The following is a 115,758-nucleotide window of genomic DNA, read 5'->3' on the forward strand; positions in this document are numbered from 1 at the left end:
TCTAGCTTTGACCTCATCGGTATATGAGGACAGTAAAAGTCCAGGAGGGGTTAGAAGAACTTTATTTGTCTTAACCAGCTAGATCTGGTTTACTAAGGGGTTCACATTTGCTGAAAGCCATCGCACAGGTGGGAAGATAAATGTTGGGAGGACATTGGGTTTAATTGTGTGCATTGTTTGTATTTTAAGTGTGCTAATAACAAGAATTGATTCGACAGGAAATGCCGGAGCAGATGTGGCAGCACAGCAGACAAAAGAAAACTATGTGACAATAACCTCAACATTTGTTTTTCTTTACAGAAGATGCAGACTTTTGCGCATGGCATGAGCAAAGTGAAGAAACAGTGCCTAACCCTGTGTAATGCCTAACTTAAAATTTTCATTTTGCAGGATGTCAGGATGGATTGAACCAAACAGAACTGATTCTGTATTGTTTTGTTAACATGAGCAACATGGGTTGAATGTTTTTTTTTTCAGGGGAACAAGGACCCTGAGTGCTATTCAATGAGCAAGAAATTATCCGGTGATATGTTTCAGGTTAAAAATTTCACAAGTCACACCAAAGGGACGACAAGACAAGCGGTCACTAACAAAATCACTTAAAGTCTCCATTCGCAGGTGACAGCAGACAGTAAATTACTCATTCCAGTGGGGGTGCGATCGTGATCTAAGGGAAAATCTTGTAAGGATTTGCAAATGATTGAAGGGTGTTAGACCTGGGTCCAAGCATCTGACCTTAACCACACCAACCAACGTCAGCAACCCCACACGCCAACGCAAAGAATAAAGTGGGGGGGGGGGGATCATTGATATGTGCTAGAAATTATCTCCCCTGCCAACGTTGGAAAATCATATTGGTGAAGATGGAACGTCCATGAGGCAACGAGATGATCAACATATCTGGAGAAAATGTTGACCAATTAATGGTTGAAGAAAAGTTTTTGTGATTTTATTTGATTGACAAATTAGGGCTTAGTATTGATATAAATCTAATAATTTGACTTGTGCAAAGAAAAATGTGTTTTCAGGTAGAAGATCTATTAATTAATGTTAAGTATGGTGATAAGAAAAAAAAAAGACGATATGTAATGGAAAAGTCAGGGATAATTTCGAACAACGAATGATCAAATTATAAAACTTTTCGGGTTAGATTTTATCAAATAGATTTTAATTAAATATAGCTTTAGAAGTAAAACCATTTCCTGACAAAATATTGTGATTATTTGAAAAAAGCTACATATACAAATACAGTGTTATGATTGTATGTGTTATTCTGATAATTTTGTTATTAATGGGTACAGTCTATCCTAGGGATGAACAAAATATGCAGATGGTACGAGTGACGGAAGTTGCAATTATAATCATTTACGTTTTTCCTACTATGCTTTGAGCTATGTCTGAGATGACTGAGGGTCTGGTTCTCAACCAGGAAAATGCAATAACAATGTTTGTTCATTTTTAGCCCGGTTTCAGACAAAATGCTTATTTATTTGTTACAAGCTTTTTACTTAAAAAAAAAAATAATAAAAAATCTTATTTCTTTCAAAGTTCAAGTAGAGTGATCAGGTATACGAAAAAATCAGACATGAAGGGTATAACTGTTCTTGAATTAAGACTTGAATTAATTCTATTCTTAAAGATTTAATAGTATAATGGGTTTGATTAGAAAACAAGCGTGAATTTTTCTATGTTGTTTATCAGAGAATGATAAAGAGGAGGAATTTGTTGTGGAAAAATTCATCTTTTCTTTGTATTTTATTTTCAATGATTTAACAAACGAATGCCATGCGTTCTTTGGCTGTATTTTGAGTTTCTTTTATGATATTGATACAGCTGCAGGGTGTGTGTGTGTGAGATTTCAGAGGTAAGGAGATTCCCGTGCTGGGGAGGGGTCAAGGGGGGTCCCTTTTGTTCCTTGTGCTGTTAAGGGTGACAAGAGATAACACTATAAAAATGCTGGCCAACCTCTGCTCTGGGTCTCACTCCGCCTGCAGCTGGACTGTGGATGGACTGGGAACATTCTTGCAAGAATAAATATCTTTTAAGGACAATTTGAATCCTGATGTCTCTTATGCCTGATGCTATTTTGTTAGTTACTTGTTTTTGCCTCAACATCGGTCCACTCATCTTTTCTCTGCACCTTAACTGGTACATCAGTTACCATGAGATCATGAAGGCTTTCCCTCCTGGATTCTAATGGTGAAAATTTATTCTTGGCATTGTGTCCTACCAGGCTGAGTCTTTCATCAGTTTGTCCAAGGCTGTCAGATGTTAGGTTTTCATTGGACATGGGCCGGCCTGTGACATGTTCAAAAGGGCATAGTCCAATTTCCTTGTGGTCATCCTTACTGCATTGCTTGTCATTATGCAGTTTTGTTTTAGCTTCTGATTGCATTTGTTTTCTGGATGCTTCATTTTGAATCAGTTTACATGGCAAAACTTGCTGAAGTTGTCTTAATGCCGCTGTATGTGCACCTCTCTCCTTTACGGCTTGTATAACAGCACCTTCTACTAGGACATCATCTTTGGCTTCAGTTGTTGAGACTTCTGTGTATGCTTTTACCTTTGTGGTGGTGTCTTCATTTGTCCTTTTTGCATACACATGGATTCCATCAGTTGTCTGATGAGATGTCACTAGTTGGTGCTGCAGAGAGAGGCTCTTCAGTTTCCCTGCGGCTCAACAGCATTTAGCAGAACCTGTTTTTGTTTGGCTGTCAACTGCTGAAACCTTCTCAACAGGTTGTCCTCGTCATCGCTTTGATGTTTTAAACTCAGCTTGCAATCACGAACCCAATGTCCTTCTTCGTTGCAATACCTGCATCTTCCTTGAGTTTTTGACTGTCTATTGTCTTCATTTTCTTGATGCTCACTCCACATTGTCCTGTTGTTGTATGACATTGTCTTCGATCGCAATGCTCTGAGTTTGACTTCATGTGTTCTTTCAATCTTTGCAGACCACTCAACAATCTGATTAAAAGATTTTCCAACACTGTCCCAGTCGTCATGTTGGATTTTGAGGGCTTTTGAAACTTCAGGTTTCAGTCCATTAACAAAGCAGTTTTCAGAGGCATGCTAGTGTTCTTGTCAAGATCCTCGCTGTCATTTAAACCAGCATGTTCCAACCAAATTTGTGTGAAGCGTTCTTCAAACTCTGCAACACTTTCTCCAGTCTTCTGCATGCATGAGGTAATTCTAGCCCAATTAACCTCTGCTGGTTTCAGTTCAAACAAGAATCTTCGTAGAGCTTCCCATCCAGCCTCAATGTTTTCTTGAGACTCGCCTACCCTGTTTTCAACACTTTCAGTTAGCCTCTTCTGGTCATTGTCCCTTAAGTTCACATTAACAATCATCACACCATCTACTGGATGTAAATTGTAGATTTTCTGTAACCGTTGAAGAAATTGCCAAGCTTTCCTTGGTTGCTTGTACACGTCTGGTAATTCTTTTGACCATTTGTCAACTTGCTCTGGAGAAGCTGGTTTGTATGTTCTATGTGGAACATATTTCTTAATTGTTCTTTTTACGATGCGGGTTCGTCTTTCGCCTTCCTCCTCATACTCCTCCTCATTGTCAACTTCAATTTCAGTCCTTCTGTTCTTGACAATTACAGGAGCGAGTCTAACCTTTTTGTTTTTCTTGGTGACATGAGCATATGTCCCAGATTCAACATCACTGTCATCAGGGCTCCCAGTCGAGCTGCTGTCACTTTCTTCTAGCAGATAATGACGTTGTTGATCCTCAATCTTCTTGAGGTCTTTAAATGGGTAGAGTGACTCTTTCTCTATCTTGCTGCTAGATTTCATGGGATTTTTTCGTCCAGAACCGTCTTTTGATCCCAGTTGTGTGGATAGCAACTTTAACAGCTTGTCATTATCATTTAAGAGTCTTTCTTTGTCCTTCTTCTCATTCTGCAATTGTTCAGCCAGTGCTCGAACCTTTGCTTTCTCTGCATTGTACTCACGCTGTGATTTGTCAATCTCACACTTCTGTCGATGCTGTAGAATTTGTTTTACCAAAATCACAGACAAGCCATCTCTGTTGGTGTTTGTCCTTAATCGCTGCATCTTTCCATAAGCCCATTTAATGTCCGGCAAGGCCCATAGTCCACTCTCTGAGTGCTTGATGCCGTACTTCTGGCACATGTCATCATGGCACTTCTTTAGTCCCAGCCTTTTGCCCAAATATGCATTCAGATTGTCCATCATCTGATCAATGGTAACATTTGGAGGTTCTGTTCCATATCTTTCTGTTGTTGGCCTCAGTGCAGGGCCATTACCATTTTTTAGTGCAGACTCAGCCATGGCAAGTACAGGAGAAGTGCCCTCAGAGGTGTGGAAACAAAACAAAAGGTGTTAGAGCCGTTAAAGGTGCTTATTCGGATTTAAATTCTCAGCAGCCTGAGAACTGACCATTTCAGTTACATAGACAAATCATAAATTTACTAACTCATCTTAGTTTTCAATCCTACATTAAAAACAAAACATTCACTTTCAGACTAAGTTTTCTTGTTTCATTTCTGAAAAACTCCCGACTGATAAGACTTGTTCATTTCTTTTCATCTAAGAAGGCTGAATTAACTTGGTTCAAATTTGTCCCTTAGACAATATACTTTCAATCTTTCTGCATCTTTCATCAGAAGGCAAATACACTTCTAGTTCCTAACACAATTAGAATGTTTAATTCAAAACTAAAATATTGGCTACTGAATTAGCACCCAGTCAAGAATTACCAATTCTTGCAGCAACATCAGTCCCAAACATTTTAATCTTATATTGGCTACTGAATTAGCACCCAGTCAAGAATTCCCAATCCAATTCTTGCAGCAACATCAGTCCCAACTTTATCTACAGTTTCTACAATCTCTGGACGAACGGACTAAATTGTTTCTTTAACAATTCCTACAGACACCAAAGAGAAAGGACCAAGCCTCTGCTTCTACAATCTTTTGATGAACGGACTAAATTGTTTCTTTAACAATTCCTACAGACTCCAGAGAAAGGACCAAACTTATACTTTATTTCAATAGCTCCTACAATCCCATGAGAACGGACCAAACCTCTTTCTTAAATGATTCTTAGAGACTCAAGAGAACAGGGCCAAGCTATACAACTTATTTCTATAGCTCCTACAGTTTCAAGAGAATTAACTTAATCATTTAAAAGGTTCCTACAGACTCATGAAAAAGGACCAAGCCTAAAATTCTCAACAATACACAGTATGTGTGACTACACTACAAATCTTTACTGGTCTACTATTATTCTTTTCAGAAGATGTTCTTTTAGACAGCTGATAAGTTTCACTCACCAAATTACCGGATCCAGTTGATTCAAATAAATTGTGTCCACAGATGCAATCTTTTGAACTTCAGATACTCGAAAACTATTCCGTTTACTTCTTGTTGCAGCTGGTGAGTTCTTGGTTTACTCCTTGTTGCAGTTGGTGAGTTCTCTTCTTGTCAGTGTCTCCTGGCTGGCTCGCCAAATTGTTAGATTTTGGTGTATTTGGCCAGGCAGTCGTTTGGGTGGCTCGCCAATGTATTAGATTTCTCCAATACATAAAATAAGTAAGCTTGACCAGAGTTCTTGTGGGGAGAAGAATTTGTTGAAGGTTTGTAGTGTAGCAGTCCTTCAGCAGCGATGTTAGCATGTCGCCCTTCAACAATCTTAACCCAAAGTTCTGTGTCTGAGACAGAACTTTATACATGAAGACAAAAGGGCTACAAACAAAGGAAAACTGTTAGGACCTCCCACAGGAGATCGATCTATACTACAATCTACCTTGAGCAATGTGGTTTCACACCCATCAGTTTCTATGGGCCATTTGTCTGTGTGGGCCATATGACTGTGGGCCATTTGGTTCACACCTTTACAGACACAGACAGAGTTGATTAAATGCACAGTAACCAGGCTTCTTTTGTCTTATGTGTAATGTTATGATTGGTTGATCATCTTTATTGTTCACAGGTGTTTTTATAAAACAAGACTAATGACTAGCAAGAAACACCAGTGAACTAGTAGAGGGAAGTTCGGCTCATTTTACTGACTCGGATCTTTGAATCTCGTTCAGCAAAATGAACTAATCTTTTTTTGAGTCATTTCGTTCATTTAATTTGAAAAAATTGATTACATTTGAAAAAATAAAAGTAAACTATAGGGTAATGCAGCCAAATCCAAATTATAAGAAACCGAAATGTTTAATTAATTGATTAGTTGGGTCTTAAGTTCAGGCTATTGCAGTCTGTTAGTTCACCTCACCTCCTGATTCAAGACGTTCTTTCTTTACAACTTCAGATTTATTACGTCTGTTACCCAACTCGTGTTTTCGGGTTCGAACTTCGACGTTACGTTAGTTCAGTCGACCCGTCTGAGTCTGATCTGGGCCGTGACAGCCCATATGCATTTGAATGCACTGCACTGCAGTACCGGTTCATTTTGTGCTGATCGCGCATGCGTGCAACATCCCATAGGTTCTGTATATGAAACAGAAATTATGAGTTCTATAGACTGTCAAAAGTTAAAGAGAAGAGTGCAAAAAACTGAGTAAAGAAGGCGATTGTGGTTGAGAGAGGCACAGCATCAGCTCATCAACCACATGTGTAAATGAAGCGTTGATTATGGCTAAAATGTTGCCGTAAAGTAGTTCACTATGGCTACGTTCACACTGTCAGTCCAAATCCGAATATTTATGTATCCTATTGGAATCTGATATAAAATGATGTCCACACTGTGTATTGAAACTGTTCAGATCGATTTGTGTGTCCCTGCAGCTCTTTAGTTTTCCGGAATATCTGCATTGGTTTCTATGGCAATGACGTTGCGTTGATGGAGGAGTTTATTTGCAATAGAGATGTTGTCTTATTTAAATTTTGCAACATGGAAATGTGTAGCCGCCACGCTGGACTACTGCTTCTTGAGCCTACTGCAGAACTGTAGGAAGCTGGAATGCACAGCTTTTTTTCCGTGCTCTTTTGTCTCCCCCGGTTTCAAAATTCAAAAATAATAATTTTCTGCTCGTCCGGCACTTTGCAACAACACAGACTTGTATAAACTACGCGAAATCCGATCAGAGCCAGATTTCAATCGGATATGAACAAAAATTGGATTTGGACTGACAGTCTGAACGTAGCCTATGTCGGGATAAGAAATAGAAGGAAGAATTGTTGGGTCGTCAGTCCATGACTAAGAAGCTAGCTTGTTTGGATCTTTACCACGTATTAACATTAGTTTGTCAATTTCGCGCTCTTTCCTGCTTACTAAATTCTTCTCTATATGATTTAGCAGCTTCCATGTGTTTTTTCCATGGTTTAGATATCATAAATGAGTGTAACAATGTGTTCAGTAGTACATAAACAGTGCAATCCATGCTGTTGTTTACTGTACAGCCGAGTATCTCCAATATGGCCGTGCATCCGTGTAACTGACCAAACTGTGATGTAGGTGCAAACACTATTGTATACTGTATGCTTTAGCTGAATTTGAATTTGTCTCATTTTTTATGAAGTTTGCATCACTGATTCTGTTATTTTCCTGTTTATTTATGTGAAGCATGACTTTTGATCAATTTAAAATATGTAAGATTTTAAATGAATATCAAATGAATGATTGAAAAATAATGAAAAACAACTACAAATAAGTATGCAGCTCAATGTACAGCAAGCAGATGTTTTCAGAAAGCACACTAATTATTATCTACCCATCACTGTTTAGTATAATAATGCCATGAATGTAAGTTAGGCCTGTTATCCAGCGTTCCCAGTGTTTCTTGTTTGCTGTAGGAGCACACAGTGCACCTGTAGAAACTGATAGTACTGTAATTGGAGATGATGTGCCACAGGCAACAGATGCAGTGGAGCCATCGCAGTGGAATAGCGCTCACACAGTCAAACTAGGTCCTTTAGGAACTTTTTACAATCATTTTGACAATCCAGTCTGTTGTAGACAATTTCAAATTGCTTTTTAATGAGAACTTTTCAATGAGGAGTGTGATCAGAGCAATACTTCTGCATGAAGCAGAGATCATAACCATCTGAAGATGAAACCAACAGCACTTTTTCTATATGCAATTTTTCTTGGGATTGGACTCCAATGTGTCCAGACGAGATTATTCACAAACCGTTGGGCGGTTAAAATGACTGGTGGTCCTGATGCTGCTGATCTTATTGCAGACAAATATGGATTCGTGAATATGGGCCAGGTAAGTACACTGTAAAATGTTTTGCCAGTTAAATGGGTTACACTTTATTTTAATTGTCCACGTTATACATTCTACTAACTATAAGTAACTTTACAACTACATGTCAACTAACTCTCATTAGAGTATTAGAAGACTGTACTCAGAAAATAAAGTACATAATTACACCTTTAGGGGTACAATGACTTGTCACTGGGGCTGTACCCTCAAGGGTACAATATTGTACCTTAACCTTTAAAAGAAAATGGTACATATATGTATGCTTTTATGTATATGTACATATAACATATATGTACCTTGAGGTCCAATAATAAGCCCTATGGTGTACGTTAATGTAGATTGTACCTTGGGGGACAGAAATGGACTCCTACTGTACCCCTATTTCTGACAGTGTGGTAAACTGTTTGGTTAGGGTTCAGGTCAGTAGAATAAGTCGACATGTATTTACTTTAAGTTACTTATAGTCAGTAGAATGTATGTTGGGTAACTTTCAAAATAAAGTGTTATCGTTAAATGTTTCATGTGGCAGCATCTTGTAACAATTGAGATGTTTCACTTCTATATAAGTGGGTGTTATCACATTTATTATAACTTTGTTTGTATTGTGTCCTGCTTTAAATTCTTATTATACGTCTGAATGGCCTAAATAGTGTGCGATTTATCAACCAAGATAGTATGCTATTATGTCTTCATGTTTTCTGTAAAATCCCAGAATTGCAACTGGCAACTTTTCATCACAAAAGTACAGTGGTGATACTATGATACAGTGATGGTCACATATGGTAATAACATGGTACTTTGTTATATATTATGGAATTTTCATGCTATTCAAGTCAAGTCAAGTCAAGACTTATTGTCATTGAAATTGGAAGATGTTGTTCCACCAGGTGCAGTTTTTGCAGGACAAAACTTCACAGACAAACTAATATTTTTATTGCATCAACTATGTAAACAAACTGTAGTTCCTTTTTATTTTTTTCTTTCAAACTAGTCTTTCATTATAACCATACCCATATCTCTGGGTCACTGGCTCTTGTATAATAAATGTGTTTAACCATGCAAGACGAGCTCCTAACCTTGATGGCATCTTATACCCTACTTCAGTTAGTTAACCAACTGGCACACTTTCTTTGTCCCCTTACTGCACAAATAAGTATAGCAGCGGTACATTTAAGAGAGAATTAAATGTAACTGGATGCTCATGGAGATGTAAATAAATGTAATTTTCAAAAAAAAAAAAGAGAGCGAAAAAAGAAAAAGGTGTGCATAAATGCACTTGAAATGGACAATCAAAGTCTAGGGCATCTACTGTACACTTTCCCCACAGACCATTGTGTATTCAAAAACTGTATTTTGAAAGAAATGAATACTTTAATTCAACAGGGATTCGTAAAAATGATCAAAAGTGACAGTAAAGTACATTTTGATGTTACAAAAGATTTCTATTTCAAATAAATGCTGTTCTTTTGAACTTTTTTTTCATCAAAGAATCCAATAAGAAAAATGTATCATGGTTTACACAAAAATATTAAGCAGCACAACTGTTTTCAACTCTGATAACAAGTAACGTTTCTTAAGCACCAAAGCAGAATATTAGAATGATTTCTGAAGGATCATGTGCCACTGGATTAATGGCTGCTGGAAATTCAGCTTTGCCATCAAAGAAATAAATTAGAAATCAGAAAATATATTAAAACAGAAAACATTTATTTTATATTGTAATAATATTTCACTATATTATTGTGTTTACTGTATTTTTGATCAAATAAATGCAGCCTTGATTTCTTTCAAAATCATTACAAAAAAAAATATTTAAAAAGATACTGTCAGTATAGGGCTAAACTTGAAATATTCCTTTAATATTACTTTTAGGTCATTTTGAATCCCAATGGTTTGTTGTACAATGCATCATGGGATTTATTTGTCCCACAGTCTCTATTAGTTTATTTCTCTTTGTGTCATTGAGCACATTTTCAGTGTTAACAAGGAAACTGACTTCCCACACTCAGTCAATGAAATGTGTAACTGCCGTCACTTGTGGAGCTTTTTAGTTCCTGGTAAATCTGGTATGTCTTCAGCCAACATCATAACGTCAAGGCACAGGGTGTCAAAGAGATATCAGCAGCCAAAGTTTAAGCTCAGCTGAATCGTGCAGTGCTAGCTCAGGTTGCCTCTGATGGTAAGTCTATCAGCGGTGTAGAATAACCCTTTTGTTGTTTCGTAGGCATACGTCAGGGATGGATACATAATTTATATCTCTGTCAATCACACCTGAGCAGCGGCTAAAACAATCTTCTTCCCCTTGTGCCTCTGCAGATAGGTGGGCTAGTGGACCATTACCAGTTTCAGCACAGAGGAACCATCAAAAGGTCCACTATTAAAAGCAGAGGGAACCACAGTCTCATCACCACGGAGACCAAGGTACAAGGATCATATACCTTCAGTCACAGAGACACCACTGAATAGTTAATAAGTTAGACTACACCACCCTATAAACACCACACACACTTACCAAAACAGATTAAGACAGCGGTACGCCAAACCACACGGATGCATCCTTAAACTTGCCAAAAACGAAAAATTATTCTTAATGAATATTTCATTTAATTGACTGTGGTTTGTGAAGCATGTTATGTATGATGTAGAACATCATAAATATGTTCTGATGCTGAAGGTGGAGTGGATCCAGCAACAGATGGTTCAGAAGAGAGTAAAAAGAACTGACACAATGGACCAAACCCACGCCACCACCTTCAATGATGCCAAGTGGGACAGCATGTGGTACATTGTTAGTATGCAATACATTACAATCAGCAATTTTATATTCAGATAAAACGCATTATTTAACTGAACCGAACTGCTATGTTAAGCCAATTAATATGTGAAAATATGAACATTTCATTGTATCCTTTAGTTTTAAAAAGAGTAAATTAAATAAAAAGTTTGACCTAATTGGGTATAGGACTTAAGTATGACTTCTATTGTCTTTAAGGTTTGGGCAATTAGTATGCTGTCAAATGTATTGACAAGCATTTATGGTTAATGAAACTTGAGTCACAATTTAGATTCAAGTCCAATTCTTACTTGCTGTTAAGTTTAGATACTGAGTAGGAATGTGGTAGGATTAAGGGTTGTAAAATACAGTATCATGCAGAGTAAAGCATGAATATGTGCTTTATAAGTACTAATAAACAGCCAATATCATAATATGCAATAATAAGCAACTAGTTAATAGTGAGAATTGGACCCTAAACTAAAGTGTTACCAAAACTTGTATTAAACACATTTTAATTACACATTTGTTTTGATTCATTTGACAATTTACATTTAAAATGAATAAATGTGCATAAATGAATAAATGTAAAATACATGACAAGTACATTTAAAATATATTAACTTTACATATAATATCAAATAACACTCTACAGTTGAAATCACAGTCAAGTACTTTAGATGTGCTTTAGTATGTTAGTAAACACATCAAAATAAGTGTTCTTCTTTAAGACATGACAAAAGATTATTGAAACATATTACTTAAAATGTACTTTAAAGTAAAACGTTTAAATTGGCATTATTAGAAAGTGTACTTTCAAAAAGTTATGTGTGTTAAGAAAGATGTCATGAAAGTGTACTCTATATAATTGTTATCTGCAAGGACAGTTTTTTTTTTTTGTTTTTTTTTTTAAGTAGGACTATACATTTAAGATTTGAAGTACAATACAAGTGCACATTCAGTACAATTAAGCACACTTTTTTTTTACAATTTAAGGGACTATAGTGATAACCTGAGACATACTGATACATACTAAAATGAGTTATATTTTCCTACTGTTCTATAGCACTGTGATCACAACTGCTTGACTGACATGAACATCCAGGCCGCCTGGCGCAGGGGCTACACTGGGAAAGGGGTTGTTGTCTCCATACTGGATGATGGTATAGAAAGACAGCATCCAGATCTTAAACAAAACTATGTAAGTGCTTTGACATCTTAAGATTATCTGAATCAAATAAATTGGTCACATTTGATATTAGGTGCCTTTAACTACAACGTACTTACGTATGTAAAAAAAGAAAAAAGAAAGAAAAGTTAGCAACAATGTATTGTGTTAATTCTGTATTGCAAAACACTTAGGTTAAGGTGTAAGGAAATGGTCAAAAGTGTAATTATAGAGATGGCTGATACAATTCTGATATACTGTATTATATGTTAATAATTATATTAAATATATATTAAAAATAAACGGAAAAGAGAAAATGTACATTATCCATTGACAAACCTGGTGCTTTATTTTCTAGTAATCAGTCAAGTAGGAGTTGTTCACTGGTCAATATCAATAATCTCAAATACTGACTGCTTAATTGTCAAGACCAATATATTGGTCTATCAGTAATTTTGATGGTTAAAAATTGTGAGTGAGATATGCAAAGCCCTATTCATATGTTGTCAGTATGCTGTTTTTGTCTCTGTTACTCTTATTTCCTTTTTGTGTCTGTTTCCTTTGTTACCTTGGTTGTCATTTGCTAGTTCGTTTCTATGATTACAGATTACGTTCACCTGTGCCTTGTTTATTTTTTCATTTACCATTGTATTTAATGCTTTTTTTTTCTTCTTCTCCTGTGTGCCTATTTTCTAGTGATCATCTTTGTTAGTTTGGGTAAATAAAAAGAAGGCTGCATTTAGATCCTCTTTTTCTCTTCTTTGCCTGACCCGCCATGATGTTATTAATGTGTTATCATATATGTATAAGGATGCACGAGCCAGCTATGATGTTAACGGCAATGATCCTGATCCAACACCACGTTATGATGCCACCAATGAAAACAAGTCAGTCCATTTACACTGTGACCCAGTGCAGTCTCCGTATATGCTGATTTTAAATACATTTTAAAATACAATGCTCCATACAAATACAGGGTTTTCCACTTTGTGATTTCACTAAAGACATGGAACAAGATGTGCTGGTGTGGTGGCTGCCTCTGCAAACAATTCTCTCTGCATTGTCGGAGTTGCCTACAATGCAAAAATTGGTGGTGAGTTATCAGAAATGTATTTTTATTTTTGCATATATTATACAACAATAAACATTTACAGAATGAAGTGTGGTATTCAAAACATAGCCTATGTTCTTGATATCTATGGAGCTGTCCAATCTCCTCCTGTAGGTGTGCGTATGTTGGATGGCGATATGACTGATATGGTGGAAGCCCAATCACTGAGTCTGAGGCAACAGTATATTGATATCTACAGCTCCAGCTGGGGTCCAGATGATGATGGCAGAACAGTAGATGGCCCTGGCCCTCTTGCCCGGCAAGCTCTGGAGAATGGCATACGCAAAGTTAGTGTGTGTTTGTTTGGTTATGTACATTATTGGGTAGAGTATGAGTAAAGACAACACTGACATTTTTTTCATTTTGGACAAAAAATACTCTACTTTGTTGGTTTGGTTCAAATCTTAAATTTTGACTTAATATTAATAAAAAAAAAAAAAAAAACATTTTCCCAAATAGAAAAACATTACTAAACTAAAAGATTGGCAAAAGGTTTTTGATGTCATTGAATGTCATTATTATTATTAATTAATTTATTTAGCTTTTTACAACTTAATTTTACCATAAACAAAAGAGAAAGAAGCTATAATATGAAAGTAGAAAAAAGTGCTTGTTCAATACTTCTACAAGACCCAAAGACTAATACTAGACCTTCTATGACCTATTACTTCATTGTTGCACTTAAAGCTACACAATGTAACTTTTGGTCCTCACACATTTAATTTTGATAAAACTGCAAGTTATTTGTGGAGGACCAATGTTTTGGTAATTTTGAGTTGTACTAATCTCTGGTACACATTGTACAATTTTGGGCTGTCCCAGATGAAAGATGACCAATCGTGGTAATTTCAGTGTGTAGGCTCCTAAACGGTCGTCCTACGTCGTACAGTGAGAGAGGTTCATTGACACGGTCTTGTGACCAAAGATCATCATCTTATAGTCATGTACCCAAGTTTAGATACAGTGCGATTTGTAGCGATCTTATAGGATTGCGGTTGTAGATTGCAGAGTGGATGAATTTGATGGTTTAAGCCATGGGTGTCAAATGAAGTGTATTGTCCGGCAGAGTTATCTCCAACCCTAATTAAACACACATGAACAAACAAGGTCTTCAGGATTACTATAAACTTCAAGGCAGTTGTTTTGGAGCTGGTTGTAGCTACACTCTGCATGAGGAGGGGAGTTTGACACATGTGCTTTAAGCATAAAATTCGTTCTCTCTTTTTAGAATTTTTTTAAAAAAAAATCCCTCGTTTTGTTAAATATTTGGCCACAATTCAACAAAAATGAGCAAACTAATTAATCAATTGTGATCTGATTAATATAACCTGAAAAAGTGAAACGTGTCACGAATACACACAGGAATCAGGAGATCCAAGAGCAGTATGAAAGTGGTGTTTATTAAAGGGTAATCCAACTCATAGTCGTCCAGGCAAGGTCAAAATCCAAGTTAGCAATCCAATACAAATAAACAAAACAAGAAACAAGCAAGAAAGACAGACCTCAGAAGTGTGGTGACCATATACAACGACTCCGTGACCAACACTAAAACAGACAGGGTATATATACACAAGTGCTGACAAGGTGACGAGAAACAGCTGAAAGACAATGAACAATCAGTGACAGACAGGAATTGTGGGAAATGCAGTTCAGAATAGTGACAGACACCGTGGGGAAGGAGGACATCTAGTGGTGACCCAGGGAACATAAACCAGACACTGTGACATAACCCCCCCTCTACGGAGCGGCTACCAGACGCTCCAAGACCCACAAAAAACAAACAAAACAAGAGCTCAGGAGGGAGGTGGAACGGTGGAGGATCAGGGGGAGGGATGGGGGGCCAGGTCCATGAAGGGGAACAGGAACAGAGGATGACGGTTTAGCCAGCTGCCAGGGCGAAACAGACAGTCCATCGGACGGCCAGGATGAAGCAGACGGCCCATCGGGCGGCCAGGGCGAAGACTTTCCTTCAGGCGGCCAAGGCAGAGCAGACCATTCATCGGGCGGCCAGGGCGGAGCAGATCGTCCATCGGGCGGCCAGGGTGGAGACTTTCCCTCGGGCGGCCACGGCGGTGAAGACCCCTCGGGCGGCCACGGCGGTGAAGACCCCTCGGGCGGCCACGGCGGTGAAGACCCCTCGGGCGGCCACGGCGGTGAAGACCCCTCGGGCGGCCACGGCGGTGAAGACCCCTCGGGCGGCCACGGCGGTGAAGACCCCTCGGGCGGCCACGGCGGTGAAGACCCCTCGGGCGGCCACGGCACAGGAACTGGAACAGACACCAATGGCTCAGGAACTGGAACTGGCACCAACGGCTCAGGCTCTGGAACTGGCACTGGAACTGGTACCACCCGCTCAGGCACTGGAACTGGCACCACCGGCTCGGGCACTGGCTCGGGCACTGGAACTGGCACCACCGGCTCGGGCACTGGAACTGGCACCACCGGCTCGGGCACTGGAACTGGCACCACCGGCTCGGGCACTGGAACTGGCACCACCGGCTCGGGCACTGGAACTGGCACCACCGGCTCGGGCACTGGAACTGGCACCACCGGCTCGGGCACTGGAACTGGCACCACCGGCTCGGGCACTGGAACTGCCACCACCGGCTCGGGCACTGGAACTGCCACCACCGGCTCGGGCACTGGAACTGGCACCACAGGCTCAGGTTCAGGAACAGACACAGACACAGACACAGACACAGACACAGACACAGACACAAACACAGACACAAACACAGACACAAACACAAACACAGACACAGACACAGACACAAACACAGACACAAACACAAACACAAACACAGACACAAACACAGACACAAACACAGGCTCAGGCTCAGGAACAGACACAGACACAAATACAGACACAAACACAGACACAGGCTCAGGAACTGGCTCCGGCTCAGGCTCAGGAACTGGCTCCGGCTCAGGCTCAGGAACTGGCTCCGGCTCAGGAACAGACACTGGCTCCGGCTCAGGAACAGACACTGGCTCCGGCTCAGGAACAGACACTGGCTCCGGCTCAGGAACAGACACTGGCTCCGGCTCAGGAACAGACACTGGCTCCGGCTCAGGAACAGACACTGGCTCCGGCTCAGGAACAGACACTGGCTCCGGCTCAGGAACAGACACTGGCTCCGGCTCAGGAACAGACACTGGCTCCGGCTCAGGAACAGACACTGGCTCCGGCTCAGGAACAGACACTGGCTCCGGCTCAGGAACAGACACTGGCTCCGGCTCAGGAACAGACACTGGCTCCGGCTCAGGAACAGACACTGGCTCCGGCTCAGGAACAGACACTGGCTCCGGCTCAGGAACAGACACTGGCTCCGGCTCAGGAACAGACACTGGCTCCGGCTCAGGAACAGACACTGGCTCCGGCTCAGGAACAGACACTGGCTCCGGCTCAGGAACAGACACTGGCTCCGGCTCAGGAACAGACACTGGCTCCGGCTCAGGAACAGACACTGGCTCCTGCTCGGCAGCGGCCATCTTGTCCAAAGACCCAGGCTCAGCGGTGGCCATCTTGTCCAAAGACCCAGGCTCGGCGGCGGCCATCTTGTCCGAAGACACAGGCTCACCAGCGGCCATCTTGTCCGAAGACACAGGCTCACCAGCGGCCATCTTGTCCCCTCTCCATCTGCGACGGCGAGACGGTGGCACCACTTGATCCTCCACCATCCCAGAGTCGAAGGGGGGCCATGGTGGAGAACGGTGCTGGACTCCCCCTCGACCCACCAGTCCTACGCGACCTCCACGGGTCCCACGGAAAACTACCAGGCGGGTTCCCCTAAACAAATCTCTCCTCTCCCGCTCGGCGGCCGGGGAAGAGAAGCCCGAAAACATACCGCTGGATCCTTCTGTGACGGAGTCGTTCTGTCACGAATACACACAGGAATCAGGAGATCCAAGAGCAGTATGAAAGTGGTGTTTATTAAAGGGTAATCCAACTCATAGTCGTCCAGGCAAGGTCAAAATCCAAGTTAGCAATCCAATACAAATAAACAAAACAAGAAACAAGCAAGAAAGACAGACCTCAGAAGTGTGGTGACCATATACAACGACTCCGTGACCAACACTAAAACAGACAGGGTATATATACACAAGTGCTGACAAGGTGACGAGAAACAGCTGAAAGACAATGAACAATCAGTGACAGACAGGAATTGTGGGAAATGCAGTTCAGAATAGTGACAGACACCGTGGGGAAGGAGGACATCTAGTGGTGACCCAGGGAACATAAACCAGACACTGTGACAGAAACGACCATGCCATTTTTTGGTTCAAAATTAACAAAATTTCAATAATTCATCAACCCTTTTATCCAAAACGTGTTTTTTCTTAACTCTTATTCAGTATGGTAAGCCTTTTCTAAGTATAAAATATTTTAGACCTAGCCGGATGATTTTCCCGGGAAATTGCATACATACTGTATGTCACGGTGCGTGTCTCGTCATATCCGTAAATAGAGTGTGGTGTGGGAGTAGCATAGGCAAAGAAGAATATGGATGCATCTAATATCTCATACTGTCATAGGTACTTATTTTGAACGAGTAATTATTTCACAACCACTAAAAAAGTATGTTCTAGTATTAATGTGTATGAATGTTATCCGGATGTGCTATTCGCCATGTCATTATCATGTTACCTACCAGCTTCAGTAACTTCACTTCACTGCCATTCACAAATCCTCTCCTGTGTGCTCATGGGATAGTAAAGTGTCCATCCAATGCACACTTCAGAATCTCGCCAGAAGAAGTAAGTCATCTGGGTACTTTTTATATTTACATTTACATGCTTTTATCCAAAGCTGCTTACAAATGAAGAGAGCAATAGAAGCAGTCAAAAAAGATGCTTTATAGCCAAACTGAACTTATTTCCTAAGTGATGAACTTTACACAGTTATTGAACATATTTGAATCAACACTAAATAGACTTCAGCTGAACAATGACACGTTTTTTCTTGTCAGACTAGAGCTCTGTTGAAGCTTGTTTGCATCACTGGATCATTATTTTCCTGTTATCACTATAAAGCTGCTTTGGAATCTGCACTGTATAAAGTGTTATATAAATAAAGGTGACTTGATTTTACTTGATCGGAAAAGTACAGTAGATATTAAAGTGCAATTTATGTAACGATAGTGTTTTCGGAAACACAGCTAGTTTGTACTTCACAGTAACTTGTTGTTATAAAAGTGTTAAGCTACATTTATAATTATTCCATGCTTCACACATGCCACACTCATGCAGTGCCCTTCAGCAGATGGAGTAGGTAATCCGGGAATTCATATGCACAGTAAACATCCTATTTTACTTTTTACTGCCTATTTTACTGCAGAAATAGTAAGAGTATGATAGTATGCCATTTCGAACATTGCAATTGTGTAACTTTAAAGTGCATTTTTAGGTTGGTCTAATGGAAAATCATGCAAAATGTGAATCAAATTTTAAAAAGACAACATAAAAATTAAGATCTTTTGAAATTGTTTTTGTTTATAGTAAAAAATAAAAATAAAAAAATCAGTGTACAAGGGTTGACACCCAGCATTCAAAAAGAAGGTCTCCTGTTATTATTTTTCCTCATATCCTTGTATTCTTTTAGGTGAATAATTCATTTAAATGTTGCAAGCAAAATAACTGAAAAAAATAAATAAATAAAAAATAAGCAGTAAAAATCCATATAGTAAAAATCCATTAACAAATTTACTGATATATCGCTTGAGACTTACTAATAAAAATATTATGATTAAACTTTATTTGGAGTACTTCTTTATTGCAAAAAAAAAGCCTAAAATGTGTTTTAATATCACTAATAGTAAGGACAGTATGATCACTATCAGTCTTTAAATGCAAGATATTTAAAGTGTACCTAAAGTATACCTGCAATAGTTCCATTTTAGCAAAATCAAATATACTTAAGTATATCTTTAGTTGGACCTCGGCACTATTTCTGGATAACTAAAGTGCATTAAGTACAAAATTAGTCGTTCCAATTTAGCAGACTTTATGTAAATCAATTTAGTATACCGAAAGTACAATTGCAGGCTATTTAAATTAAGTACATTCATTTTCAAATGTATTACAGTATACTTAGCATAAAATAAATGTATTTCAAATACATTTTAGTATATTTATTTTTCACAATTCCTCTTTGCTTCTCAGGGCAGAAAGGGCCGTGGCTCCATTTTTGTGTGGGCATCAGGAAATGGTGGGCAGAGTCAAGACCACTGCTCATGTGACGGTTACACCAACAGCATTTACACCATCTCAGTAGGCAGCACCACTCAGAATGGACAAAAGCCATGGTACCTGGAGGAGTGCTCGTCTACTCTGTCCACCACCTACAGCAGTGGAGACAGCCACAGCCTGAGCGTTGTGAGTTACTCAATCAGTGTTTGTTTGCTATGTGGGAAATTGGTTGTTTTTCCTCACTGGACCCGTACATATGTGTGATTTCAGGTGACAACAGATCTGAGGCAGCGTTGCACTGATGAGCACTCTGGCACTTCAGCATCAGCCCCCATGGCTGCAGGAATCATCGCCCTCACGTTGGAGGCAAAGTAAGCAGTCAAGTCTAGTTTGTTTGTGCTCTGTCTGTTAGATGAATCATCTTTCTGTTAGATCTGGCAAGCACTTTGTGGTCAAATCAAGTGTAGCGTTTTCAAACCTGAGGTTCTATCAAATGGCGAGGGTAAAACACTTATCTTGGATCACCTCATTTCAGACACTTTGACTCTTTAAATTGGTTCAGAGCTGAATTCTGTCATTGCTGCTCATGGGCTTTCAGTTCCACATACAGGTTTTATTGAGCCAATCATGTCTGTAGGACAAATTATTTACTGCCATCTCTTTTAAGCATGTGATGAATAAACTCATTTCTTTGTTCTTCGTCCTCAGTCCAGCTCTGACCTGGAGGGATGTTCAGCACATCATAGTGAAAACTTCACGTCGTGGTCACCTGAGCGCCTCAGACTGGCAGAGCAATGGAGCTGGATATGATGGTAGACTAAAATAAGCTTGTATATTAAAAATCACTTATTATATATTATTCAACATCTATTCAATTTAGCTTAAAAACCAATTTAAATACTGTACCAGCACAATTGTACTGTTAAGTGGATTTACGGAAACCCACACATAACAAAAACAAGATATCATGTCCACAAATAGTGATTGAACGATATTGATTTTTTTATGGCCGACCATTATTAAATATGTTCAAGTACTGGTTCAATGAAATGATTTTACTGCATACTCAGAACCAAAAATAACTTCATGACAACAATGATAGACTGATGACAGTCCCAAACCCTAACCTGAGCTATGACATGAAATATCACAGTATGTTGCTTGCAAAGATGTGTATTTAATGGCCTTCAATGGAGACAGATACTTTTAGATCTGTATGGTGTAGTTACAGCATCTATCAGCAGAGACTCCACAGCATACATTAAGTATGCCCACATACTTTTAGTAGTGAGTAATAAAGGGTTAATTCATCCAAAAATGACTCATCAATTACTCACCCTCATATCGTTTCAAACCCATAACACTTTCGTTCATCTTTGAAATGAAGATATATTGAAGAGCTTTCTGTCCCTCCATTGACAGTCCACGCAACTACCACTTTGTCGATTCAAAAAGTTCATAAAGAGATTGAAAACTAATCCACATGAATTGAGTGGTTTAGTCCAAATTTTCTGAAGAGACACGATCACTTTATACGATGAACAGTTTGAATTTACGCTTTTATTCACATATAAACATTGATCACCGAACATAAATAAAAGTTAAACCGCACACGCTTGACGCACAAGAACAAACCTCATTGTTTCTTGCGGAAGCTCAAACGTGCTGCGTAACACAAGAGAATGAACTCTATTGGTTCTCGCACGTCAAACAATCATGCTTGAGCTTCTGATGTGTGCGTTGATGAATAAAAGCCTAAATTAAATCTGTTCATCATATAAAGTGACCGTGTCTCTTCAGAAAATTGGGACTAAACCTCTCAATTCATATGGATTAGTTTAATGATCTCTTGATTCATTTTTTAATCGTCTAATTGGTAGTTGCGTGGACTGTCAATGGAGAGACAGAAATCTCTCAATTGTGTTTCGAAGATGAACGAAAAGCATGAGGATGAGTAAATGATGACAGAATTTTTGTCTGAACTAACCTTTTAATAGTTGCAAAGGAAATGAAGTGTGCTCTCAATAGCAGTATGTAATAAACTGTATCATCACTGGCTCTTGTGCAGTTAGTCACCTTTATGGGTTTGGCTTGATGGATGCTGAAGCCATGGTGAAGGAAGCAGAGACCTGGAAGCAGGTGCCCCCTCAACACATATGCGAGCAAAATATAGTCCAGAATGGAAGGTAACTGTTTGATCGAAATCCTTGTACTTTCTCACTGATGATTCCAAACTGCTGTAGCGTTCCTGTATTGATATTAATGTACTTTCTTTACAAAACTGTCTTTACTATAACTGTGGTGGTACCATGCTGCAGTGACAGTGGCCGAAATTATTAGAACACATGACAGAACATTTGTTTGCCTCCAAAACATGATTTAATTTCATAATGTTCATGAAACATGCAGATGGTTGCTCTGAGCACAACAAATATCAGATGAAGTGAGTCGTACTGTTTTTATCCGCTTTTAACTTTAGTATTTTGTATGTCCACCTTTTGCAGCAATTACAGCAGCACATCTCTCTGGCATAGTGTCAATATATTTCCTGAGAACTTCAACACTAATGTCATCCCATGCCTTCTGCAACTGAAGCCAACGGCTTTCCTTTGAAAGTACAATAGATCTGTCCAGTTTATTTTCCAAATAGGGGTTTAGGTCCAGACTTTGACGGGTCCAGTCCATCATTTTCACTGTTCCAGCAGATTCCTTCCGTTGCAGGTAGTTTCGGCAATAGTTGGAAGAATGTTTAGGGTCATTGTCCTCTTGGAAAATAACAATTGAAACCTCTTAAATATGCCGAGTGTTCTAATAAGTTTGGCCACCACTGTATATATTGGCACGGTATTAAATGATTACCATATTCTTCTACCAATGGTATTTACTCCCAGATACTTTAAAGAATATTTAATTATTTTTGTTAGTCTTATTTACTGAAGATTCACTCAGATTCTCTGTATTTATCTCAGGATCATAAGTCCAGAGAGGGTGTTGAGGTCAGTGTTCAAGTCCTCAGGCTGCTCTGCTCAGCGTCTGCAGCGGGTGGTCTATCTAGAGCACATTATTGTACGTGTCACAATCACACATCCTCACCGGGGAGAACTGTCAATCACACTGACATCACCCTCTGGAACCAGATCTCAGCTTCTCTCTAACAGGTACAAATATACTGAGCCAGCTCAGATGGACTGAAATGAACGTAATAACTGTATGATTTATTGAAATACATGATTAATCCTATTAAACCTAATTTAATCATATTTGATGCATACGTTTCTGAGGCTTCTAAATAATCAGTATTATTAAAACCTGTTGTACACAATCTTCTACATGGCTTCTGTTGTCTGATTGATAGTTTATACTTTTTAGCAAAGGCTTTTAAGTGTAATTCTATGCCATTATTCAATACGCTCTAAAATCATTACTTATTTTTATAATGTAAACATAAAAATAAATGTTAAATTGTTAGCAATATTTCAATATGAAGACTTACTGGACTAAAGCAACATAGGTTTACTTGATTATCCCATCCCTATGCATCTATTTTAGAAAAATCATGTTAAATTTGAGTTTCAAATATGAAACATCAGGCTTTTGAGGAACATTTATTTTACATCTCTCAATTAGCATTATATTGAATTGAATTATATGCCCTAGATATTGTCTAGCCTAAATATTTAAATATTGTCTAGACATATCATTGGGAGATATAGAGTGAAAACTGACATATTTATAGCTATTGTAGATAGTATTTTATAAGCAGATTCATTAAGTTAAAATAAAATACACGCTAAGCCAGACATGAAATAATAGTCTGATTTTCTTTAAATGGAACATTTTATTAATTCTTTAAACAAAATAAAAAAAAAAGTTTGCATATACGATTTGTTTTTTGAGAATCGATACATCAGGCTTTTATGGGTCACAATCATATAATAAGATGTATGAGAATATGTAGATCATACTCGATGAATAGGGAAAAAACACAGTTTTATTCAGAGGACCAAACTGAGCAAAATTTGGAATTTGGTGCAGTTGCTGATATTTATAAAGAAGACGACTTACATGAACTGCATATAACTTTACCTTTTCCCACTAATTCTTTAGGATTATCTGAGTGATTGTTTTAATCATTCTATGGTTATTTCCTGTCAGACCAAATGACCACTCCAGTGAGGGCTTCCTTAAGTGGGAATTCATGACGACTCACTGCTGGGGCGAAAAACCAGCAGGAGACTGGATCCTGGACATCAGAGACACCCCATCTCCACGCAGAAACAGCCGACTCCAAGGTACCATACCACCTTAATATACTTTAAACTTAACTGTGGTAGAATCCATGGTATGTACAAAATGTAAACTACAACTATAATAGAATGTAAATTCTTTTTCCTTCTCTATTGTTTATATTAGGGAAACTGGTAGAATGGTCCCTGGTGCTTTATGGAACATCCACACACCCATACATGAGGCATGAACAGCCCCGCTCTGCCCAGCTGCCTTCTGAAGATGACACCACAGAGGAGTACAATGGTGATTTACCCAATTCTTTAAAAGCACGCTGGCCAAACGACTTTATATATTATAAATAAAAAATACATTATATGAAGTTTATTTTAAGAAAGTTTGGTGAGCATGAGAGGAAGGCTGTATATACACTCACCTAAAGGATTATTAGGAACACCTGTTCAATTTCTCATTAATGCAATTATCTAATCAACCAATCACATGGCAGTTGCTTCAATGCATTTAGGGGTGTGGTCCTGGTCAAGACAATCTCCTGAACTCCAAACTGAATGTCAGAATGGGAAAGAAAGGTGATTTAAGCAATTTTGAGCGTGGCATGGTTGTTTGTGCCAGACGGGCCGGTCTGAGTATTTCACAATCTGCTCAGTTACTGGGATTTTCACGCACAACCATTTCTAGGGTTTACAAAGAATGGTGTGAAAAGGGAAAAACATCCAGTATGCGGCAGTCCTGTGGGCGAAAATGCCTTGTTGATGCTAGAGGTCAGAGGAGAATGGGCCGACTGATTCAAGCTGATAGAAGAGCAACTTTGACTGAAATAACCACTCGTTACAACCGAGGTATGCAGCAAAGCATTTGTGAGGCCACAACACACACAACCTTGAGGCGGATGGGCTACAACAGCAGAAGACCCCACCGGGTACCACTCATCTCCACTACAAATAGGAAAAAGAGGCTACAATTTGCACGAGCTCACCAAAATTGGACAGTTGAAGACTGGAAAAATGTTGCCTGGTCTGATGAGTCTCGATTTCTGTTGAGACATTCAGATGGTAGAGTCAGAATTTGGCGTAAACAGAATGAGAACATGGATCCATCATGCCTTGTTACCACTGTGCAGGCTGGTGGTGGTGGTGTAATGGTGTGGGGGATGTTTTCTTGGCACACTTTAGGCCCCTTAGTGCCAATTGGGCATCGTTTAAATGCCACGGCCTACCTGAGCATTGTTTCTGACCATGTCCATCACTTTATGACCACCATGTACCCATCCTCTGATGGCTACTTCCAGCAGGATAATGCACCATGTCAAAAAGCTCGAATCATTTCAAATTGGTTTCTTGAACATGACAATGAGTTCACTGTACTAAAATGGCCCCCACAGTCACCAGATCTCAACCCAATAGAGCATCTTTGGGATGTGGTGGAACGGGAGCTTCGTGCCCTGGATGTGCATCCCACAAATCTCCATCAACTGCAAGATGCTATCCTATCAATACGGGCCAACATTTCTAAAGAATGCTTTCAGCACCTTGTTGAATCAATGCCACATAGAATTAAGGCAGTTCTGAAGGCGAAAGGGGGTCAGACACAGTATTAGTATGGTGTTCCTAATAATCCTTTAGGTGAGTGTATAGCTGTTTCCAAATATGCATACTCTTTACTCTATCTGATCATATGTAAGCCTGAATTTGTGAAACAGTGTACTCACAAAATACATAGACACTTAAGTCACAATTAAAATGCATGTACTGCATTAGATAACAAAATACATACCAATTAGCATCTGCAGAGAAATTTTATCAGAATTACAGAATTTAATTAAAAAAATATAGTTATTTTAAAATTACTTTTAACCAACTAGGGTCACAATGATTTTTAATGTATGCATGTATATCAGGTGATGTACAAGTCAGTTCTCCCTAAAGTTCATTACACATGGACATGTTACACTAACATTTGACAAAAAGTGTCCAAGTAAGTGTCCAAACGAGTATATTGTTATATTATTTCAAACCTAGCAAACTTTTTGGGTTTGTTTGAAAAGTGTTCACATGTTCACAGTTTTCTGTGCTACTTCTACTTCTACTTCTGTCTCTACAGTAGCAATATTTCTACTGCTGTGCTGAGACATCAAGACACAAAAAAATGCTTTACTGCTGATGAAAAAAAAAAGTTACTTTTAAGGGTGTTCACACATGGGTTCACTTTTTACAACCAACTAATGCAACAAGTTACAACTTTTGTTTTGGCGGAATATACCTACTGTATCTCTAGTTTTGTTTTCAAAACTTATTTTAATCTATGATCACTACTAAATTACATTTTAATATGTAAATTTATGTCTCCATGAAATCATGTGAATGTATTGTAAAAAAGTAAACCTAGCGCTCATTGCATTTCCAAATGCACACTAAATTCACAACACTTGCAGAGATGGAGTACGTGAGAAGCAGCATTTACTGTGGACCGAGCTGCTCTGAAAACATGCTATTATAATCTGCAAGCGTGTAAATGAACAGTGTCACACTTCACTTTGAAACACAAAGCGCAACTGACTGTGGTCTATGCTTAATCAAATCACACCATTTTTTTGAATGTTACATTCAATTTAATTAATTATTAGCTTTTCATCAACTCACGAACCCCCATCAGTTCCCTCATTAACCCATTCACCCATTTTTGTATTTTTAAGTGGGCTTAACTGCCCACTTTTGGGGCCATTGTAAATATAATTCTTTGTAAATACTTTGCTTTATCCCTCTACTCTATATAAGGCTCTTGTGACCCAGAATGTAGTGAGGATGGCTGTGAAGGACCTGGATCCCACCAATGTGTTTCCTGCTTGCACTTTTTCCTAAAGTTCAAAAATAACACACGGTCAGGAATTTTTACTTTTCTCTTCGGTCCTTTCCTTCTTCATAAAAAGTTTACTGATACTACACTAACTCATTTTTCAGGATCTGTGTGTCTGAGTGTCCAGGCGGGTACTGGGGGGATAAGAACAGGTGTAAGAAGTGTTACTCCTTCTGTAAGTCGTGTTTAGGCAGCCGCAGTGATCAGTGCACAGCCTGTAGGTCTGGATACTACCTGAACGAGGAAAAGAAAAACTGTGTGACCAGCTGTGAGGATGGCTACTATCTTCACCACGGTAAGAGTGATGCCACCATGTCAAAGACTGAAAAGCAAGTGGGTTACTTGTTTAAAAAAAAGAAACTAAGTAATTACACATTACTCTTAAAACCCCCTGTAGTCAATAATTGTATACCTTAAAACTCATCTTTGCTCACCAAAATTACATATTTAAACTTTTTTCCTTGAAAAAAAAAAATCTTCATGCCTTAAAATAGCTTGAATGTAACTCTACACCCTTGCCTCATATAGTATACATGGTTCTATAAATATGCAAATTAGCCCCACCTCCACTCGGTCACACCAGAGATCCACTTGAGATTGACGATCACACGTTAACGTGTTTGGTTACAAGGTAGTTTGACGTCAGAAACACCAGCGATTTCAAACCGCAATTTTAAAGAGAAATGACTCAGCAATGGTGTTGACTTATGAATTTGCACATGGTTTGTCTTAAACCGTATTATAACCAACATTAAAAGCTTGATTTTCACCACAGGGGGACTTTAAGTAAAAAATAAAGGTTCTTTCTGCTGAAAAATCCAGCATTGCTGGTCAATGCATGTTTTGCATGCTGGGACCAGGTTGGGATGTCCATGGGAAGACCAGCTGGTGGTGGACCAGCTACACCAGCTCAGCTTTGACTGAGAACAGCATGACTATGCTGGTCCACCAACTAGACAGCACTATGCTAACTCTAACCAACATAAACCAGCCTGGACCAACATGGACTTCGTCCTATAGCTCTACTTTTCAGTGTGGCTTATTGGCATCTATGGTTCCATGAAGAACCTTTAACATCCATGGAAACTTTAGAGATTCTTAAGATTTCTTCATACACTAAGAAAAAAAAAATGGTTCTTTTAAGAACTGCTGACTGAAATGTTTTTTGTTGTTCCCAAAATTGTTGTTCTATGGCAGGGATGGGCAACTTCAGTCCTGGAAGGCCACTCTCCTGTAGAGTTTAGCTCCAACCCTGATAAAAAATGCACCTGCCTGTAGCTTTCTAGTAATCCTGAAGACATTAATTAGCTGTATTTGACAAGGGTTGGAGCTAAACTCTGCAGCCACAAAATCTGATTGATCCAAAATCCTATTCCAAATCGCTGTATTTTAAACTTCACTTTTAGTGTTGACATAATTGAACATGACTTAAAACTGGAATGAAATGTTTTTAAAACGAAAAAAAAAAAAAAATATATATATATATATATATATATATATATATATATATATATATATATATATATATATATTAGAGATTATAAGAGATTTTATGTGACGTGCCTGGTTAGGACACACCTTTTGACTTATTCTGTGTTCATTAATGTTTTTTTCCGATGCAGAGGAAAACGTGTGTAGGAAGTGTAATATTGAGAACTGTATGAAATGCACCTCAGCCTCCATTTGCACAGAGTGCTCTGAGGGCACAAGGTAATCTATTTTTATTAAATGTTTGAACCTACTGATATTTCATGAGGCAATGTAGCCATGCCAGTTCACTGTAATGAAAGTTGATGTTTCTCTCTTCGGCCCTTTCAGTCTTGTGGGCAACAGATGCCAGAAGAGCTGTGAGGTGGGCCATTACTACAGTAAGACGGAGGACTCATGTGAGCCATGCCACCCAGCCTGTGCTACATGCAGAGGTGGACAAAGTACACAACTTCCTTACTTAAAAGTACTTGAGTATCAAAAGTAAAAAGTAAATGTCAATGCATTGTTTTATTATTGTTGCATTGTTATAGTACCTCATGCCTCTGAAGCAACCTAGTGAATACACTGACCAGTTTTTAGTATGTATGGAATTAAGAGCTTTTAGAATGTTACAAAACCTATAGAAATTAAACAACTGAATTGATTAAAAAGACTGCCATAATCATCTTAATTTTATCTATTTAACACTCCTACCACCCCCACAAAAAAGTAAACATCTACACTATGTGTATCCATTCATGCACATTTGAAACAAGTGGTCTGTAAATACAGACTGATCAGAAAAAAAAACAGCTACACAACCATAGCTGTATAACTGCCCAACAGTAGTACTGCTTTAACAAAGAGCAAAACAGAAATACTTATTTGCCATGAAAACCAAAATTTAAAAACATTAGTTGTGACAACGATACTGTCTCTCAGATAAATCGTACTATTCACCAAACTTCACGACACATGACCATACAAGAATGATTACTGATAGTCAGCCACAGAAATCCAATCACGTTTTAGAGAAGAAGAAAAAATCAAGCCCTGACTAACATAACAATGCACAGAAGTAGAACACATCATTAATGACATCCCAACGAATGAATTAAGAACAACATGCCCGAGTCGAACCGATTGTCCACAACAATATTCAAAGACTTCCTACTGTATCTCTAGTTTTGTTTTCAAAACTTATTTTAATCTATGATCACTACTAAATTGCATTTTAAAATTGCTAGGATTAAATTTTAGGATTCCATAGGGTTTATTAGTTTTTATATTCTACACGTTTTAACCAATTCATTTACTTGACTCTTCTAGTTATCTTAAGTTGCTGTGAGTTACTGGATAAGGATTTAAAAAAATATTTTTTACTCACAATATCTACCCAATAAAATCCTATTTTAGAGCTTGACATAACTGGTAAAATATATGTTTGTTTTAATATTTTATTTATTTTATACATTTTATTAATGACTTTTCCAGGTCTAGAAATCACACTTTTAAACATTAGGTTCCTTCACATATCCATGTTGACCAAGACAGTGGGAACCCTGGATCTTCAAAGGAAATAGTTGTTTTAGCTTATTGTAATGCTTGTTTTACCTTATTTTAAATACTTTTAAGTCATCTTGCTGCCCCCTTTGAAGTTTGCTAAGGCCCCCTAGTTGAGAACCAATTCCCACATGTACTTTAGGATTCTTAATCCAAATCAGTTGTAAAGGATACTAATAGGAATTTTCATTAAAAGGAATTCCTAAAAGCAAAAATCTGTTATAACATAGTTCCTGATAGGACTGTTATGATTATGAATAATATACCTTAGCATTGGAATATCCTAAAGCCACAGATTTGTAGAGCCCATTGACCCCTGGAGGTCTGAGATATGTTAAACATATATAATTAATTTTCTTTTAAAATGGTCATGACATTTTTAACTATTTAAATGAATGTTAAGTAATGATCCAATAAGGAGTACATGATGTGAAGACGTTAATGAAATGAAATGTTTCATTTCTTTGTTCGGAGATGTGCACTATATTTAAAGCACACATTTTAACACTGTGGGCCCTATTTTAACGATCTGAAACGCAAGTATCAAGCGCGAAATGCAAGTAACTTTGTGGGCGGGTCTTGGGCGCTGTTGCTATTATACCGGCGGGATCTATCTATCTATCTATCTATCTATCTATCTATCTATCTATCTATCTATCTATCTATCTATCTATCTATCTATCTATCTATCTATCTATCTATCTATCTATCTATCTATCTATCTATCTATATATCTATCTATCTATCTATCTATCTATCTATTGTAATAATGTATGATTTGCAAAAATGATAATTGCTGCGTCTGTGTGTAGATGAGAGAATCAAAGTGAATGCGCGTTGTGCACACGCTACATTGACTATGGCCAAGCATGCGCCCTTACAATAGCATATGAATAACATGCGCAATGCACCACTAACTTTAAACTGTTTTTTTTCGGTAAGTGGCGGAATTGTTTTCTAAACCTGCAAAATAGCATCAGGGAACGTTTGCGCCGGAACACGCCTCCTCTTTGTGCTGAACCGCCCTGGGGAGCGCAAGTGTATTTCTTAGTTAACCGACGTGCATCTGTGGAGGGAAAAGTCCGCTTTGCGCGGGTGCAAAGAATGATACATGCGTCGGTGTACAAAGTCAATTGCGCTGGGTGCAAGATAGAGCCCTTTGTGTTTTTAACTGATGTGAGTTTGTTTTCATGTCTTTGTACAGCTGCAGGTCTAGAGTTATGTAATCGCTGTGCTGAAGGCTACCTGATGGAGAACTGGAGATGTGTGTCCTCCTGCAGTCAAGGTTTCTACGCTGTACAACCGAACTCTGACAGCACAGACACTCAGAGCACCTGTGAGAGGTGTGTGTGTGTGTGTGTGTGTGTGTGTGTGTGTGTGTGTGTGTGTGTGTGTGTGTGTGTGTGTGTGTGTGTGTGTGTGTGTGTGTGTGTGTGTGTGTGTGTGTGTGTGTGCTACAACCTCTCATCTCTTCAACATTTATCATCATCTCTTACCACTAGTTTGATTCTGTGTGTATATGTGCAGGTGTGATGTGAGCTGTCTGGCCTGTGTCGGGCCGGGTAAAGGAAACTGCAGTGAGTGTGTAGATGGACACACACTTCAGGATGGCGTGTGTGTTCTCAGCCACAACTGTGGTGATGGTAAGTTCTGGTTCTTTCATCCAGAGTATGCAACCTGTTGATGCAAATTACTGTAAAGTTGTTGTAACACTATCAGATATAATTGCAATGAATTTATTTTTGTGTTTAAAGGGGAATATCAGGATGAGAGTGGAGAGTGTCAGTCATGTGATGTGTCCTGTCATAAATGTAAAGGTCCAAAGAGTGAGGACTGTCTCAGCTGCTCCAACACACAGTAAGAAACCATTTTTCAACAGTTATTTACCTGCTGAAAAGACTCCATTGCTGGTCCCAAGCATGGGATGCTGTTGGCCAGGCTTTTTAAAATCGGCATATCAGAATATTTTTTTCAAGGATCTTGTGACTGTCAGGGTTATGTTCAGTCTCTGTTTGGCTGACCCAGTTTTCCCATGTGTTACATTGATTGTTAAGTGGTTGTACATTCTCCTAGATTTTCTCCTGTTTGGTGTGTTGAGTATTACATTAAAAGTCTGCTTGAGTATCTCGTTCATCGTGTGCTTAATTACAGCCACCTGCCAGAGACAGTGACATTAAAGACTGGATTAATGGCTTCTGAAAATCTAGCTTTTTCCACCACAGGAAAAAATTACATTTTAAAATGTATTCAAATATAAAATATTTATTTTAATTTGCAACAATATTTTACAATATTACACTATTGTTCATCAAATAAATGTGCCATTGTTGAGCATAAGAGACTTCTTTAAAAACATTAAAAATCGTAATTGTTACAAACATTTATTTATTTATTGGAGAAGGTTTTAATATCTTGGCAAAGTAAAGAAGGAATATATGTTGTTATTGTTACTTGTACAGGAGATATTCACAATATATAAAAGTGAATTGAGAAAAGTGATTTGCTGGGTCACAGGAGACGAGAATAGAGAGAAACATTTGGTCATTCAGTCAGTTACCAGTACAAACAAAAGTCATTTTCTAATAATGTACATTTCCTCTGTACTGCTCTTGTAGATGGCTGGATGAGGGACGTTGTGTGGTCAGCTGCTCAAATGGGAAGTACGCATCCAGTGGCCAGTGCCACCTCTGTGACCACACCTGTGCCCAGTGCCTTGATGCTGGTCCTGCTAACTGTACCAGCTGTGATACAGGTCAAGATTCATTTCTCATCCTAAGTCCAAATTGCTGCTGTTCCAATAACTCAACCAAATTGTGCAACTGACAGACACCAATTAATCTTATTTCTAAGAGCTCCAAAATGAAAACTTGCCAAGCACCAAATGTGAGTAAAAAATGGGCTTCATAATACAGTCTGACATTTGCTGTTCAGACTTAAGCAAATTAAATCAAAGAGATACAATTGGTTTAATGGTCCAGTGTGACCAGTGTTTCAAATCTTATAGAAAATCTTTACCTTAGCTGATAATTTACCTTTAGCTTGGAAGAAAAAAAAGAATTTTCTATCATGATCGAATCTCCTCAATTTCATTCCTGGCTTTAAGCCACCAAAATGAACATAGGAGAAACATCATCATGATGGTCTCACTGTTTTTTGACAGGTGGTGAGAGACTGGGAAGTTTATGATGTTTTAAGTGACACAATGACCTGCAGTATTTGCTGCAAATGCACAAACGTGAAATTATTCATGACCAATACTTTTTTGTCTCCATTTATAGTATGTGTCCCTGTGTATATAAATTTGTGTATGTGCTTGTATTATGTGTGCTGTAGATAAGTTTGGGATGGACCGGCACCTGTATAATGGCGAGTGTTTGGATGCATGTCCTCAGGCTCATTTCCACACAAAGTTGAAGGCATGTGAGCCATGTCCTTCACACTGCAAACTCTGCTCCTCAGCCACACACTGCATCAGGTGTGACGACTCCTTCTACCTCAATGATGGTCTCTGTAATAAACCGGGCTGTGGTGAAGGTATGGCTTATTGTTCAGTTTTGTATTTTTTTTTTTTTTTTGTTAGAACACACACAAAAAAGAGAAATATCAAGCGTAGCGTCAGTTCTGGCAGGACACGTTAGTCAAGCTCGCATCAGCTGACTCTCAGCTGATCCACATCTACCTATAGACCTTATGTAGCCCCGCCCCTTTTCAGCGCTGCACCCGTTGTCTTTTGACTTCCGGTCTGTATTTTCACAGCGATTTTGCATGTTTATTAATGAACAGCTCGTTTTAAAATCTTCCCGGTCGACTGACATTTGTTAAGTCATCGTCTTTAAACATTACAGTCCTCGTGATAACTTTCGTTACACACTCTTTACAGAGCGACCGCAAAAACGGAAGTTAAAAGACAATATTCTAAAGATGGCGGCACCCTCGTTTCTCTGGCGCATAAGGTCTATAGGAATACGATATCTATCACTGTATACATATATAAGCTCCTTCATTATCAGCAGCTATCGCGTTTCTCAGGAGCTAATTACCCTAATTACCATAATTTTTAATTATGTTACTTTAAAATCTTGAATTAATGATATCTGCAATACATTCATGTTGGTTCTGTTCTGTTTACCTGCTCTTATCCATGATAAGCTGCATGGAGGCAGGGAGTTATTGCCCAGAACAGAACCATACCGCCAATCTGTATGCTAATTGTCAATCGTATTTGACGATAGTGGTCCTGACAGAATTAGCACAATGTCCAAGCTGCTCTTTTTTTATACAATTAAAATTACATTTTCATTTCGGGGTGAAATATTCCTTTAATTATTATTAGTGCTAGGCTTTAGGCTTATTTTTCACTTTCAGGACAGGCCTCAATCAATGCAGTTAATTAGTTTGTGTGTGTGTTTTAGGGGAGGTGGAAGACCCAGAATATGATGACTGCATGTCATGTGAAGAGGGATGTAATAAGTGTGTTCTCTGTAAGTTCGGCAGTTTTTTTTTTTTTTTTTGCATTTAGTAATCACTATGATATTATGCAATGTAAACCCGAATGCTCACAATAATTGTTTGGTTTGACTAAAGCAAACTTAAATTAAACAAATTAGTTCAATCAAATTAACTTTTATGAGTATTTAGAACTTTCCTTTGATTTCACAAAACTGACACATTTTAAGCAAACTGAATTGATTTATTGTTTTGAGTTTTGTGAACATGTTTCTTTTAAATTAGAAAAACTTAAATTGAACTGAAACTGGGCTTGGATTTCTATTTCCCAGCACGCGAAAGGGGTAAATGCTAAAAGAGTAAATGCTAAAATTAAGTGTTGTATAATGTTTTTGTGCAAGATTAATGTTAAGTGAGAGATTTAGTGTGCACAGTTCTGCTATGCTAATTTATAATTTAGAAGAGTTTCTGGTATGTGTTTTTTTTTTTTTTTTTTTTTTTGTTTGGCATAAGTGGAGCATAAGCTTGGGTTGAGAACAGATATATGTTTACTGTTCTATATTGCCATACTCATTCAGCAATTGCTATGCCATGTTGATTCTATCAAAGCATTGTGTTACCAATTAACAAGGCAGCATTTACTGAATTAGCTAATTAGCTTAATCAAATATTTCTAGTTAAGAGCAATTAAAATACATGAGTACAAAACAAAAATCTGCCAGTTCTACTCACAGTGAATGTTTTAGAATTTGGTAATCTCTACGATAGTATTATATTAGTATGATCATTCTTGGGATTAGTTTTCTGTTGGAGCACATGGCTGACATTAGTGTTTGTTTGTCATGTGCTTTTCGGAATTTCAACAAAATGTCTAAAGTAAAAAAGTATAAAAAAAAGTAGTTTTAGAACATAATTGACAGATGCAACAAATTGTTTTGACTTCACATTCCACCGTGAACTACAGTTGTTAACATTTGAAGTGGATCAAAAAAGACAAGAACGGGTATTGTTCAAAATTCATGTATAACTTTGATGAAAGGTTTTGATCCACTTCAAATGTTGACTACTGTATATTCAGTTGACCAGACAGATGTTTCTGAATAATTTACAGTTCCTTCTACACTTTGCAGATAATCCCAAACACTGTCTGTCCTGCATTGATGGATATTACAAGTAAGAAACATGATGTAACAGAACTATCTGCTGGCTTGTATGTGTATGTTCTTGTGAAAGAAAGAATGGAAGGTTCTTTTACAGATGTGTGCTGCTCTGAAATGTGGCTGAAATGCTCTCTGTGTGTTGCACAGGTTTGAGGAGGGCTGCTATAAGAACTGTCCTGCTAAGACATATACAGTGGAGGAGACCATGAGCTGTGTGTCCTGTGAGCATGACTGTGTCAGCTGTGATGAAGATGAGTGCCACTGGTGTGAAGCTGACCTCTTCCTGTCAGGTTAGGCTTAAAACGATTTGCATCGATGGTATACATTTTATCAGTTCATTATCAGTCCTTGGAATCAAACGTCTTCAAGGTCAAATCAAAGGTTATTCACAAGTTTAATGTACCCTACAGATGGGAAGTGTGTGCAGGAATGTCCCGATGGTTTCTATGGTGATGAAGATTCTCAGGAGTGTGAGGAATGTCACTCAGACTGCAGTTTATGTAGTGGGCCGGAGGACAGTGACTGTGACAGCTGCATCGATGGACTGACACTTGATAATGGAGTTTGTGTGTCTGAACAGGATGTCTGCCCTGCACAGACGTACCTCACTGGTGAGAGCAACACTCCAGAGAGGAAAAATTTATTATTAAGAGACTTCTCGTTCATAACTCCAGAGTTTAATTTAATTTAGTCCCATGGCATAGTCCAGATAATTTGGTCTTGGAAGAATTTGATTTCATACGAGTTCATATTGAATTCCATCTATCTATCCACCCAATTTCCAAACCGCTTGTCCTATATAGGGTTGCAGTCATATTGGAATATTCCTTTTGAAATCCACTGTCAAAAGGAAGACTTTAGTATTAGGGCTGTGTATTGGCAAGAATATGGCGATACGATACGTATCACGATACATGGGTCACGATTCAATATATTGCAATATATTTCGATACTGTGCATAAGGCGATATATTGGGATTTTTTTAAAGTAAAATATATTAAAAATATTAAAAAAAAGACATGATGTGCATAAAAGTCAAAGAAGTTTACTTTAGGTAAACAATTCAGTACACAGAAAATCAAACTGCCAGTTTGGGCTTGTGGTTTACAGGTTCTTAGTGTGCAAATGTTTATATGCTCAAGTAGGCCATAATCAATGAAAAAAGGTACATAGGCCGTCACAATACAAAACAACAACGTGAACTGGACGAAAATGAATGAAAGTGGATGAAAGTGAACAAAATAAATGTGTCATATTGAAATCAAGTTTTATGTGATAAAAGATTTTAAAAGAACTGGACGCGCGAATGAGGCGAACCGCGCCGCACTAAACGCCTCGTGCCGCAGGACCTCCAGACGCGCGTAAACGCGTCTTTGCATTGACTTAACATTGCAATCACTCGCGCCAGATGCTCTCTTCGCGTTTGATGTGAGCGATGCACGCGATTACATTTAGAAATAGACAAGCTTTGTTTCCAAATGCACCAAGCAAAGATATCCTTTCAGTTGTATAAACTTTTATAAAACCAGCCAATATAATCACAATAAACACATCCAAAATTAAATATTTAACATATAGACTATATAACAACTGCACAACGTCTAATTTGTAAACAAAATGATTTCCGCACTAAATCCAGCATAAACTCCGGCACAATTTGCATATGTTTAAACTCTCAAGGTAGACATCACATCCCGAACCTCACAGCAATTGGCTGCCGACTGCGTTTTTCGCTTGATATTTGTATAAAGGAACTGCCCAACTTTTTGACGCTCTCGGTCGCTCTCAACGCTTTCTCCGGTCCGCTGTCAATCCTAAAAAGTCCAGTGGACACGCACCGTTATAGGCGAGCCTGGCGAGGACACTATACACGGGTTTCTTGTATACAAACAATACCGGATGAGCGCGCATCCAGGAGGCAGAAAACCGCTATCTGTTATGCCGAGTTCTGTAAAAGAACATTGTAATTAACGTAGATTTCGCATTGTTTGTAATTTCTTGTTGACTCAATAATAAACTGCAATTTCAGAGTTGGGTCTGTTTGTTTGTGTCGCATATTTAAAACGTCCAACTGTTTACGAATCAAAATCCGGACATACTGTGATGCATAGCCTATGTATGAATTATCATGTTAAGTTAGTAGTAATGTAATAGCCAATGTTAGCAGTGCAGCATCTCTAGAGCCCGAATTTGCTTTTATATAAGTTAACCTTTGTTTATGTTACTTTACGACCTGCAACATTTCATGACACATGTACGTTACTGTAAATCAAAGATTTGACGATGGATTATGTGGGAATTCAGCCATTAGTACCTCCGACCATGGCGATTATAATCTATATATAAATATTAAAAAACTTACTCTCAGCAATGGTGAGATCTTGCCGGATCCCTACGCAATACATGACGATCTTTGGATTGTGGATGACAAGAAGTGGCCAGCAATTGTATGGCCTGATATATATAATTATCTTATTCAGACACCAAGTGTGTATACAAGAGAAATGATTAGAGCGTACAAATCCCTTGATGCGTACAACTACGTGCTATGTGGTCATGTGCAGCTCGTCAAATTATGAAAAGAAAGAATATAACATACAACTTCCTCCTTCTGTCCCACTCTTCCATTCGCCTAGATTTGGAATTACTTACAACACGTATAATTTAAATGAGCAGATAAAACACAATAGATAGGCCTGCATGTAAATAAATTACGCAACAACTCCTTGGCATTTTGACTTAGCGACAACACCACCACTTTGCTACTAGCCTAAACCCTTTACTCCGGTACGAAGACCGCGGGTCTTTTGCCTCTTGGTTGCGTGCGCAAGCAGTGATGACGTCGCCGAGAAATCCATGTATGGTGCGTGTCAGCATAGCTATCTAGTGGTAGGGATTTAAACAACATAAACGTGAACCACTGTCTTACGGTCTTAACATGAATATTTTGGACGTAAAAAAATAAAATAAAAAAATCGATATTGCGTTTTTGAAAATCGATACAGTATTGCAAAATAAAATATCGCGATACTCAAGTGTATCGATTTTTTCTTACACCCCTATTTGGTATATATTTGAGCTCAGGCATTGAAACTTAAGGGCAGAGGTCTTGGAGACCAGTGCTGCTTTTGAAATCACATACTGTCATGTAGATACTACATTTGGTTTAAAACATAAAAAAGAATGTTCTATTTAGTAGGAATATGGGTTGTATATCTAGAAAAGTTGTCTAGGATTTTTTTTTTTTTTTTATAATGATATTAAAGAAATATCATTTGTGACCTATACTTCATTAGAAAACATCTCGGTTACGTATGGTAACCCACGTTCCCTGAAAGAGGGAACGGAGATGTTCGTCGGAGGGATCCGACAGAAATGGGATCTTCGCAGAGAGACCAATCTACTAGAGAAACTAAATGAGCCAATGCATATTGGCATGCGATAATTGCGCCAGCTGCTTCTATCACGCAGTGTGGGTATATAATGAGCAGAAGGTGCAAGGCATCCTTGGTTTTCGTTGAGGAGCTGAGCCAGGGACCCAGCCGTCTGCAGCGATGGTACAACAACATGGCGATGGGACGAATGTTGTGTATGACGAGACGTTCCCTTTCATGTCGGTCATTCCAACGTTCGTCTGAGGGATCCGACAGAAATGGGATCCTTACCAACACGCCATGTTGTGTTGTTGGCCCTTTCAGTGCCCTGCATAAGCCTCACTTCTTTCCCTGTATTAGGGACAGAATCTTATGCGGGGAGACCTGGCCACTGATGCTCCGCAAGACCCACTCAGTGAGAACATTGGATAACACTGGGAAAGCATGCCCTTCCTAGGGGAAGGAGAACGCTGCGGAAGCCACGACCTGCCTGGAGGGAGGTAACGTGGAGAATACATATACTGTATGGACTAGCCTAGCAGGGGAGTGCAACACATGGAAGTCTCTGGGGTGGTTCCAACCTAATCCTAGGGGGGGGAAGCGCACTGGCAGAGAAAGACACTGGCTAGCCGACAGGGTAGCCATACCATGGAATTCACACATATGGGGTCACTGCAGGGACCGCTACATATGGACACCCAGCCTAGCACAGGTTCCTCAATGCATACGAGTGTTAGGCCTGGTGTCAGATGCTCCGCAAAGTCTGACTGCCGTAGGGGTGACGGAGGATCTCAACAGGGTTAGTCATCTCTGGGGAACACACTGGAGCAAATAGACGAACGTATCTGGCCGACCAACAGTGAGAATGCCGTAGCAAGCTGACACTTGAGCGGGTTCCTCGCACTACTGGCCACTTGGGGCGAGTATACGGGAGGATACCGGCTCTACACGAAGGCTATAAAATCTAGCAAACGTGTTGGGTGTCGCCCAGCCCGCAGCTTTACATATATCTGTCAGCGAGGTGCCTTGAGCCAACCCCTAGGAGGAAGCAACACTTCTAGTTGAGTGTGCTCGCAACCCAAATGGGCAAGGCACGTCTTGGGATTGATACGCCAAGACAATAGCATCCACTATCCAGTGGGCTAACCTCTGGCTGGAGACAGCCTATCCCTTCTGCTGGCCTCCGTAACAGACGAAGAGCTGGTCTGAGGTCCTAAAGCTTTTCGTTATGTCCATGTATAACCGCAAGCAGCTTGACCATCTGGGGATGGAGTCGCCACTCTCCCGGAAGCGTAAACTGTTGTGAGAGCTCGTCTGCTGCACTAGTGAGCTCGCCAGGGATGTGAATGGCACGAAATGACCTCAGATTGGAGGTTGGAGGAGGAGACGGCAGGAGATGGCAGGCTAGTTGTCACATGCGACGGGAGTGCAGACCACCTTGTCGGTTGATGTACGCAGTGCTGTCCACACGGACCAGTACATGCTTGTCTTGAAGTGCCACCTTGAAGCCGATGAGAGCAAGACGTACTGCTAGAAACTTGAGGCAATTAATATGCCAGTGAAGCTGAGGCCCCATCCAAAGACCTGAAGCTGCATGCCCGTTGTACGTGGCCCCCCAGCCGGTGGCAGAGGCATTTATGAAGACCACAGCATGAAGAACGTTTTTGGCATGAAGACCATAGAAAGCCTTGTTGAAGCAGCCTCATATGAAGCAACCCGAGCAGCGTTACTGTGGCTGCGGATGCCATATGTCCCAGGAGCCTTTGAAAAAGTTTCAGTGGGGCTGCAGTCCTGCGTCTGAACGAATTCAAGCAGTTCAACACCAACTGGACGCGCTCCTCTTTCATACTCTGCCCGTAAGACAGGAGCACCAGTAGCCATCACTGTGGTGAAACGGATGCCCCTGAACTTGGGAGGGTGCCAGGCGAACTGAATCGCATAGCCGAGTCTGATGGTGCGGATGAGCCAGGTGGATGGTCTGGGGAGCACTAGCCAGGCTCCGATAGACATTACCAGCGGGACCGACGAAACGACAGATGTACCGTGGAGGGGCAGCGAGGTGGAGGACAGGGACCTGACCCGAGAAGCACTGAGGCAGCTCGGAGTGGGGTCTGGGTGTGCGGTGCAACACTCACCTGGCTCCACAGGTGGACAGAGGATGCGTGGGAAAGCTTGACTGCGTTCTTGAACCGTATGCTGCTGTCCACTGGCGACTGCAGAAGGGGATGTGAGTGGCGAGGTTTTGAAACGGTGCACACTGTCGACCTCGCCTTCTTGTGGAGAGGGGAATGAGAGTGACGAGTGCACTGTCATTCTCACCCTGTTGCCAAGAGAGGAACGAGAGCTGTGAGGCATAGCGTCACAAGCTGCCATTCTGGTCCTCTAGGGGAGAGGGGAACAAGAGCGGCGAGGCATGGCGGCACACACTGTCGTCCCCACCCTCGTGGCACCCAAAGATTTCAGAAACTGCTCTTAATTGAAGATGTGGGTACCACTGGCTGAGTTGCCAGAGGCGGAATTCTTTTTGTGAAATTCTGCACCCAGCCCTCCCTCTGGAAAAGAGCAGCTTCATCCCAGTCCGGGTTGCCCGTCTCAGAGGTGATTTTTCACTGACCGCTCAGCGGCTGAGACGAACGGCGTTGTTTCCCTGCAAGGCTCAACGCCACAGTAGAGCTGGCTGTGGCGGAGTCCCCTTTTTTTTTCTTTTTTTTTGCAGGGGAACGACGCCCTTGGCGACAAGCAGACTGAGGGACAGCCCATGAGTGCTCTTGAAGTACAAAGGGGCAAGGTCTTGATTGCCCCTTTGTCAACCGGCAGCTTGACGGCAGCTCGATCGCACCGGCAGCTCGACGGCACACGGCGCATTGAATGCTCAAGCCCTTGTGAGAAAGGGAAGATGAACAACGTGCCGACGTGGTCATGTTCTCCTGAGAGAACAAGAACCACCCACGAACGCAGTTTCGGCATGCTTAAGCCCAGGCATGTGAGACAGTGATCGTGGCTGTCACATGAGGACAGGGAACGACCACATCCAGAAATACACGAGTGGAATGTCACACTTGTGTAAGGTCTTTTAGGAAAATTAGCTCTCTCTAGTGCTGATGCGCACAGGGGGAAATAGTGTAATCCGCTGAGGCACTCAACCGAACCGCCATGCACAGAGCTGTGAAAACAGCAGATTTTTTTTCTGAGGTGATCCTGCTGTAGCGTGCCGTGACACGCAACACAAAGGTGAGGGCTTCTTCCAAAAAGAACACTCAAAAAGTTGTCCTTTCTTTAGAAGTAAGACTGGAACAGTACATAAATCAGCTCGGCTCTGAAGCGAAATGCAAGGATGCGTTGCACCTGCTGCTCATTATATACCAGCACTGCATGATAGAAGCAGCTGGCGCAATTATCGCATGTTGTTTAGGCTCATTTAGTTTCTCTCGAAGTAGATTAGTCTCTCTGCGAAGATTCCGTTTCTGTCGAATGGCTCTGACGAACGTTGGAGTGACCGACATGAAAGGGAACAAAAGATACACTGGGACACTGCCCTCAAAGGGTATCTTTGCACCTTGTTTACCGTAAAAGATTTATAGTAGTACCTTTAGTGCATATTACCACTCTAAGGTAATAAAATACACATTTTAAGGGTTGATAAGGTACAAAGTTGACATTTTAAGGCCACTGCCCAAGTGATAAGCTATTGTACCCCAAAGGTACAGTTTTTGCAAAACTTTTCTGACTTTGTTAAAATCGTTCTTGATTTTACATTATTGGTTTATTGGATCAATGTAGGCTATTGGTTGGAAGTTGGTTAAGTTGGTTTAGAATTAGAGAATCAAATCTTATTTGTAAAACATACTGTAATAACCCTTGTGAAAAAAAGTACACTTTAGCATACTTTTAGAATAATACATTTAAATGTATATTACATGCCATTAGTTGAACTTGAGAGTGATTTTGACCCACTTAAATAAGACTTAAGTATATTTATATGTAATTTAATGTTCATTTATTTTTTCTTTGAAATATAAAGTGTACAGTCAAATGTACTGACAAGCATATACTTTCATGTAATTTCTAGTTAAACTTGTAAATCATGTGTTTTAAATATATTTGTAAGTAGACATTTGTTATGATTAAGTTGCAATTTAGTACATTTAAAATATATTACCTTTAATTGTAATATCAAATAACACCCTATAGTTCAAATTATAATCAAATGCTATATATGTGCTTTAGTATGTTTGTCAACACCTCAAAATAAGTGTGCTTCTTTAAAGCATGGCAAATGTTTATTGAAAAAATTTTAATGTATTTTTTGAATGTAGTAACTTTTAATTTGACATGTATTTAAAAGTGTCCTTATGTGTGTAAAGAAACAAAGTTCATAAAAGTGTTCTCTCTTAAAGTACACGTAAGTGGTCTTTATTCAATTCACATTTTTATGTGCAAGTACAGTTTTTTTAACTTAAAGTACACTATGCACATTTAAAAAATTAAGCACATTTCTTTTTCACAAGGGATGTTTCAGTTTTTCAGTTTCTGCTGGTTATAACTGCTCTCATCTTTCAGATGATGGGGAATGTGAGGCCTGTCACCCTTCATGCGAATCCTGTTCGGGGAGTATGAAGACTCAATGCAACACATGTTTTAAAGGTACAAGATGTGCAACTCATTGAAAAATATGATGGATGGAATAATCTTTGGTTGGATGCATGAAGGCTTGGATGAATGTGAATAGACGTTATGTATGTGTGTTCCAGGTCGATATCTGACTGCAGATCAGATGTGTGTGACACGATGCCCGACGGGCAGATTTGGCAGCAAGGAAAGTGGGAACTGCGAGAATTGCCCACAAGGTTGTGCCCAGTGCCAGGACGAGCAGCTCTGCACACGCTGCCAGTCAGCACGTAAAAGCCTTCTTTATTTGCAGGCTGGCCAATGTGTGCGCAAGTGCACTAGGTTAGAACCATTTACAGACACTTACAGAATATAATGCAGATGTGAAAAGAATACCTGAAAACCATATAAGTATACAATTATTGTACTTAAGTATTGTACTCGTACTGAATGTAGGCTCAAAGTCCGCAACAGCCAAGAGACATGCCAATGAAAAACAAGGGTTTCACTTTATTTTGATGGTCCCTTTAACACATTCTGTTGACTATAAATAATGTTGCTGCTACATATCTACTAACTCTCATTAGAGTGTTATTAGAGTATCAGTAGACTGGTAGGGTTAGAATAATTTGACATGTAGTTGCAAAGTTACTTCTTGTCAGTAGAATGTCTGTTGGAGGACCATGACAATAAAGAGTTAGCAGATATTAGGCAGATAGTCTACCAATACTGTAATTAGTTGACATGTAGCTGTAAAGTGACTTATAGTTAACAGAATGTTCAAAAGGGACCATCAAAATAAAGTGTTACCAAAATTGCAATAAATCGAGTTTGTGTAACACATTAGAGTTACATCAAATCAATTACATTATTTACAACAATTAATTAAAGTCTCCCTGTAGTCAATAATTTGTATTCTTTGATAAGCAAAATTAAACATTTTTCCTTGAAAAAAAAAAAATATTCATGCCTTAAAATAGTTTGAATGTAACTTTACACCCTTGCCTCATATAGTATGCTGGTTCTATGCATATGCAAATTAGCCCCACCTCCACTCACTCACACCATCTCAGAGATCCACTCGTTGACTATCACACGTTGACCTGATTGGTTTCAAGGTAGTTTGTGACGTCGAGACTGTCTTTGGTTCACTGCAGTTTTAAAGAGAAAATACTCAGCAGTGGTGTTGACTTACACATTTGCACATGGATTGTCTTAAAGCTCGTTAAAAACACCACATAGACATATAAGCAACATTGAAGGCTTGATTTTCACCACAAGGGTATTCAACTTTAAAACAAATTTACTTTCATATAAGAATGTCACATTTCCAATTTTTGATGGTTGTTGACAGACTGCTGTTACGGTATGTAGTAGGCTAGCCTAGCTATATTGTATATTTATTTTTTTTATCAAATGATATGTGTGCATGTCTGTAATTGTGTGTTTAGAGGCTACCCTGTGGGTCTGGTGTGTAAGAGCTGTGCATCTGGTTGTACGTCCTGTGAGAAGAATGCAACACATTGTCTGAGCTGTGAGGAGAAGCTGCTGCTACACAAACACGAGTGTGTGGCGAGCTGTCCGTCTGGACACACGGTGAGGAATGGGGAGTGTGTGCAGTGTCCAGAGAGCTGTGTTATTTGCTCTGAGGACAGCTGTACAGGTAAGACTGAAATTTTTCACAGATGTTGCATGTTTTCGTGAACTAGTCCTAAAATTATAGTAACAAATATGTGTTATTGATGTGCCAACAGTCTTCTACACTTCTACAACTTCTAAAGGGTGCAAATTAATTGATCACCTATAGTACATCTAATAATATTGCACATTTTATTTCTGAGAATGTAGTAGCTTTCTTCTCAGTAGCATTAATACCACAGACAGTGTTTTTGCTTATATTTCATAGTTGTTAAGCTTGGATGATAATAGACTACTGCAGTTTTTGAAAGCCAATCCAGAAGTTAGCATCACCCTGGTTCCTTTGACAAAAACGCAATAGGATTTTTATATTGGATTTTATTCATTTATCTTTTTTGTTGTTGTTTGTTTGTTTGTTCTTTTTTTTTGGAAAATAAGCTATGTGACCAACAAAAGATTATAATTCTTACACATTTTGTTCATCATGATAAACAAACTTTTATTAATTTTAAAGCCTAATATACAATCAGCAGAAGTAAAAACCTAAATGTCACCGTCACTAAGCTTTTGACAAAACATTCAGACTTTATTTAAAAAATAACATTTCCTTGAAAGTCTGTGTTAGAATAGTTTGCAAGAGTTCGATTATAAACACGATGATACTGTAAAAGCCGACGAGTGAGTAGATGAGACCATATGACAGCTTAACATTTAATTTTATTTAATACAAAAATATATACAAGACAAACTAAAATATTTTTTCAGTAAAATACAATTATTCACTTTTTCATATAGCCCATAAACATTTTATAATAATAAACTAATATTAGAGTTTGATGTACACACTGCAAAACACAGCTATACAGCATAGTTCAGAACAATGTGGGCAAACGGATGCTCAAAAAAACCTATTCAGAAAAACACAGAGTTAAACCCCTCCCCTCCCTCCACACACAGCTCTCTCAGAACAGGATACAAATAGATGAGCCAGAATGCTTTACATTTCTTGAAATAATAATTTCTGAACATTGACTCTCAGTCTTTATTTACCTGTTTCTCATGGTTTCTCAATAAAATGAATAAAAGTAACTAATGCGAATTTACCGCTAATGTCATATAATAGCATAGTTCTAAAAGCGGAGCGGGCGGCACAGTGTCTCAGTGGGTAGCGCTGTCACCTCACAGTTAGGAGGTCCCTGGTTTGAGTATTGGTTGAGCCAAGAGGTCCCCTATCAAAAAACATGCAGTGTAGGTGAATTGGAGACGCTAAATTGTCTGTAGGTGTGTGAATCCCAAACTATGTAATGGGGAGGGTTGGGGAAAGACCTAGCGACCTACCCCAGAAAATTCATGGACAGTCTCTCGCTTATGGCGTGATAGTAAGAGATGGCCCATAGAATCAGTCGGATATGACTAAAAATGTTAAATGAATGAGTAGTGGAGCACATTTTAACCTCCGCCACCTGCGCAACCAGATTTAAACCTGGCTATATAGTGCCTTCTGCTTTTAGCAAAGTATTATCTGAAATTCTAAATAACAGATTAAAATAATTGTAGATTTGTGTCCTTTTAAATAAACACTGAAAACTGAGATGAAAAATTCACTTAAGTAAAAAAATTACTTTTGCTAAAGTTAAAAAAAATATTCAGCGATTATTTTCCCAAGATTTTTTCATTTTGGCACAATTTTTGTCTCTATATATAGTGTTGATATGGCGACTAGTAAATGCACTCGTTAAGTTTCAAGTTTGGAAATGTTTATACCATTACAACTAGCCCTGTTCGCCCCATATCTCACTTTATCTTTTATTTTTTCTGTCCTCTAACTCTAGAGTGTAAGGAAGACTTCTTCCTGCATCAGGGTCAGTGTTTAGTGGTGTGTCCTGATGGATTTTTCGAGGACATGGATCAAGGCGTTTGTAAACGTTGCCACACGGATTGTTTGTTATGTGATGGACCTGAATCGACCAACTGTGATGCATGTTTTGAACGTGACAGCACACTGCACAACGGAGCCTGTCTTGCCCCCTGTCCCTCACATACTTACAGAGAAAGCAGGTCCAAAGAGTGCATGGGTGAGACTACATTACTTTCCTTACTGTTGAAACACTGTAAAAAATGAATGTAATATAAACCATAAAAGACTAAATATATACGGTAAAAAAAACTCTTAATTGGTTACCAGTAAGTTCCTGTACCAAATGCGGTGGGAAAACTGTAATATAGCTAGTTGGACATTTCATGTACTTTTACAGTGAAGAATGAACAAGAAGGGTGGCTGACCGCACACTGATCCACTCAAGACTGGAAAAGTCTGAGATAAACCTCAATTATCACAAGTAGAATTCCAAGCAAGTTCCATCTTGCACACATATAGCAGAATGTTTCACATATACAGCTTCAAAGGATGATGCAGCATTACAGACACAGCAAATGTGAAAAAAAAAAAAAAATTATTTTACAAAAAACAAGATGTATATCTGAAACATTCTGCTATATGTGTGCAAGATGGAACTTGCTTGGAATTCTACTTGTGATAATTGAGGTTTATCTGAGACAATTGTATTCAGCTGATTGCTTAAAAAGGGTGAATGTTGTTTGCTAAGTGAGCACTGAAGATAGCAATGTGCTGAAACGTTTGCTTGCTGGTGTCTATTTGTTTTTAACTCACATGCACTTTGCACTTTTTGCACGATGCAATTTATAAAATAAAAAATGTTTTAGCAGACTTTTCCAGTCTTGAGTGGATCAGTGTGCGGTCAGCCACCCTTCTTGTTCATTCTTCAATATACCATTGGCTCTACGCACCTGTAGTACAAGGACCTGCAGTACAAGGACTTTTTTCCTGTTTGGAGCGCTACATTTTTTTTAGTTTTATATGTACTTTTACAGTAAAATATAATTTTTACTGTAAATCTTAGTTAAATTCATAAAATCAAAAATTTTGCTATATATATGTTACAGAAAATTCACGAAATAAATAGCACTTTCAACTAATATGTTTAAAATGATGGTAACACTTTACAATAAGGTTTCATTTGTTAACATTAGTTAAAAGTATTAACTAACTTTGAGCAATACATTTGTTACAGTATTTATTAATCTTTGTTAAAATTGGTTAATAAAAATCTGTTCATTGTTTGTTCAAGTAAGTTCACAGTGCATTAACTAATGTTAACAAATACAACTTTTGATTTTATTCATGTATTAGTAAATATTGAAATTAACATTAACTAAGATTAATAAATGCTCTAGAAGTATTGTTCTTTCTTAGTCCAAATGAAAACTTATTGTGAAGTGTTACCAAAATGGGAACCACAAACAATTCAATTGAATTAAAATTAAATTACAATTAAGTTGATTCTTCTATAAATGATGACATTTTGAATGACCATAACTAGGTCACATGATGTTGATGAAAGGTCTTTGTCTCTGTTCTGTAGCCTGTGATAGTTCCTGTCTAACCTGTTCTGGTCCTCACGACACATCCTGCACTAGCTGCCCTGAGGGCCTGACGATGGATGCCCACGGGCGCTGCGCCACACCCACCACCTGCCCCTCACACCACTACAGCAACCAGGATGGAGAATGTCACTTGTGTCACAAATATTGCCATGAGTGCTCCGGCCCACATCAGGACAGTTGCCTCAGCTGCAACCAGAACCATTATCTACTCAGTGAGTTCATGCAATTGAGGCTTGGCATGGTACTCTCTTGATTCGCAAAGTGGATGATGACTTCAGTGCAAAGAAATCGGAGAAATGGAGAAAGTTGTATCAGAGGGGCAATGAGTAGTCCCTTATATTTGAAATCAAATTCATTTTCTAGATATTCTGGGTCAGTTTCATTCTTGAGACAGCCATTAAAGGGATAGTTCACCCAAAAATGTAAATGTTGTCATCATGTACTCACCTTCAAGTTGTTCCAAACCTTCTGCTGAACACAAAATAATATATTTAGAAGAATATAGGTAACCAATAGCCTGGGAAAACCCAGACAACTTCCGGCAAATTTAGATTTGCTCTGCAAGTAAGTCTGGCAAAGAGCTCATTCAAGTCCATTTCCCCATGCCGAGAAATCAAGGCACCAATCAGAAACGTTGAGGCGGGCTTTACACATGACGATCGCTCTGACTGGTTTTAGGTCTAGCCTATCCAGAGGCATTTGAGCGACGTCCACTCCGACGTCCGTTGGTGAAGCACACCAACTTTTAAATGCATTATTATATTCAAATTGCAAACACATGAGGACAGTCTCCATGAAAGACCCACTGGCAGATGAACGTGCTACTACATTTCTCTCCGAAACGGTAGGAAATTAAATTAGATTTAATAGAGGATTTTAACTGTGACAAGATGATTGACAGGGCAGTTTACGTGACAGGATGTACGCGACAGATCCGTCCGATAAAGATGACGAAGTAGTATGTCCCAAAGCTTGCCTACTTTTTTGCTACACATTCAAAAGTAAATACATTTTCTTCACAAAAAGAGTACATATGGTGTAGTGTAACCATAGACTGTAAAAAAATAAAGTGTAACATAGGCGAATTGGGACGCAGCCTATGGCTTTACACATGACGATCTCTGATTGGTTTTAGGAGTTTTAGGTCTATCCAATTGTGCCCAGAGGCATTTGAGCGACGTCCGTTGGTGACGCCCCTTTGGAAATGAGTTATTAAAGGAGCTTTGCCAGACCATATCTCAGTTACTACTGAAAATGGTCTGGTTTTAACCAGGCTAGGTAACCAACCAGTTGATGGAAAAAATACTTGTCACGATCCGCTCAAGGGAAAAAGCAAGGTGGATCCAAGTGCAGTCAAATTGAGGTTTATTAAGGGTAATCCAAAAGAGTAGTCAAAACAGGCAGGGTTCGATATCCAGACAGGCAGTACAAAACAACAAACAGACTCAGGCAGGGAACACGGTAAACCAAACGCGGTGTGACATAAACAACGATACACACAGGACATGGAACAAACAGGGTTTTAAATACAGGAACAAACTAGATGACAACGAGAAACAGCTGGGAACAGATAACAAACACCTGTGCAATCACACATACAGGAATTGTGGGAAAGGTAGTTCTTGAATGACACCGTGGGGAAAGGAGGACATGTAGTGGATACCAGGGGAACACAACCAGACACTGTGACATAACCCCCCCTCTACGGAGTGGCTCCCAGACACTCCAAGACCGGACACAGAACAAAACAAAAGTTCAGGAGGGAGGTGGCAAGGTGGAGGATCAGGGGGAGGGACGGGGGGCCAGGTCCATGAAGGGACACAGAAACAGGGGGTAACAGACTCAAAGGGGGCCAGGGTGACACAGACAGTACAGAGGGGGAACAGGGCGAAGCAAACAGTACAGAGGGGGAACAGGGCGAAGCAAACAGTTCATCGGGCGGCCGGGGCGAAGCGAACAGTCCCTCGGGCGGCCAGGACGGAGACGACAGTCCATTGGGCGGCCAGGGCGGTGAAGACAGTTCATCGGGCGACCAGGGCGGAGCAGACAGTCCCTCGGGCGACCAGGGCGGAGCAGACAGTCCCTCGGGCGGCCAGGGCGGAGCAGACAGTCCCTCGGGCGGCCACGGCGGTGAAGACCCCTCGGGCGGCCACGGCGGTGAAGACCCATCGGGCGGCCACGGCGGTGAAGACCCCTCGGGCGGCCACGGCGGTGAAGACCCCTCGGGCGGCCACGGCGGTGAAGACCCCTCGGGCGGCCACGGCGGTGAAGATCCCACCGGCTCCGGCCCAGGAACAGACCCCACCGGCTCCGGCCCAGGAACAGACACTACCGGCTCCGGCCCAGGAACAGACACTGGCTCCGGCTCAGGAACAGACCCCACCGGCTCCGGCCCAGGAACAGACACTACCGGCTCCGGCCCAGGAACAGACACTACCGGCTCCGGCCCAGGAACAGACACTACCGGCTCCGGCCCAGGAACAGACACTACCGGCTCCGGCCCAGGAACAGACACTGGCTCCGGCTCAGGAACAGACACTGGCTCCGGCTCAGGAACAGACACTGGCTCCGGCTCAGGAACAGACACTGGCTCCGGCTCAGGAACAGACACTGGCTCCGGCTCAGGAACAGACACTGGCTCCGGCTCAGGAACAGACACTGGCTCCGGCTCAGGAACAGACACTGGCTCCGGCTCAGGAACTGGAACTGGCACCACAGGCTCAGGCACTGGAACTGGCACCACAGGCTCAGGCACTGGAACTGGCACCACAGGCTCAGGCACTGGAACTGGCACCACCGGCTCAGGCACTGGAACTGGCACCACCGGCTCAGGCACTGGAACTGGCACCACCGGCTCAGGCACTGGAACTGGCACCACCGGCTCAGGCACTGGAACTGGCACCACCGGCTCAGGCACTGGAACTGGCACCACCGGCTCAGGCACTGGAACTGGCACCACCGGCTCAGGCACTGGAACTGGCACCACCGGCTCAGGCACTGGAACTGGCACCACCGGCTCAGGCACTGGAACTGGCACCACCGGCTCAGGCACTGGAACTGGCACCACCGGCTCAGGCACTGGAACTGGCACCACCGGCTCAGGCACTGGAACTGGCACCACCGGCTCAGGCACTGGAACTGGCACCACCGTACTCGGGACCACCGGACTCGGGACCACCGACACTGGGACCACCGGCACTGGGACCACCGGCGGCACTGGGACCACCGGCCCAGGCTCTGTGCTGGACGGGACCAGCAGTGAAGAGGGCTCAGGCTGAGGGGATGCTATGAGCTTGTGGAACCCCGTTCGGCTGATCCTCTGGGCCCTCCGTACTGACATGAGCGCTGGGTCCATCACGCTGGACCTTAATCTAAGACGCCCAGATACTGATACGGCTCCGGGCCTGATAGGTAGCGGCAATGTGTTCTCTCGGCCGGGCAGCGGCGATGCATTCTCTCGGCTGGGCAGCGGCGATGCACTCTCTCGGCCGGGCAGCGGCGAAGCATTCTCTCGGCCGGGCAGCGGTGATGCACTCTCTCGACCGGGCAGTGGTAACATCTCGCTAGGAGATGCCGGCGAAGCTGGGGTATCCCAGTGACTACGGTGGTGTAGATACCTCGTAAACCCCCAAAAGTCAAGGATCTCCAGTCCCTTCATCTCCCATTGCGGTAACGGGTCATCAAGACAGTGGTTAAAAAGGTCCTTCAAGGTTGCATCATTATAGTTCATGCCTCTCGATAAGGTCCAAAAAGTTTGAGACAAACAACTCACTGTCTGACCCTGCTGGTGTAGGGCCATTAAATTTTGGAGTCTTCCCCTCCTCTCCTTCTCAGTGGTGGGGGGAAGGATCCGAAACCCCGTACTGCTGGATCCATACATGGTGTATCGTTCTGTCACGATCCGCTCAAGGGAAAAAGCAAGGTGGATCCAAGTGCAGTCAAATTGAGGTTTATTAAGGGTAATCCAAAAGAGTAGTCAAAACAGGCAGGGTTCGATATCCAGACAGGCAGTACAAAACAACAAACAGACTCAGGCAGGGAACACGGTAAACCAAACGCGGTGTGACATAAACAACGATACACACAGGACATGGAACAAACAGGGCTTTAAATACAGGAACAAACTAGATGACAACGAGAAACAGCTGGGAACAGATAACAAACACCTGTGCAATCACACATACAGGAATTGTGGGAAAGGTAGTTCTTGAATGACACCGTGGGGAAAGGAGGACATGTAGTGGATACCAGGGGAACACAACCAGACACTGTGACAATACTATGGAAATCAATGGGGCCCATTGCATTTGATTGCTTTTTTTTTTTGTTTTTTTATTAGACAATATAAGTTATTAATTGTTCAAAAACATTACATAATACAGTTTTTAATGTCAGCAGTCCATGGAAAAATAGACATCTGCAGACAAACTTCTGGGGCCCTATTTTGACGATCTAAGCACATGATCTAAAGCGCAAGTTCACTTAGGCCGTGTCCGAATCCACTTTTGCTAATTTAACGACGGTAAAATGGTCGGCGCACCCAACGCATGGTCTGAAAGGGTTGTCCCTATTCTCTTAATGAGTAATGGGTGTGTTTTGGGCGTAACATGAAATAAACCAATCAGAGTCTCATCTCCCATTCCCTTTAAATAACAAAAAAAAAAAGGTTTCTTTCAATTTCAGTTGCCTCAAAATAGCAACGCACCAACAATGCGCCTGAACACACCTCGTTTTCAGACCAGCAGCACATGGGCGCACAAATGGGCGCAAATGCATTTGCTATTTAAACAACGTGGTTCAGGACATGAAAATGATAACTGCACCAGGCTGAAACTAGCATTGCGCCAGGTGTATCCTCCTGGGACCCAGGAATAGAATTTTGTCTGCTGTAGTGGACATTATTTTTTAGTGAATTTCTCTGACATCATACATGTCACAACCTGGGTGTCCTGTAAAGAGCACAATCAGGGCTTTTCAGAGATACCAAATGTTTGGAGGTCTCACCATGAAAACAACTTCTCCTTGGTCTTTAAAAATGTCTGACATTTATTTAGTGATCAAATGTAGCACATGTATGGAAAATGATAATATATTGTAATTATTATTTAAATCGGACTACTTTTCAAATTGTATTTCATAAACCAACATCTCAGGAAAATGTTAAGGGGTTTCAAATCAAAAAATGACTTTCTGTTACAGAACAGGGCATTGATTTCATACATGTCCACTGTAGAGGACATCAGGACTTAAATCATGTTTATCAGGCATTTTGTGAGACACAACAAGTGAATATGGAAATAAATTATACATCAATATTCCTGTTAAATATTAGATATTATTAATAAAATGTTGCTAATTATTACTCCAATTATTACACTTCTTCTTTTTTTTCATTAAATGTTGCTCCAAGAACACATTCATGTGCAAATTAGATACAGTGTATACTGTAGATACATTGCATTGAATGGGAATATTAATTTCTGGCCATTTTACCCACATATTGCATAAAGTAAAATGGTGTATCAATTCATTCCGTTATATCTTTCATAACATAGTTGAGAATTATCTTTATACAAATTCTGGTTAAAAAAATCCTGAAACCCCCAAATTTATTGATGATAAAAAAATAAAAAAATAAAATTCATGTCATTTTATTTTTTTAAACAACTGAGTCCTGGTGTCCACTACAGAGAACATAGCATAACATATGAATAAAATATCATTTTTCAAAAATGTTTTTTTACCATTTGTTTCTTATGCTTTAAAGTTTAAACAATGTGATGACATGGAAAAAAAACTACATTCAAAAAACGTCTCGGTTACTGATGTAACCCTCGTTCCCTGAAGGAGGGAACGGGAGACGTAACGTCGACGTGACGACGTAATTGGGATCACTTCAGGGAGCCCTATCAACTTCGAGTGTCTACAGAACGAGCCAATGAACGTTGGCGTGCGTGAATCGCGTCACGCGCCCCGCCCCGCCGCGCGGGTATAAACAGGAAGCGGGCGCACGCACACATTGTTTTTCGCTGAGGAGCCGAGATTTGTGACGGCCATGCAGCGATGGTCAGCAATGGTGGCGACGGGACGTTACGTCTCCCGTTCCCTCCTTCAGGGAACGAGGGTTACATCAGTAACCGAGACGTTCCCTTTCAGTCGCTCACGTTCGACGTAACGTCGACGTGACGACGTAATTGGGATCCCATGGAAAACGCCACGGTTGCTGCCACATCCAGCGCCCTACGCAAGACTCTCAGACCCCCAACTGCTGGGGCGGAAGATCTGCGTAGAGGGAGTTCAACTGCTGTTCCATTATACCCCACACAGCGGAACTCTTGGATAACACTGGGAAAGCGTACCTCTCCAGGGGAAAGAACGCTGCGGAGCCACATCCTGCCCGAAGGGAGGTAACATGTGGAGAATACACATATGGACTGGCCGAAGGGGCAGTGCGACATATGGAATGTCACTGGGGTGGCTCCACCCGAAGGGGGAGACACACCGGACAGTGACGGCAGAGCAGACTCTGCCAAGGGAAGACACGGGCTCACCGCAGGGAACTGGTCGTGGAAGAATACACATATGGGATCGCCGCAGGGATCACCACATATGGAACCCAGCCTAGCACAAGTTACACAAGCATACGAGCACTAGGCCTGGCGTCGGACGCTCCGCAACGTCCGACTGCCGAAGGGGTGCGGAGGAACTCACAGGGTTCGCCAATGGGGAACTCGACTGGAGTAAAAAGTGCACGTATCCGTTCCTAGGAAGGGAGTGGCGCAGCAAGCCGACACTAGAGCGGGAACTTCGGTGTTACCGGCTAGTAGAAGCGAGCACACAGGAAGAAACCGGCTCAACACGTAAGCTATAAAACCTAGCGAACGTGTTAGGTGTCGCCCAGCCCGCAGCTCTACAGATGTCTGTCAGCGAGGCGCCGTGAGCCAGCGCCCAGGAAGAAGCGACACTCCTAGTGGAGTGGGCTTTCAACCCAGGCGGGCAGGGCACGCCTTGGGCTTCGTAAGCCAAGGCGATGGCATCCACTATCCAGTGGGCCATCCTCTGCTTGGAGACAGCCTTCCCTTTCTGCTGGCCTCCGTAACAGACGAAGAGCTGATCTGAGGTCCTGAGGCTTTGCGTTCTGTCCACGTACAGACGCAGAGCGCGAACGGGACAGAGAAAAGCCAGGGCTGGGTCTGCCTTCTCCGAAGGCAGCGCTTGCAGGTTCACTACCTGGTCCCGGAAGGGAGTGGTAGGAACCTTGGGCACGTATCCGGGCCGGGGTCTCAGGATGACGTGAGAGTTATCCGGGCCGAATTCTAGGCACGATTCGTCGACCGAAAATGCATGCAGGTCCCCTACCCTCTTGATAGAGGCCAATGCAACCAGGAGTACTGTCTTACAGGACAGAATTTTTAACTCAGCTGATTGCTGAGGCTCAAAGGGTGGTCTCTGAAGTGCCGAAAGGACCAGAGACAAGTCCCAAGAGGGTATAGAGAGTGGGCGAGGAGGATTCAGTCTCCTCGCTCCCCTCAGGAACCTGACGATCAGGTCATGCTTTCCCAAAGACTTACCATCAACAGCATCGTGATGTGCGGCAATAGCGGCAACATACACTTTAAGGGTGGAGGGAGACAGCCTTCGCTCCAGCCCTTCTTGCAGGAAGGAAAGCACGGCTCTGATCGAGCAAGATCGGGGGTTCTCCTCGTGAGAGGAGCACCAGTCAACGAACAGGTTCCACTTCAACGCATAGAGGCGCCTCGTAGAGGGGGCTCTAGCGGAAGTGATGGTGTCAACTACCGCAGGGGGTAGGTCACCTAGAACCTCCGCGTCCCGTCCAGGGACCAGACATGGAGTTTCCAGAGGTCTGGACGCGGGTGCCATAAGGTGCCCCGTCTCTGAGAGAGCAGGTCTTCTCTCAGAGGAATGGGCCAGGGAGGGGCTGTCGCGAGGAGCACTAGTTCCGGAAACCAGGTCCGGTTGGGCCAATACGGCGCAACTAACAAGACCTGCTCCTCGTCCTCCCTGACTTTGCACAAGGTCTGTGCAAGAAGGCTCACTGGGGGAAACGCATACTTGCGAAGGCCCCGGGGCCAGCTGTGTGCCAGAGCATCCGTGCCGAGGGTCCCCTCGGTCAGAGAATAGAACAACTGGCAATGAGACGTGTCCGGGGCGGCAAACAGATCTACCTGAGCGGTCCCGAAGCGCCTGAAAATCAGCTGGACCACCTGGGGATGGAGTCGCCATTCTCCCGGTAGCACCTGCTGCCGTGAGAGCTCGTCGGCTGCACGGTTGAGCAGGCCCGGAATGTAAATGGCACGAAGCGACCTCAGATGCTTCTGACTCCAGAGGAGGAGATGGCGGGCGAGTTGTGACATGCGGCGGGAACGTAGACCACCTTGGCGGTTGATGTACGCAACGGTCGCAGTGCTGTCCGTACGGACCAGTACGTGCTTGCCTAGTAGCAGCGTTTTGAAACGGCTCAGTGTAAGACGTACTGCTAACAACTCGAGGCAGTTGATGTGCCAATGCAGTTGAGGCCCCGTCCACAGACCTGAAGCTGCATGCCCGTTGTATGTGGCCCCCCAGCCGGTGGTAGAGGCATCCGTGGAGACCACAGAGTGCCTGGACACTTGTTCCAGGGGAACACCTGCCTGCAGGAAGGAAGGGTCCGACCACAAGCTGAGAGTTTGGCGACAGTGCGGAGTCACTTGGACCCGGCACGAGCCGCTCTGCCACGCCCATCTCGGGACTCGATCGTGGAGCCAGTGTTGGAGCGGCCTCATATGAAGCAATCCGAGCGGCGTAACCGCGGCTGCAGATGCCATATGCCCCAGGAGCCTCTGAAACAGTTTCAGTGGTGCCGCTGTTCTGCGTCTGAGCGTGCTCACGCAGTTCAACACTGACTGGACACGGGCCTCGGTGAGGCGCGCAGTCATGTTGATCGAGTCCAACTCCATACCAAGAAAAGAGATCCTCTGCCCGGGGGTGAGTTTGCTCTTTTCCCAGTTGACCCGAAGCCCTAGGTGGCTGAGGTGACTGAGCACCATGTCCCTGTGTTCGCACAACTGCTCTCTCGACTGGGCCAGAATAAGCCAGTCGTCGAGGTAGTTGAGGATGCGAACACCACGCTCGCACATGGGAGCAATGGCCGCCTCCGCGACTTTCGTGAAGACGCGGGGCGACAGGGCCAGCCCGAAGGGTAAGACCTTGTACTGATATGCCCGTCCCTCGAACGCAAAGCGGAGAAACGGTCTGTGTCGAGGGAGAATCGAGACATGAAAGTACGCGTCCTTCAGGTCGATCGCTGCAAACCAATCTTGGGGACGGATGCATTTTCTGCGTAAGCATCTTGAACGGTAGCCTGTGAAGGGACCGGTTCAGGACGCGCAGGTCCAAGATTGGTCGTAACCCACCACCTTTCTTGGGTACAATGAAGTACGGGCTGTAGAAGCCGGTCTTCATATCGGCTGGAGGGACCGGCTCGATCGCGTCCTTCGCCAGTAGGACTGCGATCTTTGCCCTGAGCACAGGGGCATTGTCCGCCAGAACACGGGTGAACAGGATGCCCTTGAAAGCAGGGGGGCGCCGGGCGAACTGAATCGCATAGCCGAGTCTGATGGTACGGATGAGCCAGCGAGACGGGCTGGGAAGCGTTAACCAGGCTCCCAGAGACCGAGCAAGCGGGACTAACGGCACCACAGACGTACCCGGGGTGGGGCAGCGCGGCGGAATGCAGGGACCCGACTCGGACGACACAGCGGCCCGAAGTGGGGTCTGAGTGTGGGGTCTGAGTGTGTGGTGCAGCACATACCTGCTTCCGTCGAAGGGCAGAGTGAGTGTGAGGAGGCGAGAGCACGTCCGGAACACAGCCACTGCTGCTCACTGGCGATGAAAGAGGGGCTCGGGAGTGACAAGGCATGGCGGCGTCGTCGACTGCCAAGCGCGCCCTCTTGGGGCCCAGAGGTTTCAGAAATTGCTCTTTTTTTGAAAATGTGGGTACCACTGACCCGTGGGTCAGTGGCGGAACAAAAAGAAAAGGAAACAAAAGATTCTCCGCCCGGCCCTCCACCGGGGGAAGGAGTGGCGCCTTCGCCATCTCCTGAAGAGCAACTTGATCCACCTCCGGGCCGCCCGTCTCAGGGTCGTTTGCACCGTCACTTGCCTCCTGGTTTGGCAGCGGCCTGGACGGGCGGGGTCGGCTTCCTACGGCTTGCTCCGCGCTGAGGCCTGGATGGTTGCTGCTGCTGCTGGGGCTTAGCGGGAGCGGAGGACGCCGCAGAAGGCCGACCTCGGCGACGAGTAGACGGAGGGTCTGCGGCCGGCGGACGGGTGGGAGCAGCAGCGGTCCGCCGGGGCAGGATGTGCCGGATGGCCTCCGTCTGCTTCTGTGCGGCCGAGAACTGTTGGGCAAAGCTCTCGACCGCGTCGCCGAACAACCCAACCTGGGAAAGAGGGGCATCCAGGAACCGATATTTATCGGTGTCCCTCATATCCGCCAGGTTGAGCCAAAGGTGGCGCTCCTGGACCACCAAGGTGGACATCGCCTGACCGACAGAACGTGCGGTTTCCTTCGTCGCCCGGAGGGCGAGGTCGGTTGCCACACGGAGCTCCCGGAGGAGCTCTGGGTCAGAACCACCCTCGTTCATGTCCATGAGCGCCTGGGCCTGGTGGACCTGCAAGAGCGCCATGGCATGGAGGGCGGAAGCAGCCTGTCCACAGGCCTTGTAAGCCTTCGCCGTTAGACCGGACGAAAACTTACAGGCCTTGGACGGGAGGCGTGGGCTTCCCAGCTGAGCAATCAGCTGAGTTAAAAGCCCTCACGGTAATCCTCAGATCACCCTGGTCATGCACCGAAGTAGGTCTATTCTGCGGGGCAGAATAGACACTAGATCGGGGCATAGGCGAGGGGACTGCACCTCCCTTGAGGTAAGCGAGTCTCGATCTAAGCGCTGCGATAGTCATATTCCCGCAATGGGAACATGAACTATCCACAAAAGCTGCCTCAGCGTGTTGAATGCCCAAACACGAGAGGCAACTGCTGTGGCCATCTGCTGGCGCCAGGGAACGACGGCATCCAGAAACGCACAAGCGGAATGACATCTTGAAAAAGACGCAGGGTCACGCTTGTGTTGCTCTTTTAGTAAAAATAAAAAAGGTTGAAAAAATACTCTCTCAGTGCTGAGGCACCCAGGGGTAGCCGCGGTGTGAATAAACACACAAGGAAACGCCCACCGAACCGACACACACACACACACAAACACAGAACAATAGTGCTGTGAAAACAGCAGTTTGTGAGCTGCAATGCTCGCGGCCACCGCTGATCGCGCCGTCACACCAACACTGTAGGCAGAGAGTAGATCTCTTTGAAGTCTTCAAGGGCTGAATCTCTTTGTAGACAGAAGTCTCACGAAAGCTCGGCTCCGAAGTGAAAGACAATGTGTGCGTGCGCCCGCTTCCTGTTTATACCCGCGCGGCGGGGCGGGGCGCGTGACGCGATTCACGCACGCCAACGTTCATTGGCTCGTTCTGTAGACACTCGAAGTTGATAGGGCTCCCTGAAGTGATCCCAATTACGTCGTCACGTCGACGTTACGTCGAACGTGAGCGACTGAAAGGGAACTTTTTTTTTTCTGGGTCTCAGGAGGGTATGATAGGGCCCTCTGAGTTTATTGACAGTTATTATTTCACATTATTATTTCATTCACATTCATTATTTCATTATTTTTTATAATACACTAAGAAAACACAATTTATTGTTGACATGCTGTATTTTGATATTTACAAATGAATATATTACAGAATTCCTGTTGTGCAAATATTCAGCATCTTGAAAATATAGTTGTACTAAAATATCAAATGTAGACATTTTTAACTTAGTTTTTAAGCATGTTTGTTAGTATAGAATCAGCTGGATGTGTGCAGTAAATCCACAGGTTCAAATAATATTTCATAAGTAGTAAACAAAGATTCCACTTCATCCACAGATGGCAGCTGTGTGAATGTGTGTCCGGATGAATACTTCAGAGGGGAAACACAGCGCTGTGAACCCTGTCATCCTAACTGCCTCGACTGCATGGGGCGGCACAGTCACGAGTGCCTGAGCTGCAGAGATCACCTCTACAGAGACGTCAAAGAATGTGTGGACACATGCCGCTCTGGGTAACTACAATACTGAATACCTGTGTTGGTTTATAAACAGTAGTGAATAAAAAATGACTGATAGATTATCTGGTGATTTTTTTTTTATGTAGTTTCTTGTTGTGTTTTATAAGCCTGGTTTCACAGACGGGGCTTAGATTAAGCCAGAATTAGGCCTTAGTTTAATTAGGACAACTAAGTAATTTTTATAAATGTGCCTTTAAAAAAAACTTACTGGTGTGCATCTTTAGACAAAACAATGGCACTGACATATTTTAATAGGTAGCCCATTTCATTACAGTTTTCTGTTTTCTAATATTTCTGACTGAATCTTTCCAGTTACTATGCCTCAGCTGGCTCTAGGACATGTGAGCGGTGTGATGAGAGCTGTGGGGAGTGTCTTCAGGCCGGAACTGAGGGGTGTGTGAGCTGCAAAGAGGGGATGCTGTTTATCAGGAAACAGGGGCGCTGTGTGTCCTCCTGTCCTGATGCATACTACCACGACACTCACCACAAAACATGCGAGGCATGCCACCCCACCTGCAGAACATGCACAGGTATTGAACAGTTTACAGATGTGACTAAATATTTCAGACAAACTAGTCAATTCCACAGGCCCTTTGAAAAATAAATGCATTTAATTATACTGAAAGTACACCTGTAGTGTGTGGCAAAGATCTGTACTATTAATCAAATAAAAGGCCACTTAAGTGTACTTAAGTGAGTACACTTTCATGACCTTCTTAACACACTGAAGTACAGTTTTCTAAAATGCACTTGAAATAATGTCTTATTAAAAGTTTTACTTCAAAAAGTAAGTTTTAAATCATTGTGCTTTAATACTTTTTTTAACATTCTTTAAAGAAGTACACATATTTTGGTGTGCTGACTAACATACTCAAGCACTTTTTAATTTTAACTATAGTGTGTTATTCAATATTACATATCTTAAATGTATCGTAAATATATTCTAACTGCACTAAATTGCAACTTCATCATTACAAATGTGTAATTTCAAATGTATTTTAATACATGACATTCAATATTAGAAACAACATAAAATTTTAGTTTAGCATAAATGCTTGTCAGTACATTCAGCTGTACACTTTAGCCAAATTAAATTGACATAATTATGAAATTGCCTATAAATATGTACTAAGTCCTATATGTTAAAAATCACTCAATTTCAACTAATTGCCTTTAATATAAATTTATAACAGTTTCATTTATTTGCGATTAACGTGCATTTTTAACAATAATAGAATATACTTGAATGCAAACTGAATATTATTTTGATAATAAAAGTGTACCTCACACCAACTCAAAGCAAAAAGAGCAATGTTTTGAAATCAACACAGAGCCACAATGTTTCTTTCTTCAACTTGTGAGAGGCATATGCGTATGTACCTGGGATATGAGAAAGCATTTTAACAAACAAAAAAAGGACATTTCACATTAAATTCTATATTTAACCGTGAATTCTTCAATAATTCAAACCTAAAATACTGGGATGTCCTTTCGATTGACAGGCAAGAGTGTTGAGGATTGTGAGTCATGTCACCCAGGTTATACACTCACAGAGGGTGCTTGCGAGTCGCCCTGCATCACAGGAGAATACGTTAAGTCTGAGGTAAACTTCTGTTCTAGTGCAGTCTAACACGCATTCTACTTTAATATTTTTATGAATGTGGTCACCTGATAGCTCTTGTGATCTCTCTACAGGAGCAGGGCTATAACTGTGAATCATGTGATGAATCCTGTTTGGAATGTAAAGGTCCTGGGCATTATAACTGCACCATCTGTCCGGCACAGTTCATCCTGACAGCAGGGGGGCGCTGTCTGCCCTGCTGCACCAACACAGAACAGGAAGACACAGTCCCAGTTCAGCAAGAGTGCTGTAACTGTACTGAAACTAGAGGTATTTGGACTTAAAAGTGACATTTCAAAATATTACCAGTAGGCTACTAACAGGTTGATCAATGACATAAAAAACAACAACAAAGGCTTGTAAGAAAATGTGCCACTACCTACATTTTTGCAAAACTCCATAAGCTTACCTATTCATATACACTCACCTAAAGGATTATTAGGAACACCTGTTCAATTTCTCATTAATACAATTATCTAATCAACCAATCACAGGGCAGTTGCTTCAATGCATTTAGGGGTGTGGTCCTGGTCAAGACAATCTCCTGAACTCCAAACTGAATGTCAGAATGGGAAAGAAAGGTGATTTAAGCAATTTTGAGCGTGGCATGGTTGTTGGTGCCAGACGGGCCGGTCTGAGTATTTCACAATCTGCTCAGTTACTGGGATTTTCACACACAACCATTTCTAGGGTTTACAAAGAATGGTGTGAAAAGGGAAAAACATCCAGTATGCGGCAGTCCTGTGGGTGAAAATGCCTTGTTGATGCTAGAGGTCAGAGGAGAATGGGCTGACTGATTCAAGCTGATAGAAGAGCAACTTTGACTGAAATAACCACTCGTTACAATCGAGGTATGCAGCAAAGCATTTGTGAGGCCACAACACGCACAACCTTGAGGCGGATGGGCTACAACAGCAGAAGACCCCACCGGGTACCTCTCATCTCCACTACAAATAGGAAAAAGAGGCTACAATTTGCACGAGCTCACCAAAATTGGACAGTTGAAGACTGGAAAAATGTTGCCTGGTCTGATGAGTCTCGATTTCTGTTGAGACATTCAGATGGTAGAGTCAGAATTTGGCGTAAACAGAATGAGAACATGGATCCATCATGCCTTGTTACCAGGCTGGTGGTGGTGGTGTAATGGTGTGGGGGATGTTTTCTTGGCACACTTTAGGCCCCCTAGTGCCAATTGGGCATCGTTTAAATGCCACGGCCTACCTGAGTATTTTTTCTGACCATGTCCATCCCTTTTATGACCACCATGTACCCATCCTCTGATGGCTACTTCCAGCAGGATAATGCACCATGTCACAAAGCTCGAATCATTTCAAATTGGTTTCTTGAACATGACAATGAGTTCACTGTACTAAAATGGCCCCCACTGTCACCAGATCTCAACCCAATAGAGCATCTTTGGGATGTGGTGGAACGTGAGCTTCGTGCCCTGGATGTGCATCCCTCAAATCTCCATCAACTGCAAGATGCTATCCTATCAATATGGGCCAACATTTCTAAAGAATGCTTTCAGCACCTTGTTGAATCAATGGCACGTATAATTAAGGCAGTTCTGAAGGCGAAAGGGGGTCAAACACAGTATTAGTATGGTGTTCCTAATAATCCTTTAGGTGAGTGTACTTCAATGCAGTTTCCAGCTAAAAGGAACACTGGTGGCAAAACACCAACAACTTTTGTTCCTTTTCATACCAATTATGATTACAGGGGCAGATTATTGATTAATAAAGACTTCTTTTGATTTTCAGTTCCTTGCACAATTACCTCAAAGCATTTTTACCATAGCCCATCATTTGTAAACTAATACATTTTGACATTTGCATACCTTGACCCAGCTCCATATGCATGGCTTTGCTGATATTGTAAACTAGCTCACCTGGCACACCACTATACAGAAATACGAGTTCTGTGAAATACGAAAAAAAGACTTATGATAAAAAAAAAAGAGCTCAGAGTCTTATAGAAACAAACTAATGGTAACGTTGCTTCAGCGATCATGTTTTTTTTTTCATGCTTGGTTAGGTTTAGGATACGTAACAGTAAATGAAATAAAACCCTGCCAGATTTACATTGATCAAACATAACTGACCGTGCTTTTAGGGCCTTCACTGAACATTTCACTTTAAAAGTGCTGCAAAACATGCATGAAGTAACATAATATTTAGAAGAAATGTCATTACAGTTATGTTTTTACAATGAGCCGGGGATGGAATTTTCATTTGAGGGTGGAATGTCCTTTAATACTAAAATAGTTAGTAACTTTAAAATAGTTGTCCTGTCTTGGTTTATTTGTTGTGTCAGACATTAAAACCAATATTTTATCTCTGTTTAAGGTGAGTGTGTCCTCAGCACTAACTTTGCCTTTCGAAACCACGAGGAAGAAGAGTACACAGGAAACCTGCCACTCTTTATCACCACCTCCATCCTGCTTGTCTTTGCCTCAATCTCCGTAATCATCCTCATTAAGCGTTCTCTTTCCAAACGACCCATGCCAGAGACCGCTATCCCACGTGGTTATGAAAAACTGGGCCATGGTGGCGGCAAAGACGGCTATTTCACATCATCATCCACCTCTACCTTCGGTGGTCAAGCAAGCTCTAGTTCTGGACTTTTCCGTGAGTCACAGCTAGTGGACCTTGGTGATCAGAAGGGGACTCAGGATGATGACGATGAAGATGATGAAGATGAAGATATTGTGTACATGGGGCAGGACGGCACTGTTTATCGTAAATTCAGATACGGGCAACTGGGAGACGAGCAGGAAGATGAGTTAGAATATGACGATGAGAGCTACAACTACCGATAACACCTTCATCTGTTTAAACAAAAAATGGTTCTGCAGGGTTACTGAAAATTGTCACTTAGCATGCAATAGCAACATTGTGTTTGAAAATTATATTTAAAAAGTTCTGTAGAGTTCAGCAAAGTTCTGAACTCATATGTGAATAGTAATATATTATGTAAGATGATACAATGGCAATCACAAATTGTAGTTTAAAGTCCATCTAGTCAATAATTGTATCCCTTGAAACTCATCTATGATCACCAAAATTACATATTTAAACTTTTTTTTTTCTTTAAAAAATGTCTTCATGCCTTAAAAAAGCTTGAATGTAACTTTACACCCTTTCATCGTTAAGTATACATGGTTCTATGAATATGCAAATTAGCCCCGCTTCCAGAGATCCACTCGTTGACCATCACACGTTGACGTGATTGGTTACAAGGTAGTTTGTGACGTCAGAAACACCAGCAATTTCAAACCATGATTTTGAGACTGTATTTGGTTCACTGCAGTTTTAAAGTGCAAATACTCAGCAATGGTGTTGACTTACGCATTTGCACATGGTTTGTGTTAAAGCACATTGAAAACATCACATATAAACAACATTAAAAACTTGGTTTTCACCACAGGGGGACTTTTATGCGGTAGTTGGTCCTTTTAGCTTCTTGTCTTTTTTTACATTAATTTTTCATCTTTTATGAAGATAGATGAGGTTTGTCTCTTTTTTTTTTCGTTCTACATGTGTGAGTGATTTATTTATTTATTTTTTGGAACGTGTGCATTAAGTCAACAGATCCTATGCAGTACTTTTGCTAGTAGCAGAAGTACAAATGAGCTGGTTTTTTTGTTTGTTTTTTTTGTCTTCTGGTAATTTTTTGTTGTGAAAGTGTGTCAACTGTAAATTTTAATAAAAGTATAACAATGGTATGTGTTAATTTACTATTCCAAGTACAGTCAATAATTTTTGACCTACTGCATTTCAATTATCCAAATTAGATTCTACTTCTGCCCCAAGATGTTTGATTGTCTCTCTGGTTGCATTTGTATTTTCATCAAAATTATGATCATACCGAACTACTAGGCCAAGTATACAAGTATTGAGCCAAATTTTATTATGCTTTGCACAAATTACTAATCAAGTAATATCAGAGGAAATATTTATATTTGTATGTGATTGACAAATTGCACTGTAAGAAAAAATATCCATAGAAAAAAAAAAAAAAAAAGTCCTGGTAATTTTCTGCCAGGACATTATTGTCACACAATCCAGGATGAGGAAGACAATAAGCCTGGCGAATCTAATTGCTGTGATACTTAAACAATACAAAAGGCAACAATCCACAAACAAAATAAAGGCAACGTAACTGTGCAAAGTACAGTAAACACCAGACAATGTATCTCTGACACTGAGAACTAAATATACTGAGAAAACTAATGATCTAATAAGGAACAGGTGAAAATCAATGAAAAAATAAATAACCACGACAACCAATGAAAACATATTTAGTAACCAAGGAAATCAGGAAATACTGAGAAACAAACTAAAAGTCAACGAAAACTAATTTTAACACCGTAACACTGTCGTCATCGTAGTTTAAGAGGACCAGATCTGGAAAAAAAAAACTCTTTGTGTGCTTCTCAAGGGAGAGGAGGAGGATCCAACCCGATCCCATGGCAATTCGTACGAATTTTATGAGGTGGCTTATTCTTACGAATTCATACGACCTCACTCGTACGAATTCGTATGATTTTTGCTAAATCGTACATATTTTACGAGTTGCCCAATTCGTATGAATTTGTATGAATGACCTACCCCTGACCCCGCCCCTAAATCTACCCATTACTGGGGTTTAGAAAATTCGTACGATGCCACCTCGCACTCACTCTTACGAATTCGTACGAATTGGTCCTGAGATAGCGTTGGAGGATCTGTACTGAAAAACAACTCAACGTGACAATTAAAAGTTTAGACATTTCCTTTAACCCTAAAACACAATACAATGCGAAGCGTAATTCAAAATATGGTTAAAAAAATCTTCGTATTAACACTATTCTTACTAAATTTTCTTAGGGTGCGGGCATCTGAAAATGTAATTTTGTTTCATTCAGAATAATCAAGTCAAAATTCAAGTCACTTTTTCATCCAGATTTCAACAGATACATTATTTGCCAATGTGGTAAGGATGGTTGCCAGGATTAAAATTAAATTAGGGTCAGGTTAACTGTGAACATTAAATGTTCCAAGACAAATGTGTGTGGCAATCATGGCTATCACAAAAGTACGATGAAAATAGTCCATGACTCGTGCACTTTCTAAGACTCAAAATCTTCTGAAGCCATTTGATAGATTTGTGAGAGAAACAGATCAGATTTTATTTGTTATTCATTGAACATACTGATGCTATAATTTTGTGTGTGTGCGTGTGTGTGTTATTCCTTGAGCATAAAACTTTAACAAAATAGTACATAAAATAGTACCACACAACTGTTCAGATATTAATTAAATTTATTGATATAACTCTGCAATATGACATACATCTCAATCTCAATATGCTCTGCTGGAGAAGGCCTCTGGGTCAAAGTTCATATTCATATTCTTAGATAGAATTTCAGTCTAAAAGGATCACATATCAACAACCAGGGACACATGCAGTGATACAATCACACACATAATGTCTCTCAAATATTCACACACACACACTTGCACACTTCATTTAAATACTGTGCTTGACAGCAATCTTTTTAAGTCCCTTTATTTTAGTTTCCAAACCTGTTAGCAGGAAGAACTTGGTACCTAACAGCATATAAACACATTCACAAACAATCACACACCAAAATACAAACCTATACGCATACACTCTTACACACTGACACAAGAGGTGTTCGAAAGTAGACAGAGCAGTCACAATGAAAGTGAAAACCTCTGAAACAGCATGCTCTTAGGATTTGACAGACCTTTGATTGTGGCAACTATTTTTACCTTTATACATGGCAAACACTCAATAAGACATCAAAGTTCTGAAACATCTAGGACTGATTTTAGTGCTTTGAGCACAAGAACGATTAATGAATTACTACATGGCTTATGATTCTTAAAGGTGAAGTGTGTCATTACGGCACCCCTAGTGGCACCAAACAGAATAGCAAAAATAACTTGATTTAAAATGTTAAAGACAGACCTACATATATATGTGTGTGTGTGTGTGTGTGTGTGTGCGTGCGTGCGTGCGTGTGTGTGTGTGAGTGTATTTTTTATTTGATTATTTCATTTGATTATTTCAAAGCCGTAAAAGACACACAGTCTTGTAACGGTGTCTTTTTGAAGAAATTTCAAATATTTTTTTGCTTCAAATCAAAGTTTGTAATGTTATGATTCACCTCTTAGTTTGGTTTGTGGCTTATAACTTTTTTAAAATCCCTATAGGAAAAATGATTGGGAAAAATACTTCTGGACCCAAGGCCACTGAAAAAGTGAGCACTGTTGAACTCTATCATGTTCATATTAGCAAACACCGGGTTTCGCAAACGTTCTGAGGCCACCTCTTGTGGCAATATCCACTATTGTTCAAAGAAATTCACGTAATTGGTTGAGCCAGACATGTTTAACAGCAAAAACTATTATGAAACAATTTTGTGAAAGATCCACAAAAGTCTTTATGCTACATTGTTCACAGAGTCAACCTATGAAGGGCTTAAAGGGTTAGTTCACCACCGCAATTTAAAAAAAAAAAAATTCTCAATAATTACTCACTCTCATGTCGTTCCAAACCTGTAAGACTTTCGTTCATCTTCAAATTACAAATGAAGATATTATAAATGAAATTGAGATATTTCTGTCCCTCCATAGACAGTTCACGCAACCATCACTTTGATGCTTCAAAAAGTTCATAAATCCATATAATCCATATAAATTGAGTGGTTTAGTTCAAATTTTCTTTATATGAAGAACAGTTTTAATGTCGGCTTTTGTTCATATATAAACATTCATCTACGCGCACATCAGATATGGTAAACGGAAGCTCAAGCATGCTTGACGTGAGAACCAAAAGGTTCATTCCTGTGTGTCATGCAGCACGTTTGAGCTTCCATAAGAACCAATGTTTTTACACATCAAGCTTGTACGGTTGAGCTTCTGTTTATTTGTGAATAAAAGCCTAAATTCAATTTGTTCATCATATAAATCGACCGTGTCTCTTCAGAAAATTTGGATTAAACTGCTCGATTCATATGGATTAGTTTTACAATCTCTTTATTAACTTTTTGCAGCTTCAAAGTGGTAGTTGTGTAGCTGTCAATGGAGGGACAGAAAGCTCTCAGATTCCATTTAAATTATCTTAATTTGTGTTTCGAAGATGAGTGAAAGTCTTGCGGGTTTGGAATGATATGAGGGTGAGTAATTGATGACAAGTTTTAATTTTTGGGTGAACTAACCCTTTAATGTAATAGAGAAAGCATTTTAACATAATACACTTCACATTTAAGAACTACAAATGATTTATCTCTGCTGGTTTTGAACTGATACATAAATTGATATGAGGCTAAGTTTAAAATCAAACCTGACTGGTACTGTTTCTGACCATGGAAGTAAGTAACTCTAGTCTCTTCCATCTTCTATCTTCTATGTCCCCAAGTCATCAATTTAGCATGAGAGGGTAAAGAGTTAGCATTGGTGCTAACATGATGCTACGCATTGTCTTTGTGTTTAGAATAATCTTGCATGCATTGATATTGATACACAGCAACTGAAGTGACATGATTCTTTGCCTATTTTGCCTTTTATACATGCTCCAATTAGAAAAATAACTGACTGTGAAAATTATGAGCCTAAAGGGGAAAAGTACAACATGATATTATTGCTAAAATGCCTCTCATGCATAATTCAAGTAACAAGAGAAACTTTTGCAAGACGATAGGAGACAAAGAATGTTTAAAGCATTGAGCTGGTTTAAGCTACTGTTCTGTGGTGCAAATTCAAATATGTGTAAAGAATTATTATATATGAGGTGATTTGTTTTTAAGAATATGTGGTGCTGCTTTAATCATCCCAGCACTGCGAGCTAACAAAAATACCCTTTTCTCTTATTATAAGTGATTATTGCATCCATATTAGCGTGCAATCATTACAATTTGAAATACTCAAAACCTTTACAGACATATTGTTCTTGCACCCACAGCCAACGACTCTTATGAATTGCTCACATTGGGTTGAGCTCTGCAACAGATATAAAAAAGTTATATCATTATTATTATTTATATCATTATTTAGTATTATTTAAAAAAAAAGTTTACATGAAACAGCATTCATATAACATTTTACTTCTGTAATATGACATTTCCAAGTAAAAAAATTTTTGATGAATGTGTGGTTATAGTTCAACCCAAAAAAATTCTAATTCTGTCATCAATTACTCGTTCCAAACCTGTAAGACTTTTGTTCATCTTCAGAACAGAACTGAAGATATTTTTAATGAAATCTGAGGAATTTTTGTACCTCCATTGACAGTCTACACAACTACCACAAGAGATCATAAAACTAATCCACATGAATAGAGAGGTTTAGTCCAAATTTTGACACGATCGTTTCATATGATGAACAGATTGAATTTAGGCTTTGAATGACAAACACTGATCAGTGAAAATAAACAGAAGTACAACCGAACAAGCGAGAACAAACATCATTGGTTCTTGCAGAAGCTCAAACGTGCTGCATAACACTAGAATGAACCTCATTAGTTCTCGCACGTCAAGCAAGCGTGCTTGAACTTCCATTTACCACACCTGATGTGTGCTTTGATGAACGTTTATAAATGAATAAAATCCTAAATTAAATCTGTTCATCATATAAAGTGATTGTGTCTCGGACTAAACTGCTCAATTCATATGGATTAGTTTTACAATCTCTTTATAAACTTTTTGATGCGTCAAAGTGGTAGTGGCATAGACTGTCAATGGAGGGACAGAAATCTCTCAGATTTCATTAAAACATATCTTCATCTGACTTCAGATGAACGAATGTCTTAAAGATTTGGAATGACATGAGGGTGAGTAAAACATAATTAAAATTTTTGGGAGAACTAACCCTTTAAAGGCACAATATGTAAGACTTTTGGATAAAAAAAATTTCCACAAAAACAATCTTATATATTTTGTTGACTCTTGTACTTAATATTTAAATCAATGTTTAAATCCAGGGAAATCAGCAATTTCAACCAGTGTCTAACGGCCCGCATTATTGTGACGTCATATCCGTGCTATCCTTGATATCTGTAAAAACCACTGAAACACCAAAGACACTTTAATATACTGTATTGTGTTTTATTAGACAGGTGAGCTGTTTGGATACCTTTATTGACAGAAAACTAATCATAGTTGTATAGCTTGACATGATTAGTCTTATTGTTTGAATCTTGTTTTCTTGATTTACCGTGAGTAACATGTTTGTACTATGCCTCAAAGACAATAGGTCACATTTGTTGGCCGCATACATCATGAAGAACGTCTTATTTCATAACAGTAACCATTATAAAATGTCCTAGTGAAGCGTAAATTGCTGTAATTTCATAATGACTTTGGAATGTAGTGGTCAGTTTACTGGAATGAAGCAGCCTCAATGACGTATACAGCCGACAAATGCAATCTCCGCAGCTTTCGAAATCAGACAGAGCTAATGCTATTTTGTAAAAGTGGCTAACATAGCATAATCAGAAAGAGCTTTATTTTAGTAACAGTAATACAGACGTTTTTCCACCATACAATATATTTTAAAATTAATTGCACGCCATTTAGCAACAAAAGACATCCAGCTTTTATTCATATGATATTCTAATATCGTTCTAGCTCACTGCAATGTGCTTTAACTGTCTCATACCAACCATCAAGCTAACGCAACTATCAACACACTCAAATGTATTTTTAGTATGATTATTTTGACACGTAAAAAAATCCCGCAAATAATGTGAATTTAATTGATCAAATGTAACTGTAACAGAGTACAAGTTCAGGGAAGGAGGCAGACTTTAAAGGTGAATTGCGCAACATTTCATGTTCAAAATACCCCTTTTTCTAACCCATACATGCTTAAACAATTGCCTGATGGGCTGAATGAGCCCTTCTCTGATCACTGCGATTGCCTCTGTAATCCTGTACAGTAAAATAAATAAGAGGGATTCGGGTCGGAATTTGAGACTGGGCGTGATGTCATGTGCGTTCAGTTGCAGTGTTGCAGTTTCGCTTGTCGCCAGAGGGGGCATAGTTCTGCAAAAACTCAGAGACTTGCACAATGCACCTTTAAACATAACTTTAATTGTAAAATAAGCGTAAGACGAAAAGAGTGGCAGTGGCCGACTGCGGCATACAAGCATAATAAAAACAGTAACGTAAAATGTCTCATGCTTTCTGCCCTGCCCTGCTTCATACTACAGTAATGTTAATAAAAATGTAATACATTAGCTCACCCCTGAACATAATTTCTGCCTGATTCCCGTTGGATTGCTTTCCATCGGCTGTGAAGGTGAAGACAACAACTCCTATGATTCTACACTCATTCATAGTCTCATCAAGCTAAGCCAGGGGTGGGCAAACTACGGCCCGCGGGCCACATGCGGCCCGTTAGGCTGTTTAATCCGGCCCGCCGAGTATTTAAAAAAATTGTCTTAAGATAACATTATTTTGCCTTTTTTCTTGCAATACTTTGCGTTATATATATATATATATATTGTGTAGCATATATTTGACAATCGGAATATCAGATATTGCATGCCATAGCTAACAAATGTAAAAAAGGAAAAATGACATAAAAGCAGATCATCATTCATTCAGCGCTTTTTGTGGCTGCGGTGTGTCACGTAGCAAGCAATGACGCGTCACCATGGAAACCAAACAGACAGCAACTTAAGCGCATAGACTTGTTGCACGTTAATGTTTTTTCCTTTTTTGGAAACTCAATGAGAAAAAAAATGTTTGGTAACCGCTTGCACACCTTAGTTTTTCCTTTGATTTGTCTGCTATTTAGTTTCTTTGCTCCTCTGGATTTGTGGATGTATCCTGCCCGATTCCGTTTACCGACCTTTATCGTCCGGCTTTCGACTACGCTCCCCTGTCTGCCATGTAACAGAACCCGTTTTTTTTTTTCATTAAATGTTCTGATCTGCCTTTGCCTTTTATGTTTTATTTTATTATTCTTAAAATAAATTTGTATATTCGTTTATTTCCACAAATGTATGACTTTTGGAAGTGCAAATTGCCATTCAGTTTTAATAAAGTTGAATTAACGTAACCTGTAATTTTTACTCTTCTAAGTGTACACTTGCAGATGTTTTGTTTCTAATTTACTGTTAGGCCATTAAATAATAATAAGGATAAACAATATTTAAAAAGTATAGGCTATAATTATCTAACATCTTTAAAAATTAACATCAAAACATAACATGCTAAATAACATTGCCACAACGTTGTCTGTTTGCTCAGCCCGATCTTATGAAAGTGCGAATACCACAAATTGTATTTGTAGTGCATAAGTTTTCGCGTGCATATGATATGCACTTTATGGCGTGTAAGGCACGCACTCCACACCCCTAATCCTAACCAAGGGGTTTACAGTGTGTAGCATGCCATGCACGCAAAAAAAAAAAAAAGACATTTTTGGCATATAAATGGCACGAGAAATAAAATTTGTGGTATAGATACGCACTTTCATGAGATCGTGCTTCATAATCTGCTACTGGGCCGGCCCTCTGTCAAATTTTTAAAACCCAGTGTGGCCCTTGAGCCAAAAAGTTTGCCCACCCCTGAGCTAAGCCTTTGTTATTGACCTCTACTGGTGAAACTTACATACTGTGCCTTTAAGAATTTATTGTATTGGGGAAAATTGTCAAGAACTGAATGGGAGTTTGCTGTGGATTATAAAGGCTCTCACATTACACATTACCACCTGTGCTGTCAACCTTTTTTTAATATATTTATTGCCATTATCTTCACTATATAATGCTAAACCGCAGTAAATTATTGTGTTAATTATTGGCAAGGTTTAAAAAATGGCTGCATAGCAATTAAGTTATTAACGTGAACCAATAGTCTGCATAATGTTGGTGATGTCAGCAGAAAATTAGAGTTCCCATACAAAGGTGAACTCAACACTTCATCTGAATCAACGCTGTGGGGATATACTATCAGCGTGATCGGTACGTGAAGTACGTTTGCCAACACAAAAAATGTATTGGCCAACAACAGTCCATGAATTCACTACCTGAGCACCTGTAAAGTGTGTGCCTCTGTGTCTCTTGTGTGTTGTGTGTTTAGGTGAGGATAACGTGCGTTTAGATCTCGGGGAATCTGAATGCGCTCATTGTGAGAGATTTAAAATGAGGAAGCTCAAGCTGGCCGAGGAATTTGAGAATGGTATGTCCCTCTCATGTTCCTCGGTCTCTGGCATCAGGATGTGCTGATGTCTCTTGAGGAAGGTGAATATATCGCTTTTAGTGAGCCCTCTCAGCCTATCAGCCCAGCATACGAGGAGTTTCTGGAGGTAATGTTCCACACCACAACTAGATTGGGTCGATAGTTTTCAGGAAGTACATCCCGGCCCAATCTAAATCTTCACCTAGGACCTCTGGGGGTCCTGGTCCATCACAGTCTAAGGACTGGAGGCAGGGCTAGAGGGAGAGTGTGGCCACTCATGCTCCTCCTCCTTTGAGGAGTAGAGCACAGAGGAGGCGGGATGCTAGGAGGAAGAGACAAGATCTCAGGGAAATGATTGAAAGAAAGCGATTTGGTAAACAGGTCAGAATCACTGAGGAAAAGTCAAATCCCTTCTCCTTCTCCTACTTCCTCCATTACTATATATTATAATTGTTCTTGTCGCTATGGCTAGTGCTGACTGAATCAAGTACGAGCTATAGCAGGCCCTAGAGGAGTGTGTTAGGAGGGTTGAGCTGCCTAATAGGATAGGATAGGAAGTAGGATAGTCCCTGGTGGCTCCCTTCTAGAAGGGCAGCAGTATCGATGGTTGTGGCGCTTAGCAGGCTCCCTTTGGTAGGCTGCTCTTCGGGGTTAAGTGTTGAGTAGAACCCTCCACTGCTGTTAGGGTTTTAAAGTAGGGTCCTCCACTCCCTGTTGGAGCCCTAACCGATCCCTTAGAACTTAACAAGTAGAGTTAAATTGCCTTCTAGCATCCCTTCTTGTTATCAGGCACCTTTGCAAGTGCCCCATTTTCTTTGCAAATTCCCCCAATTGTGCGGTGATGGTAGAGCTGAAGCTCCCCTGTGGCTCCCTATGGGTTGGAGTACTATGTTATGAAGATGATGAATAATTATTCTAGGTGTGACCCCCATATGTGCTCTCCCTGAGGTAGTGGTAGGCCAATGTCACATTTTAAAATGTTCTCCAATACTGGGCCAGTATTCCCTAGAAGCGGTGTCATGCAAGAGAAATTGACCTAGAGCTCTGCTCTTGAGCCGCATGTGGCTACGCCTGGCCCACAAGGAAGGGAGGAAGGCTGTAGAGGCTGGGACTTTCCTTGTCGGAGCATAAGAGCTTGAGTGTTGGCCGAGGGAATATTACAACTTGACAGCTATGAGGCATCGGAAGCGCTTTTAATGCTTGACGTATCTGACTCCGGCTAAGTGCATGTCTCCGTAGAGTAAAGTGATGTCATTGACTGTCGTCAGCCAATTATATTGTTGTGTTTTGCTTCAGAAAACGGTCACGCTGATGGCGTTACCCATAGCGTCAATCCAAACGTCGAGTCTCGTTCCCCTTTTCAAGAAACCATGGTTACAGTCATAACCTGAGATGTTTTTTTTAATGTAATTTTTATTTTTTTGCACAGTAGGACCAGGAACATGTAAAATGTTTGTTGCTATTTCATGTTGACTTTAAAAACCACAATATGCTTATATGACTGTTTACTAAAATGATTTAGAAATCTTACATAGATCCTTGTGGAATCTCACTTCCTTGGAGAAAGCTGCTGATTCTTCATAAAGAAATGAAAAAGATATATTTTGTTATATACCTAGTGCACTGTATGATATTTTGACGAAAATAATCAAAGACCTCTAAAAAAAATTCTCTAATACTCACGTAGAGCTCTCTGATGCTTCCCGTAACTCCTCATCCAGTCTAGAGATGCAGAAATTAATTAATTCATATAGCTCAGTTCTATTTTTTAACTTTCTTTAAATGTAAAAAAAAGTAGAATATATAATATATGAATATATAAAATATATTTTAAATAAATGTATATAAAAAATGGACAATCATTTCATCAGTATTTATTACATTATTAGATTGTTAGATTATACGGGTTTGGCAGAAAAAAGGTGGGTAACTCCTAGTAAAACAGATCAATCTTATAATGTTACTCTTCACCCCAGCGTTTGAAATGTCTGTTCCCATAGAAACGTGTCTTCACAGGTTTTAAATTATAGAATCACAACTCTTGTGCAGATTCTCATAAACACACTCAACACCTTTTCAGCAGCTACATCTGTCAGCGACTGTCTCGCTCTCACAATCTATGTGTGCTGCTGATCAGTGCCATGATGATCCCTCCGTTTACTTTCTTCCATATAATAAATTGGCAAAAATTTAATGAAAGACAGTTAAACATGTTGCTCACTGATACTTGCTCACCTGATGATGCACTCGGGTATGTGGACATACTCCATTGGGATGAGCTCCTCCAGTTCAGCTAAGCTGTTCACATACTTTATCTTACTGCTGAACTTTGAGCTGGAAAACATTTATGAATCCATTTAATTTTGTTTGTTTTCGTCTCCAAAGCCAATATTTTGTACACTACGACTATGTTCAGACTGCAGGCAAATCTTTTAATTGCAAGTGATCAAATAAGATTTTTGTGTTCAGGCATAAACAACCCATCTGCATGGGTTGCTTCGGTAACAATAAGGCGTACTCATGTACAGTTGTGATCAGAATTAATGGCACCCCTGGTAAATATGATCAAAAATGGTTGTAAAAAATAAACCTTTCATTGAAGTAAAAGAATTGAAAGTGTGGGGGAAATCACATTATGAAATAAATGTTTTTCTCCTAAACACATTGGCCACAAATATTGGCACCCTTTTATTAAATACTTTTTGCAATCTCCTTTTTAGATCAGAGATCAGAGACCATTCCTTCATATCTCCAGATCCTTCAGATTCCCAGCTCCATGTTGGTGGTGCTTCTCTTCAGTTCACTCCACTCAGGTCAGGTGGGACGGTCATGGCAGAAGCTTCATTTTGTGCTCCGTAACACATTTTTGTGTTGATTTTGATGTTTGTTTTGGATCGTTGTCCTGATCGTTGGATTGTTGTCCTCACTGTTGCCCATTTAGCCCATAAGATTTCTAGCAGAGGCCATCAGGTTTTGATTTTTTATCTGTCGGTATTTGCTAGAATCCATGATACCATGTATCTGAACAAGAAGTCCAGGACCTCCAGCAAAAAAAATGGCCCACAACATTAAAGATTCAGCGGTATATTTAACCGTGGGTATGGTGTACTTGTTATCCATGTTTGCACCAAACCCATCTGGTGGCTTTGCTGCCAAAAAGCTCTTTTTTTAAGTTTCATCTGATTATAGAATCTGGTCCCTTTTGAAGATCCAGTCGTGTCTGACAACTGAATATGCTGGAAGAACCAATATTAAGTGTTTGCTCATCTATCCATAGAACGTTTGAAAAGTACCTGACACTACTGGATCTTCAAACGGGACGGGTTCTATGGTTAGATGAGCTTTTTTGGCAGCAAACACTTAAGATGGGTTTGGTTCATACAGGGATAAAAAGTACCCCATGTGTAAAATGAAATACTCTGCTGTATCTTCAATGCTGTGGGTCTAATTTTCTGCCAGAGGTCCAGGACATCTTGTTCAGATACATGGCATCATGGATTCGATCAAATACCAACAGATATTAAAAATCAAAACCTGACAGCCTGTGCTAGAAATCTTATAACGGACCATGTTTGGATCTTCCGACAGGCAAGTGATCCAAAAACAAACATCAAAATCAAAACAAAAATGGGTCACAGAGCACAAAACCAAGCATCTGCAATAGCCATCCCAGTCCCCAGACCTGAACCCTATAAAAAATGAGTGAGCTGAACTGAAGAGAAGAAGCACCAACATGGATCTGGGAATCTGAAGGATCTGGAGAGATTCTGTATGGAGGAATGGTCTCTGATCTCTTGTTCGGTGTTCTCCAAACTCATCAGGCATTATAGGAGAAGACTCAGAGGTGTTATCTTGGAAACAGGAGGTTGCAAATATGTATGTATTTAATAAAAGGGGGCAAATAATTGTTCCCAACGTGTTTTGAAGAAAAACATTTATTTCATAATGTGATTTTCCCCCCACTTTCAATTTTACTTAAATGAAAGGTTAGATTTTTTCTTCTTCTTTTTTTAATTTTTTTTATAAAATATCAAAAGGATTAACAATGCAGATATTTTTTATAGCCACCTTTGATCATATTTGCCAAAGGGGGAAAAAAATTCTGACCAGAACTGTATATTATGATTTAAAATAACTATTTTCTATTTTAAAATGTAATTTATTTCTATGATAGCAAAGCTGAATTTTCAGCAATCATTACTCCAGTAAACACAATAAACATTTCTTATTATCAAGTTATTTTGCTCAATATTTTTGTGGAAACCATTATAAAAAAAAAATCCAGGATTCTTTGATGAATAGAAAGTACAGAAGAACAGCATTTATTTGAAATAAATATTTTAACATTGTAAATGTCTTTGCTATCATATTTGATCAATGCAATGCATCCATGCTATTAATCTGCTTTTTGTTTGTCTACAAAACTACTTTCAAGCATTTAAGCATTAACCTTTAGATGATAAGGTTTTTAAGATAATGAGAAAAGTATTCTGTCGAGTGTATCTAAACTATTTACCAATACTAAAAAAACTAAAACAAAAACAAAAACTGCCAGTCAACATACCTGATAAATGGCTTTGTGATGGCTAGAATTGTCCTAATGAACCATGATGGGTGAACAATAATGAAAGATTTTAAGTTCTTTCTAAGCCTGAAAAAGTGTAAAAAACAAAACAAAAATAAGTCATCATTTTTAATATACTGTATATTGTGCATTGCACATTTTAATATATTTAACATACTGTAAATAGGCAGAATATTGATAGGTAAGGCATATTATATATACCTCCTGTCAATCATCTGGTAACATCTCTTAAGCCAGTTGAGACCAGGCATCCTCCGGTGTGGAGTGGCTCCATTCAGATAGATGATCATGTAGTCCTCTGCTACCATGAGCTCTAGTGTACTGATAACATACCTGAAGAGTAATTCACATTCATTTAGTGATTTGTTCTCAAAACATGTAATATCATTATATTCTAGGATTATTCTATGGAGGGTATGCACATGACGTCACAGTAGGTGGGAGTCACTGCAGTTACACCCTGAGTGGCAAAAAAAAAAGTGGCAGCATTGTGTTCAGCTTGAATGCCGTGAAAAACATACAAAACACTTTTAAAATGGGAAAGAGCTTTGCGGTTGACTGTACCAACAGATTTAAAAATAAATCTGAGCTATCTCTTTACATACTGCCAAAAGCTACAAAAAAGAGAAGCAAATAGATTGCTGCAATTCGGAAAAATTATACCCTAGCTTAAACATTGTTTTGACAACTCATCAATTAAATATTTACCATTTACATTCTGCATAGCTGTAAAAATTTTGTCAGCGTTTATTAAAAAACACCCATTATGATGAGCATTGTGTTCTATAAATAGGGATGGTTGGATGTTAGTTGGATGTTAGTTGGATGTAACCTCGGTTCCCTGAAATGAGGGAACGAGACATTGCGTCATTGATGATGATATGGGGAAAAACCTTTCTCCTAGAATACTGCTTTCAAGCACGCGAATCATGGGCGGATATGCATATAAACAGAGGGCAGCCCAAAAACTGAAGGTGCTTGATGAGCATTCTTTTTTGATTGCTCAGCCAGCGCACTCTCCGAGAGAGCCATGAGCAGCCAATCGTTCAAATAATTCAGAATGCACACTCAGCTCAGACACAGAGCGGAGAGAACAGCATTCGTGCACTTTGTGAATGTGCGGGGGGGCCAAAGATAGGCCAAAAGGAAGGACTGTAAACTGATAAGCAACTCCTTTGAATTCATCCTAGAAAGCACCTGTGACGAGGTGCTATCTGGATATGGAAATCTGCATCTTTTAGATCTACCAATATAAACCAATCCCTCATACGAGAAAAGGGATTTATTTTACAGTTATCATTCTAAATGTTCGCTTCATAAGCTTCAGCGAGGCGTGATTTTCAAGAAACGGCTGTGCTAGACTAACTGGGACTAGTCACAGCACTTACATATTGTTGCTCTATTGTTGGTTTCTCAACATTTGCTATTCACTTAGGATAAAAGCATCTGCTAAATGATTAAATGTTAAATGTAAATGCAAATGCTAATACACAGTATTCTTGGAGAAGGTTGTTTCACCATAGCGTCATACTTGACGCAATGTTGAGAGGCCGATATTACAAGGATAGATAGATAGATAGATAGATAGATAGATAGATAGATAGATAGATAGATAGATAGATAGATAGATAGATAGATAGATAGATAGATAGATAGATAGATAGATAGATAGATAGATAGATAGATAGATAGATAGATAGATAGATAGATAGATAGATAGATAGATAGATAGATGGTCATCCGGATTTAGATCTACCTAATAAATAACGTATTTATAGTGTTGTCTAACAGATAAAGCATTCACAAGCTTTGCTTTAGTCCAACTGCCTTTAATTTAAGAAGATAATCAATTGTTTTACTTCCGTTTTCGCAGTTTCCTCTATTAAATCCAGTCATGTTGCAGGATGTTTTGCCACTTAGTACGGCTGAGGGAAAGTGACGTCAATGCATACCCTATATTATATTATAGGATTAACGAGCCTTGTAAGATATTTTGACATCAGGGCAACTGATTGGCTCATATCAGACTGAACTCACAGAAAGAGGTTTTCCATGATCTCGTGATAGTCCTCTCTGTCACTGTCAGGGAGGAAGCATGCAGCAAACACAATGATGGCATTTGCACCATTGCTATAGTAGCCTGTGGGTAAATATTAAATATATTTCATAATATTAATTGCTCAACACAATTTAAAGGCATATTACAGGTTACCCAAAGTGGGCTAAATTGTAATAAATGTGCACTAAGTAGTGTATTTCAAATATAATTAAAAACTGTACTTGCAGGTGATATAATATTGACGAAATAAAAGCATCCTTAAAGCTACACTGTGTAAGATTTTCTCCCATCTATTGGTGAAATACATGACCACAAATAAATTCAAATGCTTAAAATTATATGATTTGATAGAATCTCTTTACCATCATTTCTGATCAAATTTAATCCTTAATTGGAAGATTTAGGCATTACAGCTCAAATATCAAATATCAAACATCATATTCCATGTCCATGGAAGTCGGGGTGTCCAAACTCGGTCCTGGAGGGCAGCTGTCCTGCACAGTTTAGCTCCAACTTGCCTTAACACACACGTGCCTGGAAGTTTCTAGTATGCCTATTAAGAGCTTGATTAGCTGTTTCAGGTGTTTAATTGGGGTTGGAGCTAAACTCTGCAGGACAGTGGCCTTCCAGGAGCAGGACTGGACACACCCTGATGAAAAATAGGAGCTTCACATTTTTACTTTTAATACTCCATTGACTTCCATTGTAAGGCTATACTGTAAATGCATTCTCTTTTGTTTTTGAACACTGCGAAAAAAGTCTGAATTACTCTCAGTGCTAATCACTGTCTCCTTGCTTTATATTTAACACCTGGTCATAAACGGATAGACATTGTCAGCAACAATACTCAGGTGGACTGTGGCATTAAACAATGCTCAATATGGAAGAAAAGGCTATCACAACTTCCGTTTCATGCTGACAAATCGGAATTGTTGGGTCGAGGTTATTGGCCCACCCTCATGTTGGTGAACATTTGTCATTGCAAAAGGGCGGACATGTTTTTTGACTAAAGAATATGAGGGCACATTAATTAAAAAAAATATGTGCACATAATAATCATTTATCATAAATACTGCAAAATTCCATAAATAAAAATAATAATTCAGACAGAAAACTCCTTTAAATTTTCCTGGAAATATTCCTTTAACATACCTCCATGGGATATGACTTTTTGGTAGGGTTCAATGCTCTTCATGTTGATGCGGTGCTCTTGCTCTCCAATGATGACAGTTCTCCAGAGTTTGGAATCCTGCCGCTCTTCTTCAGCACTGTATGTGGGAATGGGCTCAGCTGTTTCTTTTACTGACTCTCTCTGGGATGCTTGAGGCTCTGAAAAAATACTGTGTATTAGAAATCTCTTTTTAATAATAAACAATTATTTACAAGTGTTTATGTCCAACCTTCCCAGTCTATTTCATGGTCAGTATAATCTGCTTCATCAGGTGTGTCAAGATCATCAACATTGATGTCGAGGTCATCTGGTGTGTCAAAGAGGTCATCCTCGCTTTGGTCCAATGATAGACTAATACGAGGAGCGGACAGCTTTTTCCTCTGAGAGGCCACACCCCCTTGGCCCTGTAGGGGCAGGGAGGTGGGCGGCGCTAGTGGAAATTAACAGACAATCAATTAACATTTATAAAATGATCCAGCATTACAGATGGTTCTGTACACTGTTTCAGATTGGGTTATTTGAATAGTGTTCCAGGGCCTACAAGGATTCAGAACATGTCCTACTTGAGTAATTATCTATTTCAGTTATGAAACTCTAGAGGGCGCATGCTGATAGGTCCACACATCATTACAGCATGGCACAAGCTGATTGGCCCCTACTGATCCTGCAGCCAATAGCATTTCTTGCTCGGCATTTAAATAGTCTGCTTCATTGTTTGCTGTTAGCAAGTCTTGCATTGTGCTATCAGAGTTCCTTTGAAACCCTACACCTCCCGCAGCTCCACCTGCCTCTGCTACAGCATTTATCTATACGTCTATTTATGCACCAGCCGCATATCTTACATGCGCACAGCAGCGCGTCTGTGTATCTATTGGCAGTAGCAAGTCCATACTTGCTCTGCAGCAGCAATAATCAACAGCAGCAGCAGCAGCAGCATAGCAGATCTAGTCCGCCAAGACCAAATACATTAACATTGCCAAATTCAATAACATGCTAAAACTATTCAGAGAGTTGTTATGATTGAAATCATGTTAAGCCTAACAAGATGCACAGAAGAAGAGAATGTTACTTTACACCTCTGATTTATAACCGATCCACTGTTCTGTGAATCTGAAGCAGTCTTTTTAAATGTATTCAGTCTACTTATATCTTCGGGCAGATTCTATAAGTGTCAGTATTTAGCAGTCTTACCTGGTCTACTCTCTGCACCTTCAAAGCTCATCTTTCGTTCATGAGTCAGGTCCATCCCCACATCGCCAGAAAGGGAACTACGAGAAACACACACATAACAACGAGAGATCATTATCACTTATCAATGCAGGAAACTATAATAATAAAAATAAATAGATACATTAATAAATAAATAGACCTTTATTTAAAGTTAAAATTTAAAAAACAACAGCAACAACAACAACTCAATAATAATAATAATAATAAACTATCCTGTACTTGAATTTTACAGTTTTAACACACCCTTGTTAAAATTGGAGCTACAAACAAGGACTCACAGACACAGAGAGCTGTTTCAAATGAGTCTCCAGCAAAGTAGATGACTTAATACTGTGAATCCGGAAATGCTGTCGCTCTTCAATATGTTGTAATAGCAGTCTTGCATTTGCTGCAGCTGCAATGCACAGCAAACAAACTCACTTAACAGAACTAGTCTCTATAAATGTATCTGCTCTAAAAAACTCTCCGTACCATCCTTTTACCATTCCTATTTGGAATTTAGAAGCAGTGTGAATTCATGTGTAAATGTATGCATGGAAGCCTATCTCGCGGGAGTGTCTACAATAAGCTGCCAGATGGTTGCCAGTTCTCAGACAGAGAATGTGTGTTGAGAGAGACGAGGATGAAAGTGGAAAGGTCTGTTGCTCTCTCCTTCCATCAAGACTTTGGCTTAATCCATCTATTTTTCCATCCTCCACAGCAGGAAACAGGAAAAGTGGGCGGGCGTTATGTCATCATCATCATCATCATCATCATCACCAACAACCCTTTCTACCCTGCTCTCTCCCCTCTTCTTTGTGAATCACTCTTCCGCGTCAGTGTCCACACACATTTACATTTACAAACACGCAATCAAGCACACACACACACACACACACACACACACACACACACACACACACACACACACACACACACACACACACACACACACACACACACACACACACACAGGCAAATAAATGAACCGTACATGCAGAGCCATGAATTTGAATGATGGCAAAAGCAGGTCAACTGTGCTTATAAGCTGAAACCTCATTACAACAAAACGTGTTTGTATTAAACATGACAAACATTCATTTATGATCCATGCACAAACAAAAGCAGCTGCCCATGTCTTGCATCATAAAGGATGCTGATGCTAAGCCTCTTCCGTCACCAAACACTGATGCATCACAAACAAATGCCCGTCCCTCCCTCTTTCCCTTCCCTTCCCATCTCAACACTCAAGGTTTCAAATAACAACATGCCTGATATAATCACCCACAATACACTCACCACCACAGCTGAGGCACAGTTTTTTCTCCTGCCCTGTGTTTCAGATCATGGATGTGTGCCTGTATCTCTCTCACTGTCAGGGATGCTCTGTTCACCCACTGCTGAGAGCCTCCACCATTTTGTGGTCATGTGACCCTCTCAAGCACCAAACAAGTGCGTGAGGCTGTTCTCTCCGCCCTGAGCTTGAGATACAAATGAGTGAGACTCAGCACAGCACTACACTGCTGTGAGGCGAAATTAAGCTGATGGGCTCTGACTGTACATGTGAATTGTGAGTGAGTCTGACTGTGCAGATGAGTAAAGAGAGGTGTGTCTGAGGATGAATGAACATTAATGAGTCTGTCTGAGATGGAGTTTTTCACAAAGCCCATTAGAGCAGCTGTTGAGTCACATGTGAGTGGGATCAGATACATAAAATAAACTGAATCTACTCAGAGATTTTGGTTTATATTGACATGACAGCATTGCACAGTTGCTGCAGATTTGACTGCATATCTATGATGTGAATCTCCCGTTCCACCACAACACAAAGGCTTGAGATCTGTGACTGTGGAGGCCATTTGAGTAAAGTGAACTAATTGTCATGTTCAAGAAACCAGTTTGAAATTATTTGAGCTGTGTGACATGGCGTGTTTTCCAGCTGGAAGTAGCCATTAGAAGATTGGTGCTCGGTGGTCATAAAGGGATAGACATTGTCAGCAGCATGCTGCATACTCAGGTGGACTGTGGCATTTAAACGATGCTCAATAGGGAAGAAAAGGCTATCGCAACTTCCGTTTCATGCTGACAAATCGGAATTATTGGGTCTAGGTTATTGGCCCACCCTCATGTTGGTGAACACTTCATCAGATAAATAAAAATATGTCAAAAGGGCGGAAGTTTTTCTTGATTAAAGAATATGAGGGCACATTCATAAAAAAAAAAATGTGCACAGATTAATTATTTAAAATAAATACTGCAAAATAAGAATTGTCTATTTTGATTTCATGATGACTAAGTACAATTAAGTGGCCTTTTATTTAATTAACATTATTTCAAAATATACTTTAAAGATTTGAAGTACACTTTAAGTCTACAGTCAGTACAATTAAGCATGCTTCTTTTTCACAAGGGATGTTTCACAAAATAATATTGTTTAATATTTAATATTATACCTACTACAGTGGTAGCTGACAAATAATGTCAACATTAATATTTTTTGTTGTGTATCTCACAAACCCTGCCAAGAACATGTCAGTTTTATATTTCACCCCAAATTCATAAAGACATTGACACTTTGCATAAAGAAAATGAAGCATATGTTACATTATATAATTTTCACATTTTCCCCCAAATTCACGTTCACATAATGTAAGAAAATTTAATTCTCATTAGTGTAATGGGAAAGAAAATAATGATATATTATTTATATTAGAAATAATTTTTTTTACATAGTGGTAGTATTGGTAGTAAATTGCACTGCACAACATCAGGAAGATCAGGCCTTTCCTAACTGAGAATGCAACATAACTTCACATCCAGGCCCTGTTCATTTCTAGGCTTGACTACTGCAATGCTCTTCTGGCTGGACTTCCATCATGTGAAACTAAACCTCTACAAATGATTCAGAACACTGCAGCTCGTTTTGTCTTCAGCGAGCCCAAAAGGGCCCACGTCACTCCTCTCTCTGCACTGTTCATCTCTCTGCACTGGCTACCACTCACTACTCACATCAAGTTCAAGGCATTGATGCTTGCTTACAGATCTATCACAGGCTCAGCTCCCTCCTACTTTCACTCACTTCTACGAGTCTACATCCCTACCTGAAGTCTACGATCGTTTAACGAGCGACGTCTCGTGGTTCCATCACAGAAAGCCACAAAATCACTTTCCAGAAAATTCTCATTCACAGTTCCATGCTGGTGGAATGCTCTCCCCACCCTCATCCGGAATGCAGAATCCCTGGCAACATTCAAAAGTCAGCTGAAAACCCATCTCTTCCGTGAGCACTTAACCTAAAAAAAAAATTCCTTTTCCCTTAAACCCTCGCTTATCGGGCTTATGCTACTCTGAACAATGCCTGAACTTCGTATTTTGAGCACTTCTTGCGTTGTTTTTTGCCTCTTCATGATGACTCGCTTAATTTAGTCCTAATTTGTAAGTCGCTTTGGACAAAAGCGTCTGCTAAAATAATGACTAAATGTAAATGTAAATTTATGCTAATAAAAACTAGGTCTGGCTGGGATAATTCAAACAGAATGAGTTTGTATGTTAAAGGGTTAGTTCACACAAAAAATTTAAATTCTGTCATTATTTACTCACCCTAATGTCGTTCCAATCCCGTAAGACATTAGTCCATCTTCGGAACTGTTATAAATGAGGCTGGCACCCATTCATCCAACTGCCAGAGGGAGCTCTCTCCCGAATACTAACATGGACTAACTGCTTTGTTGGTTAATTCCTTCCTCACACCAGTATAAATAGTCATGCATTTCCATTGCTTCCTTGTGAAGTATTGCCAGTCTGTCACTGCCTTACTGAGTGTTATTCATTGCTTATTCTTTGCCTTCTTGTTATGACCATTGCACTTGCCTTATTGGATTACTGCCTTTTGGATTACCGTTTTTGCCCTGTTTGCCTGTTTGGACTGATTGCTTGTCTCTGATTACCCTGCCTGCCTTATCGACAATGTCTCTGTCTAGTGTATTGGATTTGTTTGCTGAGACAAACTTCCAATAGGCTATTTGGATTCTATTTTGCCTCCATGTTGAGTCCCTCACAAAATACCTTGCTACAATGGATCCAGAGGAGGTTTCTCAGCTCCAGGCAGCTTTTGCTTAGCAGAGTGAAATTCTTAAGGGCTACCAGGATTAGATGACTAATCTGAGTGCTGTCAATGAGAGTTTGAACCAGTATTTCCACTCTATTTCATCCCCTCAACTTCCCCGGTAAGATTTGCTCTTCCTGACAAATTTGATTGCTCACCTGAGAAATGTAGAGGATTTTTAAGACAATGCAGAATCTACTTTTCAAGTCAACTTGAGTTATTCCACCAAGACTCGAAGAAGTGTGCATTCATGATTACATTGTTAACTGGGAAAGCTTTAGACTGGGCATAAGCGGTTTGGGAGAGGGACATGCAACTTCAAACGTCATTTGACAACTTCGTATCACATCTACATGAGGTATTTGAACATACTGAGGGAGGTAAGGATATTTCTGTCCAACTGCTCCATTTACGTCAGGGTTTACGCTCAGCAGCTGACTATGCTATAGAATTCAGAACGCTAGCCGCTCAAAGTGGATGGAATGATGTAGCACTCAAGACAGTATTTAGAGAAGGACTCAATCACAACCTGCAGGCAGAACTGGCATGTAAAGGTAACGAATCTAACCTCACCTATATAATTCCTTTGGCTATAACAATTGATAACTTACTACAGATCTCACCATGTTTTAGAATCAAGCCCAAGTTACCAAAATCCACTCATGGACAAGTCCTGACCTGCCCTGACATGCCAGAACCAATGCAGATTGCATACACTCGGATTTCTACTGAGGAATGGGAACATCGCAAAAAGGAAGGACTGTGTTACTACTGTGGAGGGAAGGATCGTCAAAACTCTGCTTGCCCTCACAAAGGGAGGAAACATCCAGTCTCCAAGACAAGTGTGAGTACCAAGAACCTTTCTTCTCCCTGTTCACACAGTTTTTCACTTCTAACTGAACTCTCTTCTGATGATAAAGCAAAATACGTTTCAACGCTAGTTGACTAAGGAGCCACACTTAACTTGATCTACCAAGATCTTGTGCAAGAACTACAGATACCTACAGTACCTGGTCTCCCAGCAATCAATATTACTGCTGTAAATAATGCACCCATCGGCACATGCATCACTCTCCACACCGTTCCAGTAACACTCGGATTTGGCCTATTCCACATAGAAACAACTACCTTGAATGTCATCAACTCCTCCAAGCACACTCTCATCTTGGGCATGGCTGGCTGTCCAAGTTTGCAAACTTTTATAGACGCTTTATCCACAATTACAGCCTAATCTCTGCTCCTTTAACTTCTCTGTTAAAGGGCAAACCCTCTAAATTGATTTGGAGTAACACTGCTCAGGAGGCCTTTAAAACAAGCTTCACTACAGCCCCCATACTAAAACACCCCAACCCCAATATCTTTCATAGTGGAAGTTGATGTATCCGACTGTGGCATTGGTGCAGTCCTTTCCCAACGTCATAGTATTCCCAGCAAGCTGTATCCATGTGCATTCTTCTCACATGAGTTGAACTCTGCAAAAAGGAACTATGATGTAGGCAACAAAAAGTTACTCTCCATGAAGGCTGCACTGGAAGAGTGGCGCCACTGGCTTGAGGGGTCAATCCATCCGTTACAAGTAATACCGACCATAAGAACCTTGAATACATGAAGGGGGCCAAACGACTGAATCCAAGACAAGCCCACTCTTCTTCACAAGATTTCCATTCACAGTCACTTATCATCCAGGCAGTAAAAACAGCAAAGCAAATTCCCTTTCTTGCCATCATGATCCTCCTCACCTTACACCACAAGATGAACCCATACTACCACCATCCGTTATCATTACACCTATAAGCTGGAACATCATGGAAGAGATCCAAAGAGCACAACAAGCAGACCCAGTACCACCTGAATGCCCTCCAACCAAGCAGTATGTACCTTGTACACCACATCAAAGAATGATACAGTGGGTCCATACCTCCCCTAGTACTGGACATCCTGGCATCCACAGAACCATCAGCTTTGTGCGTAACTCATTCTGGTGGCCCTCTCTCACTAATGGTGACACTGTTTTTGTTAAAGCTTGTCCAGTATGTGCACAGTCCAAAACCCCCAGAGATCACCCAGCTGGCATGCTTCAACCGCTGCCTATCCCTCAGAGACCCTGGTCCCACCTGTCCGTTGACTTCATCACGGATCTGCCTAACTCCAACGGGTATACCACTATCTTTGTTATCATTGACAGATTTTCAAAGTCATGGGCATCGCCTAAGTCTACATCAAGGGCACAAAGGCGGTGCTCGTGAGCACACCTCTGAGTGATGAAATGCCGAATGGGACACCCTTCGGACTTGTACACTTGGCGAGCAGGCGCAATTTAAGGCCACGAGACCGCAAGTCCACATGAAGTGTGCCATTTGGGATCCAGTCTCAATAGCCATGCATTTCCACTAGTTCCTTGCAGAGCCGCGGGAACATATTTTATCAGGGGGGTGCTGGGGGTGGGGCTTAATGGGCGGGGCTTGATATTGCGGGGCGGTGCTATGGTAGAGTTTTTTTTTTAAACAAAATCCAAAAAAATTAAACAGCCCAAACAAAAAGATGAACATGCAAATGAATGAGTACAGAGTTGTGAGAACGCTCAGAATTCATGATGCATTTTAAAAAGCATAGCACACAAATCTGCATATTACCTTATGATACTCACTCAGTAGTGCCGGTTCACACAGAAAGCATAATCTTTCAAAGCGAAAACGCAAGACGCCAAACGCGGGCAGTGGAACGGGGGGAAAAAGCAAGGTCTCGAGGTGCGTTTTAGTCGAACTTGTTTAAACTTGAGTGCTGCGTTTTGAGAATGCTGTGTCATGCGCGAGACGCGAGCACAACAATTAAACAAGAGTAGTGCGTTCACACTGAAAAACAATGGAAAAGTAGCAGAGTGGAATGGTTGACGTTCTGTGTGAACAGCCCCTAATGCTGATGAATGCTTTAATCAATACATCTATATTTAGTTTTTTCACATGCATTAAATGAGTGTACGTCACTCACTCCATGCGAGATCGGCTTATTGCCTTATGACATATTAATTTATTTTAGTCATAAAACCCTATTCGACAACATATAAAAACAAAATAATCTTTAGTCATTTTATAAAGGTTGAAGGTGTTCTTAAAAAACAGGTTGAAAAACAAAAAGTTATTTAAAAGTCATGTCATCTTAAATTCCAATGAAGTGAAACAGCTGTCGTCAGAGGGTGCTGCAGCACCCTCAGCACCCCTTCCCGCGGCCATGCTTCCTTGCGATGTATTGCCAGTCTATCACTGCCTTACCAAGTGTTTTTCATTGCTTATTCTTCTTGTTATCTTCTTCTTGTTATGACCATTGTGCTTGCCTTATTGGATTACTGCCTTTTGGATTACCGTTTTTGCCCTGTTTGCCTGTTTGGACTGATTACTTGTCTCTGATTACCCTGCCTGCCTTATCGACGACGTCTCTGTCTAGTGTATTGGACTGGTTTGCTGAGATTAAATAAACTTCCAGCATTTGGATTTTGTTTTGCTATAGTTCCTCACAGGAACACAAACGGAGATCTTTTTGATGAAATCTGAGATTTTTCTGTCATTTCTCCATTGACAGCCTACGCAACTACCACTTTCAAGCCCCAGAAAGGTAATGCTATGGTAGGGAATCAAAAATCCATTCCAATTCTGGAATAGGACACTTGTTATAAAATGTAAAATTTACATCCTCTTATTGATTCCTTTGAGTGCATTTTAATATGAATTTAAACTTTTCAAGCAAAAGAAGATGCTGTTTAATGTGCTGCGCACACATCCAAACCATGCGCCTCTCATACTGTATAGTGCACGATACTGAACTGAGTTCTATTACAAATACACAAATACACACAAAAATTTCTAAATATCCTAGTAAAAATAGTCAGTTATGTCTTAAGTGAGCGTAAACAGTTGTCAAAGAAAGTGTGTAACAGTATATTGGATCCATGCAGAATTTTAAAGTGACAGCAGCCTAATATTCCTGGGATATAGTAATTCCTATAATAGCGTTAATCAGACAACAAAAGACAAAGAGAAAATTTACTCACTGTTCTTGACTGAATAACTTTGTAACTATATTTGGAATGCATATTTTATTTATAAAGTGCAGTGTTATTTTACTTTTTTTTTTTTTTTTTTTTTTTTCTGTACCTGAATACCTGAAAATTTTAAAACATTGTTAATTTCAAACGTTGTTTTTGCTATGGTATTTTTAAACCATAGGCAAAAGTTCCATGTGCAAGTGTTCTTTAGCCTGTTAATTTTTGTTCATGGTATTCAGGTTCAATGAAATGTTTTGCAATACGACTTAAAATAAATGTGAATGATATCTTTGTCAATACATCAATACAGTGGTAGTTCCTTAGGCTGTCAATGGAGGGACAGAAAGCTCTCAGATTTCATTAAAAAAGATGTGTGTTCAAAGATTAACGAAAGTCTTACGGGTCTGGAACGCCATGAGATTTTTGGGTGAACTAAGCCTTTATGGTTAATGTTTCTCAAAATATACAAGGGAAAGTGCATATTTTTATTCTTTCCATTACATGTTTGCCACTATGTACTTTTTTCATTTAAATAGTACTACAGTGTAACTAATCGTACAAGAAAATATTCAACATAGTCTCTAAATTAAAATGAGGTTTATGACTTGTTTATTGACCTCCTTTTAATTTAGAGACTATATGTTGAATATTTTCTTATATGATTACAACCATCAGTTACAACCAATCTGTACATACTCAAATCATATACACTATTGTGGTTACTATGTTATATACTGTAAATAGAGCCTTGTGTTCTCAGTTGATCATTCTCGTGATCACCCATAAAGATTCACTGTCTTGAATCTGCCCTGTGAAAGTGTCCATAAAAGAACTTACACCTTAAACCACAAAAGGTAAAAAAAAAAAAAAAAAAATCCTGCTATCCCATGATTTATCATGTTCTGTGATTTAAGATCCCCACAGTGTTGAGAGAACCGTGTTGTGTGTTCAGTTACTCACCAGCTTTTGCAAGTTTCTTTCTGTTGCAAGTCTCTCGTAAGTGTTGAAGGAAGCAATGGGAGGTGCTCTATGACCTCTTACTCAGAAAGTGTTTGGTCCAATGTTCATCGCTATGGCAACTGTGCCACACCTGACATAACTAAGTGTAAAGTTATAAATCTCTGCTGGAGTTATTTCATTGCTCAGAAACTCTCTCTCTCTCTCTCTCTCTCTCTCTCTCTCTCTCTCTCTCTCTCTCTCTCTCTCTCTCTCTCTCTCTCTCTCTCTCTCTCTCTCTCTCTCTCTCTCTCTCTCTCTCTCTCTCTCTCTCTCTCTCTCTCTCTCTCTCTCTCTCTCTCTCTCTCTCTCTCACTCTCACTCACTCACTCACTCACTCACTCACTCACTCACAGGGACTTTCCATAGATATAATGATTTGTATACTGTACAAACTGTATATTTTATCCCCTAAACCTTTTAACTCTAAAGCTAAACTTTCTGCATTTTTATATTTCCAAAAAACATCACTTAGTATGATTGGTAACACTTTACAACAAGGTCCTATTTGTTAACATGTTAATGCATTAAGTAAACTAACAATGAGCAATGTATTTTTACAGCATTTAATAACCTTTGTTAATGTTAGTTACACAGTGTTCATGTTCGTTCACAGTCCATTAACAAATGTTAACATATGCAACTTTTGATTTTAATAATGTATTGGTAAATGTAAAGCTGGGGGCCACGTGATGCAGGTGGTGAGGATAGACGTGCTTTAATGAGCTCCTATGATTAGCTATATTATTCGTCGAAATTCCTTCATTAGTCTCCATAACTGGAATAATTTTTAGTCTATTAAGTATCTGAAAATGTATTATTGTTTATGACAGAACACAATTTCTACGCCGAAAAGGACGTAAAACACGACCAATTAGCGACACTGCCGAAACTAACAACCTCGACGCTAACCAGTATGGCCGAAGATGTGGAAGGTGAAGTATAGGCCTACTTACAGACTCTGTGAAAGGAGATCAAAGCCAACCATCTCCTTTTACAATTGAGAGGGCGCACAGAACGGGAAATATTTTGTTGAACAGAACGACTCCAAGGGATAATCGTAGCGAAACTCCTGAACTTCAGAGAGAAGCAGAAAATCCTTCAACTTGCGAGAGAACATAAGACATATACTTTGAAAACCAGTACATTCATTTTTTCCCTGATTTCAGCGCGGAGCTGCAGAATGATCGGAAAGCTTACACGGAGGTGAAGCGAATGTTGAGAGATCGGGAAATAGAGTAGCCTACTCCTTCGTATACCCTTCCAAGCTGCACACGGGTAACGTTAAAGGGTGATTCTCGCGAAATTAGACTTAGCCTATGAGGTGTCATGAAGCATTTTGATGATAAAAGTAAATGCTATCAAAATAAGAAGGATACAGTTATAAACATCATATTTTGCACATGATTTCAAATGACATCATAAATACCAATTTTGTTGTTTTTTCCACATTTAAGGGGAAATTTTTCATTACCGCAACGTGTCCATGACTGGATTTGGGTTCTTTGAGATGGAAATATTTATAATAAAAAAAATTTAAAAATAAAAAGCTTCAGTGCATGATATACTATAAACATTAACAGTAAAGAAACGTGCTATTTGGTGATCATTGGTAAATGAAGTGACAATAATAAGGAATATAAATGTGTCCAATACCAATTTTCTCATCCTCCGCAACAATTTTCAATCATTGTTTAAGTCCTCAAGGAACTAACATTTTCAAGGAATGTTGTTGGAAGGGACATAATTGACTGTGACACTCAAGATGGCTACCAGGTAAGCAGTTATTATTTTTTCTCTTAGATAAAAGTTAAAATTTTGTTTGTCATAGTACCGACACGACTTTTTAGTTCTCATTAATGAAACATGAGTTTGTGAAGTTTTAAAAAATGTTGGCGTTTTAATTTTTTGATTACTATAAACCCCATTATGGTCTAAATATAAAAAGTGAGGGAAAGTTTAGCTAACCCTCATTTAGCTTCCACAGTTAGCAAGAATGTTTAAGGTCGCTTATCCTCCGCAACACCATTATCATTCACCGCAACAATTGAATGACTGTTGCGATGGAGATACTCAATGTTTCGGTAATGAGAAACAAACTTATGAAGGAGGGACGTGCACTATAACTCTTGCTCATTTCAATATAACTTGATATTTGCCTTAAAGCAACACCATGTAGTTTTTCAAGACCCTTGTGATGGTACATCGACTTACAATAGGTTGAATGACACGTCTGCCATTGCCTGACGGGGTCTGTATCGCTTTTACTGGCACTCTGGAACTTCGGGGTTCGGGTAGTAACCCGAGCACAAAAAGAAATGAAAGCGTAAGCGAAAGTTCTACTAGAAAGACTCTACTGTCACGTCATTAATTCACAATTACACGCTACCAATCACAGTCTGACATCAAATATAAAAGACTGTTCTTACCGTCCCATTTTGTTGCCTGCAGGTGTCGTAGTAAAGTTTTCCCCCATCCTCCCCACCACCACCAGAATGGCTCCCGTCCACTCGTCAGGGGGTAGGCTCCGCCCCTGCCTCTTTCATCAGGCAGGACCTACAAGCTAACTTTCAGACCCGGACGGAGGACGGGGCCTACGCCAAAGAACTGAGACGGAGCTTGTTGTGCATCTATTTTTATTTTGTCTGTAAAACCTTTCATAAAATAAATTCTATTTCATTCGAGAATCCTCCTGAGTCTTTTTGGTAGAACTACAAAATTCGACTACTTTACGGCATACCTCACTTCCCTAACCCCCCCCCCCCATGTCCTCAAATTCGGGCATATACATATTCATTACATTGAAATTGGTAATAACGTTTTAAATTTGAATCTGGATTGAATTGACAGATGGGGAAAAACTCGCTTCTAATAAAAATTAGCCTGGGAAAACCCAGACAAACTTCCAGCAAATTTAGATTTGCTCTGCAAGTAGTCTGACAAAGAGCCCATTCAAGCCGATTTCTAATCCGTCCAAATCGAGGCACCAATCAGAAACGTTGAGGTGGGCTTTACACAATGACGATCGCTCTGATTGGTTTTAGGTCTATCCAATTGCACCCAGAGGCATTTGAGCGACGTCCGTTGGTGAAGCGCACCAACTTTTAAATGCATTATTATATTCAAATTGCAAACACATGAGGACAGTCTCCATGAAAGACCCACTGGCAGATGAACGTGCTACTACATTTCTCTCCGAAACGGTAGGAAATTAAATTTGATTTAATAGGGGATTTTAACTGTGACAAGATGATTGACAGAGCAGTTTACGTGACAGGATGCATATGACAAGATGATTGACAGGGCAGTTTACGTGACAGGATGCATGCGACAGATCCGTCCGATAAAGATGAGGAAGAAGTATTCCCAAAGTATTCCCAAAGCTTGCCTACTTTTTTGCTACACATTCAAAAGTAAATACCTTTTCTTCACAAAAAGAGTACATACTTGTATGGCGTAGTGTAATTTAGGCGAATTGGGATGCAGCATATGGCTTTACACGATGACGATCGCTCTGATTGTTTTTAGGTCTATCCAATTGCGCCCAGAGGCATTTGAGCGATGTCTGTTGGTGACGCCCCTTTGGAAATTAGTTATTAAAGGGGGGGTGAAATGCTATTTCATGCATACTGAGTTTTTTACACTGTTAAAGAGTTGGATTCCCATGCTAAACATGGACAAAGTTTCAAAAATTAAATTGTACGTTTGAAGGAGTATTTCTGTTCCAAAAATGCTCCTTCCGGTTTGTCACAAGTTTCGGAAAGTTTTTTTCGAGTATGGGCATGTGTGACGTCAGATGTAGCGGAATTTCCTTATACGGGTCCTAAGGGCACTTCTCCGGAAGGACGCGGGCACGCGCACAACCGTAGACCAGAGCGAGAGAGCGAAAGCAGTACGCCCATCAAAGCGCTATGCTCGGCTTTAGGGAAGTCAATGTCACCAAAGAAGTGGGTTTTTGGTTGCCAGGGCAAGATAACCCTGCACAGATTCCCAAAGAACCCGGCGTTAAGGGACCAGTGGATGGAGTTTGTTTTTTCAGAGCATCAATGGAGGTTGTGCAAGACTGTTTGTTCCCTGCATTTCGACGATGCCCAGATCGACGGATTTGCAGATCGTCTAATGCTTAAGGATCGAGCAGTCACAATGATAAAGGTTTGCGGTCGTGCGTTGGAACCGGGCGGTGAGTAAAACTGCTTCAAATGTCTCTGTGTGTTGTTAGCTCGGCGCGTTAGCACAGCTTTAGCTCCGCCCACACGGCCCGCCTTCAGCCGCTCGTTTTTTTCCGGAAAGACTCGGTACAGCCTATCTTTCTTTTATAAATATAATAAAACTAAAGACTTTTTGGAGATATGAAGGATGCAATACTACTCTATAGGTACTCAAGATTAACAGGAGATTGAGTGAAAATGAGCATTTCACCCCCCCTTTAATGAAGCTTTGCCAGACCATAACACAGTTACTACTGAGAATGGTCTGGTTTTAACCAGGCTAAATAAAAATAAATAAAAAAAACAATAAAAAAAACGCTTAAATTTCGGGGAAAAATATCTTTTTTAACCTTTTGGCTTCCCGTACATCCCGTGCTTCTTGCTCGTATTCAGTTCTGATGGTACGTATGGTAATTCGGCAACTACGCATGATTTGTAGTATGATTGCGTAAAGGGAACAGGAATTCCGGTAGGGAACAGAATCGAGGATCAATGGCCCTGTCCCAAATGGCGCACTTCATGCGGACTTTCGGTCTCGTGGACTTGAATTGCGCGTGCTCGCTGAGTCTACGAGTCCGTAGGCTGTCCCATTCAGCATTTTACCGCTCTGAAGTGTGCTCAGCAGCGCCCCCTTTGTGCCCTTGAAGCGGTCTTCCGCGAAGCCCGCATAGAAGCAGGCTTCACGCACTTTAACTACCCAGGAATCCTTGCGAAAGGCCAATCAGACAACAGATGGGAGGAGATTTCACTCGCGGATAATTGTTGACATGGCTGAGAAGAAAATATTACGGTTTTTATGACCTAAATGTACATTTTATCAGTGGTTACCTACAGTTTATACAAACATTATGGTAATCGACCAGTGGTTGATGTCTCAAACATAATAATAGCGCGTTTAATAATACGATCGCATTATGATTCATTAAATAAATAATGGCAGGGCTTTACTGAGTCATATGTAAACATAGTATGAATATTGAAACCTGTAAATTCATCTGAAACTCATGCACATTTTCATTATGATTTAAAATTGCAATCTTAGTTCAAATGGAACATTATGTATTATTATGTACAACTGTATACATCATTTAAATAAGCATGGTGTATCTATTGTCTAATGCCCAGGTGATATGCACAATATCAAAATATAGAACTGTAAAATTAGGCTGTGTAGTTGACATGGAGATAAGACGTTGGAGCGCAAAAAATGTGATTTCTCCTGTCCAACAACAACCAGGCCTGTATTTCTGTCAGTAAGGTTATTTTTCACTCTGATTTCTCTGAAAATAAAAAGCTAGATGATATATTAAACTTTTTCTGTACGATGGGTAAATATCATATTCACAAAGCAAGATACCTTAAATTCAAACCTAGTTGCAAATTTTTTGCTTATGATTTACAGTTATTCTTCACTTCAAAAAATATCCTGTTTTATAGAACAAGTTTTATATAAATTGTAAAAATATTTTATTTACTGTTATTATTTAATTTCATTTTCTCTGTATCCCCACATGTTCATGTTCATTGTTTTGTATTATTTCCATTGTAATGCAAAAAAAAAAAAAAAAAAACAACAACAACAACAAAAAAACAGCCCGTTATTTCCGGCGTGCTGATCAAGTCTGTCCCAAAAATACCTCTCAATGCGCCCTCGTGGACTCGCGCCAAGGGCCCTATAGGTCTGCACTACATGACGTCACCAAAGTGTGGACTCTCTGAGGAAGTCCACAAGTCCGGAGTGTGCCATTTGGGACAGGGCCAATATTGGTCCAGCGTTCGCTCGCTGGCGTGAGCTAAAGGAGGAGGAGGGGTCCCGGCCGATGCTGACTTGGCCGTCATGCTGCTGTTGGACTAGTAAGTATATTGCTTGCATACTATCTCTAGTTTTTCGAATTTGTTGTCTGCCTGGCTATGTTACGGAAGCTATCTGGTCCTCCATTTATCTTCATGAATCAAGTAATGCTAGTAGAGGAGCGAGTTATCAATCTGGTAGCTAAACGCTAACATGCTAGTTTTCGATGAAAAAATAAAACCCATGAAATTATATTCATATGACATGCTGAAATATATGCCACTGTACCTGGGATGAAGACATTTCACACGTTTGTCTTGTTTGACTTTGGCAGTCTGCCCAAGACGTGAGAACTCCTTCTGCAGAGTTCGGGGGTAACGTTATCGGCTTGTCAACAAATCCCCACAGATCTCATCTAATCACCACCACAACAAACAACTCTATGATATATTCATTCTATATATTTTTTATTTAAAACAACCCAAACACACCTATAAACATTTGGAGGCTGCATTAAACAAATTCTTAAAGGGAAAAATAAATAAATACATAAATCAACTCCACAGCTGATTCCAAGTGATCAAGGGCTTAGGACGTTCCAGTTGAGCCCATTGCAGTTTCCGCCAGTAGTGGGCACTCGTGCCCCCCCCCACCCCCACCCCCACCCCCACCCCCACCCCCACCCCCCCCAAAAAATGGAAGGACGACAAGGATATGACATTTCACCACAGAGTTGTTGTCCCTAAAATATATAAAAGCATAATACATAATTTCTATAGGCTATAGGCCTATGCATTTATTTGTTCATAATGTTACAATTTGTAGATTACTTTTACTATTTATAAGCTGCTTATACTATTCATGTAAACTGCTTTTATTTATATTCCATTGCAGCTTTAAACAGGTCTAAGGAATAGGCTAATATGCACATGAATGAAATTAAACTTGTTGAACTCACCTCAACATGTCTTTTACAATCATTTAACCCGCCATGGGCAATGCTGAAGTCACTGTTACAAACTTTACAGCGTGCAAGACTATCATTATGTTTTACTCTTATAAGACAGGGGTACACTTTCATGTAGTCTGCCGTAAAATGTATCTTATACTTTCGTTTTTTGCATGTTTTTTTGTGGCACTCTCCCGTTGCCATGGCGCTCCTGTTTCTAGATACACTGAACCATAGACATAATATACATAGACGCCCTATTGGCCGCTGGATCGTACGTCAACGGCGCCGCCATACTGCGGAGGGCAACTTTCCCATACCTCTCATAACGAGAATTGAGAAAAATGCCTATTTCGTGTGCTGCTTGGGGCTTTACAAATCGCCACACAATTGAAAACAGGTCTCAGGGAATTACCTTTCTCAAGCAAAACTGAAAATTTGTTTCTGGTTGCATTTAATTTACTATTTTTATTTTCAGAGGAGAAAGGCCACGAAATTTAAAAATACTACTGTTATTGTGTCACGAAATGTAGTTTTAAGAGTTTTTCAGTCGACAATGTAGTTGTTTAAAGCTCAAATCTGTGGTTTATTTATAAAGATAGCGCCTTTTTAAAAATGTTATCTGACGGTTTCGGAGTTGTGAGATCCAGCGATCCCCGCGGGCGCTCAGCGCTCATGTACCCCGCCGAGAACAGCCTTGCCTCGGCTATAGTGCCTGTCGTACACCGCTTCTGAGTTCTGACGTTAGTCGCTGTCAGTCTAGTGAGAATAATTCGTCTTGTGTTTATCTAAAGGGCGATCTTTGGTTTCATTAATCTATAATTTGTTCCTTGGCAGATTGTTTTGGCTGAGGGCAAAGTGAAGTTTCATAACTTAATATATTTAGGCTATTATAACAGTGTAGCCTGCTGTATGTTTGACTGGATCGTTTACTTTATTTCTTGATTTGTATAGCTTCTTATACCTTTTAAAAACTGAAATTTAACAAAAAGAGACAGGGTTGCGTCATTTTTTATTGTATATAGCCTATGTAATAATATTTTAAAATGTATAAATTTACATTATTTATTATTGTTATTATAATAATATACCACTTACAATTATCAATCTATTATAGTTATGCTGTCAAATTATTTTACTATTCATAGTAACTATTTAACCTATTATTTTTATTGTCTATATTCTGTAATTGATATTTCATATTCTACTGCTATTATTAAAGTATACATAAACTATATGCTATTATCAATATATTATTATTATTATTATTATTATTATATTAGTACTTATGATATTATATAATTATACTTTTCATTACTATTTTATTTACTGTATACTGTTTGTTTATTTTATTGACTAAACTATTTACTATTAGCCTACCTCTCACTTTATCTTATATTTACTATTTGCATTGCACTGTAGTTGTACCATATCATATTACCATAAAGGATCCATCAGTTATCTTTGTTATTGCTAAAATCGGGTCAATGACAGAATATGCTTTTCCCACAATAAGAAAACTTTATTTAATTTAATGTGAAAATTAAATTATATCTCAGTATGGGGGTGTTCACAATTCTTATCCAAGAATGAAAAGCTAAATACATGACAAGCCAGAGCTTTGGCCATTCCTTATTAAAAAAAAATAATAATATATAAGTCTAACTATCGAGAGTTTAACTAACTACAGATGGAACTTTTTTTGTACACCACATACAAACCACTGAAATCGGTTGATAAATGTAATTTTTTTTGGTTTTTATACAGAAAAACCGCAGCTCAGCAGTTTACTTGCATTTGATTACAGCGCAGTCTTGCCCTCCACAAAATGGCGGACGCGTTGACGTATCGCAGCAACGTTCCAAAGCGGCCAATAGGGCGTCTATGTATATTATGTCTATGCACTGAACTGATTAATTCGGTTCGGGAGAAGCGATAAAACCCGCCCACACTGACAATTGATTGGTTGATTTACCGAAACAGGCCAATCAGATGCTCTCTATCTTACGTGCGCACACACGCACACACGCAAGGTCTCTCGCTCCCTCTCACTCTCTGCTGTGCACGCGCGCTCTGGCTCGCTCGCTCTAGATTCCGGGAGATTTTAACTCATTTGCGGGTATCAGGGAGCCGCTATCAATATGCGGGAGACTCCCGGAACTTCCGGGAGACTTGGGATGTCTGCTTTAAACACTTCTTGAACAGATTGCGTAAACAAAATAGCTATTACAACCCACCCAGCAGGGGTCACTAGTTTTTCATTTTTATGAAGTGCTTCCACAAAAAGCAGTATGAATGCAGTATAGGCCACCTACTATAAATGTAATATTATTTAATATTTAATAGTTTTACTGTGAAACAATGTATTTCTATGTCTTTTTTACGAAATGTTACATGCAAGATGGCTTTTGTGTATTTTGTTACAGGCAAGCATCAGCTGAAAAGAAAAGGGCATCAGCGAAAGACAGGCTGACAAAGCATAGGGAAAAAATATGCAGCAATCCAGTGTTACTTGAGGAGTACAGAAGAAAGGAGAGAGAGAGGTCAGGGGACAGGGTGAAAATAGAGAAAACATATAACTTGGATTCATTGTTTTGACCAACACTTGCACTCACTCCCACACAGACACACGAACATGCACAGAAACAAAAGTACACACACCGACATGCATGTGCGTACGTACACACATACATACACACACACACATACATACACACACACATACATACACACACACATACACACTAATGCTGACATGCAAATGTGAAGGCTGACATAATTGTACAGTATACACTATATTGGACATACACACACTCTCTTTCACACACAGACATGCATGCCTATGTGTGTGCACATGCTTACACTCACACACGCGCACACACACACACACCTACCTACCATTCTTAATGAACAATTGTGTGCAATTTTGATCATAGTCCAAAGTTTGTATTTATGTCAGTGCTTACTGCATTTCACCCTTCATTCATTTTTCTTTTTCCAGGTATCGGAAACGAAAGGGAAAATGGTAAAATTAAGACTACTCAGGATCTCACAAGTAGACAGCATGAGAGAAAAAAAGGCATGGTACTGTGATGATTATGATAAATGAGAAAACGATGCATTTGCATTTTCATTACCGCAACATGTATCTTTTTCACAAATTAAGTAATAATTAGATAATCATATTTTGTTTTAAAATGTATATACATATTATACAACACTACTTATTTAAGGTCTGCTACATAACAAATGTGTATGTTATCTTTTAGTAAAACAATTAAATAAAAGAAATTGTAAATCATCATGTAAGTTTCGGTAATGAGAGAAAATAAGGAAATGACAAAAAATATGAAAAAGTAATCTCTCTAGTTTTACATAGCTTTGAGCATGAGTAATAAGAGTCTACTTTAACATTAGCAAAAAAATACACATTTTTAATCATATATTTAATGTAATGTCATGTTGCGGTAATGATAATTTTTTATGGACTTCATCTAAAAAATGTAAATATTTATATAGGAAATATTTTTTAAAATCCTCTAAAAATAATGGTTATAGTAAGTTCAGACCTTAATCTTATATGTGCAAAAAGAAAATTGGCTTTAAGGATAATTTAAAAATTCTGCTGCTGGATACCTTCTAAATCTGGATTTCTTGAGAATCACCCTTGCAAAGGTCTTCTCTCCGCCATCTGAGGTTAAGAACTTTATTGATTCACAAAGCAAGGACACAGAAGCTTACTCCTGAGTCCTGAATGATGAATGATAATTGATATACTATTCTCTTATGGCCTTCATATAAAAATCACATGTGAGTTAAGAGTAGACTTTAATTTTCTTCTTTTATTTCATCAACCAAAGGCAATAAGAAATAACATCACTCAATGTTGCTATCACAATTTACCGCTGTTGTGTTGACTGTTCCTCTAGTCTAGTTTGTAATACAGCCTAATACTTGAATTTAAGTTTGTTAATTGTCTGCAATTCAATAAGTATAATGATAATATGACCGAAATTAACTTTTATTTTATTCATTTATTTTTGGAGGGGGAGTGTTGACACGCCATATAGGTGAAGATATAGCTCGTCACTGCTACAACTTTAGTAGCAAAGGGTTTTAATAAGGCTATCTAATTTGCCTCTTCTTCTTCTTCTTCTTTCTTTCTTTGAAGTAAATTTTTTGCTCGGGTGACTTTTGTTTTTTATTCTTCACACAGCAAGATGTACCTTTCACATCATGTAATAGGACAACATTATGTTAATGGAGACCTAGGCCCTGTCCCAAATGGCACACTTCTTATTATTCTTAGTCTTGTGGACTTACAATGGCTGCCGCGTACGCATGTCCGTTAAGTCCGTGAGACCGGTCAGGTGTCCCATTTGTCATTTTAAGCCTCAGAAGGGTGCTCGGGAGACTTCAGCAGACTTCTTCCCGACAGTCAAAACGGCATTACGTCACGAAAGTGCGGACTCGTAGGAAGACCACGAGTGCTTAGGGTGCCATTTGAGACAGGGCCCTAGACAGTTACTTTAAAGCTCATGTCGAATGGCTAGTACTTTAAATTGTGTATCATGTAATGTTAGGGGTTTAAATAATCCAGTTAAAAGAAAGACGGTGCTTTCATATTTGAAAAGGGTTAACACTGATATTGCTTTTATTCAGGAGACTCATCTTACAGATCAGGAGCATAGAAAACTTAAGAGAGAATGTTGGCCAGGTCTGTTACTCATCATTCTCATCTAGTGGTAGAAATGAGAGCTGTTTTAACAGAGTTAGAAAAAGAAATAAGATCACTGGAATTAGAACATTCATTGACTAATAATAAAGAATGTTTGACACAACTTACTCAAAAACGGGTATTATATAATGACATGTGCACCCAGAAGGTTGAGTCTATTATGGCAAAAACAAAATATCATTACTACGAATTTGGAGATAAGACTAGCAGTTTATTGTCATGGCAAATTAAAAAAGAAGAATCAGATCGATATATTCACATGATACAATCAAATGACGGAAGAAATATAAAAGACCCTAAAGAAATGAATACTTTATTCAAGGACTTTTATGAAACTTTATGCAAAACTGATCACGGTCGGGAATATGTTGATGCTTAAATCTTTTTTAAACAAAATACAGTTACTTAAGATTGATGATGAAGATAATAAACTATTGAATTCAGACATAACTGAGAATGAGGTACTTAAAGCCATGAATGCTTTGGAAAATAACAAGGCCCCTGTACCAGACGGCTTCCCGATTGAGTATTTTAAGTCGTTTTCAAATATATTATGTTTATATATAATATATATAATATAATATATTATTATATATATATGATTAAAGAATCACTTGAGAGAGGCTCACTTTCACTCTCCCTGGAATTGGAAACAATAACACTACCTCCTAAACCAGGGAAAGATAGGCAAAAATATCGGTCTTATACCTGGGACACACCAAACCGACGTCGGGGGAAAAGCTGCACTTAAACACACCGAGAGAACTACAGCCGACTGTCAGCTAGAATGTGCGTTCTGCACCTGCCTGCGTGTAAGTGAGACAACTGTCTATTTCTGCAGATATATTCATCTATATTCATCATTCAAAAAGGGAAACGTCCTGGTTGCGTATGCAACCCAGGGAACGGAGGACAAATGCTGCGTTCCAGTCCACAATTGTCATGCCCTTCACTAGCTAACTTCCCTCCGTCTAGCTCACTCGGATGTACGTCATTGCTTACGTTGCACGAGTGCCTACTGGTGGAAACTGCAATGGGCTCAACTGGAACGTCCTAAGCCCTTGATCACTTGGAATCAGCTGTGGAGTTGATTTATGTATTTATTTATTTTTCCCTTTAAGAATTTGTTTAATGCAGCTTCCAACTGTTTATAGGTGTGTTTGGGTTGTTTTAAATAAAAAAAATATAGAATGAATATATCATAGAGTTGTTTGTTGTGGTGGTGATTAGATGAGATCTGTGGGGACGTCACAATCGTACTGCATTGTGGGACATATAGGCGCCTGAAGTGTACATATGAAGTAGACTCGCTCCCTCGGTCAAAAATCGAGGGAACGAGGGTCTGTCCATATAAACTTCCCTCGTCCACTTCACGAAGTGGAACGCACTTCAAAATAGCGGCAGGGATTCCCCCAAGGGGAAGTGCTTAGGGAAGTTCGCAAGTGCGTGTCTAAAAGTGGACTGGAACGCAACAATAGTCGACATCGACTGCGCTGCGGGGCGGAGCGTGTAATGTTGAATTGGCTTGATTAAATAGTAGTACGAAGAAGACAGGCTCCCTAAGCGTGATCCCCATTCAGTCGACTTCGACTACGCTGCAGATACACACACCATTAACAAAGCAGTGTGTGCGTACCTTTTTAAATATCAATCCTTTTAAACACTTTCTTTATTCCACTCCGCTCATGTTAATATTTAAATATTTGCCAAGGAACACTCAGGTAAGATGACGTAACGTTAGAACAGCCTTCTATTTGTACCGTTTTGACTTCTTTGCTTGCTGTTTTGCTATTATTCTCATGCAGTGACTTGTTCACTAAGCTGAACATACAATTAGAGTTCTCTCTCTCACCGATGGCCCGAAAAAAACAGACGAGGACCAATTTCAGCCAACGGTGCGGAACACACTGAGAAAACTTAGTCGGCCGACCTTCGGCTTGATGTATCCAGGGCCTTAGGCAGTAAAGTTTTGACCAAATTGTTTGCCCTAAGACTAGAAACTGTTATAACAAAAATAATACATCCAGATCAGACAAGATTCTTTAAGAATAGACAAGGCTCCGATAATATTAGAAGGCTGTCTAGTAGTAATGTTTAGCCCGCCTTTCTTGTGGTGCTTTAAGTTTAAGAAGTTGATATTGTAGCAATACAAATAATTGAAATTGTTCAAAAGTAGAAATTATCAATGTTCATTCTGTCTATGGATGCCGAAAAGGCTTTTGACAGAATTGACAGTGATATATCTGGCTATAAATTTAATTATGACAAGAGTGAAGCATTTCCTATTAATGTACCAGATGAATTAAAATATATAGTTACACCACTAACACTGCACTAATGGGTTTAAACATTTAAGTATTCAGATTGATTTAACACATGAAGATATGTTAAAAAAAATTACTAAACATTACATACTTCTGGATAGAGTAAAAGATGATATGCTAAAATGGAAAGAATTATCATTAATTGACAGAGTCAGTGTTATAAAAAGGATAATTTTACCTAAATATATACATTTCAGTGTCTCCCCTTGAACATCCCTAAGTCTTATTTTAAGGAACTAAAAGTGCTTTCTGTGGAAACCTAGAGTAAAACTTCTTAAACTTCAAGCACCATATAAGAAAGGCGGGCTAAACCTTCCCAATTTTAGACATTACTACTTATTTGCAAATTCAGCCTGTATATGGATCTGGTTGCATCCTAATAAGGTTGATACTAGCTGGACAGTGATAGAACAGTGTGAGATGAGTTCCATCCTACTAAAGGTAATTCCTTTTTGGGGGTCAAAAAGATGTTTGTCTACATTCACTAAAAATCCATTAATACTTCATTTTCTGCATGGATGGAATCGCATAATCTATGCAGCCCTAGTACTATTCCGCTTAAGTATTTAGGCTACCCCTTTGTGAAAACCCTATTATACTTCTTGTTATTGCTGATGGCAAAAGCATGGGCGAGTAAAGGTATAAAGACACTGGACAACTTGTATCCCAAGGACTCTTTAATGAGCTTTGAATTGCTATTCCAGTAATATAAAATCCCAAAACATAATTTCTTCAAATATTTGCAAGTCAGACATTGGGTCAAAAAGATCACCCCCCAGACATTCCCTAAAATTCCAACACGGTCGGCATTTGAAAATGTTATGTTTAACAAGATTGTGTCCTCCCTAAAAGGTATTGCTTCTGTAGGATACAGCACATTAACAAATTATTTTCAGCCATTTGACAACGTAATCTTGAAGCAGAGGTGGGAAGGAGATCTTGACTGTACATATGATCTGTGAAGTGTTATGGAAAGAATGCAGACTATTTTAATATCTACCAAACATAGACAAATCCAATTTAATATTCTGCATCGAACATATTATACTCCTCAGAAACTTCACGTTAAATACTGACATATCTGCAAAATGGCAAAGTTGTAAAACGTCTGAAGGCTTTGGAATTGTCCTGTTTTGAATGACTTTTGGGTATATATAATTGATATATCTTCAGGTTTAGGTATCCCAATTAGTAATGATCCTAGAATTTGGATATTAGGGGATACTGATTTATTAGATTCCTCTCATCATAAAAAGTATTTCACACTGTTGGCAGGACCTGGGTGGAAAAAATATCTACTGTACTGCCCTCCACAGTCACAGTGTAGAAGTTTTTTTTTTTTTTTACAGTTTTTTTGTGTATCAGTGCAATGCCAGGCACAAAAAGTTACATTTTGACCGTGCTCTCTACAGATGATTGTAACAACATTGGCTATCGAATCATTCGTCGTTGGTTTGAATTAACAAATTCAAATACTCTGTGTTGCTAAAAACATTTCTTCCTGAATACAAAAGCTGGTGCACTTTGAACTCGTGAGTGCAAATCAGGCTTTGGCTCCAGCTAGTCGGCCAATTGACTTTTACGACACTAATTTCACCTCAGAGACATTCCGAACCCCCCTTTCCCCTCTCTGGACCACAGAGAGATAACGAAACTTGAAACTTTCTACACACACACAAACACACACAAACATCCCTTTGTGTTTAAATTAGGATAGAATATACTTTAATTTATGTACAATTACATTAGGCATGTGTGATTTAGTTTGGCTTTATAATAGAGGTGTGGTTTTGAAATGTATTCTTTAATCAATAGTGTTTTAGTTAGAGAATGTTCAACAATATTCTCTGGCAATTGCCTTCCCCCCACTTTGCTGTTTTATTGCCTAAAGGAATGTCCAGCAACAAAGATTTTAGGAGTGGAGCAGTGTTAATCTTTAACCCTACTTAAATCCTACATTTTCTATATGTATAACCATTGAAGAAATATGTAAACCTGAATGTAATTTCTCTTTTCCACGATTGTTCTTCTCTGTGATGGGTTGTTGTATTCTTGTAAACCTTAAAGGAATAATGTTTCAGATGTGCACCGTTGCAATCATAGATATGCCATGTGGATCTTTTTAAAAAGTCTAATTTTCATTCCCACTTGTAAATGCACATCACATTTTAGGTTAGTCTTATTCCCAGTTTGTTAATCGAACTTTTAATACTTATCTTACAGAGTAAGAAGGTACTTCTAGGCCGTAGCTTTTAAACATACCAAATTTGGTCTTGAATTAAACCTCCATATACCCGTAGGAAAGATATGGATACCAAATTATGATAAAATGCATTTTACTGCAGTTATAATTGTTTAACGTAGAAATGGCATGATCCTAAGACTGCCATAAAACATGCAAATCAAACTCATAGTGAGACAAAGAACTTTTCTCCCGCCTGGAATTTCGCATTCCAATTGGCTCAAGCCCCAGGGAGGAGTGAAATTCCTGTGCCCTAGAAAAGCGGTTACACTCCGCGTTCTGCTGAGTTGAGTCCGGTATTTTCTTTCGTCTTGTTTGTTCCTGCTTGTTCGAACCCTCCTCATCAGGGAGACCATCAATGGCTCCCGTTTAGGGGGCTTTATATTTTATTTTATTTAAGTCTTTTAGTTTTGTTTCGTCTTCGAACTTGTTGTGGAAATAATTCTATTCGAAAAGTGAGGAGGAAGGAGACAAATACAAAAACCTTTGAAAGGTCAAAGTATCAAGATCTTTTATTTCTTGCAAGAAATTGGCAGTTCACATACAGAGAATGTCTGTCATGAGAAGAGCAAAGCTACTTCCAGTTGGCATCATTATATACCCTTAACACATCCTGGGTCCGTTGCATCCAGTCTTGTTTACCTTAAAAGGAAACATCTTGGTTCAAGACCCCCCCTGTCTCACATAAATTTATCTAGACAGCACAATACCTACGTCTGCAAAAGTTCCTGTTTTTAAGCTACTTGGTTTTCACACATTCTGCCTATCGCTATTTTGATCGAAGCTGCTCAAATCTACGCACATGCTTTTCACACTTCAAGTACAATAGGTCACTTGAAGTGCACATTGTCTCTTTGTTACTTAGTCTTCTAACCCAGAACATTTTGTTCCCGCAAGCTTGTCTTCACTTATGCATTTCTAAAAACTTGGTTACATATCTTCAATAATGTATTTTTAGCTTATATGATTATATTTCTTTAACTCCTTCACGAGTACAAATACATGTTCAATGTTAAATGTCTTATGTCAAAACCAGTGATACACATCTAAGAGTAAAAGAACACATCTATAAGTGTTAAATGTTAATACAAGTGATACACATGAGTAAAAGGTTCACATCTATAAGTAAAGAACACATCTAAGTAAAATGAACACTTCTAATAGTAAAAACACATCTAAGAGTCAAACACATGTCTAAATGTAAAATTTCCCTTACAAACTTCAGCCGACAACTTCAACTCAAAGGAAAAGACTCTGTTGAAAATCCCGCGGCGCGCGCTCCTCTTCATTGAGGACGTGCACGAGCACTGCGTCTGAGGAAATTCCTGGCTCCATGGGACCTAGGAAGTCCTCATCTCCGTTTTATTTTCTTTACTAAGTTTTATTTTCATATTCGTTACTCCCTCCACAAAGGGAACCGAACTCTGAATCATGTTTCTGGCCACTTCACGTTTCAGTGAACCTTTAAACTGCGCGCGAGTCTACGCGCCCCGAAGACACGAGGAAACACGCCCCGCTCTTAAAGGAGCTCTTCTTCAGCAAATACAAAGAGAACCATGTGCCATGCAAGTATCGATTATTGAATTGAACTTACAATGTGATTTCTTTGTTGTCTCTTACGGGTTACTGTCTGTGATTTTTGCCATGCTGAGATCATCTCGGTGATCTCTCTCATCCTGAAACTTTAGTTTCACTTTCTCCCTTCCTCTCCCTCTCTCATCTGTTATCCGTTTAGTCTTGTATTTTGTTTACGTGTCCTGTACATACATTTACTCGTGTAAATTGTAGAACTTGTATTCCTTAGTTCGATGTAGTATTAGTCCAATTATTAAATTCCATATGCCCTTGACTGACTCTGATTTAATTGCCCATGTTACTTAGTCCCTGAAATGTTCGATCTTAGCTATATGCTTTACCTTGGTAGGCTACGATTTAAGTAACCTAATTTTAGTCTACAAACACCGAGAGTGTCTTTTCAAGGCCTGGAAAAGATACTCTTTCTCGTGTTTGTAAGAAGGATAATTTTCCTTGAGAGTTAATTTAATCTTACGTACAATCTGTTCGCTGGACAAACAGATTGTTTGATAACTAAATTAATTCCATTAAAGTTATCCCATAACTTCGAGCTGAAATAAGAACAATTGATGTTTTAATGACGAACCATAACCCGTTATGGTAATCGTTCATATATCAATCTAGTTCAGCTGCGATAAATTAAGGTAACTGTAACATACAAAATATTAATCATATTCATGATTAATTATTAAAATTCCCTATAGATCATTTGAGCTAATATTAATATTAATGTACGACCCATTGTTTTTACATGATCATGGACTTTTTTTTTTATTGTGGTATACAACAATAATTTCAAGTGGTTTTTTGTTTTGTTTTGTTTTTGTTTTGTTTTTGTCTGATAAAAAAAAAAAAAAAATATCTGAAAAATTATATTGCTCAATTGCACATAACAGGAGGATGTTGGTTAGAAGTATATTATTTTATGTTAGAGATTCAGAATATGCTGAAGTTTGTATTCATTTACTACAAGTATGCTGCTAGTACAGGCACACATTTCTTTTCCTGTTGGTTCTTTGCAGTGTTGGGACATATGCTGGCAAATGTTACCTTACAGTTGACTTGCCAAATCACTTCCATTTGCACTTGGACACGAAGACAACGCAGCCCTGAAGTGTCAAGTAGTCTCTTTCCCTGTGAAGGCCTCCTTCCCTTCCCTTTACCTCTGTACAGATACAACATTATCAAAATGATTCCAGTTCGCATGGATACGCGGAAACGACAAAAAATTCTTTATTATGCAAGTAATTTGGCGATGTCAATTTGTAAAGAAAGACTACGTGCCTGTGCACATATATATTCAAATGCGCATACCTATAGACTAAAACACACGATAGGCATGTGCATGCTGTCACCATTTTCACGGATTCACATTTTTTACGTTTTTGAAGTTTACATGGAGATGAAACTTGCGCCTTGGAACCTGTTTCAAGGTTTGCATTCTCGATCCACCAAACAATGTTGTTGTGCAAATGAGCGACCGGAACACATTAAAATTTTCTGTTTTCGGTTGAAACGGTGTCGTGTAAACGGCCCCTAAGTTAATTACTAATGATCTTAGCAATGGAAGTGAATCAATCAAAAACTAACTTTAGCTGGACAATAAATTTATTCCTGAGCTGCTGTGAAGACAAAACAATCTCTCTTACTTTAATTTCCTATTATCACTGTAAAGCTGCTTTGAAACAATCTATATTGTTAAAAGCACTATATTAATGAAGGTGACTTGACTTGACTTTACCTGTTCGTTATGTTGTCATTAGCACTGTGTATTTAAGTTCTTCTTTGTGTTCCTTTCAGTGGTCCGTTATTGTGTGTTGTGTGCTACACGCTGTCTCGTTGCAGTTCCAACCCATTGGATTACCTGAGTTTACTTTATTTAAATAAAAGGTCTTATATTTGATCTTCTCTGCCTCTTCTCTTCATCATCGGACTTACAACGTTACACTTCCCTTTCCTAAATTATTTATTTTGTCAATTTTTGTTGTTAAAGGGGCTATGTGTAATTTTCAGCGGCCTCTAGCGGTGATGTTTCAGATTGCAACCAATACAAAGCGGAGGTTTCTCCATGATTCAAAAGCCCTGCCGAAGATGATCCGTGTTTTCGTCCGAAGTGGATTCGATTCACATTTGGCCTGACGAGCTTCAGCAGATAAAACTTTTTTTTTTGTTTTTTATCATTATCTGGAGTTTGTGTTGGAGTCTGTGTTGTGCTGTAATGACAATTAACCATGCCCTCTCATTACATTACTTATCAAAGAGATGTGTTTTTAGTCTAGATTTGAACTGACTGCGTGTGTCTGCTTCCCGGACAATGTTAGGAAGGCTGTTCCAAAGTTTTGGTGCTAAATAGGAAAAGGATCTACCGCCAGCAGTCAATTTTGATATTCTAGGTATTATCAACTGGCCGGAATTTTGGGATCACAATAGACGTGAAGGGCTATAATGCGTTAAGAGCTCGCTCAAGTACTGGGGCGCTAAACCATTTAGTGCTTTGTAAGTAATTAGCAAGTTTTAAAAATGTATATGATGTTTAATAGGGAGCCAATGCAGTGTTGACAGAACCGGGCTAATATGGTCATACTTCCTGGTTCTGGTAAGAACTCGAGCTGCTGCGTTTTGGACCAGCTGTAGTTTGTTTATTAAGCGTGCAGGACAACCACCCATAATAGCATTACAATAATCTAGCATTGATGTCATGAACGCATTAACTAATTGTTCCGCATTTGTCATTGAGAGCATATGGCGTAATTTAGATATATTTTTAGATGGAAAACTGCGGTTTTACAGATACTAGACACGTGACTTTCAAATGAAAGATTGGTATCAAAGAGCACACCCAGGTTCCTAACCAACGACGAAGACTTGACAGAGCAGCCATCAAGTGTTAGACAGTATTCTAGGCTATTACTTGAGGAAGTTTTTTGTCCAATAATTAGAATCTCTGTTGTTGTTGTTGTTGTTGTTGTTGTTTCAGAATTAAGTAGTAGGTAATTACTATTTATCCAGTTTTTTATATCAGCTATGCATTCCATTAATTTTGTGAATTGGTAAGTTTCGTCAGAGCTTGAAGAAATATAGAGCTGAGTATCATCGGCATAACAGTGAAAACTAATGCCATGCTTCCTAATGATATCTCCTAATGGTAGCATGTACAGAGTGAACAGCAAAGGTCCTAGCACTGAGCCTTGTGGGACTCCACACTGAACTTTTGATCGATAAGACATCTCTTCATTTACTGCTACAAACTGATAACGGTCAGATAACTATGATTTAAACCATGCTAATGCAATTCCACTAATGCCAACATCTTTTTTGAGTCTTTTTAAAAGAATGTTGTGGTCAATAGTATCAAATGCAGCACTAAGATCGAGTAACACTAATAGAGAGATACAACCACAATCGGATGATAAGAGCAATTAATTTGTGACTCTAATGAGAGCTTTCTCAGTACTATGGTACGGTCTATATCCTGACTGAAAATCCTCGCAGATATAATTTCTTTCTAAAAAGGAACATAGTTGTAAGGATACTGCCTTTTCTAGTATCTTTGACAGAAAAGGTAGATTTGAGATCAGCCTGTAATTGACTAATTCTGTAGGATCAAATTGCGTTTTTTTTTTACGTTTTTGGTACGTATCCTAATGACAAAGACGAATTAATGATATTAAGAAGAGGATCTATGACCTCTGGAAGCATCTCTTTCAATAGCTTAGTCGGTATAGGGTCTAACATACATGTTGTCGATTTAGATGATTTAACGAGTTTAGAAAATTCTTCCTCTCCTATAGCAATGAATATCGTATATTAAGACTCCACCCATTACAGTAGTGGCCATTTTGAAAAGTAGTGTGTTCAGTTTTTTTTTGCTACAATAGTTATGGTATCGTGAACATAAGAAGGTCAACCCAAAATTGCTTCAGAGGCTGTATCTTGGCCAAACTTTGATCAATCGAAACGAAAATTGGTACGCTTCATCTGAACCATGATCTGAGGGGCCATTCCAAATTTAGGAACAGGGCCACCTACAGGTCATGAGATCTAGAAAATGGAGAGTTCATTTTCATCTGTACTTCTGAACCAGCTGTTTTTTCATGTATGTTCAATTTCTGATGTTTTTACTCTTCCTGCTCTTCACTGCTGTTGCTGCTGCTTCAAGGGCTTGGCCCCGTATCGCTGCTTGAAGCTATATTGTTTTACTTGTGTTTGTCAGTCGTTAAATGTTTGCTTGTATCCTAGGTTGTCTTGTGTTTCTCCCGCTCCCTGTGTTTTCAACCTTGTGGATTATTTTAATAAATCTCTAACTGCATATGTATCCGATTCTCAGTGAGATTAGTCCGTCTGTGTCAAGATAATCACCCCCTCGAGGACCACACTTGAGACTTTCATTTTCATCCAACTGCATGTGGATCCAATTCTCAGCCTGCTCCTTTCCCTGCCTGAATTCCAACATGTTACACTACATGTATGATGAAGAAAACAATGATCTGAACTTTTATCTGATGATGTTTATGTTGTATTCATGCAATACAATTTTAAATAGTAAAATTGCATTTCAGATTCATTTCAAACCATTTTCAGTTGCACCCTTCTGAAAAAAAAAAAAAAAAAAAAAAGTGGGATGGCATGTTTTGGCACCTAAATGCAAAAATAAATAGTTACTTGATGGAATTAAGTATTAAAATGCATTTGATATGCAATCAATTTTATTTTGTCACACTAAAATACAACTTGTAAAAAAAAAAAAAAAAAAGTAAATACAATTTAATGTCATACTAAAGTTTTACACACATTAATTTAGATTCTACCTAAAGAAATGATCACATTAGAAATTGTGATTGTATATACAGTAAATATTTACAAACGTGATACTTAGAGTCGTTCCATACAGGGTAAGTAAATTAACACATTGTTGTTGAGGGGTGGGGAGGCTATTTCTTCAACTTTAAGAAAGAACAGAAATCAGTACACATTATTTCTTTTAGATGATCTCATGTTTCTTCAATCGCTTCAAACATGATCTCATGTTTCTTCAATCTCATGATCTTCAATTGCTGCCTGGGTGCTACAGAAAATGGCTGCCCACTGATCTGGGTGTGTGTGTCCACGGTTTACAATGCTTGTGTTCACTTCTCACTACACCTAATGTGTGCACTAACTTGGATGGGTTAAATGCAGAGGACAAATTCCGAGAATGGTTGGTTACCATACTTGACCTTCACTGTCACTGTCACTGTTTGGTTCTCACTGCAAAAAGGACTTTACATCACTAAATGTAGAAAGATTAAATGATATCTAAATAAAGTAAAACTATACTTAGTCAATGCACATGCAAAAGTTGGACTAATTATTTTAGAGCAACACTACAGTATTTTAACTACAGTTTTTCCTCTCTCAATGTCACAGTGAACATGCCACGATATGTACTGAGGTATCATTCTGGTATCCATGTCAGTGTTGGAGAGACTATTTGAATAGCAAAGTCATTGTCTACACATGATTTGCATGGATTCAAATTCTGTCTTTTA

At 39.9% G+C, this 115,758-nt stretch overlaps 2 protein-coding genes and 1 long non-coding RNA gene across 3 annotated transcripts; 2 read left to right on the top strand and 1 right to left on the bottom strand.

The window, feature by feature from the left end:
- Positions 1 to 8,112: 8,112 nt before the first annotated feature.
- On the top strand, positions 8,113 to 64,961 carry pcsk5a (proprotein convertase subtilisin/kexin type 5a). Its single transcript, XM_081365403.1, has 37 exons — positions 8,113 to 8,193; positions 10,507 to 10,611; positions 10,865 to 10,978; positions 12,030 to 12,164; positions 12,942 to 13,018; positions 13,136 to 13,224; positions 13,357 to 13,529; positions 19,405 to 19,617; positions 19,702 to 19,802; positions 20,140 to 20,243; positions 21,500 to 21,617; positions 22,401 to 22,589; positions 23,587 to 23,723; positions 23,845 to 23,964; positions 26,454 to 26,556; positions 26,637 to 26,827; positions 28,155 to 28,242; positions 28,351 to 28,454; positions 30,770 to 30,908; positions 31,093 to 31,208; positions 31,320 to 31,422; positions 32,181 to 32,317; positions 32,899 to 33,099; positions 33,978 to 34,046; positions 35,142 to 35,184; positions 35,319 to 35,461; positions 35,582 to 35,782; positions 43,106 to 43,189; positions 43,297 to 43,495; positions 44,605 to 44,816; positions 46,624 to 46,866; positions 48,235 to 48,468; positions 60,241 to 60,415; positions 60,734 to 60,951; positions 61,924 to 62,024; positions 62,117 to 62,312; positions 64,391 to 64,961. Exons 1-37 carry the CDS (start codon positions 8,128 to 8,130, stop codon positions 64,861 to 64,863), a joined length of 5,514 nt encoding a protein of 1,837 aa, XP_081221529.1. The 5' UTR covers positions 8,113 to 8,127; the 3' UTR covers positions 64,864 to 64,961.
- A 10,700-nt stretch (positions 64,962 to 75,661) lies between these two features.
- On the bottom strand, positions 75,662 to 99,374 carry prune2 (prune homolog 2 with BCH domain). The gene is made up of 10 exons (XM_081364606.1): positions 99,361 to 99,374; positions 83,245 to 83,321; positions 82,283 to 82,483; positions 82,035 to 82,211; positions 80,861 to 80,963; positions 79,025 to 79,156; positions 78,803 to 78,889; positions 76,474 to 76,572; positions 75,922 to 75,960; positions 75,662 to 75,814 (listed from the first exon to the last, which is right to left on the bottom strand). The coding sequence occupies exons 1-10, from the start codon at positions 99,366 to 99,368 to the stop codon at positions 75,766 to 75,768; spliced, it is 972 nt and encodes a 323-aa protein (XP_081220732.1). The 5' UTR covers positions 99,369 to 99,374; the 3' UTR covers positions 75,662 to 75,765.
- LOC308690251 lies at positions 98,365 to 104,194 on the top strand. The gene is made up of 3 exons (XR_014030134.1): positions 98,365 to 98,464; positions 101,778 to 101,894; positions 102,353 to 104,194. It is a non-coding gene; the product is annotated as an uncharacterized lncRNA (long non-coding RNA).
- The last annotated feature ends 11,564 nt before the right edge of the window (positions 104,195 to 115,758 follow it).

Source organism: Scardinius erythrophthalmus (assembly GCF_964197995.2).
Source record: "Scardinius erythrophthalmus genome assembly, chromosome: 5".
In the NCBI taxonomy this organism is placed as follows: Eukaryota; Metazoa; Chordata; class Actinopteri; order Cypriniformes; family Leuciscidae; genus Scardinius; species Scardinius erythrophthalmus.

Excerpts from the sequence above, each read along its gene's own strand:
- pcsk5a (XM_081365403.1), top strand. The coding sequence starts at position 8,128 with ATGACTGGTGGTCCTGATGCTGCTGATCTTATTGCAGACAAATATGGA. Across the intron at positions 13,225-13,356 it reads CTACAATGCAAAAATTGGTG|GTGTGCGTATGTTGGATGGC; the intron begins GTGAGTTATCAG and ends CTCCTCCTGTAG. Across the intron at positions 44,817-46,623 it reads CTCTGAGGACAGCTGTACAG|AGTGTAAGGAAGACTTCTTC; the intron begins GTAAGACTGAAA and ends CTCTAACTCTAG.
- prune2 (XM_081364606.1), bottom strand. Across the intron at positions 80,964-82,034 it reads AAAAGTCATATCCCATGGAG|GCTACTATAGCAATGGTGCA; the intron begins GTATGTTAAAGG and ends ATTTACCCACAG. Across the intron at positions 78,890-79,024 it reads TACCAGATGATTGACAGGAG|GCTTAGAAAGAACTTAAAAT; the intron begins GTATATATAATA and ends ACACTTTTTCAG.